The following is a 126,859-nucleotide window of genomic DNA, read 5'->3' as shown; positions in this document are numbered from 1 at the left end:
GCTGCTGAAGAAGACGCTGCTCCAGAGGGCAGGGGAGGACATGTCCCTCCTCGGAGCCTCTTCCTCCGCGCCGAGAGATGAGGAGCGCTTGGCCGGCGATATGGCCGCGCTGGCCGACGGCGTGTTGCAGGCGGTGCGTGCCGATTGGTTGCAGCGGATTCCGGTGGAGGAAGCGGCTTCTTTCTTCGGAGGGACCAGCCGCCAGTCACGCGGGGTTGAGGGCGGTCTTACGTCGGACCATGTGATGCTGAGAGCCGTCGGTCTGGTTGTTCTGAAGTCGATGGTTGTTCAAATCCAGCCTGCAGACCGGAAAGGTAACGAGATGTGAATGAATGAATGAATGAATTGACATTTTATTTACGTGTCATGTCCGACAACCCATCCCTTACGGGGATTATAAGACACCAAAAACAATATTTTGAATATAACATTCACTTCCCAAGGTTTGTAAGCTACACCCTGTGCACACCATCAGAGGCCAAAGTAAATACATCACATATATGTTCTTTTCGTACGTTTATCCCAAGCTTTCTCTAAATATTCTGCAAGTGCAAATACCCTGTGCTCCAGTATGTTCAAAATTCAGCTGCCAGGGTTCTAACCCGCACCAAACCCTGGCAGCACATCACCCCCATCCTCATCCAGCTCCACTGGCTCCCCATAAAATCCCGCATCACCTACAAAACCCTCCTGCTCACCTACAAATCCCTTCACGCCCTGGCACCTCAGTACCTCACTGACCTCCTCCACCCCTCCACTCAGTCACGGTCCCTGCGATCCACGGACACTGGTCAGCTCTCCATCCCCCGAACCAGACTACGGACGTTCGGGGACAGAGCTTTCAGTGTGGCAGCTCCCACCCTCTGGAACTCCCTCCCCGCAGAACTCTGCACCACCCCAACTCTGGACTCATTTAAAAAACTGCTCAAAACCCACCTCTTCAACCTGGCCTTCAACCCCTAACTTTCTCACTTTATATGTATATGTTGTGTCTGTCCACTATGTTTGTTAATTTGTTATCTCCCCCCCCCCCCCTTATGTAAAGCGACCTTGGGTCCTCTGAAAGGCGCTATATAAAACGAAGTATTATTATTATTATTATCAAAAATCCATTTGAGTCCGTCTGCATCACTCAACCACATTAACTCAAGGTTTTTACACCTGTCAAATAACCTTTGACGCAACTCATAATATAATGGACAATAAAACATCAAATGAAACTCATTCTCAATATCAATATTACAGTAAATGTGTTTTTCTTCCCCCCACCCCCGCTGTGGTGGTCAGTGGATCCCAGGGTTCAGTAACCACTTTCACTATCGAATAGATTGTATGATCCTGAGAAACCCAGAAACTGTTGAGTATGTAACTACTGATAGAGTAGACAAAAATACCACCAGCCAAAATGAATCAGCATTTACTGTTGGTTGGCGGTAAGTTACCGCATCGCTTAGAGCCAATTGCTGATTTTGTGGTGTAAAAATTGCAACGGCATTCATTGATATTTTATGTGTTACACAATTTGCACAGCAGGTGGCGACCTTTCCTTACTTAAAATGCAGTAGGCTGTTTCTCGGCTTCTCTTGTGGTGGCAGGCTGGGTGGGAGAGGTGTACAACACTAAGTGCTGTTTATATCTTATTGTGCCAGTTTGTGGGGTCTCTCTGATATTGTGGTGGACTGTCACAGATACTTATATATTTATTATTATATATATTATGTTATTATTGTATATTATATATATTATTGATTCATTCTATTCTATTGTGCTTCTATTTTAATTTAGTTTATATTCCATTTTATTTTATTCTACTTTTTATTCTATTCTATCGTAATTGTCTGTCCGTTAATGTCGCACCAAACAACCAAATCCAATTCCTTGTGTGTGTTTAAACTAGGGATGCACCGATCCGACTTTTTCAGTCCCGATACTGATACCTGGCTTTGGGTATCGGATCGGTACTCTGTATCGGAAAATACCATTATCTGATTTTTTTTTTTTTATCTAACCCTAACTAACTTACTGTCATGCACTTGTCCTAATATACTAACCTACAGTACACTGTAGCACTCAACACTTTGATGAACATTGTTACTCAGCTGATAGAGTTGTGCCCTTCCTGCTGTCTTGTTGTACAAAACTTGTAAGTCGCTTTGGATAAAAGAGTCAGCTAAATGTAGATACCCATTGTTCAATTAATAAACTGTATGCCTCACTGTGTGGAAGAGACTGGGATCATTCTTTTGTGCAAAGCAACATCAGGCTTGACTTAAAACATTACTTTCCTAACAAATTAACACATAGATATAAATGTACTGAATTGTTATTTCTTATTTTATTTCTTATTATATAAAATTATTAAAACAAAAATCCCAATTAAAAAAAAAAAAAAAAAATGTACCGATACCCGATCCAGCTATTTTTGTGATATCGGGCCGATATCCGATATCAATATCGGATCGGTACATCCCTATTTTAAACTACTTCGCAATGAAGACCTTTCTGATTCTGATTCTGATTCTGATACACATTAAGATACTGAGCGTTAGGGGCGGCTAAGTGGCGCAGTGGGCAAGGCGCTCGCCACTAATGCAGGAGATGCTGGGTTCGAGCCCAGCTCTCGGCATTGCTACCAGCTTGGCTGGTCGTTCATACTAACGCAATTGGCAGTATTGGGGGGTGGGAAGCCGGTGGGTGGGGATCGGACGTTGTGGACAGCGACTCCTACAGGTCGGTTGGTGCGCCTGCGCAGCAGAATCAGGAAGCGACGGGGGTGGCGTGCCCTCCCACGCAGACCCTCGCCTCTGAGAGATTGCGCTGTGCAGGTGAAAAGATGCGACGTCTGCTTCCTCGAGTACCGGAGGGGACACGTGATGCAAGGCTTCATCCACATTGCAGCTGGCTTGTGGGAGGCATGGCCTAACAGCGTTCGAGACAGGGGGGGTAGAATTGGACAATACGAAATTGGGATGGGAGAAGAATTTAAAATGGGAGAAAAAGTAGATAAAAAAATATATATATATATACTGAGCGTTGTCTGCAAACAGAGTGTATGTCGTCTGTATGGCATGTTGATTTGTGTCTGCAAACAGAGTGTATGTCGTCTGTATGGCATGTTGATTTGTGTCTGCAAACAGAGTGTATGTCGTCTGTATGGCATGTTGATTTGTGTCTGCAAACAGAGTGTATGTCGTCTGTATGGCATGTTGATTTGTGTCTGCAAACAGAGTGTATGTCATCTGCATCATAGATATATATAAAGACTAGATGACTCACCCACGCTGCTGGCCAACGGAGACTGACGTTGCCACATGGCGGCCATCCTGCTACAGGGTAGCACCCCCACTCATAACATGAATGTCTATAGTGCGTGTACTATTGAAATAACCATAGCTTGCAACATTTTCAACCGTTTGGTTTCGTCAGCGATGTAGTTATCATACTGCATACTTATAACGGACTTTCATATGAAAATAATTTTTTTTAATAAAAGTTCTTCCAAGCAAGAATCATAGCCACGTTAATAACGTTTGTAAATCCGTCAAGATTTCAGCGAGTTGGAGCGGGTAGGTGGTGCAGTGGGCAAGGCGCTCACCACCAATGCAGGAGACGCTGGGTTCGAGTCCAGCTCTCCGCATTGCTATCAGCTTGGCTGGTCGTTCATACTAATACAATTGGCAGTATTAGGGGGTGGGAAGCTGATGGGTGGGGATCGGACGATGTGGACAGCGACTCCTACAGGTCGGTTGGTGCGCCTGCGCAGCAGAATCAGGAAGCGACGGGGGCGGCGTGCCCTCCAAACGCAGACCCCCGACGCTGAGCGATCACGCTGTGCAGGTGAAAAGATGCGACTGCTGCTTCCTCGAGTACCGGAGGGGACACGTGATGTAAGGCTTCGTCCACATTACAGCCGGCTTGTGGGAGGCATGGCCTAACAGCGTTCGAGACAGGGGGGGTAGAATTGGACGATACGAAATTGGGATGGGAGAAAAATAGAAAATTGGAGAAAAAAGTAGATAAAAAAAAAAAAAATCAGCGAGTTAATTAAGAGTATTTTTGTTTGTGCAGATCACTCACCTTAAAGCAGTAGTTAACTGTAGCAAGATGGCCGCCAGTGAACTACGCGGGAGACTCCGCTTTGCGTCATCTAGTCTTTATATATGGTCTGTAGGGCATGTTGATTTGTGTCTGCAAACAGACCCAGAGTGGGGTCATAAAGCTGATCTGGGATCTGGTCTCCTTCAGGCGTTGACGTGCCGGGGTACCTGCAGGCCCTGCTGCTCTTCCTGGCCCAGCGGGGGGTCACGTTGGGGTCGCGGGGGGTCACGCTGGAGGAACACCCCTGCTCCTGGCTCACTCTTCTGTTTGGGGATCAAGACGATGACGTGATGGAAGCGGCCCGGGCTTTACTGTGTCTGCACCAACATCACAGGTACAGGGTCTGTCTGTCTGTCTGTCTGTCTGTCTGTCTGTTTGTCTGTCTGTCTGTCTGTCTGTCTCTCTGTCTCTCTGTCTCTCTGTCTGTCTGTCTGCACCAACATCACAGGTACAGGCTCTACTCTGTCTGTCTGTCTGTCTGTCTGTCTGTCTGTCTGTCTGTCTGTCTGTCTGTCTGTCTGTCTGTCTGTCTGTCTGTCTGTCTGTCTGTCTGTCTGTCTGTCTGTCTCTCTGTCTGTCTGTCTGTCTGTCTCTGTCTCTGTCTGTCTGTCTGCAGCAGCTCCTCATCCACCTTGTGAGGATTTAAATCAATATGGAATTCACATTGTGGTCCAGAGAGGCAAGGATTATGAATTATCGATAATAGTCTTATTTTTTTTAATATTATTTGTTTATTACATTTTCAGCACAACCAACATTCACAGATGAGATGCACTTGAAAGTTATCCAATAGGGACACAGAACGGAATGCCAAGGACGACAAAATGTCAAAACAAAATGACAAGCAGACAAACATTTTCCAAATAAAAATAGAAATAAGGAAATTAATCAAATAAAATAAAAAGTTAATACAGTGATTCATAGGTCAACCAACTCCGGTTTAGGATGTCGTGCTCATACCGAGCCTCTTGCATTGGCAGGTGCATCAAGGGAGAACGTTTAAAGGGGAGGAAGAAGTGAAGAATGTACCACAAATATATCGCTGCTGGCGGGAGAAAACCTCTTAACTCGAGTCTACACAATGGGAAAGCATTAAACCAATCATCTGTCTAAACCTCGTAACTCTATTCGCCCTCAAATCTGTGTTTGTTTTTTTCATCTGCTGAAAAGTTGGGCCAGCAGCGATATGTGGGTAAATATCAGTCTGGGACTATGGACAGCTGCATCCTCTCAACGTAGGAAAAGAAGGGAGTCCACATAGATTGGTAATAAAGATTAATATCAGAAATTTAAAGGAGACAGTTCTATAAGTTCAGTACTATCGTTTATTACAACATGGATCCATAAAGTTAATAAACATACAAATAGTTATTATTGCGGTATAAAGTGAGCTCAAGAGGAAGGGTGTGTTAGGAGTGCAGAAAGGTAGAGAGATTGAGAAGTGCATTTCTCCTCTCCTTATATCGTTACAAGACAAAGAGAGAGTCCGTTTTCAGTTTAGTAGTCAGAAACATTCCTGGGCCTACCACCCTTGACCAGTTCCCAATGATGTGCTGGTGCATACATAGCTCATGGGTCAATGACTTTAATTATGCTAGGGAGGGGGGATCTCCTATGCAGGCAGAATCAGGCCTAATGCCCTTTTAAGGTAATGCCTGTACTGGGAACTACACCCCTACTGGGAACCCAATGTAAGGAATTTGGCCACAGGATGTACGAGATCCACTTCCTAACGCACCTTTTTCAATTAGGCTTGCAAAATCGTTAGGTTTGAGTTTGTTGCGCCTGTCCCCTGCAGCACCTCCTCTGGCCAGGAGGCCGCCTGCTCCTCCGGCTCCAACCCTCACTGCCACTTCCTCTACCTCCTGCGGAGCCTCTCCTTCGACAGCAGCCTCCTCCTCGACTTCCTCATCTCCACGGAAACCTGCTTCCTGGAATACTTCGTCCGCTACCTGAAGCACCTGCGGCGCGACTGGGGGGGCTTCTGCGCCGCGTGCCGGAGAGCGGAGGAGCCGGAGGCGCCACGGCCTGCCGCACGGAGACGTGAGGTTCAACTGAGGTGAGGCTGATGATACAGGTCAAGTGCGGTTTAGTGTGTGTGTGTGCGTGTACGTCTGTGTGTGTGCGTCTGTGGGAGAGAGCGAGAGAGCGAGTATACGGCTGAGGGCGTACTGTTTGTGTCTTTTACATTTTCATCATTGTACAGTATGTATTATTTCTTCTCTTTTCCACTACTTATGTTCCCTATATACAGCAATCTTCCCTACAGTTGACCTTTTCCCACTACTTATGTTCCTCCTTATATACAGCAATGTTCCATACAGTTGATCTTTCCAGGGAAAATCAAAATGTCAGAAAATCCAAAATGGCGGATTTCGTAGGTCCTCCTATGTTGTCATGCACTGCAGGCACCGTTCCTTGTGTTCCTAGTATTATGACACTGCTTGACTCATCCTTTTTTCTGTTCCTAGTATTATGACACTGCTTGACTCCTCCTTTTTTCTGTTCCTAGTATTATGACACTGTTTGACTCCTCCTTTTTTCTGTTCCTAGTATTATGACACTGTTTGACTCCTCCTTTTTTCTGTTCCTAGTATTATGACACTGCTTGACCCCTCCTTTCTCTTTTCCTAGGGGTATGCCAGGCACCAGCCAGGCCTCAAGCACCAGCCAGGCCTCAAGCACCAGCCAGGCCTCAGGCACCAGCCAGGCCTCAGGCACCAGCCAGGCTTCAGGCACCAGCCAGGCCTCAGGCACCAGCCAGGCCTCAGGCACCAGCCAGGCCTCAGGCACCAGCCAGGCTTCAGGCACCAGCCAGGCCTCAAGCACCAGCCAGGCCTCAGGCACCAGCCAGGCCTCAGGCACCAGCCAGGCCTCAGGCACCTGCCAGGCCTTAGGGCTCCTCCGCCTGGTGGACTACGGCAGCTCCGATGACTCTAATCCAGAAGACATGGATGTCTCAGATGGTCCTCAGGATGTCTCAGATGGTCCTCAGGATGTTTCAGATGGTCCTCAGGACACAGACGGGTCCAGTAAATCTGAGGAGACTGGATTGTGTGACTTGGTGCAGACTCCTGGCTTGATACAGGGGTCAGGTAACCAGTCAGCTTCCACACTCCACCAATCACCATCTCCAGTACATCAATCACCATCTCCAGTACATCAACCACCATCTCCAGTACATCAATCACCATCTCCAGTACATCAACCACCATCTCCAGTACATCAATCACCATCTCCAGTACATCAATCACCATCTCCAGTACATCAATCACCATCTCCAGTACATCAATCACCATCTCCAGTACATCAATCACCATCTCCAGTACATCAATCACCATCTCCAGTACATCAATCACCACCTCCAGTACATGCACAGACAGAACGCAGGTTGTCTCCCTCGACGCCGTGGACAGGACCCGTACCCGACCATGGAACAAGTGGGCGTGTGTCGTGTCCACAAATTATCAGTGGACAGCCACCGTGTCCCCGAGACACCAGCGCACGGGTGTCTCGGCGACGAGTGACCCGGTCGGGAGCAACGCGTCTTCCCGGAGGGGACATGTCCGTCCGAGTGGCCTCCTGCCTGTCGGAGCTCAGAGGAGTCATAGCGAGGCTGCAGGGGAAGAAGCTCTTCCCTTACAACGCCACCTCCCTGCTGAAGCTGCTGGCGCAGGCTGAGGACTGCTGGCAGAGCCCAGGTCTGTTCAAATAGAATAAACAGTGACTTAAGTATTAATTCAGGAGTTTTGTCCATTTTGTTCAGAATTTCGAATGATCTCGTTTGTGTCGGTTTGGTTTATGTTTTAGAATGTTTAAAGGCCCAACCCGTAATCCAAACACCAACGAATGGGTAACCTTAACGATCAATCAAAGAGCATCATTCTCTAGTTGATTGAGCTTTTGATACACAGACTAACGTCAAGTTACCTATTGTGTTTACATAGACATATATATATATATATATATATACATATATAGAATATTCAGGATATTCTAATATTCCCTTTCAGATTTTACATCATATTAAAGATCCAATCAAATCAAATGTATTTGTAAAGCCCGCAATCACAAGGTAATGTCCCCATGGGCTGGACAAGTCTTCTTTAAACAAGTCAAGAAGAAACATCACAATAAATCAAGAACAAAATCCACCATAAAATCCAAATGTGCAATAGGAAAAAACTTCAAAGCACCACAGGCAATGTGGAGGAGAGAAACCTTAGAAGGACCGTTCAAGGGGGATCCCCCAACTTGGATGTCGGTGATAGTAGTGTTGCTATGGGATGATCGATGGGTGGAGAATAAAACAGGCGAATAGTTGGTATATATGTACATACGTGTAATAAAACACATGCAATAGCAACTGGGGAACATTTTGAAAGATTGAAATAGAATAGAGCTAAGAACAACAACAACAACAACAACAACAACAACAACAACAACAACAACAACAACAACAAAAGAAAAAGCATAGGGAAACAAGCGCTAGTATGAAAATAAGATAAAGGCTAAATGTCAAGCTTGGAGCTCAAAATATCAGTCATATTCCATTTAGATGAATGTATGCCTGTATGTATTCCGCTTGGATCCTTTTGAAGTATGGGGGCGATGTAGAGAAGATCGAACCACCTTGGCCATCACCACGAGACAATCAGTGCTCCAAACATAGCCCAACCACCAAAGATAAGAAATAAGAAGGGAGACATGTTTTCATTCTCTAGTTGATTGACAGCTGTTGAAACAAGGATGAACGCTATACAAGTACAGCAAATATGAGTTTCTAATTGCATTCGCTGTACTTTGTAGAGCAGTGGTTCTCAAACTGTGGTACGCATACCACTGGTGGTACTTGGTGGTACTTGGTGGTACTGCTGGTGGTACTTGAAAAAAAAGAATATATATATATTATATATATTCAAATTTTTTATTTTTCAGGCCACTGAACTTAGAAGCAGGCCAGGCCAGTGTTTCTAGTTGCGGCGGCGCGATAGTTAGATAACCTAAGTGGGGAACAACCAGGAGATCACGGTGACGGAGAGTAATGCTAAGTCTAAAGTTTAAACAGTCATACATCTTTTATTCAACTTCAGCCCTGATCATAACCATTTTTATTTTTCGATTTTTTTGTAATGTCAGATAAAAAATGAAATACTCCCAATTTTCTGAAAAGAGTTGTTGTTAAATCTGACATTAAAAAAGCTAAAAATCCATCAAAATCTGTGTTGTTGCTAATAATTGACACATGCCTAGCCTGTAATAATCCCCCCCAGAAGAATTTACTTTGCATTTGATATATTGAAAATATTTTACTTTTTGTGTGTTTTTTTAACAATAATTTGTGATGCCATCACACAAACTGGCATTTAAAGGGTTACAATTCGAAAATGTATTGAATATGTGTTTTCTTTTTCTTTATTTTTTTTACAATAATTTGTGATACCCATCACAAACACTGGCATTTAAAGGGTAAAATAAAAAAAAATCCTGCACCAGAATGCAGGAAATTAAGTATTTGTAACTAAATCATTCCTGGTGGGGGACCCTCACTTAGAAAGCCTGCTTATGTGAGTTGTCATGGACATGTTGAAGTGTGTGTGTGTGTGAGAATTTCTTTTATTTATTTTTTAAATCATTCTGAATAACAGTGAATTCCCCGACCCCCCTCCTTGCCCTGATAATTGTGAGCTGGTGCAGTCACATTATCAGAATAAATGTTGTGGGCAAACACTCATTACTGACCCACTTCCATCACCACCATGGTGCTCGGATATACAGCCCTCGGAGCCGTCCTATCTCCCCGCTGTTACGCGTTTTATGCAAGCTGAGGTAGAGACTGTATTACGCACGCTCCCCAATAACAGTGCATCTGGAGTGGATGGTGTCTCATATGAACAGCTCAGAGCTACGCAGCCCGACATTTTAACATCCATATTTAACATCTGCTTGGTGAACAGGAGTGTCCCTGATTCATGGAAGGGCGCTCTCATCTATAGGATCCCCAAAAAAGGCAATATCCCTGACGATCCGTCAACCTGGAGAGACATTTCCCTTTTACCCAACATCTATAAAGTGTTCATGAAATGCGTTCTTGCCCGAATCCTCCCGTGGCTTGTGGATGAAAACATATTATCTCCCAAGCAAAAGGCCTACATCAATCGGCAAGGCATGAATGAACATGTGTTTTGTCTCAAAACGGGTATCGACGACTTTAAGCACGGATCTAGTGAATAATACTTTGCTGTTTTTCCGGACTTCCGTGATGCGTTTGGAACTTTAGCACACAATGTTATGATTACAGCTCTTGAGGAAATACATCTGCCCCAGGTTTATATTGACATTGTCAAAAACGTGTATTGTGGTTCCTTTATACAGGTTATCTGTGGTAAACAGCTCACAGACCCCATCCCTCTCCAAGTTGGTGTTAAGACTGGTTGTCCGTGGAGCGCTGTTAATTTTGTTATAGCAATAAACCAGTGGTTGAAGTGGCTCTGTATGTGTGCCCCCACTAATGTAATTTCCCCTAACCCCGCACAGGGGTATGCAGACGATGTACAGGTTGCCTCATATCATGCGGCTGAAATAAACACCATGCTCTCCAGAACCGACTCCTTTTTGGAGTGGTCTGGATTAGAGGTTAAGGATTCAAAATGTGCAGTGTTTTATGAAAGGGGGAAACCGTTGGTATCACTCAAACACAGACACAATACCTGCATTCACAATTGGCAATAAACCCATTACAGTCTATTCACGTCATCAGACATACACATACCTGGGTCACAAGTTTAATGTGGCAGGTGAGTGGAAAGAACAGGTAGATGAAATCATCTCTGAATACACCAGCAGACTTGATTTAATGCATGCATCACCACTTCCACTCATCATGAAACTTGAGGCAATCAGAGTAATGGCATTGGCCAAAGTACAACATCTGTTCTCCAATGTACATATTCCACGAAAATCACTACATGATTTGACAGATAAAACCCTACACCTAGTGAGACAATGGACTGGCCTCAACACACACACACAACACGCAACATTATATTTCAAAGTAAACGTGAGGGTGGTCTGGGTGCTCCCAATTTTGAATGGGCATATATTGCTACACGGCTCTCCCATCTGGGGCTGGGCGATATAACGATAACGATAAATATCGCGATATATTTTAATAATCGATATCGGGGAAAAAGAATGTCGAAAAATATCGATATTTTTTCTTTTTTGACCTGCAACAGGGCAGTTTTAAAACCAGAGACAGTGGACATACTTGTCTTTCTTGCCTGCAACTTAAAGTAATGGCTTTGCTTGTCCAAATGACAATACTGACCAAATTGAGATTTCTTTTTCTCTTGTCCATTTATTTTGTTTGCTTTCTAATTTAAAATACAGTTTGAAACCGTCTGTACACAGTAGGATATGTGTGCTAGCAGAGCTAGACTCCAGTCACGAGTCACGGTGCACATGTGCAGTGGTTTGTCCACCAAAAAAGCGCCAAAAGATAGAAAAGAAACTAGCAGAGCCAGAACTGTTCAACTCCCCTGGAGCCACAGCCAGCAGAGAAGCCGGTTTACTTTCGCTTTTAAACCAGCTGCAGCCTGAGAACTGGTGAGGGGATGTAACACTCAAGATGGCGGCAACGACAAAGAATTGCTGCAAAATAAACATACATCTGTTGTTAAAAAAATATATATATATTATTATTTTTTATTTTTTTTAACATAACAATTTCGATAATTATCTATATCGAATGATATGATAACATTATCATATCGTTATCGCGATATGATTTTTTGCCATATCGCCCAGCCCTGACGACCAGTATGTGAGAACACTCGCTCGTTCTTCTCTTTTCTTGGACCTAAAAAGACGTAAGGTCCCCCTGGCGTATGGTTCGGACCCTAACTTCCTAGGCTTCAAGAGAAAGCCGAATGGAAAGCTGGACAGTCGCTCTCCTGGCTTCGGTGTGTGGTCAGACTGGCCGGACCTTAATGACATGTGTTGCTGGGCTGATGTTACCCTGGAGTGGGTGGGGTCTAACTCTGAGGCAGTGGCTGTCCCAGAGAATATTATATCTGACCCCAGTATCTCAGTCAGAGCATCTATGTCTGTGTGTGGAATGGATCACCAACTTCCACTGACTAATGCCCGAGGTCGCCTCCTGTGGGCACACCAACAAAGACAGCGGGAACAATGGACTGAGTTGAGACTGCAGGGGAAGACTGCGTGTCTCCCTGCTGCGGACCATTCTGTCTCTCACTCTGTGTTCAAAAATGTTCCCATAGATGAGTGCATTGTTATCTTTACTCTGAAAGCGAGATTACAGGTCTTACCATCTAAACTGAATCTGTCCATCTGGTTTCCAGGCAGTCATGCTCCTCACTGTATTCACCATGGCAATGACCAAATAGCTGAAACCATGTCCCACATCTTAAATGGTTGCCATGTATACAGGGGCCTCTACATAAGTAGTAGGGGTGTAACGGTACACAAAAACCACGGTACGATACGTACCTCGGTTTTGAAGTCACGGTTCCGTACGGTTTTTGGTACATTGGGGGAAAGTTTGGCTTTCCATGTTCCACTCAGGGGTGATGTAGTGTGTGCAGTAACTAATTGTACTTGTAGGGCTGTCAACGAATATTCTATATTGAAATGAATAATCGACTTGTAAAAAGATTAAAAAATATTAATAATTATATTAGATTGTGAAAAAAACAGCCCCCGGTGGCGGTGGGCGGTCGTTAGTGGTTAACATACCGCTGTATTCGTTCGGTACACTACACAGCCGTTCGGTACGGTACACACTGAAACTTGTTCGGTTCGGTACGGATACGTGTACCTTTACACCCCTAATAAGTAGGCATGACAGAATAGTAGATTTGATAGCGAAATACATCTCTTCTATTTTTAGGTCCTCCATCACGCTGTAAGCATTCTACTGTGAAGCCAAGCATGTTCAACCTGTGCAATGATGAGTCTGTGTTCTCTAATATCACAGCTAACACCCCTGATGTCTTTGTTGTAAATGAACACCTTAGGGAGGTGTCCATTATTGAGGTTGGCTGTACTTTTGACTACAGCTTAGAAGAAGCCTTTCTAACCAAAATGCTGAAATACCAACAGCTACAGCAGACCATCTCACAGCTAGGCTACAGATGTAAACTCCTAGTTTTTATCTTTGGCAGCCTAGGGCATGTGCACAAGTTGGTTGTGAGGGGCCTACAAATAGCCGGTCTCCCCAAAAGGTGTATGTGTGTGTGAGAATGAAGGACAATTGCTTGCTGTACTGAACAGAGAGAGAGAGAGAGAATTAAGTACATTTGCTCAAATACAGTTGTTCTTAATTTTCTCACTTGCTATGTGAGAATGTTAGTTATTATGTTCTCAATGCCCCTTGCATTGTATGAGTTGTGTGGAAGAGTTTGCTAGTTCTAGTTCTAGTGCTACCCCTTTGTACATTGTGGCTGTGTCTGACAAAAGTTAACAATAAATAATGGTATTAGGAATACATTTGCCTCCTGCGTGAACTGTGCATAGCTGAATAGACTATATTCTAACATCGGTCATATGGTGGTACTTGGAGAGCCAGCTACGTTCTCAGGTGGTACTTGGTGTAAAAAGTTTGAGAACCACTGTTGTAGAGGGTTTGTTTAAGTTTATAATGTTTGTAAACACGGGTAAAATAGAAATCTATATTTCGATTCACAACGGTTCCAAATAGCGTGTTCTCTGTCTACAGAAGAATGTATGTGATACACTTCACATAGGGTCAGAAAATCACAGAGTGGGCCTTTAAAAACATCACATCCAGTTTACAATATCCCAGATGAGGTGTCATTCTGATACTGTACTGATAGCGATTGGGATACTGAGGCAGGTATATACTTCATATTATTTACGGTTTCTTTTTTTGTTTAGTTTTTTGCATTCCATCTGTCCATCCATGTGCATTTATAGAACAGCTTTTATCTAATTTTCTTTTTACAATTTGTTCCTTACATTTTACCCATTCACTCACGCATTCACACACCGACGGCAGAGGTAACCATGCAAGGTGCCAACCTGCTCATCGGGAGCAGTTAGGGGTTAAGTGTCTTGCTCAAGGACACTTCGACACGCTGCCCGGGAGGAGCGGAAATCAAAACGGGAACCTCCGGATTACCAGACGACTGCTCTAAATGGTAAATGGTGCATTTATTTAGAAACCTTTATCCAAAGCGCTTTAGAATTTGTTCCTCCCATTTCACCCATTCACTCACACATTCACACACACAGACGGCGGAGGCAACCATGCAAGATGCCAACCTGCTCATCTTGCTCAAGGACACTTCAACACACTGCCCAGGAGGAGCGGGAATCGAACCGGGAATCTCCAGTTTACCAAAACGACTGCCCTACCTCCCAAGCCACTGTCGCCCCAGGGATATGTGTGTTTGGAATATGAGAGTTTATCCCGATTAAAAACCTTGACTTAGGACATAAGCTCTTATCTGGAATCCTCTGTTCATGTGTAAATACACTTAAGTACTTCTCGCTTGTCCTACTGGGCGACTCAGCCAGGTTAATCATTGCTTATGAGAGTACGATGACAGGCTGCTATCCATCTGCTTTGCATTCGTCCCTAGACGTTCCTCATCGAGCCGCGACGGACTGTTAGCATATCTTACCTGTAGGTAAACCCGCTTGTCCTGAAAGTTGCCTATCTTAGGCAAACACACACTGGTGTTGACAACCGATAAGGCATTTGACACCACCACGTCAAACACTGGCCATCTCACGGCAGCCTGGATTGCCATCCAGCTCTCGCTGGGTCGACCACTGCAGAGGATATATTATTGGCGTATGTAAATATACTTGGCAGATAAATACTTGACAGTTTCCTTTCCTTTGCACCTCCAATTCACCTAGTATTCACCTTCAATTAACCTAGTATTCACCTCCAATTAACCTATTCACCTTCAATTCACCTAGTATTCACCTCAAATTCACCGTCAAATCATCTAGTATTCACCTCCAATTCACCTAGTATTCACATTCAATTCACCTAGTATTCACATTCAATTCACCTAGTATTCACCTCCAATTCACCTAGTATTCACCTCCAATTCACCTAGTATTCACCTCCAATTCACCTAGTATTCACCTCCAATTCACCTAGTATTCACCTTCAATTCCCTGTCTCACCCTCTACCTATCCTCACCTCCCTGTCTCTCCCTCTACCTATCCTCACCTCCCTGTCTCACCCTCTACCTATCCTCACCTCCCTGTCTCACCCTCTACCTATCCTCACCTCCCTGTCTCACCCTCTACCTATCCTCACCTCCCTGTCTCACCCTCTACCTATCCTCACCTCCCTGTCTCACCCTCTACCTATCCTCACCTCCCTGTCTCACCCTTTACCTATCCTCACCTCCCTGTCTCTCCCTCTAGCTATCCCCCCACCACCTCCTCTCCTCTAATTACCTCCTCCAGATACCAGTTCACGGAGGGCTGTGGGCGGGAGAGAGTCTCCTCTTTCTGGGCTTTATCAGGAACACAATGCAAACAAGGTGAGAGAGAGGGAGGGAGAGAGGGAGAGAGAGAGAGATTTCAGCTAAATGACTAAATGTAAACAGGAGGAGAGAGAGTGTGTACACTGTACAGATAGATGGAGAAAATGATTGCAGAGAGGGAGTGTGTGTGAATAGAGAGAAAAGTATGCGTGTGAGGCCTTGTTTTTCTACCATTGTGGGGACAAAATGTTCAAAGTCCTCACAAGTGATGAAAATAAGTTGTCATTTTGGGGACATTGGCCTGTCCCCACGATGTAAAGGAGCTATTTTAGGCTAGGTTAAGGTTAGGGTTAGGTTAATTTAAGGTTAGTGTAAGCCATGGGTTAGGGAATTAATGTAAGTCTATGGAACGTCCCCACAATGCATCAAAACACGGCTGTGTGTGTGTGTCTGTGTGAGAGAGAGTCCTGGCAATCCGCTAGCCTCTGTTCCTTCTACCTGGAGGGTAGAAAGAAAAACATCCAGCCAATTGTGGCTGAGTTGGGTGTGACTAAAGAATGTCAAACAAAGAGACAGAGAGAGGGAGAGAGAGAGACAGACAGACAGAGAGAGAGAGAGCTTAGCTGGCAACCTGCTGAGTAGAGGAATAGAGGATTCTGTCATGCCTTCTATTTTCCCACAGTGATCACTAGAACAACGGTGACCCTGGTTTGGATACAAACAGGACCAAACAGCCCTCACCTGGTCTGTTGAAAGGTATGTGTGTTTACCTAATGACCTTGAAACTTTGGTTTGGTAAATCTACCCCCTAATACTTTTTCCAGGTAGGATTCAGGAATTTTTTATTCTTTATTCTTTTTTTATTTTCTTCGCTCTGTGTACAATGAATGGAATGGAAGAATCTGACTTGGTGAAAAGTGCAGACGCGTCAAAAAGTGACCTAGTTACATATTTTAACTGGCACACTGCCGTACAGGACCTCACACACAAGCAGTGAAGCGGATCGAGTCATTAAAACAGATCCTGAAATAATACATTCATAAACACAAGCTATAGGTTGTTCTCCAGACGGGTGTACAGTAGGCACAGTAAGTGCTCAAGGACACCTGTGCTGGGAGACCTCCAGTGAGTGAGGCACGCTGTCAGCCAGGTGTGGGTTCTGTTAGCTTTAGTCTTTCACGGCTGAGTTGAGATGAATAAAGCCTCCGTTCTGAGTGGGGTTAACGTAATGATTCTCCCAATATCCATGTTGTCTGCTCTCATGTAAAAACCTGTCATCTTTGGTTTTAGTAAGACGGTTATTTCTGTTGTAATTTATTACGTTTCAAGCATTTCCCGCGTCATTAGACAGTACACACTGTGTGTGTGGAGTGAGTCTAGGCTGTCGACTGACTCCTTTATACATCCTGGTAAACATGAGCTATCTACTGTACGTACGTTTGTTTGAAAGGGGAGTGGGCGGTTCAGAGACAGAGTAGTGGAAACACGAGAACGTTCGGGTGGGATTTGATCCCACGCTAGCAGCAGGAGAGAACATGTGGTTTTACAGGACTGGTTTGGTTGAGGGTGGAAGACAGACTGGCTTGTAGCATCATCCTCTTTGGTAGAAATGTCTGTACCGTGAGAGTGCCCATATGTTTATATACACGGATGATACATACTAAAGATAAACATGTTTATAATACCAGACATGCAGGTATGGAAAGATGCAAGCTTCCACTACCCCAAAACGAATTCATTAAAGAAAACTGTAATGTATAGAGCTATGTCAAACTGGAACAAACTGCCATTACATCGAACACATATTACCAGTAAGACGAGTTTAAAAAAATAAAATTGAGAACAGTGATTTTACAGAAATAAATCATTTTATCATATACCTTTTTTCTTTTCTTTTTTATCCAAATGAGGGCATTTGTGTGGTGGTAGGGGGAGAGTTGGGACCTCTGTCACCTCTCCACTTCTGTGGAGCTTCATTCATGTACAGACAAATCTTTACTGTCATTATTATTTGTTTTTGGTGTTGTTGCTTGTACAATGTGCATGGAAGTATTGTTTTATTCTGATTGTACAATGATTTTATGTTTGAATGTGTTATGTTGTTTTGAGAGCACCCCAGGAAGAGTAGTTGTGGCTGAGGTAACCACTAATGGGGATCCTAAATAAACTAAACTAAAAAAAAAACAGGAAAGGAGGCTTAACCGCCGTATACCATTCTCTGGGCACATTATCTCCACAGATGAGATTGATCATTATCTTTTCATCCCCTTAAACTTGTTTTAAGGAAGTGTTAAGTTAATGGCTGGTGGAAGAGTTAGACAGGCTCTTGTTAGGTGTGGGCTGTATATAGGCTTCGTCTTTCACGGCTGATCTGGGAGGAATACAAGCTCTATTCTTGGAGCAGCTCCACGTTCCTATCTGATCTTCATGTCGAGATGTTTTCTGCTGTTGGACAAATAAAGGGTCAACTTTTCAGGGTTTCATGGTCCTTATAGTATCATAAAACGATCATAAAACGTACCACAACATAGAGAATCTTGTAAACGCTCAGTTCAAGCTACAACAGGAAAATCAACAAACGGGTTTCTGTCCAACAGCAGTGATATCTTGGTACACACACCGTCTACCTTGTTGACCATAACTACTCAACGAAGTGTGAAATTAAAGGGGGGGATATCCAAGGTGTCTGTTCTACACCCCCTGACTAATCTTTTCATCAGCAAGTCGTGGTTCCTGGTGGACTGGAAAATTCAGATGCCACCATCAGCTGCTGATTGATTGAAAACTTTAATTAACAGATTGCAGAATGGGTACAGTACAGTACAACTCAATACACACAATTGTTAAGGGGATGCAGACCAGAGAAAGACTTTCGTCTTGTTTACATCAGGGTCTCCCATTTTCAATTCATAATGACATTTATGACATACACGACATACAGGTATTCAGATATAAAAATCTAATCTAATCATCTAATCTAATCTAATCATGACATTTATGACATACAGATATACAGTACTGTTACATTTGTGACATACAAGATATGCAAATATACAGTACTGTAAAAGGTGAAAGGTGTAATTACCTTAGTGACTGAGATTAAAGCTATTTAAATCTCCCTCCACAGAGCTATGAGCCCATATAGACTCCAGTGATGGAGTTTATCAACCAGCTTTCATTCCCTAGATCTTTAATCTCCCCTTTGATGTGCTTTTGTTTGTAAACCCTGAGATCATGGAAAACAGTTATCTTATAACAGGCTTATAACACGTCATATCTCCAATGCATAATGAATGATTAATTATGAATATCCTGTTGGAATATTTTATAGATGTGTATTTATTTATTGTTTGATGATGATGATGATGATGATTATGATGATGATGGGTGGTGAAAAAGGGTGTTTCAAGATGCAAGAGCCAGATCTCTGAAAAAAGATGTATATTCTTGTAATTCTTGATGTTTTGAGTAATTGTCATATCATGGAAGTCTAGCAGCCAGACCAGCTGATGATCTCTCTTTATGAGTGACAGTTGAGAAGTTACTAAATTAAAAAAATTTCGAGTTAAGTGGTTCGTTGTTCCTCTCTATACTGATCCGAGGAGAGTCTTATCTGCTTATCTATTGAGCTTTTTAATTTAATTAAATTTCCTTCACCTCAAAGATACTATTAACATGATAACATGAGTTATTGATTTCTCGAACACAAGTTATTTTCTCGTAGGCCTAGATGAGAGGTTAGAAATACAGGTGCATCTGCGACGCCAGAATCTACCGATGAGCCTTCTTGTCAAACCCTGCCCTCTTTTCTTGATCCTCCAATCACAACTTCTTTGAGATAGGTCAATAACACACGCTCCAGACTGCCTGCCCATGCCCTTTACATCTAAACGAGGTCCCTGGGTTTCTACTGTACATAAGACCTCATAACACATAACACCCTAGCATATTGCATCAGGGACCCATTGCTTTATTTTTGCATTGTATAAGTCATGGGTTCATGTCACTGACACACCTGACAAAGACCAAGTGAGATTGAAACATTGTGTCTTTGCTCTATTCAGATAATAATAATAATAATAATAATAATAATAATAATAATAATAATAATAATAATAATAATAATAATAATAATAATAATAATAATAATAATAATAATAATAATAATAATAATAATAATAATAAACTTTATTTGTATAGCACCTTTCATACAGAAACTGCAGCTCAAAATGCTTCACAACAGAAAAAGACATCCCAACAGGCCACCTTGTTTATGGTTTGATTCAGTTTTAAATAGACAATAATAAAAAGAGTAAGATAGAATAGACCAAGTAAGGGCGGCTGATTGGCGCAGTGGGCAAGGCGCTCGCCACTAACGCAGGAGACGCGGGGTTCGAGCCCAGCTCTCGGCGTTGCTACCGGCTGGCCGGTCGTTCATACTAACACAATTGGCAAGTGTTAGAGGGTGGGAAAGCCGGTGGGTGGGGATTGGACGTTGTGGACAGCGACTCCTACAGGTCGGTTTGGTGGCGGCGGAAACAGGAAGTAGCGGGGGCAGCGTGAGCCTCCCACGCGTTACTCCTCGCCACTGAGAGTTCGAGCTGCTGCGGTGAAAAGATGCGACAGGCTGCCTCCTCGTGTACCGGAGGCGGAGGGGACACGTGATGCAAGGCTTCTGTCCTCACTACAACCGACCAGTGGGAGGCATAGTCTAGCAACGTTCAAGACAGGGGAGGGAAGAATTGGATAATACGAAATTGGGATGGGAGAAAAATTGAAAATTGGGAGAAAAAGTGAAAAAAAAAAAAAAAAATACCAAGTAAAATAGTGCACATAAAGTGCAGACATATAAAATCACAGTTTTTACAGTGCAATAAAATAGTTCTGGATTATTGTTCAACAGTTTAACGTCGTCTTTACCTTCTCTGTTTGGTATCCACAGTTTAAAACCTGACAGTCTTCCCTCCTGTTTGATACCCACTTTGACCCCTTTATGTCAAGTTGATCCTGGTTCTGTGCCAGTATTTCATCAAGTTTCTACACAAGACTTCATATCACTATAGTTTATCACAGTTACTGTATGTCACACCCTGTGTATTGGTGAATGATATGAGCTATTGACTGAAGAGGCACATGATTATAGCAGGCTGCACAATAATCTTCCGTCCTTTAACGATGAGATTAGTCACGTACACAGAAATATCAACATAGTACAAATATTTCTAATATTTGACAAGAGTTGATAAGATGATATGAATACGCTTGTTCTAGGTTGACCTGTGCTCAGAGTGAAGGTATGTACTGTACATCTGAGACAATGGAAGGAGGGGGGGACACACAGGAGCTGCAGACAAACTGTATGGTGGTTTAGAATAGTAACATTGTGATGACAAATGCCTTGCTGTATTAAAGGCCCAATCAGTGGTCCAAATAATAATAGACTTAATTTCTACAGCACCTTGGAGTAGTCTCAGTGGCATTTGAAGCTGTTGTTAAAAGGGTGTACCATAAACTCTCCATGGAAGGGCTAAATAAAAGTCAATAGAGATTGATTGATTGATTGATTGATTGATTGAACATTTTATTAACAGATTGCAGAATGGGTACAATACAGTACGGCTCAATACACACAATTGTTAAGGGGATGCAGACCAGAGAAAGACTTTCGTCTTGTTTACATCAGGGTTTTGATTGATTGATTGAAAACTTTATTAACAAATTGCAGAATGGGTACAATACAGTACAGCTCAATACACACAATTGTTAAGGGGATGCAGACCAGAGTAAGACTTTTGTCTTGTTTACATCAGGGTCCCCCATTTTCAATTCATCTTAACATATATGATATACATGATATACAGATAGACAGTACTGCTACATCTAGACATTTATGACATACCAGATTTACAAATACAATACTGTTTGTGATACACAAAGAGTCTAAAAAAGAGAGTATATACATTTGACGAAGAAACTGTACATTGGAGGAGGTTGGGTAGGGGGGTTAGGTTGGCTAGATGGGGTGGGGGGGGGGAACTACATTGGAGGTGGTTGGGTTGGGTGGGGGGGGGGGGGGTTGGGTAGGCGGGTGGGGGTGGTAACTGTACATTGGAGGGGGTTGGGTTAGGACATTTACTGTACATTGGAGGGGGTTGGGTTAGGACATTTACAGGGGCCAGTTTAGAATTGCAGTCTCCCGTAGGTGCTCTTTGAGAGTGGTTTTGAAAGTGGGTAGTAGTGATTCACATTCCTTTACAGCTGTGGGTAGGGCGTTCCACATTGATGTGGCATAATTGCGAAACGTGTTTAGTCCCTTGTTTGAGCCGAATCTGGGTTTAACATGATTTGTGGAGCTCCCTCTGGTGTTGTGGTTGTGGTATTCACTGACCTTTGGGAAGTATTTTGACATGTACATGTACACTGTACTGATGTGGTCTCTCCTCTTGGTTCTAGTGAATAGCCTAGCTGCAGAGTAGCTAACACTGGACTGATGTGGTCTCTCCTCTTGGTTCTAGTGAATAGCCTAGCTGCAGAGTAGCTAACACTGGACTGATGTGGTCTCTCCTCTTAGTTCTAGTTAATAGCCTAGCTGCAGAGTAGCTACATGTAACACTGGACTGATGTGGTCTCTCCTCTTAGTTCTAGTTAATAGCCTAGCTGCAGAGTAGCTAACACTGGACTGATGTGGTCTCTCCTCTTAGTTCTAATTAATAGCCTAGCTGCAGAGTAGCTAACACTGGACTGATGTGGTCTCTGCTCTTAGTTCTAGTTAATAGCCTAGCTGCAGAGTAGCTAACACTGGACTGATGTGGTCTCTCCTCTTAGTTCTAGTTAATAGCCTAGCTGCAGAGTAGCTAACACTGGACTGATGTGGTCTCTCCTCTTAGTTCTAGTTAATAGCCTAGCTGCAGAGTAGCTAACACTGGACTGATGTGGTCTCTCCTCTTAGTTCTAGTTAATGCGGCACGGTGGTGTAGTGGTTAACACTGTCGCCTCACAGCAAGAAGGTCCAGGGTTCGATTCCCGCTTGGGGACCAGGTTTCCATGATGCCAGGTACCCAGGTGGGGTATCTCCCAGGCCTTTCTGTGTGGAGTTTGCATGTTCTCCCCGTGCTCGCAAGGGTTTCCCCCCCGATAAGATAAACCCAATGGAAAAACATGCACAACAACAGATCGCTAACGCTGTGGTGTCCTTGACGAAGACGGACAGGAGCACTTGGATTGGTCCCCTGGCGCAGCTCACGTTGACGCCTGTCTGCTCCCGGCTGCCCTTGGGGGGGAAGGACGACGGGATGGGTTAATCGCAGAGACTAATCGCATCGGCGATCCTACAGAGACAATGCATGCGTGTGTGTTCCGGTGTGTGTGTGTGTGTTGAGGATAATCGCATGCCAATTAAAGACCTCTGAGCAGGTCCTGCATTATGCATTATAATAGCCTAAGTTAGCATAAGTTTCCCCATATTATTCAGCAGCATTTCTCTTTTTGTTGACTGGTAGGATTTCAGTTCATGAATAATTTCTCATCCATTTATTTATTGCTAAAAGACAGGCGGTATCATCTGGTTCAGCAGAGATGTACAGTTGCGTGTCATCCATGTAGTTATGGAAACATACATTGTGTTTTCTAATGATGTCCCCAAGTGGCAGCATGTATAGTGATAATGATAGTGGACCGAGGCAGCTCCCTTGTGGAACTCTAAAGTAGGTGTCATGTTTCTCAGACAAATGATCTCCAAACCTGACGTAATACTTTCTCCCTTTGATGTATGTGACCGGGCCCAGCGGTAAGAGACTCGTGTCTGGAAGTCAGATCGCGAGAAGATTTTCACATGATCACAGTTTGAATGTTTAAGAACATATTTACTGTAACAGCTAACGGTTATAGTATCTCTAAATAGTCAATACTTTTGTTTAAAAAAAGGCAGTTTTTGACACCTAGTACCTGACTGCCAAGGCATTAGAAATGCAGCCTAACTTTAGATTGGATTTTCTCTGTTTTTCTCTACTATGAAACTTGAGAATTAACTAGATTAAAATAAGCATATCTTCTTCAAATATTTTCACATTTCAATGTATGACACATCATTTGAAAGCATACATTCTGTACTTTCAGGATCTGTAAAAATCTGAAAATGAGGACTTAGGGAGACTTGTGCCACAAACTGCTGGGCTTGGTCATAGTATGTTCTGAACCAGTTAACTCATTGGGCGCCATTGACGAGAAAAGTTGAGTTAACTCGCCATCGCTTGAGCGCCAATCACAAGAAAAGTCGGTTTTTAATCGTTATTTATTTTATTCGCTATTGCCATTCATAATTCATCGGGGCAGGCTGTGCATACTGTTCTGAATGTGTCTGAGCTGGCAGACGGTCAATACCGCCCTCTAACACCTTCGGCCGCTATTGCACTCCATTTGAAACAATGTAGTTTGTTTTCTGGGCCGAGCTGAGCCGTGCGGGCGGGGTTTAAATACTCCGGCAGAACGAGCATTTACAACAATGCATCAGTAGAGTCAGAGGCAGCAGCAGAGTTGAACCCAACCAGGGTGTATTTATTGTAGAAACAGCAGGAAACAACAAAGGTGACAGCCATGCAGACAACACGTGTAGAGGCTAAGACTCTATGGAGCATGTTGGGAAACATAGAACTAAATAACTAGGAACTAGAGAACTAGAGCACTATAGGAACTAGATAACTAGCGAACTAGGAACTAGAGAGAGGGAACTAAGGCTACGTTTAGACAGAGAGAGTCTGAACAGAAACCACAAAAGTCGTCTTACGGTCTCACTTTTAATTTTGCGTTTAGACTAGCGTTTTGGGATGGAATTCTCCGTGCAGACGAGGCTGTAACAACTCCAGACGACTGAGCCCCGCTGTCACACGATTGGCGCATATGTCACATGACGTGCTGTGAAGACCCGCCCTACTCTGCCTCTGATTCCATGCCTCTGATTTTTTTTTCCCCCCTATTGTTAGGTTTTAGTGAGTTTTTCCTTACCTTCGCGTGGGGTATGTCTGGGAGTGCTTGCATTCTTTCATTTATTTGCATCCATCTAAAAATGTTTGCACCTTATGGTGTTCTTGTTCTGTTCTTGACTTATTGTTATGTTTTCTTCTTGACTTGTTTAAAGAAGATCTGTACGGCCCATGGGGACATTAACGTGTGTTGTTGGGCCCTATAAATAAATTTGATTTGATTTGATTTGATTTGATTTGATTCGCAGACTGTGGGTGGGGAATGTGATTGGACCAAAGCAGAGTCACTCACAGACAGTGGGTCCAGTCACGCCGCGGGACAGATTCTTGTGTATTTAAAAGTACTGCCAATGTAGCCTTCAGGTGATCGCCATGGATAGAACAGACATGCTTTGTTTACGCTTCTAGGCTACTGGCGCATGCCTGTGATGTAAGCAGTACGCGCGACCAGAGCCGTGACAACCCTTTCGTCATCGTTTTAATGCGGTTTGACAGTTTAGATGATAGCGCAAAGGTTTATCGTTTCTAGGAATTCCACCCTGGAAGGTAGTCTCACTTTTTTGCGGTTTCACCCCGTAAAAACGCAGTTTCCGTATAAACGAAAGGCACATCCGAAAAAATATTTTTGCGGATTCACCTGCTAGCGTTTCCGTCTAAACAGGGCCTAAAATACACAGAGCCAAATGATGACAAGAGAAACACCTGGGTGGATTACACACAAGAGAAGAAACACCTGGGTAGATTAAACGCAACCCTGCACTCTGACCTCTCTGATGAAATGCATATTTGTGTGGGTGGGACTGTGTGTGTGTGTGTATATAACTAGGAGGGAAAAAAGTTCAACTGCACACTGACAATAAAAGTAATGACGTCAATCTTCTTGCAGTCCTTTTACTGCCGTGTTCACGGACTGTGTTCAGAAGGGTCTTTGAATGTGTGGGAGATTGAACCACGTAGCGGAACACAATCGCATTCTTTCCAAAATGAGCTCTCCACCATTTGAAATGATTTACCACCCACTCTGATCAATAAAACCTATTATCGGATGTTTTAGAATGTATTAAGAAGACCTTTGCTTCCAAAATAGTAGAATGTAATCAATCAGCTGTATTGTTATGAACATCAGAGAGTAATTGTTTTGTTTCTTCCAAGTTTGGATACACTGTAACTGTTTCGAATTGAGTTCCTCGGTTGCACAACTCTAAGCCTGCATCACATCAGGTTCATCTGTTGATTTGGATCTACGTGGGAGAGGGAGGGGGCAGGGGGCGGAGTCAGAGGGCAGGGGGTGGGGCCAGATGGCAGGGGGTGGAGCCAGAAGCCATGAGTCAGCTCTGTGCCCATATACATACTGTTGACTGTTCCAGAACCACTACCTCCGAGAGAATTATATACACACACACACACACACACACACACACACACACACACACACACACACACACACACACACACACACACACACACACACACACACACACACACACACAGAGAGATAGGCAGATAACTATAAAGCCTCCACATCGACACACACACACATACACATACATATACACACACATACATTAACACATGCACACACGCACACACACACACACACACACACACATACATTAACACATGCACACACACACAACAAAGATAGGCAGATAAAGCCTCTACATCGCCACAGACACTCACGTACACACACACGCATGCACACACACACACACACACGCTCGCAATGCCGACCACATGCTTTGTAAGTCCGCAGATCACTAACACAGCAGCCTTTTTAGCAGTTTTCTTAGCTGTTTGTAGTGAGATGTGTTGCTAGACTACCACCCAGCCTGTCATTGTCTGACAGTAATGGTTTTGCTTTTAGTGTGTGTGTGTGTGTGTGTGTGTGTGTGTGTGTGTGTGTGTGTGTGTGTGTGTGTGTGTGTGTGTGTGTGTGTGTGTGTGTGTGTGTGTGTGTGTGTGAGCGTGCATGTGTGTCTGTTTGAGTGTGGGCGGTCCCACTAGGTGTGTTAGGGATCTTGAATAAGAGGGAGAGACCATTGTGTCAATATTTGGTTTGGAAACAATGAGGTTGATGTGCTGGTAGCTGGAGAGGCTCTGGCTGTGGGCTGCGCACCTGTGCTCCATTTACATTCAGTCATTTAGCCGACGCTTTTATCATCAGGAAGGGCACAACTCTATCAGCTGAGCAACAATGTTCATCAAAGTGTTGAGTGCTACAGTGTAGGTTAGTATATTATTAGGACATGTGCATGACAGTATGGTTAGTTAGGGTTAGTGTTTTTTTTTATGTATTTCTTTATTTCAGATATTACCGTATTATGCTAGAGTAGCGAGCAGGGACGTGCACAGGACTTTAGAGGGGCAGGTGCTCAAAGGCTGAAAAGGGCCCTATACCTGTGTGTGTTATAACCGAGCGCGCTCGATTTTATTAATTTTTTATATGCTTTTTGGGGGGTTTTGGTGATCAAATATTGAATATTGAACTATAATAATCAGTGCAGGAGCTCACTTATCCTTGAAAGACACTTTTATCACTGACCTAAAAGGCCCATACATCTCCATAAATGTTCAGGGGGGATGGAATAAGTGCTTATACCCTACAGACCCCAAGAAGTGCTGTATATTCTGTATTGTTTAATATAAATGCATTTTTTTTATTCCAATCCCGATTTGTATTTGAGATTCCCAAATCCCATCGGACTTGACTTCTTTGTGTCCCTCAGTGAGTGTAATACCAGCATTCAACTGTATGGGCCACAGCGGTTTCTATCATCATCATCATCACCACCCACGCTATGCATAAAATATATAGGTCCGCGGAGAGGCACGCTGAGTCGCTGAGGAGGCCGTGCAAACTGCAATGGAATATGGGGCATCTCTCTCTCTTTACCTAATATTTTTATTCTATCCTGACATTTTTCAGTTGGAAGGGCAGTCTATATGCGCAACGGGAAAAAAAATATATATATATATATTTTTTTTTATGGCACTTTTTTTTATGAGGCTCAAAAGGGCAAGTGCTCAAGCACCCCTTGGGCTCTATGTGTGCACGTGCCTGGTACCGAGAGCCGTGTGACTGTTGCACCAACTCACCCCCATGCCGTTGAACAGGACAAACACAGATGTTTTGGGACGGTCGTAGGGGCAGGTATTTTAAGATGTAATCTTAAAACGTACCTGGTTAAAATTGTAACGTCATTAGTTGGTACAAAAAAATTATAATATATAAATAAAAAAGTATCATCAACCAACAAACCACTAGTCATGGGAATATCTCGACATTTTGAAATGTAGTTCGCTATTTTTAGATGCAAAGCACCTCATAAACTGGCAATGTCACTCACTCACTCACTCACTCACTCACTCACTCACTCACTCACTCACTCACTCACTCACTCACTCACTCACTCACTCACTTACTCACTCACTCACTCACGGTTAGCTACTCTTCCCCTAGTGGCAGCTCATAGACATGCTACTTTGTGTACTTTGTCTTACAGTATATAATACGTTATTAAACTCCAACCCACACATCAAGAAAGGCTGTTTGACGACATTATAGAGTCTATCTTTAAGCTTTTAGGGTCACTGCTTTAAGGTGTAAGAACCGCACGGTAGCCTGACAGGTGTGTAAGGAATGTTACGTCTGCGTCACGGCTACCAGGGTCCGTGGCACACGTTCCGTTAAAAAGAAACAAACTGAAGATTGTGGTTCCTTCCCACCAGGTTAAGAAAGCGAGCTCTGTGGTGGAAGCGGACCTGGACAGTCTGGAGGTGGTGGCAGAGGGGAGGGCGAGGAGGAAGCTGTACGCTATCCTTGAGAACCCCTGTGGACATCCCCTCCATGAATTAGATTAGATTAGATTAGATTGTACTTTATTGTCATTATATTTGCATACAATGCCGAGCATGTTTAGCCACAGACTTATCCTCCCCCGACATACCACAAAGCGCTTCGGGCAGTCCTTTGTGCCGGTTGCAATCAGGCTCCACAACCAGGCAGGGCCAGGACGGGCTGACTGGAGGATCTGATTTGTGGACTGTAATAACAACCTGAATAGACTCTTTTTAAAAAAAAAATCACCACTTTTTAGGGGTCCTACTACTCGCCACAAAGTACCCCAAAATACCCCAAAGTACCCCAAAGTATACCCCAAAATACCCCAAAGTACCCCCAAAGTAGTTCTACTTTAGCTATTTTTAAAGCCCTACTCCTTATGTCCATCTTTGTTTTTCACACGTATTAATTAATAATTGTATGTATTGTTTTAATTGTTATGGCTGTTGATGCTGTGATGGACACCTGAATCTCCCCTCTGGGGTTTAAATAAAGGTTTTCAATCAATCAATCAAACTGTAACCAACGCGTGTTCTCGTGGAAAGTTACTGGGGTTGACTCGTGATATAAGATGAGATACGATAAAATGATCCTTTATGAATCCCCTTGGGGAAATTCGGGTGTCAAAGCAGCATGGGGGGGGGGGGGGGGGGGGGTACAGAGCTTCACATTCCTATACAGTCCAGTATCTACTATAGATACAATATGAAATATAAATACAAATACAATATAATATTAAAAAGTCCAAATACAAGATAGTCCAGTGATATGAGTCTCTAGTTCTCAAGTCCCCAGTTCTGACAGTGATAGTTCTGGCAGCAGAGCCGGCCGGCCCAGGTGGTTTGTGGTGTGTCGGGGGGGATGAGTCTTTGGCTGAACGTGCTCATCAATGGAACGTATTGATGGGACCTGAACCTTTTGTTTTGTTGACAGCTTCCTCGTCACAGAAGGGATGCCACAGGGATCAGATAGAAGGAAGTAACTTCTCACCTGTCAGTCAGAGATCGGTAGTCGGAGTCACCTGTTCAGTGGAGCTGCGTTGCTAGGCAACGGCTTGGGCCCAAGATTCTTCCCTGCCAGCTGTTGACGTTAGCAAACATTTCAACAGGAGATAAACCTGGTTTAGAATGCTGTGTTGTCAAGTTTGAAATGGTCTGTAAGAACCAATATCTACATTTAGGTTTTAGCATAGGAATTACACAGAATTTCATCACAAATGACACAGAATACTGCCTCACATCTGATTAAGGGGTAGTCGGGCTTCCTGGAGTGCCTCTTTACCTCTCATTTGAAGGAGATTGCCTTCAGTATAGAATATACACAAAGTAGGCGGCTGGGTGGCGCAGTGGGCAAGGCGCTCGCCACCAACGCAGGAGATACTGGTATCGAGCCCAGCTCTCTGCGTTGCTTCCGGCTTGGCCGGACGTCTTACTAACACAATTGGCAGTGTTAGAGGGTGGGAAAGCCGGTGGGTGGGTCCTGGTCGTTGTAAACAGCGACTCCTACAGTTCGGTCGGGGCGCCTGCTCAGCGAGGAAAGGATCTAAGGGGGGTAGTGTGATCCTTCCACACGTTACACCCTCTCAGTGAGAGTCCGCGCTGCCAGGTGAAAAGAAGCGGTTGATTGGCTACACATGTGTCGGAGGAAGCATGTGATAGCCTCCACTCTCCCAGACCGACCGTAGGGGGTAGGTGCGCAGCGACCAGGAAGGGGATTGGGAATTGGCATAACGACTAACATTGGGATGGGAGAAAAACGGAGGAAAAAGGAGGGGGGAAAAGATTTAAAAAATAATAATAATAAAAATAATAAAAAAATATACACAAAGTGTTGCATCTGCTACCATGAGTTGTGTGTACAGTAGATGGGAAGTTAAGAGCATAAAAGCATGAATGTGGATTTGTAATAAATCCACAGGTTCTGCATAAGCATATAAGATAGGCCTCAATAAAGGCTACAGGTTAATAAAATATATCAAGGCCTATCACCTTAGGGGGTGACAGTGGCTCCATAGATAGAGCAGTGTGGTGGTGAAAGGGTTAACCTTCTGTAGTGTGGTTGTGAAAGGGGTAACCCTTTGTCGTGTGGCAGTGAAATGGTTAACCTTCTGTATTGTCGCAGTGAACGGGTTAACCTTTTGGTAGTGAAAGGGTTAATATATGTTTACACAAATGTGTCTCCACTACTAAGTAATGATTATATATGTGAGGCAACGTGCTGGAATAAGGTTTTACATAATAACTAAATTCACACACTTCAATCATCACCTTCGCTTTGAATTGTGGTGCATATCAATGTGAGATATAATCGCATACATTCTTGAAGGGGTTTGTTGATGGAAAACCTGCTTTTTGGAACTCAAACAGAATACAAGTGTATTTCACTCCAGTATTAACATTATCACGATAAACAAACCTTTTATAGCCAAATATATAACAGACGTACCCGACGTCGGGTATTAGTCAAGATCTCAAAGAGTGGTGGTGGTGGTGATACCATTTTGTTTATGCTTGGGTTACAGATTTGTAAATAACAACATACATTTTGGACCCGCCAACTAAATTCATTAATCACCCTTTTTTAGGGGTAAAAATCAATACTTTTATTACACACCTTTCTGTAAGCTCTGTAGTCAAGTCAAGAGTTTTATTTGTCACGGCATACAAGTATACAATGAAATGCGGGTGGTCTTGCCCGCAACGATGTGCAATACAGTAGTACAACATATAATAGAATCCAATAAAACAACATTGTGCAATAAACAGGTAACATAGTGGGGCATCTCGGTATTTGTACATAAGTTATTTACAGAGCATGGAGGACATGCTAGGTACTTTGGTAGTGCAATACACTGTTACTGTTGCTATACTATTTTTAAAGTGACCTTTCCTTTGTGGCCATAAGTGTGGGCGTGTGCAGCATGAGTATGTGCTTGCTCATGTTAAAGTGGCTGCTAGTGTGCGAGTGTGTACAGCGTGCGTGTCGTGTGTGTGCTCATGTGTGCTTGTGTGTGGAGAGTTCAGTGTTCTGTGGCACTCAGTGTTCAGTGTTCAAGGCTTTGATGGCCTGGGGGAAGAAGCTGAGCCGAAGCCTCTCTGTCCTAGTAGCTGGGGTTCGCAGGGGTCTGCCTGACCTCAGCAGCTGGAGCAGGCTGTTGTTGGGGTGGTGAGGGTCTTTCATTATTCTGCAGGCTCTGGATTTGCACCTCTTGTTGTATAGAACCTGCAGGGGAGGTAGTGCAATACCCGTGGTACGCTCGGCTGAGCGCACCACTCTCTGTAGGGTCTTCTTGTCCTGTGCCGTGCTGTTTCCATACCAGGCAGTGATGTTTCCAGTCAAGATGCTCTCTACAGCTCCGGAGTAGAAGGACTGGAGTATCTTCCCAGATACTCTGAACTTCCTTAACTGTCTCAGGTGGTAGAGGCGCTGCTTCGCCTTTTTGTGTGTTGACCATGTCAGATCCTCTGAGATGTGGACCCCCAGGTACTTAAAGCTGCTCACTCTGTCCACGGTAGCCCCGTTTATCCTCAGTGGTGTGTGTGTCTCCTGCTGTCCTCTCCTATAATCCACGATCAGCTCCTTGGTTTTACCAATGTAGATGTAATATTATAATTTTTTTATGATTACTCTACATACAATTTGTATCTATAGCACCTTGGACAGATGGGGTGGCATTCCCGTCGCCGTGCATGGCTGTTTGTGTTTTCCTTCGGTCATGACGTGCTTTATCAGGGGGGGGGGGGGGGGTGTCTTGGATGGGGATGTGGTTCAGGTTCAGATTCAGATTCCTTTAATAAGCCATATGTGTAACCACATTGGTAATTGTTTCAGCGTTACAGAGTATGCATTTTTCCATACATTTTCTTTTCACATAGGGATTGACACATGGTAGGGATTGATGTGTGGGGTGTTTGGGGGACTGGCTGTTCTGGGGGGGGTTCACATGCCTTCGAGCAACATTGTACTTATTGTACTTATTCTAGGCCTATTCTTATGTCTGCACATTTACATTGCCCTACTTTTATTCTCATGTCTGCACTTTATGCATTGTTTTTTATTCTGTCAATTGTGTGCTGATGTTATGCCTGTGTTCATGTATACAAATTGCTGTGTGAAAAGTGCTATATAGATAGTTATTAATATTTATTATTTTTATATTGTAAAAATGTATGCATTGAAATGTTTGTATTGAATGTTGTTATGAATTGAAAAAGGGGCGACCCTGATGTAAACAAGACGAAAGTCTTTCTCTGGTCTGCATCCCCTTAACAATTGTGTGTATTGAGCTGTACTGTACTGTACCCATTCTGCAATCTGTTAATAAAATGTTCAATCAATCAGACATTGAAAATGAGGGTGACCTCAATTGTCTTTTCGAGAATAAATAAAGGTTTGAATGAATGAATTAACTTTTAAGATCAGCATTTATCTCTACCTTTCCATTGTGTTTCTTCCTGTCCCTCGCTGCTCCAGTGTGGTCAGGATGATTGACACGCTGTATGAGTGGTTCTGGTGGGACCGCATCTGGCTGCCGAAGAGCCTGACGTGGACGGACCTGGAGGACCGAGACGAGCGCGTCTACGCCAAGGCCTCGCACCTGTACGTCACCGCGCCCTACGCTGTGGCCTTCCTGTGCATCAGATACCTGTTCGAAAGGTGAGCTAGTCAAGTCAAGTCAAGAGTTTTATTTGTCACGGCATAACAAGTATACAATGAAATGCGGGTGGTCTTGCCCGCAACGATGTGCAATACAGTAGTACAACATATAATAGAATCCAATAGACAACATTGTGCAATAAACAGGTAACATAGTGGGACATCACGGTATTTGTACATAGTTATTTACAGAGCATGAAGGACATGCTAGGTCCCTAGGTAGTGCAATACACTGTTACTATACTATTTTTAAAGTGACCTTTCTTTGTGTCCATAAGTGTGGGCGTGTGCAGCATGAGTGAGTGCTTTCTCATGTTAAAGTGGCTGCTAGTGTGCGAGTGTGCACAGCGTGTGTGTCGTGTGTGTGCTAATGTGTGCTTGTGTGTGTAGGGTTCAGTGTTCTGTGACCCTCAGTGTTCATTGTTCAAGGCTCTGATGGCCTGGGGGAAGAAGCTGAGCCGAAGCCTCTCTGTCCTAGTAGCTGGTGTTCGCAGGCGTCTGCCTGACCTCAGCAGCTGGAACAGGCTGTTATTGGGGTGGTGAGGGTCTTTCATTATTCTGCAGGTTCTGGATTTGCACCTCTTGTTGTATAGAACCTGCAGGGGTGGTAGTGCAATACCCGTGGTACGCTCGGCAGGACTGGAGTATCTTCCCCGATACTCTGAACTTCCTTAACTGTCTCAGGTGGTAGAGGCGCTGCTTCGCCTTTTTTACAACTGTGTCTATGTGTGTTGACCATGTCAGATCCTCTGAGATGTGGACCCCCAGGTACTTAAAGCTGCTCACCCTGTCCACGGTGGCCCCGTTTATCCTCAGTGGTGTGTGTGTCTCCTGCTGTCCTCTCCTATAATCCACGATCAGCTCCTTGGTTTTACCAATGTTCAGGAGCAGGCTGTTGTCCTGGCACCAGCGTTCCAGTACCTCAACCTCCTCCCGGTAGGCCTTACAAGATACTTTAATGCCACACAACGATGGTTGGTGGTAATTGATTTCGGTACAGATGTTGAGCACTGGTTATAACAAACATGAAACAGACATCAAACATCAAAAACGTCAAAACATATATACATAAATACATATAGGACAGTCACGGTAACAGTGTCGGTCGGTGACAGATGCTTGCCTGTTTGTGCAAAGGGGGGCGGGCCAGGGTGTTCAGTGTTCGGACTGCTGTGGGGAAAAAACTGTTTGTGAAACGTGTGTGTCTGGTTAGGGTGGACCTGTAGCGACCTGAGGGCATGTGCTGGAATAAGTGGTGTGCTGGGTGAGAGGGGTCGTTGACTATTTTAACAGAGCGGGTGACTGTGCGTGAGGTGTAGATGGAGTCCAGAGAGGGGAGGGGACAGCCAATTATTTTGGAGGCTGTCTTGATGATGCGTTGGAGTTTGTGTTTAGTGTGTTTGTCCGTGGAACCGTACCAGACTGTGATGGATGAGGTGAGGATACTTTGAATTATGGCAGTGTAAAATTGGACCAGCAGGTGTTGTTGGACTCTGTACTTCCTCAGTTGTCTGAGGAAGTACAGGCGCTGCTGGGCCTTTTTGATGATGGCAGTGGTGTTAATGTCCCATTTGAGTTTGTTGCTGATGTGGGTGCCGAGGAACTTGAATGAATCAGTTAGGGTTATGGGTTATGGGCACCGTGTCGTCTGCGAACTTCACTATGGAGTTGGAGCTGAACTTGGCCACACAGTCGTGTGTGTATAGTGAGTACAGCAGGGGGCTCAGAACACAGCCCTGGGGGGACCCGATGCTCAGGGTGATGGTGTTGGAGGTCTGACCCCCCACCCTGACCGCCTGGGGTCTTTCACTCAGAAAGTCCAGTACCCAGGCGATCAGAGCGGAGCTCAGACCCAGCTCGATCAGCTTGTCCACCAGTCTGGTGGGGACTATGGTGTTGAACGCTGAGCTGTAGTCGATGAACAACAGTCTCACATAGCCCCCCTTCTGACGGTCCAGGTGAGAGAGGGTGCTGTGCAGTACTTGGGAGACCGCATCGTCAGTGGACCTGTTTGGCCTGTATGCAAATTGCATAGGGTCCATATCGCTGGGGAGGGAGGCACAAATGTGATCCTTGACCAGCCTCTCGAAACATTTCATGGCCACAGAGGTGAGTGCCACCGGTCTGTAGTCATTGAGACCTGCTGGGGAGGGTTTCTTTGGTACCGGGATAATGGTAGACATCTTGAAGCAGGCAGGGACCACTGACTCCTTCAGGGATCGATTAAATATGGTGGTGAACACAGGGGCTAGCTGGTTAGCACAGGACTTGAGTATGCGTCCTGTTATTCCATCTGGGCCAGCCGCCTTCCTGGTGTTCACCTGCATAAATGCTCTTCTCACACTGTGTACCGTCAATGAGAGAGCGTCCCCGCCCCCCCGCGGATGCCCCCCCCCCTCCACAACAGCCGGCGCACCAGTGACGTCACTAGCCGTTGAGCTAGCAGTGCCACTGTTTGCACCAAACCGCGCGTAGAAGGTGTTGAGCTGGTCCGCGAGGGAGGCGTCGTCGCTCCCCATTGACCCTTTCACTACCACACTACAGAAGGTTAACCCTTTCACTACCACACACTACAGACTGTTAACCGTCTGTAGTGTGGCAGTGAAAGGGTTAACCTTATGCAGTGTGGTAGTGAAAGGTTAACCGTCTGTAGGGTGGTAGTGAAATGGTTAACCGTCTGTAGTGTGGTAGTGAAATGGTTAACCTTCTGTAGTGTGATAGTGAAAGGTTAACCGTCTGTAGTGTGGTAGTGAAAGGGTTAACCTTCTGTAGTGTGGTAGTGAAAGGGTTAACCCTTTGTCATGCGGCAGTGAAAGGGTTAACCTTCTGTATTGTCGCAGTGAAAGGGTTAACAATTCTTTTCACATTTGCATATTATAAGTCCAAGGGGTTTAGAATCGATTGGGTTAGAGATTCAATGTCTTTAGTAGAAGTTAAATGTTTTAAAATTTGCAGTGCACATTCATGGCCCTAGAAAATTAACCTTATTGATTTTGGTGACCTTTCCTCTCGTGCCACCGCCGGTCCAGACGTTACATTCTTTGATTGTGACAATAACTCCAAGAGCTTTCATTACATATCCTTTCAAATGTGTGGTGCACATATATGACTCCTAGAGAATGAACCCTATTGATCTTGGTGACCCTGTGACCTTACCTCTAGTGCAGGGGTGGCCAACCAGTGGCTCTTTGCCCGTCAATGTGTGGCTCTTCCATCCATAAAAAAAGAAATTATAATTGTATTTTATTTATTTATTTTTTGTACATCACTCATTCCATAAGGACATAGAATAAACATTTACAGCTTTTTTTTTTTAAATGGCCCATTTGCATGTTCTTGGTATCTGAATCTAGGGACATCTATGGATCTCAGGGAATGTATTCCCAGTGTCAGAAATAGTATGTCTGTTACTAGGCTTGAGTAAATTGTAATTAACCAAAGGAGAATATCAATTATATAAAAAAAAATAAAAAATTATCTTTGACTGTGAATAACACCATGCTAAAATTTACCAGACCTGAAAAATCTAAGCAAATGAATAAAGGGAAGATGATTAAACAGAAGGTTTTGTAGATACAGTACTGAATTCTGCCATCTTTTTTATAATGTAAATTTCTCCACCATTTTTCATCATATTGCAACACCGTTTTTTGCTAGATATTCACAGAAAGGTAGAGAAACTAACTGCGTTCTGTTTTATGGCAATAACGTTCAGGTTTGTGGGAGATAATCCCAAAAAATAAGAGAAATAAAAAAGTTAATCCAGAAATCAGATGATTGACTGGGCTGGCGTGAGCTGGGTAGGGTAGTTTTTCGATATTCTAAAGCCCTGAGTCTTTTCCTTCAAAAGACTACTTTTGGCTGCTCCACTTCCTCCTGTCAATATTCGCCGGTTTCCGACTCAATGCCCTGAGATTTCTATAATCTTATATTTCACTAATAACAGTTAAAATCATTGGTAAACAAACGTAATGCTGAAAATATACACTTTTACCTATATCTCGGTTAACCCTGTGAGGCCCAAATTAAAAAGACATTAGCAACTTCAGAGGCCAGAGGATGGGACATATAAACACATTTACTATCAAATAGCATTGTGAGGCTGAACAACAGGACCAATTGACTATACATGTGCTTAACATTTTTTAAATAAACATTTACAGATTTTTTTTTTAATGGCTAAAAGTGATTTTGTAATTTTGCAACCGTGGGTCTCACAGGGCACTTTTAACCCTGTGAGGCCCAAATAAAAAAGACATTAGCAACTTCAGAGGCCAGAGGGTGAGACCTATAAACACATGAAGGGTGCTGTGACTGAAAAAAAGGTTGAGAAACGCTGGTATATGGTGTGGCTCTTTGTGGTACCACAGTCATTTTTGTGGCTCTTAATCTCTGACTGGTTGGCCACCCCTGCTCTAGTGCCACCTTCAGGCCAAACTACAACATTTTCCGAATGAGTGTTTCTCTATTGAGTTACAGTAGCAGAAGAGTTACGGTAGCAGAAGAGTTACAGTAGCAGAAGAGTTACAGTAGCAGTAGTGCCACCTGCGTGTGTCTGTGTGGGAACAAAACTAGACATGTAAGGTCTGTGTGAGTACTGTGAGATTTGAGTACTGTGTTTAGCGGGTATTGGGGTGGAGAATTTTCTTTGGGACTTTGTTGTTGTGGGTGGGGGTAATGTAACGACCCTGGGATTGAGGTGGTTGGTCAGCCAAGCTATCACTCTGCGCTCTACCAACCTGGGGCTGGAAGGTCTCACGCAAGCCCGGGGTTGGTAGAGGGTGAGGGGGCAAGGGCTGAGGGTATAAGAGGGTGGTACACCTGAGAGTATGCTCTCTTTGGGTATGGGAATGCAAGCAGAGATGATGCACCAAGTCTTTGTACCTGAGAGACCCATACCTGAGACGTTGAATAAAGAGATAAGTGAGAAACAACAACCGAGTTGGTGAGTCGTTAATAACGAGATCTAACAGCTTTCATCCAAATCTTTTAAAATTTGTGGTGCACATTCACGATCCCAAGGGCACCTTGCATGGATCTCGCCATTAGTGTGTGAATGGGTGAATGTGAGGAACAAAATTGTAAAGCGATTTGGATAAAAGCGCTAAATAAATGCACCATTTACCATTCACCATTTAGTTAACATGCATATTTGGCGCTCGCCATCAACGCTGGAGACGCTGGGTTCGAATCCAGCTCTCTGCGTTACTATCAGCTTGGCTGGTCATTCACACTAACACAATTGGCAGTGTTAGGGGTGGGAAAGCTGATGGGTGGGTCCTGGGCGTTGTGGACAGCGACCCCTACAGTTTGGTCGGGGCGCCTGCACACCGAGGGTAGGATCTGGAGGGAGGTAGTGTGACCTTCCACACGCTACACTCTCCCGGTGAGAATCTGTGCTGCCAGGCTGGCTGCCGGCTGGCTGCACATGCGTCGGAGGAAAACATGTGACAGTCTCCGGCCTCCCGGACCAACAGTAGGGGGGAGTGCGCAACAACCAGGAAGGGGGTTGGGAATTGGCATAACGACTAACAGTGGGATGGGAGAAAAATCGGAAAAAGGAGGGGGGGGGGAAAATTAAAAAAAAATAAAAAAAACATGCATATTTGATACCAATGTAAACTTTAGAATCTCTGCATTTACAATCCTGTGCTATAGATGTGAGAAAATCATGACTATGATAATCACATCATTAACTTGACACGACATGCAACAGGGTTCGAAACCTGCAATGAGTCTCCTGGTCATTTTAGTTTTCATTTTTGAGGACTGCATACTTTTTTGGAAAACCAAAACAACATACTTTATATTTATAGCACATGCATGAGCCTGGTCTCTTTTGAAAGACGACATTCTGAAGTTTCTAATTCCAGAAGAGAAATTCACTTTTAGTGCTAACGTAATATAGTTACATAGGTCTGAACTTGCGTTGTAGAAAAACTTGTTACTCAAGTTTTTCTGTAGTAGTTAGTAGTCCAGAGGTAGTATTTCCCCAGAATGTGGTATGGCTTACAAATCCATACGGACCCATAGCCTGAAGCCTTATGTAGTACATGTCCAAATTTCATAAAGATCCATTCAGAAATGAATGATTAGGAGTGATTTTGGCAAACTGTGTACAAAAGAAAAACTCAAGTTTTCTCATAGACTTCAATTCATTCAGCTGTTTTTATCTTCCTGTTTTCGCTCGTTAGTTTTTTTTAGTTTTTTAGATTCATACATCCCTACGTGGGGTATCATTGGAAAGCCACACTCATTGGCCACAACCCTCCACAATAATTTTCGAGATCGCATCTAGATTGACGGAACTACTGCGCCAAGAGTCGGGAGTGGTATTTTGCGCAATACCGTGTACTTTGCACAAGCCTCAAATACCGGCATGTAACTCGAGAACCGCTGAACGGATTTTGTCGGATTTTGTCGCTATCGACAGGCAACAAATAAGCCTTCAATTCGATATATATATATTATATTACAACATATGCACAACCGAGCCACTAGGGGTCGCCAAAGTGCCGGTGGACAAATCGTCCTAAAAACGTCCCATATGCAGGACGGCGCATTCTAAGAGGTTTTAACATAATGTGTGTTTAGGCTTATCAATTGTAAACATGAATCAGTATTTGCTATTAATGTTTATTACTTTATAATCCCTCCCTAGGTTTATAGCCACACCACTAGCGGCCTCTGCTGGTATTGAAGAGAAGGTGCATCTGAGGGCAGCGGACAACCCCATCCTGGAGCTGTTTTACCTCTCTGTCTGTAGGAACCCCGGACAGGTAAAAAATCCTATGTCTCAAACTACTAGTTCCTGAGCTACCTCAAACCTTGCACTTCCTGTCCTAGACTGCATCCTATCTACCTCAAACCCTGCACTTCCTGTCCTAGACTGCATCCTATCTACCTCAAACCCTGCACTTCCTGTCCTAGACTGCATCCTATCTACCTCAAACCCTGCACTTCCTGTCCTAGACTGCATCCTACAGTATATACCTCTAACCCCGGACCTACTGTCCTAGACTGCGTCCTATCTATCAATCAATCAATCAATCAGATTTATGTATATAGCACATTTCACATGACGCGTGTCGGAGGGTAGGTACACATAGATACATAATGTCAAGAATCACACTCCGTTTTATGGGAGGGCACACAGGCAAACACATAGGAAAACAGGGCATGAGTCAGTGAATGGGAAAGGCTAGTAGGTAGAAGTGGGTTTTAAGCCTCGATTTGAAGGCATCTATCGAGGGGGCGAGATAGCCAGATAGCCAGCGTTGACGCTGCCATTGTGGTTCTGGGTGATTTCAACAGCGCGCGTCTTAAAAAGGTGTTGCCGAATTTCTATCAGCATGTGACCTGTTCCACCAGAGGCGAGAACATATTAGACCATGTATACTCGCAATTTAAGAATGGGTATAAGTCACAGGCTCTTAGTCCATTCGGTAAGTCCGATCACGCCGCCATATTCCTTTTGCCAAAGTATAAACAAAGTCTCAAGCGAACGCCGGTGGTCTCGCGAGAGGTTAAGCGTTGGGCCGTGACGTCAGAGGAGTCACTCCAAGCTGCACTTGAATGCACAGACTGGAGTGTATTCCGTGATAACACAGCCAATATTAACGAATACACTGAAACGGTGCTTGACTATGTCTGTACTCTGGTAGAAGAAACAATCCCCTCCACCACAATTAAAATCTACCCAAATCAAAAGCCCTGGGTAGACAAATCCGTCCGTGAGGCTCTGAAAGTGCGCACATCAGCATACAATACCGGGCTGGAGACAGGCAACATGGAAGAACACAAGATGGCAAGATACAATGTCAGGAGAGCAGTAATAGAGGCAAAACGGCGTTACAGGGATAAAGTTGAACTTCAGTTTGAACAGGCTGACTCTAGAGGCATGTGGCAGGGCCTCAGAACAATGACAGATTACAAAGGCACCTCCCTCAAACTGAACAGTGACATCTCCTTAGCAAATGATCTCAATTCCTTCTATGCGAGGTTTGAGGCTGTGAATAAAAACACCAGCCTACAAACCACGGCAATGGGGGGGGGGGGGTCTGCTGATGGAGACTCAGTGTTCAGGGTAACAGAGCATGAGGTGAGACGGATCTTTAAAAAAGTGAATATCAGGAAGGCAGCAGGACCGGACGGCATCCCCGGCCGCGTCCTAAAAGTCTGTGCCGACCAACTGGCCCCGGTATTCACTGACATCTTCAACCTGTCCTTGGAACAGGCTGTCATCCCCACCTGTCTGAAGAAGTCCACCATCATCCCTGTACCCAAAAAATCTACGCCCGCTTGCCTCAACGACTACCGCTCTGTAGCCCTCACCTCCATAGCCATGAAGTGCTTTGAGAAGCTAGTGAAGGGCTACATCTGTTCCTCCCTCCCCATCAACCTGGACCCTCTGCAATTTGCATATCGCCCCAACAGGTCCACGGAGGACGCCATAGCCCATGTGCTGCACACAGCAGCATCACACCTGGACAAGAGGCAGGGGAACTATGTGAGAATGCTGTTCATCGACTACAGCTCAGCATTCAATACCATAGTCCCCTCCAAACTCATAGCCAAGCTCAGGGACCTGGGCTTGAACTATGACCTCTGCCAGTGGGTCTTGGACTTCCTGACGGGCAGACCCCAGGTGGTAAGAGCAGGCAACTGCACCTCCTCATCCATCACGCTCAACATAGGGGCCCCCCAGGGCTGTGTTCTGAGCCCCCTCCTCTACTCCCTGTACACACATGACTGCGTAGCACAGCGGAACAACAACACCATCATCAAATTTGCTGATGACACAGTAGTGGTGGGCCTGATCTCTGCCAACGACGAAAGGGCCTACCTGGAAGAGGTAGAGAACCTGTCACAGTGGTGTCAGGAGAACTGCCTCTCCCTGAACGTCAGCAAAACAAAAGAGATGATTGTGGACTTCAGGAGGTCGGGGGTCAAGGACTACAGCCCCCTCAGCATCGACGGGGCACCGGTTGAGAGAGTGAACAGTTTCAAGTACCTCGGAGCCCACATATCCGAGGATTTGACATGGACCACACACATTGACAGTGTTGTGAAGAAGGCACCTCAGGCGTCTAAGGAAGTTCCAAGTCAGTCAGAAGATCCTTAGGAACTTCTACTCATGCACAATAGAGAGCATCCTGACTGGCAACATCACCTCCTGGTTTGGGAATAGCACTGCACAAGACCGTAGCAGACTACAAAGAGTGACACGTTCAGCCGAACGCACAATTGGAGGGGGGCTTCCCACCCTCCAGAACATTTACAACAAGCGGTGCAAGGGGAAGGCTAAGAGAATTATTAAGGACTCGAGCCACCCGAACAACTGCCTCTTTGAACTGCTGCGGTCAGGCAAGCGATACCGGAGTCTTAAGGCGAGCACAGAAAGACTCAGAAGAAGCTTCTATCCCCAGGCCATCAGGCTGCTAAACGAACAATAAACACTATGCAACAACCATCAAATGCACACAGCACACACACCCACACGCACACACTCACTTAAACAAACAACACACTGCAGCACCCACTCTCCACACTTTAGATCACACAAACACACTTTATATTTATTGATAAAGGATTTGCACTACAACTCGTACACCTACTGTAAATTGTACCTAAATTGCACCTCATCCTATTTCTGCCTTGCACTATATAGTATTGTATATTAGTACACTACACAGTATTGTATATTATATGGTAACTCAGTTACGCCTATTCTGCATCGAACATTGTACATATGTCTATACTGAACACTGTGACCTCATTTTTTTTTTTACTTCTAATTTACATGCTATACTATGTTATTTTATTTCATACTTATCTTGTCTTGCACAGTCTCTGGAGCGTAACAGTAAGAAGCATTTTGTATAAAAGTATTCTGTACTTCTGTATGACAACTATTAAAGAAACTTGAAACTTGAAACTTGAGCCTAATGGAGGTGGGGATGCTGTTCCACAGTTCAGGGGCTGCGATAGCAAAAGCACGGCCCCCCCTGAGCTTGAGGTTAGACCTCCGGACTGTCAGGAGCCTCTGATCGGCTGACCTGAGGGACCTGGTGTTGGAATAGGGGGATAGGAGGTCTGAGATGTAGGAGGGGTGGTGACCATTAAGGGCTTTAAAAACAAATAGGAGAACCTTAAAATCTATCCTGTAGCGTACTGGGAGCCAATGAAGGGAGGCAAGGACAGGGGTGATGTGGTCTCTCTTGCGGGTTCCGGTCAACAGTCTGGCAGCAGCTACAGCTACATGTCTAGGACAGCTGTTGTCCTAGACATCTACCCTGCTACTTGATATCCCAGAACGATAATGATTGATTGCGCCACAGTGGATCTTCTGTGTGACTGTGATAACTCAAATAGCTTTAATCTGAATATTTTCAAGTTTGCTGTGAACATTCATGCCCAGTAGAGGAAGAAGCCATGACCCGTCCTCTAGCGCCACCATCAGGTCAAACCTTCAATTGTCAATTGAGTGAATCTCCTGGCTCATTAGTCATACAGTCATGAGAAGGATATCCAGAGATTCAGCTCCTTGTGGACGAAAGCATTGCCATAAGGAGGACCAACATGTAAACCATATTCGATTTTCCACCATTTGTAATTTATTGAAAAGCACCGCCCCCCCAATAGCATGTTCATTCTCGCCAAACTTGTTTTGTGGGATCTGGGTACCAACCAATTATCAATTCCAACAAGGAATTCTAAATTGGCAGCTTGTATTCTTTCAAAACATGCCCATACGTACTCAGCTTCCTGTGTATTCTGAAGCTAAACACTAGCACAACCGACAAGGGGTCAAATGACCCCTAGGCATTTTCAATAAATGTATCCTCGTCACTCGGTCGAGCTCCAGCTCTGTCACTCAATGACTTTTCCTAAAAGTGCCCGTTTTATCTGGCACGGTTTCTGAAATTTCAAAATGACTTCAGGAAAATGTAATTAGAACGTTATTCCACATTATGGGCCGTTGGAACAGACGAAAGTCACAGCACTTTGCGAGCGTCTAGCGCAGGGCTGGCCAACCCGTGGCTCACGAGCCGCATGTGGCTCTTTGCCCGTCAATGTGTGGGGCTCTTCCATCAAAAAAAGAAAAGAAAAAAAGAATTATAATATTTAAAAAAAAAATATTAAAAAAAAAAATATTTATGTCACTCAAACCTACATTTCATTGTGGTAAACCTCATATTTTTATATTCAGAGGTAATTATATAGTTTACACCATTTATTTTTCTCACTGTCGGGTCATCTGACCCGTTCCTGGCGGGAATTAGTGGCATTTTCTCCATGGCTGTGCTAGTGTAAAGGTGTCAAGTTCTATTATTGGACCATGGTAGGTGTGATTCACACCTCGTTAACAGCACTGCCAGGTTAATCCTGCATGAGTACTGCAGGAGTAGAGGTGTGATTTCTAAGAGCTGGATCTGTATTAGTGATATCTCACATGCCACTCAAATTTCAGGGAAGTTCAGAGAAGCTCTCCCTCTCCAGGGGAAGAATGTGAAAGAGGCAGACAAGTTCTGTACAAATAGCAATCTGTATAGTCAAGAGGAGTTTTTTGAGTGGGATCTTTAAACACAATCTTGTTATAACTAAGAGATTTGCACAAAAAAAATTGCTTTCATGCATAGATCACTAGATTTATCAATTTGTAGTTTCATGTTATAGCATCGTAGGTTCGCAGGATAGTTGCGTCACACAGGGGCAGGGGTGTAAAAAGTACCCAGAAATGATACTTAAGTGAAAGAGTATCTGGCTAAAACACACTTGAGTAAAAGTCTAAAAGTGTCTACTTTTAAATGTACTTAAGTACTAAAAAGTTAAAGTTAAAAAAAAAAATTCTGACTGTCTATTCTTCTGATAGCAGGGCCCCGTTCCCCGTACCTGGATAACTGAGTTAGCCGGATAACTTTCTGTGAAGTCTGACTTAAGCCGGACTTTCCGGTTCCCCGAATCTGGATTGTCCAAATCACCATGACAACAGATCCAAAAGTTTGAGCCTGGTCGAAAGCAGGGTTTAAGTTCAAGTTAGCCGGATGAACCATCGCCACGCCCCCGCAAAGAAGTGACAGCGCGTTTCCTGAAATTATTCCCACAGTCTAGGATCGGCATTATACCATTCTGAATTACGTTTTTGTGCTCCATTCTTCCAGAGGGGTCTTTTGAAATGTAAAATAGACCCAAAATGCTGATACTAAATTCACTTTGTCCTAAATAATGCACGTTATATACCGTGGCGCTCGCTCGGTGCAACAACAACAAAATAAAGAATATTCTAAACACGGGTCTCTCGTTCATTAATGTATAAACAATGAATTTATCCCATCTGGCACAGTGGTGCAGCGGTAGTGCTCAATCCTGGCAACCCGGCGACCGGTGTTCGAAACCCCGTGTTTCCAATATAATTTTTTGGAATATAATATTAATGATTATACGCAAAGGTAGCCTAGTTTTAAGTTAAAATATTATAAATCTACATGCATTGAGGATGTCATTCTTTATATAGCCCTCAACGTGCACCAAATTGAATTATTCCTATATTGCAAAAAGAAGGAAGAGACTAGGTTTCGAACCCCGGTCGTCTGCGTGAAAGTCAAAAGAAGAACCCGTTACACCACAGTGGAGATAAGTAAAAGATCGACCATACATCAATCAATGGGCAAGAGAGCCGTATCGTTATTCTGTATAACAGTTTAACTAATTATTTTCGCTAGCAAGATCTCATTTGATTATTCAATCCAGCAGGCAAGTTTAAAGAAATATAATCTGATTGATTGAGGTAATGAGGGACTTAAAATTAGCCTATAGATAACGCATTTAACTTGTCGGCGAGGCGATTGAGCCGTACTGCAATATGTTAATAAAGTTTTAAATCAATTAATCAATCAATGCCGCTAGAGAATCAGGATCTCTGCTATCGATACGTGCTGGCTTTTCAAATGAAGCGGCCGCGCGCACTAATCCTGGGTCTCAAGTCTGGTTTGAGTTAACGAGACTGAATCCACCTTCGAGGAACAGGAAAATCCCGGCTTCAATCATCTCGTTAACTGAATCTGGATAATGGGACTCTCGATCGACTTAGTTGAACCAGGTACGGGGAACAGGGCCCAGGTGTTTAATCAAAGATCCCCGCTTTCTAGTCTTGCGCAAGGACCAATCAGCATGGGCGGGTTAATTTTCCATTGATGGGGATTTGATTGGCTGTTTTTAAAGTGCAGCCGCAGGATTAATAACGTTAACGTTAGTTCGGCCAGAGAAACAAATATACTAATTAAAATGGTTGGAACTGCGAGATTTGTACTTTGTAGGTCTGCATTTTAAATGTAAGGAGTAAAACGTTTTTTCTCTCTGAAATGTAATTGAGTAAAAGTACAAGTATACAAACCTAATAATGCTTGAGTAAAGTACAAATCCCCCAAAACAGTACTTAAGTATTGTAACAAAGTACAATTACTCAAGTACTTTACACCCCTGCTGACTGAAGCGTGGTTTGGTTGTGTGGTAACTAACTCGCCCGCGCTGGGGGTATGTACAGTAGTATGAGGAACAGCATGGAGATTGTGCTGAGTGAGGAACTCTACCAGTCAACAACATCGTTGTTGTCACAAAAAAACTTGATTTAATTTGTAACGTCACACTGTAGTGATGAACTGAAGTTGTTTGTCATGTTTTATGGTATTTTTGTATATTGTGTTGCTTTTATCTGAACTCCTGATTTAGGAGGCCGTGACAGGTTTCCCCATCTGGTTTAGCCTGAACTGAACTGAGCTGAACTGAACCGAACTGAACTGAATCCAATGCTCTGCACATGTTAGTTTTAGGTTGAAAGCCTCAGATTTTCCAATTTTGGTGATTTAATTTTGTTCTTGTTTTTTTGGTATTGAGAGAGAAGAGAGTGTTATACTGTACATTTGTTTCCCCCCTGCCAGTCTGGGGAATTGAACCAGCGACCTTCCGGTCACAAGACCGCTTCTCTAACATTTAGGCCACCGCTGTCCATTTAATTTACATTTATATTTAGTCAATTAGCTGAACGCTTTTATCCAAAGCGACTTACAAGTTCTGTATAGCAAGTCAGCAGGAATGGTACTGGCAGCTAAGGGTAAGTAAGATTGTTCATCAAACAGTGTCAAACTTGATTTGCTACAGTCTTGAGTGCATAGTAGACATATTAGCATAGTAAGTAGTAATATAGGCAAGGTAGATTACTTAGTAGCAAAGTGCATACCAGTAAAAGAAAGTTAGTCGTTTTTTATATATTGATTGAAGAATTGTGTTTTTAGTCAACGGCAGAAAATCGGGTGGGTTTCAGCTGTCCTAACTGTTGTGGGAAGTTTGTTCCACCATTTTGGAGCGAGGACCAAGAATAGCCTGCTTCTCTTTGATGACCCCCCAGGAGCTCGGATAGGAGTGGGTCTGAGGCGGCCAGGAGATGCAGAGCGTAGGGGTCTTGAGGGTGTGTAGTTAGAGACCATTGACCGGAGAGGTACGAAGGAGCCGTTCCCCTCGCTGCGTGGTATGCCAGGTGAAAGACCTTGAAGTAGATTTGTGCAGCAATGGGAAGCCAGTGCAGCTTTCTAAGAAGTGGGGTGACGTGGGCTGACTTTGGTAGATTGGCGATCAGACGGGCCGCTGTGTTCTGTATGAGTTGAAGTGGCTTGGTGGCGGTAGCTCAGGAATAATCTGCAGGTTCTGGTCGTTAAGGCGATGTGAGCAGAGAAGGAACCACACCTGGGTTCTTCACGGTCAGGGACAGAGCCACGGCTACATTCTCCACTGGGATCGAAAGGTCGGTCAGCGGGGAAGATTCAACCGGCAGGTGAAGTATCTCCGTGTTGCTCAGGTTCAGTTTGAGGTGATTGGTCGTCATCCAGGTGGAAAATGTCGGACAGGCAGGAGAGACTTGGGTCTCTGAGGGAGGAAACGAGAGGAAGAGTTGAGTGTCATCGGTATAGCAGTGATATGAGAAGGCATGAGACGTGATAATGTTACCCAGAGATTTGGTGTAGAGAGAGAAGGGGAGGGGTCCAAGGACCGAGCCCTGGGGGACACCTGTCTGTAGGGGGCGGGGAGGTGACTTCATGATACTTGGTAGAAGCGCAAAGTCTACAATTCCCATTTCTGTGAGGGATCTGATGGTTGACTGTGAATAGAATAGAATAGAATACTTTTATTATCCAGAGGGAAATTTTACACTACAAATTGCTCACATTAAACATTTAGACAGAACAAGTCACGAATAAAGGCTGTGTCGAAGGCTACCAGCAGGTCCAGGATAATCAGGACAGAGGAGAGGCCTTTTGAAGAGCAATGTGACCGCAATGAGCGCCGTCTCTGTGGAGTGACCAGTTCAGTTCAGTTCAGTTCAGAGTTTTTATTTGCCACATGGAATAATACAATCATAGTTTCTTCATTAAAAAATCATAAATAGCCATTCCATGGACAAAAGGAGCAGGAAGAAGAATAAATCTTATTTTTTTATTTTTTATTATTGGTCTTTTTCCCTCTCCATTTTCCTCCGATTTTCTCCCATCCCAATGTTAGTCGTATGCCAATTCCCAGTCCCTTCCTGGTCGCTGCGCTTTACCCCCCACAGTCAGATCATTTGGGAGAGTGGAGGCTACCACGTGCTTCCTCCGACACACGTCCAGCCAATCACCGCTTCTTTTCACCTGGCAGCGCGGATTCTCATTGAGAGGGCGTAGCGTGTGGGAGGACCACACTATCCCCCTCACGTCCAATCCGCGCTTAGCAGGCGCCCCGACCGAACTGTAGGAGTCGCTGTTTACAACGACCCGGACCCACCCCGCCAGCTTCTCCCACCTTCTGATACAGCCAATTGTATCAGTGCAGACGGCCAGCCAAGCTGGTGACAACCCCGGAGCTGTGAGCTGGATTCGAACAGGCGAACCAAGCTCACAGCTCCGGGGCTGGTGACGAACGCAATCTCCGCTCGACCACCTAACCACCCCGAAGAATAAATCTTATAATTACCTGCCCCTTATTCCTAAACTAACATGTAGTTTCTTAATGGTCGGCGTATAACCTTATTTACACAAATAATCATTTATACCATTATAAAAGAAACACAATCCACAGTTAAACAAGAAAATTTTAAATAATAATAATAATGATAAAGAATAAAAAAGAAAAGAAAGAGAAGAGAAAAAAAAATATCTCACTATTCAGATCACATTTTGATTTTCATACTGACTAAATTTTTTATTTTTTTGTCTGTCTGTCTGTCTGTCTGTCTGTCTGTCTGTCTGTCTGTCTGTCTGTCTGTCTGTCTGTCTGTCTGTCTGTCTGTCTGTCTGTGTGTCTGTGTGTCTGTCTGTCTGTCTGTCTCCCTCCCTCCCTCCCTCCCTCCCTCCCTCCCTCCCTCCCTCCCTCCCTCCCTCCCTCCCTCCCTCCCTCCCTCCCTCCCTCCCTCCCTCCCTCCCTCCCTCCCTCCCTCCCTCCCTCCCTCCCTCCAGGCAGACGTAACCGGACTGTGTAAGAAGAGCAGTCTGACGGTACGGCAGGTGGAGAGATGGTTCAGGAGACGACGGAACCAGGACCGACCCGGAGTCCTGAAGAAGTTCACAGAGGCCTGGTGACGACCGCTTTAAACAACCTATGGCCTTTAGTCGTACAGCTGTTTTGTATAGTTACATCTCAGCAGACTTCACAGGCTCATTTACAATGGATCTGTTGACCTTAAAGGAACACGCCAACATTTTGGGAAGCGGACAGTGCGGTTAGCCTAGGCATTGTCCAACTAACACCTCTCCCGAATGCTAACCGGCACTGTCCGCTTCCATTCATTGTGCTAAGCTAGGCTAACGTGCAGCCAGATAGCTTTCTACTGAACGCACAGAAAGGAAACTGGTATCTATCTTCTTGTCTCTCTCTGGAGAAGACTTTAAGCTAATTTCCCAAAATGTTGGCGTGTTCCTTTAACCCTCAGATGCAGAAGATAAAGAACAAACCCACAGAAAATGTATTTTAAAATAAGTTAATGCGGGTGGCTAGGTGGTGTAGTGGGCAAGGCGCTCGCCACCAACGCTGGAGACGCTGGGTTCGAGCCCAGCTCTCAGCGTTGCTACCAGCTTGGCTGGTCGCTCATACTAACACAATTGGCAGTGTTAGGGGTGGGAAAGCTGGTGGGTGGGTCCTTGGCGTTGTGGACAGAAAAAACTCCTACAGTTCGGTCGGGGCGCCTGCACAGCGAGGGTAGGATCTGGAGGGAGGTAGTGTGACCTTCCACACGTTACACTCTCCCGGTGAGAATCTGCGATGCCAGGCTGGCTGCCGGCTGGCTGCACATGTGTCGGAGGATAGCATGTGGTCTCCGGCCTCCCGGACCAACAGTAGGGGGGGGTGCGCAACGACCAGGAAGGGGGTTGGGAATTGGCATAACGACTAACAGTGGGATGGGAGAAAAATCGGAAAAAAGGAGGGGGGGAAAAGATAAATAAAAAAAAAAAATTAAAAATAAGTTAATGCTGTGGTGACGTAGAAATGGTGGAGTATGGGGCGCCCGAGTGGCGCACCACGTTACTGCGCTGCAGACCTACACGGTCGACCCGGGTTCGTCTCTCAATCCCGGACGGATTTGCCGCATGTCCTCCCCCCATATCTTCTCCCGTTCCCCTGCTCTCTGTCGGTCATGTCTGACCAGAATAAAGCTGTAAAAATGCTAAGGTAAATCTAAAAAGAAAAAAAGAAACGGTGGAGTATTTCGAGGAAACAGGTTAGCCACTGAAATTAAATCAATTGGTAAATTGGTAAATACAGTGCTTTTATCCGAAGCGCTTTACCGATTTGTTCCTCACATTTTTACCCATTCACTCACACATTCACACACCGACGGCGGAGGCGACCATGCAAGGTCTCTGCTCATCGGGAGCAGTTAGGGTCTTTCTCGAGGACACTTCGACACGCTGCCCGGGAAGAGCAGGAATCGAAACGGGAACCTCCGGATTACCGGCGCTGCTCTACCTCCCGTGCCACCGTCGCCCCCAATTTACATGTGTTATAAGTGTTACATATTCAGTTCAAACGTTGTCTAATCATTACATTACCTCAGGGTAACCCCTAGTTTCTCCTGTGTGTCATACAGTTGGAGGTTTGTCTTCTACCTGTTGGCCTTCCTCGGAGGAGTACTCGCTCTTTACGACGTGAGTACGTCGACGTTGTTTTCTGCAAAAACCCAGTTCACTGCATCCCACATAACAGGAGAGTGTGTCTATAGCACCTTTTGAGAGAGAGAGAGAGAGAGAGAGAGAGAGAGAGAGAGAGAGAGAGAGAGAGAGAGAGAGAGAGAGAGAGAGAGAGAGAGAACAAACCTGCACGCTCCTCTCTGCTCATAGCATCTGTTTATCTGGCTCTTCATCGGGGCCCCCGTTCCTCATACGCCGTCCCGGATAAACATGACGTCTGCCGGTATCGGATGATCTCGCTAATTTGCATCTGACAAACTTCGTTCCACGGACGCAGATGCAGGGCTGATTAGACAAGCGTGGATTCAGTCGTCCAGGACAACTACACTGTAAAAAAAGAAAACTGTAACAAAAACGGCAAATGTCTGGCAGCAACGGTTGCCAAATACTTACTGTCAAATTACAGTAAAATCAAAATACATTTACAGATTACAACCTTTATCTAATGGTTAATATTTTTTATAAAAGGTAATTGACTGTCTTTTTTTATGGCATTTACACTTAAAGTAGATAAACAAAAGTAATCTGTAAAATAATACAGTGAATTTCCTGTGAAAAAGAAAACGTTTTTACAGTGTACGCTCTTCCCCGTCTTTTGCAGGCAGACATTTGCAGATAATCTAAATGCATAATGAAATTGTATCCCAACGTAGACTAAATGCACCTCTTCTGTAGCATGATATTGAAGTGCAGATCTTTAGGGGTTCCTTATGTTCTTTATGGCAGGTTAATCGTTGCTCCGAGTTCACAAATGTAGGCTTACTGTACAAGATACAACAAGATACAAGATTCCTTTATTGCCACACAACCAGGTTGGTGGTGTTTGTGATCGGTACTGAGAGTGTATTGAGCTCTACAGTACATACAACTGGAACATACATACATTTATATTTTTCTGGTGCGGGAGGTGAAGATGGAGTCCAGGGAGGCATATGGATCCAATATGTTCCCTTATTAAATAATGCCTTCACGGAGGCGACCATGCAAGGTGCCGACCTGCTCATCGGGAGCAGTTAGGGGTTAAGAGTCTTGCTCAAGGACACTTCGACACGCTGCCCGGGAGGAGCAGGAATCGAACCGGGAACCTCTGGATTACCAGACGACTGCTCTACCTCCCGGGCCACTGTCGCCCTCTGTACAGACCCATCTTTCGATTAAAAGAGTTGTAAGAATTAAAGAAACCATTGGCGATTCCTCAATACATGTTGCCTTCTAATTATAGCCTAATAGCGATGTGATCTATTGGCTTATAGTATATGCATGCGGCTTACGTATATGAGTTTGTGGATGGGGTAGGATCACATTAGCCGGATAATGAGCCTAAATTACATCCCAAAGTAATCTTAAAGTAGGGCCTGGATCCAGTCATGGATCAAATCGAATCCAGTGAATAAAGCTGCCTTTTTGCAGGTTTGCAACAGAAGGGGCTGTTGCCCTGGCAACAGGTTAGGCTAAAATGGAAGCTTGCTTCAAGGAATGGAAAATCAACCATATCCAGCTAACTCAGTTATCCACGTATACACGGAACGGGGCCCAGGTGATACAAATATCCACTTGGCTCAGAGCATTGTCCAGTAAACAGGTTTTTAGCCCAGAAACTACCAAGGAATGTGCATATTATCCTCTCATGATCACATACATAACATCCTTTTAGCGTTGAGAACTAAAGAATTATGTTTTGTTGTGAAGTGTAATGGAATGTTTTCCCCTCCACAGAAAGAATGGTTTTATGATACCCGTGAAGTGTGGACAGACTTTCCAAAACAGGTGTGTATTAAGAATGCTTGTACAGTATGACCGTGTGATTGTGTTTTTCGCTCATCTTGTACGTGTTTCAAACACTCCCCACTCTCACTCGCTGCAAAGACCAGCTCAGTGGGGAATCGAACTGGGAAACCTTCCGGTTACCAGGCAATTGCTCTACCTCCTCTGTCCCCTGTCATTTGAACCTTTTTATTATTTTGTACTTTTTTTTCCAGCTCGTCTCTCTTTACAGAAAAACAGCAGAACAGCTCCTTGCTCCTTCTTACTTTGAATTTCTTTACAAAGTTCAGCCCTGAATTAACTTTACAGAACAGAGCAGTGCCTTAAATAACTTTGAGTTTCTTTACAAAGTTCGTTATTCTAAATTTCTTTATAGAAAATCAGTTATGTACAAGCAGGGCTGCTCTCTTATTCCCTTTGAGTTTTTTCAAAGGGCCAGTTCTAACTGACTTCATAGAACAATTCTCTTCTTTTGAGTTTTCTGAACAGGTCAGGTTGTACATGGACAACTGAAACAGGTCATATAGTTAGGTCAAAGTGCCAATCATGACTGAAACAAGTCATATAGACTGATATACCATGTTCTGAATGAACTTTACAGAACAGAGCAGTGCCTTAAAAATACTTTGAATTTCAAAGTCCAGTCCTCCCTTACCTTATAGGACTGTTGTTTGAACTATTTTAGAGTACCCCTTAATCTACTTTGATTATCTTGACAAAGTCCAGTCCGAACTTACTTTATAGGACACTTGTACGAACCATTAGAGCTGGTCTGCCAAGCACACAGTAGTATATGAACAAAAAACAATAACTCAGGTACATTTAAAATTTGAGACAGAGTCAGAATTGACTATGACCTTGCACACGTCCACAGGAAAAACCGGAGATGACAACCAGACATTCTATTAAGCACGGCCCTCTCGTCTCCTGAAGAGATCTAGGAGGTAGAGGGCAGGAGGGGGAAGGGGTTAGTCCTCCCCTGGCAGCCGGCTTTCAACGTCCTTAAAGGAGCCAAGACAGTGAACTGTAGAAATTCAGATAGTAGTTTATTTTCCGTGGCCACAGAAAGTATCCTCAGTTTACAATCAGAGACAAGTGTAACACGAGCATCTGACCAGGAAGTGAGAAAGAGCTCTGGTCAGACTTACAATAAATACACAGTTTGACCTGACGACAAAAGATGACAAATTAATAACGGATATGACAAAAAGATTGATATGAAGACAACAAGAAAAGAACAAGATGTGATTTTCTTGGACATGTCATATCTAAGTCAAGCTGTCCTGACCCCTTAAGTTGTTTTAAGAACACCGTCAGACTGTTGCCTAGTGTCTTGTTAAACTAGTTAAAGCTTTGTACAGAGAAATGTGTATTTAGACAGAGCTATAAACATTCATAAAACATCTATAAATCATTTGCAGATCACCTGTTACAAATGTTGTAGACAGCTTTCGGATACACCCTTCTTTGTGACATCAAACAGTGACAGAATTAGGAGGACTATAGATAAATGCAATTTTATTAACATATAAAATACATGTGCATGACATATAGTGTAACATGGGGGGGCACTAGGACCCAGGAGTACCCTGGCCAGGTATTGACAGAGTATGTAGACGGAAGTCTCACGCGAGTGAGACTTGACTTCATGTGTGTTGCCATCTGTTGAATGGAAGCACGATACATTAGCAAAGCCAAGTTATTCGTGCTGCTCCACGCTTTTATTAAGGTATGAGCAGGCTAAACACCTTTTTTGTTGGTAAATCTATTCCATCATTTCCGACCTACAACTCTTGTTGTGTAGACGTACTTGATGTGGTGGGCGCTAACTTTACATTTGAAGTATGTGTTTGTTCCTAATGTGTGCTCAGTATATTGCGGTATGTGATGATGACACGACACACGAGGGTAATAATTATTTGTATTTTCAGGCTGTATTATTACCCTTGTGTGTCGTGTCATCATCACATACCGCAATATACATTATATACCTTATATACTGAGCACACATTAGGAACAAACACATTTTCAAATGTAAAGTTAGCGCCCACCACATTAAGTACGTCTACACAACAAGAGTTGTAGGTCGGAAATGATGGAACGTTACACTATATGTCATGCACATGTATTTTATATGTTAATAAAATTGCATTTATCTATAGTCCTCCTAATTCTGTCACTGTTTGATGTCGCAAAGAAGGGTGTATCCGAAAGCTGTCTACAACATTTGTAACAGGTGATGAAAAAGTAAACAAATAATTAACTATTAGACATTTGTTAATGATGAATAGGCTTCACTTCAGATTAGGGCACACAATAGCATCGGCAAATGATTTATAGATAAAAAAAAAAAAAAAAAAAAAAAAGTGTATAAGGAAGTTGCATTGTTCATTTCAATACCTGTAGTCCACACACACACATGTGCATTCAGTTAAGTTGGAATAGGACTGTAATACAAACAGTTCAGTTTGTCAGGTACATGCAACACAGATTACAGTGAGTGTTTACATCTGTCTGCTTGAGAAAATACCATGTTCTGCAATAAAAATGATTGAAGTAAGATGAACGGACTGAACTTTATTTTATTAGATAAAACATGTTGACAGTTTTACTTTGCAGTTAAATTTGATAAAAATAAAATATCGCAATATTCACGATATATCGAGTATCGCAATACTATCGTATCGCGATAGTATCGTATCACAAGGTCTCTGGCGATTCCCACCCCTAACAAATACCTTATAAAGGTCTTATAACTGAGTGTTATTATAAAGTGTTACCCACGCATCAAATGTAACAGCCTCTCCCTTGTATAAAACGAACACATGCAACAAAACTAAACAGCCTCCCGCTCTTGGCTCGACAATACATTCATGATCACATTTTAACGTTCAGATTTACAGCCTCTCTGGTCCATAAACCCACTGATAATTCTAAACTCAGGTCCAAATCAAACAGTCCTCAGGTCCTTATTTAGAAACGGCTGTGCTTGTTGTTTTTTACGAGAGGGGGAATATGTGTCTGAGTCAGATGCCCGTGGTCTCTGCTGTGTTCCTGAAACATCCGTCAAAAGAGTTGCGATGACGTCACTCACACAGGCAACTCTGATTCTTGGCAGGGGTGTAAAGTACTTGAGTAATTGTACTTTGTTACAATACTTAAGTACTGTTTTTGGGGATTTGTACTTTACTCAAGTATTATTAGGTTTGTATACTTGTAATTTTACTCAATTACATTTCTGAGGAAAAAAACATACCTTTTACTCCTTACATTTAAAATGCAGACCTACAACGTACAAAGTACAAATCTCGCAGGTCCAACTATTTTAATTAGTATATACGTTTTTCTGGCCGAACTAACGTTAACGTTATTAATCCTGTGGCCGCACTTTATTTAAAAACAGCCAATCAAATCCCCATCAATGGAAAATGAACCCGCCCATACCCATGCTGATTGGTCCTTGTGCAAGACTAGAAGGCAGGGATCTTTGATTAAACACCTGCTATCAGAAGAATAGACAGTCAGAAAAAAAGTTTTTACTTTTACTTTTTAGTACTTAAGTACATTTAAAAGTAGAAACTTTTTTACTTTTACTCAAGTGTGTTTTTAGCCAGATACTCTGACTTTTACTTGAGTAAGATTTTGAGACGGTACCCATACTTTCATTTATGGGTACTTTTTACACCCCTGGCCTATATTACGTTCTGTTATATTACCGCCGTGAAGCAAATGCCCTCGCATCTCCAAAACGTATCTGGAAATTGGAGAAGAACTCTTATGTTCCAACGGGCAACAGTGTATTTTCTTTTACGACACAACAGGTTTTGAATGTGTTTCTTAATGTCCTGGGGTCATAAAAGACCATATGTGGGCTTGAGACCCACACACATCTTGAGTTTAATGCTCTGTTGGACAGAGGAAAATGACAACTTATATCAAACAATATTTTTTTTTATTATTGCTCTACTCAAGTCAAGTGTTCCTTTATTAAACCCTTTGGGGAAATTCAGCAATGTTCGGCTGAAAATCAAATATTGCTCAACCTTGCTTTTGAGAAAACTGCCTTCAAAGTTACACAAAAGAATACACTGTGTAACATAAATAGATAAAAACAACAAGTGTAAACAATATCTTATATTCTTAAAGGTCCCATGCATTATAAATGGCCTTTTCCAGTGTTTAGCATTGTATCCTAGCAATTGGGGATTATATCAATGTGGTCTGTGTCGTTAATTATCATATTGACTCATCAGTATAGTCTCGAGTTCATGAGATCTTCCCTCACTCAACTAAGCTGTTCTGATTTGACGGTATTGCTGACGTGAATAAGGTACTGATTTGCAGTAACGCCCCCTCTATGGTTGTAGCGCATAGTGTAACAGGTTTTGACAGAGGCAGAGAACGAGCGAGCGAGAGAGAGGGAGAGAGAGAGAGGGACCGGCGGGACCGTGAAGAAGTGTGTGTAAATGTGTGTGCGCCATCTCTCTCCCTCGTCGGAGCATTTACACACAAACTTGACTGCGTGTGTGTCGGGGACGCATCTCTCCTCTCTCTCTCCCTCGTCGGAGCATTTACACACAAACTTGACTGCGTGTGTGTCGGGGACGCATCTCTCCTCTCTCTCTCCCTCGTCGGAGCATTTACACACAAACTTGACTGCGTGTGTGTCGGGGACGCATCTCTCCTCTGTCTCTCTCTCTCTCTCTCTCTTGCTCATTCTCTCTCTCGCTCTCTCTCGTATGTATCACGCTGTGTGGGTGACTGTCACTGAAAGCGCTTATGGGCGGAGCCCATCCAATAACAGGCTGAAATCCTGAGGCTGAAAAATTATGCTTTTGAGTACTTCATTAGAAATATAAAACAATGAATTAAAAAAAAATAAAAAACGTACAGATGTCTTCCATAGACTCATAGGAATTGTGTAAAGTTGCCCAAATAGTGTAAGGAATAGCAATGCATGTCCTATCTTGTAATATACATTTGTTGTGGTCTTATTTACCTATTCTATTTCTGTTTTTGATTGATTGAATTTGATTGATTGAAATTTTTATTAACAGATTGCAGAATGAGTACAGCTCAATACAATTGTTAAGGGGATGCAGACCAGAGAAAGACTTTCATCTTGTTTACATCAGGGTCCCCCATTTTCAATTCATCATAACAACATAGCAAACTGTCCTACTCATTGCTATGTTTTGCTATCAATAATGATGCAATTTCCCCTCCTGGATAACAAAGTTATCTTATCTTATCCTATCGTATCTTATGTAAATAGAATACAGCCACTGTAGTCAGTCACATACACACTTTGACTTCAACTAGGAACATTTAAAAACAATTAAAGGTCCCATGTCTTATAAATCGCCTTTTCCAGTGTTTAGCATTGTTTTCTAGCAATGTGGGGTTGTATCAATGGGGTTTTGCTGACGTGAATAAGGCACTGATCTGCATATCTCAGCCCCTGGTTGTAGTCACCGCCCACAATCAAAAATTCGCTCAACAACAGAGCGAGTGGAAATACTGACACTTCCTCAAACGGGTTGTCGTGAGAATATTTGAATCACCCAATGTTCCGCTCTGTCTGTGCACTGAGCGACTGCCATCTAGTGTGGACAAGTAACCATCTGCATTTGACAGGTGTAAGAGTGAGACAGGTGTAAGAGTGAGACAGGTTTAAGAGTGTCCTTGTAAGATCCATTTCTTCTGTAAACTGAGCCTCAGCAACGCTCTGAGCAGCTCAAAGTGAGCAGAACTGAGCAACCCGTTAAGCGCGTTTTCCGCTCTCAGCAAAGCTGAGCCACTCAGTTACTTAACACATTGGGCGCCAGAGGTCGCTGTGGGCGTATGGCCGTGTGTGCCAGCGCTGTAATGAACAGGGGTACATGCCGGTGTTTGCAGTGCTAAAACTATATTAAATATTATAGCTATGGATCTAATAATATAGTCGATTGTCATTGAGTTTCTGCCGGTCAACATGCAAAAAACAGATACTTCTTTCATCAATACATTCCCGTTTTATACCGTGGTGAATATGAGTATAGTTTTAGATAGGGATGCACGATAATTATCGGGCCGATAATTATCGGGCCGATATGAGCAATTATGACGTCATCCCGATAAACTCGATAACGTTATTGATAGCTCCGATAACATATAATACATTTTTTGGTTAAAAGAAATCCGGTGTGGGTGGATTTGGATGAAGGGCGCTTGTTTTTTATTATAGCCTCCTCCCGTTTTGCCAGTACTGTGGTAAAACTGATAGCGTGTGGTTTAGGAACAGGGAGTTTTTCACAAATCCAGCGCTCCCTTTCTTGGCTGTGACGTAGTCACGTTACATTCGGAGACAGACAGTCGATCTGCCAATTATGTCCCACGGCTTGCACCCACCTCTTCTTCTTACCACCAATCAGAAGCTCTCGTTAGTTTATTTACCTCCGGATTGTCAGCCATTACTCTACTCGGAGCTAACGTTATCTCCCCGCCAGCCACATTGACAAGTACCAGCGCTTATACATTACTGGCAAATGTCTTGTTGCACTTGTGGCAACGAGCGTTGTCAGCATCGACTTTAGTAAAATAGACCCAGACTTTTGAACATTTTGTTCTGTCCGCCATTATGAGAGCAGAGCTGTCTGTACTCGGTGTGTGTGTGTGTGAGTGAGTGTGTGTGTGTGTGTGGGAGGGGAAGAGAGGAGAGAGCAGGCAGCCCGCTCCCCGCGCAGGCAGAGAGACACAGAGGCAGGAGAGATATAGACAACGGCCAACAAGATTAGTTTGCGACGTTTAAATTCCTCAAAAAAAAACTCCATAATTTCTCGAGTACCGATAGCAGTACCGATGACGTCGGAGCTTATAAATACTAAAAAAAAAAAAAAAAATTTGATAAAAAAATATATATATATATATATATATATATTATATATATATATACAGTTAAAAAAATATTATAATACAATAAATATCGGTTATCGGTATCGGTATCGGCTTGAGGAGCATAAAGTTATCGGTATCGGTGTCAGAAAATCAATATCGTGAATCCCTAGTTTTAGAGTAATTCTGTGTAATCCCAGGAAACGCTGCTAAACAGCGTTTTATTGCATTTCACTAGGAAGCATGTCATTCCTCGCTTGGATCGACAATCAATCTGAAATCAACGCTAGATTATAGGTATTATGTTTCATCATGCATGCATGAAAGGGTGGAGGGGGGTTTATGCTTCGATCGTCACCAACGGCATAATAATAAAGTCATGCTCGGATCAACGCAAGATTGATAACATATAGCACTTACCTTGACTAGGATGTACTGCAAAAAGAAGATCTCGATCGTGTTGCCAAGATAATCCACGAAAATACATGAATCCACGGTGCTTGATTTTCCCCAATCCATGTGTTATGAACGGTGCTACTGCCCGACTAGCAAAACCCGGACTGGATTTGTTAGATCAACTTACAGGCTGAGCCAGAGAGAATTCAAGTATGTGCAATAGTGGCCGCAAGGCGTATTGGACGCTTGCGATCTCAGACCCATTCAGGAGAGCCTGCACAGGCTGCCCGATGAATTATCAATGGAAATACTAATAGCGAATATAAGAAATAACGATCCAGAAACGGGTTAATCAGTGATTGGCACTCAACGGTCGGGCGCCAGAAACGTGTTTATCCGTGAACAGCACTGAAAGTGTTAACGCACACAATAGCTTCAGCATGGGCGCACTGGAACATAATAATAATAATTAATAATAATAATTCATTACATTTATATAGCGCTTTTCTAGACATTCAAAGCGCTCCCCACAATGTAGGGTGGAAATGGCCTCCTTCACCACCACTGGTAGCACCCAACCTTGGGCTACGCAGGCTCAATGGCTGCTATACACTGGCACCAGGCACACTACACAATGGCTGAACGGCTCAGGAGACAGGGATTGATATCAGCCAATTAAGGGGAAGGGATGATTAGGTGATGTCAGATACCTGATTGGGAATTTGATCAGGAACTCCTTACGATAGGTGTCCTGGGTTCTTTAACGACTGAATTCAGTCAGGACCTCGGTTTGGCGTCTCACCCGAAGGACGGCACTCGCAGCTGTACGGTGTCCCTATCACCGTAACAGGGGCATTGTTACTGACTAGTCCAGAGGACAGAGTGCCCCCTGCTGGACAACAACACCACTTTCCGACAACGGCCTTGACCGGGGCTTGAACCAGTGATCTTCCGATCATGAGTCCGGAGCTCTACTCATGTAGCCACGCTGCCGGACATCTGTGCAAATTCCCACAAACGGTTGAATGGGTGTTAGGCTACATTCCACTCCACTTTGAAGTAAATCCTTAAACCCATGACTAACTGAATACAACATGTGTAATCTGTTAATCACAATGAGCTATTTAAGCTTCACACTTGTGGTTATTGAACTCATGTGTGGACCAGTATTAGTTGATGCTCATCAGTGCGCACAGCAAGCATCATGGACACGGATTTAATTGTAGTTGTTTAACTTAACTGGGATAACAAAAGAGTGCGAAATAACTAGACCAGGAAACATGAGGACAGTGACAGAATGCTAAACACGAGTTTAACTAAAAGAGAGCAGGAAATATGAGGACAGTGACAGAATGCTAAAGAGGAGTTTAACTAAAAGAGAGCAGGAAATATGAGGACAGTGACAGAATGATAAAGAGGAGTTTAACTAAAAGAGAGCATGAAATATGAGGACAGTGACAGAATGCTAAATAGGATTTTAACTAAAAGAGAGCAGAAGAACCATATAAGTCTGTTGTAAGTTTTCAGAGGAACAATGTTTTCAAACTTTATTATCTAAAGATGGTAAGTTAAGAGTGTTGTGTTCATTCATAGTTAAAGACAATTGAGTACTTTTTTGTAATATAATAATAATAATAATAATAATAATAATAATAATAATAATAATAATAATAATAATAATAATAATAATAATAATAATAATAATAATAATAATAATAATAATAATAATAATAATAATAATAATAATAATAATAATAATAATAATAATAATAATAATAATAATAATAATAATAATAATAATAATAATAATAATAATAATAATAATAATAATAATAATAATAATAATAATAATAATAATAATAATAATAATAATAATAATAATAATAATAATAATAATAATAATAACAATAATAATAATAATAATACATAATTGACTAATACATTACATGTATACAGTATAGCGCTTTTATGGTGACAGTTAAAGACAGTCAATGTTGAGTACTTTATTATCTAAAGCTGGTAAGTTAAGAGTGTTGTGTTCATTCATAGATAAAGACAGTAGAGGTTGAGTAGTTTATTATCTAAAGATGGCACGCTAGAGTGTTGTGTTCATTCATAGATAAAGACAGTAGAGGTTGAGTAGTTTATTATCTAAATATGGTAAATTAGTGTTGTGTTCATTCATTCATTCACTCATAGTTAAAGACAGTAGAGGTTGAGTACTTTATTATCTAAAGATGGTAAGTTGGTGTTGTGTTCATTCATAATTAGACAGTAGAGGTTGAGTACTTTATTATCTAAAGATGGTAAGTTCGAGTGTTGTGTTCATTCTTAGTTAAAGACAGTCAATGTTGAGTACTTTACTATCTAAAGATGGTAAGTTAGAGTGTTGTGTTAAAGACAGTAGAGGTTGAGTACTTTATTATCTAAATATGGTAAGTTAAGAGTGTTGTGTTCATTCATAGTTAAATCCAGTATGTCCAGAACTCAGCTGCCAGGGTTCTCACTCACACCAAGCCCTGGCAGCACATCACCCCCACCCTCATCCATCTCCACTGGCTTCCAGTCAGGTTCCGCATCACCTTCAAACTCCTGCTCCTCACCTACAAATCCCTCCATGCCCTTGCCCCCCGGTACCTGTCTGATCTCCTCCACCAGTACACTCCATCCCGGAACCTACGATCCTCTGATCTAGGTCTCCTCTCCATCCCTCGCACCAGGTTACAGACTTTTGGGGACAGAGCCTTCAGCGTGGCGTCCCCTGCCCTCTGGAACTCTCTCCCCCCTGAAATCCGCAACGCCCCAACCCTGGACACCTTCAAATCCGCTCTAAAAACACACCTCTTCACCAAGGCTTTCCCCATCAGTTAGTTTTAGATTAAATTAGGTCCATTATCCCCTACTTTCCCTCATCCCCTCTCCCCCCCCCCTATTTTCCTTGCCCTATTTTTTGACCTGATTGTAAAGCGACCTTGGGTCTATGAAAGGCGCTATATAAATTTGATCTATTATTATTATTATTAGTAGAGGTTGAGTACTTTATTATCTAAATATGGTAGTAATAATAATTATAATAATAATAATAATAATAATAATAATATAATAATAATAATAATAATAATAATAATAATAATAATAATAATAATAATAATAATAATAATAATAATAATAATAATAATAATAATAATAATAATAATAATAATAATAATAATAATAATACATAATTTAATAATACATTCAATTTATATTGCACTTTCACGGTGCTCAAAGATGCATTACAGTGTAAACAACAAAAAAAACGAAAACACACATTTACATTTAGTCATTTAGCTGAACGCTTTTATCCAAAGCGACTTACAAGTTCTGTACGACAAGTCAGCAGGAAGGGTACAACTCTTACAGCTGAGTAACAATGTTCATCGAACAGTGCTGAAACTTGGGTGCTGCAGTGTTGAGTGCATAGTAGTAAAGACATATTAGTATAGTAGTAAGAGTACATGATAGTATAAGACAGTAAGAAGGTTAGTTAAAAAAAAATGTATTCTTCATTTCAGATATTGATTGAAGAAGTGTGTTTTTAGTTGACGTGGACAATTGGTCGTGTTTCGGCTATCGTAACTGGTGGACATTTCGTTTCACCATTGTGGAGCGAGGACCGAGAATAGGCGGCTTCTCTTTGATGACACATATATACTGTATACTATATATATATATCACATTCACACTCCCAAGTCATTTAGATTGATTTCACAACTGCAAGTACATGGGCTGTCCAAAAGATTTCAAAGCAGACTTATATGGTTCTTCAGTGCAAGGGTTCAATTAAAGGGCCGTTTCAGCCATTTTTAAGCTGATTTTATTTCTAATAATCACATACTGTTTTGATTGATTGATTGAAAAGTTTATTAACAGATTGCAGAATGGGTACAGTACAGTACAGCTCAATACATACAATTGTTAAGAGGATGCAGACCTGAGAAAGGGGGACACACACTGTACATTGGAATACTGACATACATTTGACATAGAAACTGTACATTGGAGGAGGTTGGGTAGGTGGGGTGGGGTTGGGTGGGGCTGTACATTGGAATACTGACAAAGCCATGCTTGGTCTTTATTGTGCAACTGGGTTAGGACATTTGTAGGGGCCAGTTTTGAATTGCAGTCTCCCGTAGATGTTCTTTGAGAGTGTTTTTGAAGGTGGGTAGTGATTTACATTCCTTTACAGCTGTGGGTAGGGCGTTCCACATTGTTGTGGCATAATTGCGAAACGTGTTTAGTCCCTTGTTTGAGCCGAATCTGGGTTTTACATGATTTGTGGAGCTCCCTCTGGTGTTGTGATCGTGGTATTCACTGACCTTTGGGAAGTATTTTGACATGTACATGGGTACCTTGGTCGTGTAGTGTATCTTGTAGACCAGGCCCATTGCAAGTTGCTGTACTCTGTCGTCTACTCTAAGCCATCCTAGGTTGGCAAAGTGTGCAGGGGTGAGGTGGGTTCTAGGAGTCAGGTCAAGCAGTAGTCTGACTAGTTTGTTTTGAGATGTTTGTAATTTGGTTTTTAGTGCCTTTGAGGTGCTTTGGTACCATGAGGTGCAAGCATAGTCGTTGTACCCTTGAATGAGTGCTCCTGCCAGAGTCTTCAGGGTATTCTTGTTTACCAGGGAGGAGATCCGGTACAAGAATCGAGTTCGTTGATTGACTTTTTTTATTACATTGGATGCCATTTTGTCACAGGAAAGATTAGCCTCTAGGATGGAACCCAGGTAGGTAATTTCATCTTTCCTTGTGACAATATTGTCACCCACTGTAACTGAGAAGCCGTCTGTTTTGCTGAGTTTGTTATTTGAACCGAAGAGAATGGACTCTGTTTTGCTCCTGTAAGCTGATTTAAGCCATTTTTAAGCTAGTTTTATTTCTAATAATCACATATCCTCCCCGCAGTTTTTTTCCATATTATCACAGTCTGAATGTTTAAGAACATATTTACTGTAACAGCTAACAGTTATAATATCTCTAAATAGTAAAAACATTTGTTTAGAAAAGGCAGTTTGTGACACCTAGTACCTGACTGCAAGGTGTTAAAAAATGCAGCCAAACTTTAGATTTAGGATTTTCTCAGTTTTTCTCTGCTCTGAGACTTGAGGTTTAACTAGATTCAAATAAGCACATCTTCTTCAAATATTCAAACTCCTAGGCTCGCTCACATATTAAAAAATATGTTCGAGCAGGCGGCTGAGTGGCGCAGTGGGCAATGCGCTCGCCACTAACGCAGGAGATTCTGGTATCGAGTCCAGCTCTCGGCGTTGCTACCGACTTGGCCGGCCGTCATACTAACACAATTGGCAGTGTTAGAGGGTGGGAAAGCCGGTGGGTGGGGATTGGACGTTGTGGACAGCGACTCCTACAGGTCGGTTGGGTGACGCCGGTACGGCGGAAACAGGAAGTATCGGGGGCAGCGCGAGCCTCCCACGCGTTACTCCTCGCCACAGAGTTCGAGCTGCTGCGGTGAAAAGATGCGACAGGCTGCCTCCTCGTGTACCGGAGGGGACACGTGATGCAAGGCTTATATCCTCACTACAGCCGACCAGTGGGAGGCATAGTCTAGCAACGTTCAAGACAGGGGAGGGGAGAATTGGAAATACGAAATTGGGATGGGAAAAAAGTAGAAAATAAGGAGAAAAAGTGGATAAAAACTAAATATATATATGTTGGAGCCAGCAGGACAAACTGCTCCCAAGTCTCCTCTGGTTTTAAATTTTTTATAAAAAAGATTTTTTTTTTATTTGGACGATTGTAACAATGCATGTCAAGGGTAAAACACAATAAAGTCAGAGACTTGTTTCCATTGTGGTCCTTGGTCTCGAGGCACAAACATGACACACAGTATCACAAAGAACAGACATAGGTACAACAACGTGGAAATCATCTTAGGAACTAAACAATTTGCATAAATAAATAAAATAAATATAGCTACCCGATATAAAATACAATAGCTATACTGTAACATTTTCTAAACGCCAGATGGTAAATGGCTGCATTTATATAGCAGCTTTTATCCAAAGCGCTTTACAATTTGTTCCTCACATTTTACCCACTCACTCACACATTCACACACTGACGGCGGAGGCGACCATTTTTATTTTATTTATCCTTTATTTATCCAGGAATGTCCCATTGAGATACAAGATCTCTTCTTCCAGGGAGTCCTGACCAACACGGCACACAACACGTTTCAACATAAAACGGGGCATTAAACAAAAAACATATCATTCAAATATAAATACAGAAGGTAATTTGTGCAGTGGCAAGGAGCATAATCACATCAACAATAGCATCAGGTAAAACAGTTACATGTTTCGTGAAGGGCTAATCATGCGAGGTGCCAACCTGCTCATCAGGAGCACCTAGGGGTTAAGTGTCTTGCTCAAGGACACTTCGACACGCTGCCCAGGAGGAGCGGGAATCAAAACCGGGAACCTCTGGATTACCAGACGACTGCTTTACCTCCCACTCACTGTCGCCCCCCATGTTGTTTACCTTTTTCTTAAAATGATAGCGACTGCTGATGCTCTTAAAGGTGAAGGGAAGTCTGTTCCAGTTCAAAGCTCCACTGGTTGAGCTGGACAGTGAGGGAGACTGATGGGTCTAAGGAGACTGATGGGTCTAAGGAGACTGATAGGTCTAAGGAGACTGATGGGTCTAAGGAGACTGATGGGTCTAAGGAGACTGATAGGTCTAAGGAGACTGATAGGTCTAAGGAGACTGATGGGTCTAAGGAGACTGATGGGTCTAAGGAGACTGATGGGTCTAAGGAGACTGATAGGGCTAAGGCAGGGGTCTCAAACTCAATTTACCTGGGGGCCGCTGGAGGTAGAGTCTGGGTGAGGCTGGGCCGCATCAAATATTCCACACAAAAAGGGTTTCAAGTATTTTTATTTATTTTTATGGAAATGTATGGTTGAAACATGCAAACGTTCAAACGCACACACACTAATAAGCATTGGAGGCTTTTAACCAGGGCCGGACTGGGGAAATCATTCAGGCCAGGAAATATAGTGCGAAATATAGCCCCAGTCAGGCCACTTTTTAAGCGGGGGGTTACAAAGACTTAATTTCCTGCATTCTGGTGCAGGGATTGTTTTATTTGTACCCTTTAAATACCAGTGTTTGTGATGACATGACTAAAAAAGAATTAAAAAATTGGGAAATATTTTATTTTTAATTTTTTTTGGAAATCATCTGGGGGGCCGCAAAATATCATCCAGCAGGCCGCAATTGGCCCGTGGGCCGCGAGTTTGAGACCCCTGGTCTAAGGAGTGTTGAAACACTGGGTGTGCGCAGAACATCCTCGGCGCTGAAGTTATTATATGTTTCTATAAATAAGCAGACATGCGTGTGCTTCCAGAGGTGGAGTGACGGTACGTCATATTGTGAGAGAGACCAGGCTAGTTCATAATTACATAACTGCCCCCTGGCTCCTATCTGTTGGATCGCAATCCATGGAGATCATAACTCCTTTTGTCTGAAATATGTTAAACCGAATGAATGAAAATAACACATTTTGATAGGTGTAGCTTATATTACCCCATGTGGATAACATCAAGTGTGTTGGACACGGAAATAATTTCCATTCATTCATATTTTGGACGACCCACAGTATGATATAATTATCATATAATGATACTATGGGCGTGCAGGTGGCGCCGATTATAATATAATTATCCTATAATGATGCTATGGGCTACAGGTGGCCCAGATCATTACTGCTGGATCTCCACAGTTTGTCCTTGGTTGAAGTTTGTATGAAGGAGCTACAATGTGGACTTTCCTCAGCTATTACTAAATTGTCAATATTGTCAATACTGTAATAAATAATAAATTGCCAATACTGCACCTTGACGCACACTGTCAATATCCTGCACCTTGACGCACACTGTCAATACTGCACCTTGACGCACACTGTTAATACTGCACCTTGACGCACATTGTTAATACTGCACCTTGACGCACACTGTCAATACTGCACCTTGACGCACACTGTCAATACTGCACCTTGACGCACACTGTCAATACTGCACCTTGACGCACACTGTTAACACTGCACCTTGACGCACACTGTCAATACTGCACCTTGACGCACACTGTTAATACTGCACCTTGACGCACACTGTCAATACTGCACCTTGACGCACACTGTCAATACTGCACCTTGACGCACACTGTCAATACTGCACCTTGACGCACATTGTCAATACTGCACCTTGACGCACACTGTCAATACTGCACCTTGACGCACACTGTCAATACTGCACCTTGACGCACACTGTTAATATGCTGCACCTTGACGCACACTGTTAATATGCTGCACCTTGACGCACACTGTTAATACTGCACCTTGACGCACACTGTCAATACTGCACCTTGACGCACACTGTCAATACTGCACCTTGACGCACACTGTTAATACTGCACCTTGACGCACACTGTCAATACTGCACCTTGACGCACACTGTTAATACTGCACCTTGACGCACACTGTCAACACTGCACCTTGACGCACACTGTTAATACGCTGTAAGGATGCCTTCTAGCCACCACCCTCCTGTCTCTGTAACATCATACCACTGCCCTAGCGTCTCAATAGTGTCAGCATGGACCATACTGTAAATGGTAAATGTATATCTCTCTTTTATCCAAAGCACTTTACATTTACATTTTTGTTCCTCACATTTGGCCATACAAGGTGCCAGCCTGCAATTACCGGTAGGTGTCTTGCTCAAGGACACTTCGACACACAGCCCGGGGAGGAGCGGGAATCGAACCGGGAACCTTTCCGATCACCAGACGACCACTCTACCTCCTGAGCCACTGCCACTGTACATATTCCATACATAGTCAAGCATATGCGCTTGCGGCAAAACTCACGGAAATCCGCCCCTATATGGTTTTCACCCAGCAGCAGCGATACCACAAAACAACCATATGTTTTTAGGGGCTTGGGGCTGAACTGAGATATGCTGGTACGTGAAGCCAGCCACACAGTGCAGAGAGAGCTGGGGCTGAACTGAGATATGCTGGTACGTGTGAAGCCAGCCACACAGTGCAGAGAGAGATGGGGCTGAACTGAGATGGGGCTGAACTGAGATATGCTGGTACGTGAAGCCAGCCACACAGTGCAGAGAGAGCTGGGGCTGAACTGAGATGGGGCTGAACTGAGATATGCTGGTACGTGAAGCCAGCCACACGGTGCAGAGAGAGCTGGGGCTGAACTGAGATGGGCTGGTACGTGAAGCCAGCCACACGGTGCAGAGAGAGATGGGGCTGAACTGAGATGGACTGGTACGTGAAGCCAGCCACACGGTGCAGAGAGAGATGGGGCTGAACTGAGATATGCTGGTACGTGAAGCCAGCCACACGGTGCAGAGAGAGATGGGGCTGAACTGAGATGGGCTGGTACGTGAAGCCAGCCACACAGTGCAGAGAGAGATGGGGCTGAACTGAGATATGCTGGTACGTGAAGCCAGCCACACAGTGCAGAGAGAGCTGGGGCTGAACTGAGATGGGCTGGTACGTGAAGCCAGCCACACAGTGCAGAGAGAGCTGGGGCTGAACTGAGATATGCTGGTACGTGAAGCCAGCCACACAGTGCAGAGAGAGATGGGGCTGAACTAAGATATGCTGGTACGTGAAGCCAGCCACACAGTGCAGAGAGAGCTGGGGCTGAACTGAGATATGCTGGTACGTGAAGCCAGCCACACAGTGCAGAGAGAGCTGGGGCTGAACTGAGATATGCTGGTACGTGAAGCCAGCCACACGGTGCAGAGAGAGCTGGGGCTGAACTGAGATATGCTGGTGGTACGTGAAGCCAGCCACACAGTGCAGAGAGAGATGGGGCTGAACTGAGATATGCTGGTACGTGAAGCCAGCCACACGGTGCAGAGAGAGATGGGGCTGAACTGAGATATGCTTGTGGTACGTGAAGCCAGCCACACAGTGCAGAGAGAGCTGGGGCTGAACTGAGATATGCTGGTACGTGAAGCCAGCCACACAGTGCAGAGAGAGAGCTGGGTGGAGTTTCTTCCTTCAGGCCAGAAGACAAAGAGACACGGTCTGCCGAGACGTGGTTTTGTTTACTGTCCTCTTTGCAGGGCTGAGATTCACTGTTGCTTCATGTTACACCTCATCCCTCTCTCTCTCTCTCTCTCCTCTCTCTCTCTCTCTCCTCTCTCTCTCTCTCTCTCTCTCTCTTTCTCTCTTTCTCTCTCTTTTTTTCTGTCTGTCTCTTACTTCCTGAATCTCACCCTGTCTCCTGTTTTTTATTAAAACAAATTATTTAGCATTCTCATAATGACCATAATGATTAATGATCTCTCTCCCTCTCCCCCCTCTCTCTCCCCCCCCTCTCTCTCCCTCCCTCTCGTCTCCCCCCCCCCCCCCCCCCCCCCCCTCTCTCTCTCTCTCTCTCTCTCTCTCTCTCTCTCTCTCTCTCTCTCTCTCTCTCTCTCTCTCTCTCTCTCTCTCTCTCTCTCTCCTCTCTCCAGTCCATGCTGGGTTCCCAGTACTGGTACTATATTTTGGAGATGGGTTTCTACGGATCTCTACTCTTCAGCGTTACGTTTGATGTGAAGAGGAAGGTAGGTGTCAGGTGTCCGAGTCCCTCTGCTCTCCCGCTTCTCAATCTCTTCCTGTTTCACTTCATTACACCTCTGACACCGTGTCGTACCCTGGAATGGAAAGGGGTGCAAACTAAAAAATAAATAAAGTCTGAATTTCAATATTCAAAATTCATCAGAATAAAAAATAACTAAATGGGTAAAAGTAATTTGACTACCAAACTACCAGTCAAATGTAAAAGATGATTGACAGGTGACCTGAAAACATCACCGGTTTGTGTCCCTCTTTCATGCTTTTGGAAAAATGTGGCAGCAGTGCAAGTCAATAATAATAATAATAATAATAATAATAATAATAATAATAATAATAATAATAATAATAATAATAATAATAATAATAATAATAATAATAATAATAATAATAATAATAATAATAATAAACTTTATTTATAGCACCATTCAATACAGATTGAAGCTCAAAGTGCTTTACACAAAAAACTAAACACAAGGATACAAATTTAAGAAAATTATTATAAACACTCGTAAAATGAGGATGGAAATGATAAGACATTAAAATGATAAAAAGGGTAATAAAACAATTAGATAAGATAGTAAAAATAGCAGAATAAGACGAAAAGTAAGACAATAACACAAGACAATAAGAAATTACAAATAAAATAATAGAGACTGAAAGACTGAAAAAGGAAATAGTTAAAATAATAAAATAGCTAATTTAGACAGCAAACAATGAGAACAAATTAACACTTTCTCTGCCAAGGACGCCTAAACTCGTCATTCCCCGCCATGCTAATTCTGCCAATGACGCCGTAACACGTCATTGAGATCAATATTTCAAAAATCTGTGATCGCAATCATATTTATCCCCCGGAGACTTGAGATCTACTGTTGATCCCCTCTCAACTCTCCAACGGTTCAAGAGCGCCATCTGGTGGCCGATCGGCGGATCGCCCAAACCGGAAACCGGAAACGGAAGCTGGTGCTCATTCCAATTCGGTCCGATCACTCGCTAATAGTCCCGGGACTCGAGCTAGACACAATGAATAGCAATCCGTTACCAATAACTCGATAAACAACATGATTTGGACATATATACTATTATACAACCTGGAGATGGATCGCATATTTCAACATCCCATAATAGGAATATTTTTGCTCCGCGCTCATCGCCCAACGCTACGAGGAAGCTACGGTGAGTTTCAGCGTTTCTTTTTAACGTGTTCGATACAAACTGCTCTAATGATCATATCACCCACACTAGATTAATCATCTAACGTTGGCCACGGAATTATAAACGACCCCCCCCCCCCCCCCATCCGGTCAACATCAGATGATAAGTAGTAACTTCTAGAAGCACGTCCATTTGAAATGTTTTATCTCGCGCCGATCGCTATCAAACTGTATACAATCATCAATATAATGCATTTAGGGCTATAAATCACGTTCTGCAGAAAGCTGCAGAAAACGATAAAAACATACTTATACTTTAGACCGTATTTTAGTATGAATATGTGAATGAAAAAGTATAACGTTGCTACACCCTGAACAATAGATACTTGATCTTGAATGGGCCATAGTAATGTCAATTTAGCAATACAATTTAAAAAGTTATAGCCCTGCAAAGAAGGGGAACTTCTCCATAGACAAATAGAGCTGGCAGAGGATGGTATAATGATGTACATAAGCCTGGCGAAGAAAGTGTTAAATAACAGTAAAATATAACATACGTTTTTTTTTTTTTTAATAATGATAAATGATCATAGAAATAAAGAAAAATAAGACAATATAATAATAGTAATAATTAATTTAGTTTTGAGCTGTAAAAAAGTGCCAAACGAGTCTGCTGGGTTCCAGAGTTTTGGGGCGTAGTAGCTGAAAGCGCACTCATCGCTTTTTTTTTGTTTTATTTATAATGGGTACATTAAGGAGGGCGGCTGTGGTCGATCTAAGGGCTCCAGTTGGCACATAAAATGACAAGAAGTCAGTCAATAAGTGGTGTTACAAAGCACAGCCCAACGCCTAATGATTGTTTCCTGGTAAAACCCATAATAGCAAATACAACACACAATGAACTTGTTAATTGTAAGCATTTTGATGTGGTAATAATATGTAAATGTTAGCATTAATAACTATTCTGCATCAGTGACTAAAACCTTTGTAATATAGAAAACTCGGGTAAACCTCAAGACAGACATGCCTACTAGTGAAACCTCTGCATTTAAGCTGCCAAACTAAACCTTCTACTCCATTGTCTCCCACTATGTGCAATAAAGAAAGTACTGTAGCCCCCATTATAATCCATATTAATTGTACCCTTCAAATTTAAATCTTTAATGGGCAAATGTACCTTTTTATGGTCTGCAGCAATTTTATGGAACAGACTACCTGAACGTATAAAGCTACTTGCTTCCAGGTCTACCTTCAAGACCTCCTTAACAAAATGGTTCTTAGCCACTTAACTGTCACCGTGACGGAGCCGTCCCGTTTTGCACTCGCGGCACTTTGGCCTCGTTTTTAAGGCAATCCAATGATTTTATGCCAATGAACCAATACATTGCTTGAAAGCTAAGATTGTCACTGTTTGATTGATACCTTACTCAAGGTATTATGTGCTCACAATCGAACGGGAATAAGAAAAAACAACCAACGAGCGACATTCATGAAAAGTCACTATTCCGGTTTTGCGTTCCGGTAATCGGTGCAAATTACGTCTGACTCGTGAAAATTATTGGCCACTTTGTAGCCAATGAAATTCTGCAAATGGGGATATATGACTCGAATTCCTGTTTCTTTCTGTCCCCTGTATTGGTTTTAAGTATTGGAACCCCTGTAGGGTCATTGGGTCTCATTCCCGAATATTTTCCAAAGAGTTCTCTTGGAAGACTTATCTTGGAACCGACTGAGACAGAATCTACGACAAGTTCATTGTGAGTCCCCAACGCGTGGGGAAGATGTCTTAAGTGGCTCAAACGATCTGAGCTGAGATGCCGCGATGAGGAATTTCACCAGTCTGAAACGTGGACGCGCGTCCCTGTCCGAAGCTCCTTATAATGCAGCCAATAGGGCAGTGTGCAGATGAAATCGCAAAAAGTCAATAGTTAGACACACCTGTCCAGCTCATTAGAATGCAACTGACGATGCAGCCGTGTGAAAATGGTGGCCGATATGCAGAAGCGCTTTGCGAGTTTGCGACCCATCAAAATGAGATTAGATTAATGTATTGTCATCATATAGTACAGCTCATGGTACACCTGCCGCAGCGCGCACGCGCGCGCAGTACTGTATAGCCTACACACGTAATGAATGAACGCAGTATAGGCTTATATTATTCCAATGACTTGTTTCATTAGGAGAGCAGGAAAGACACTGCGCTGCCCGCCCCGTAGACCGTATAGTACAGTCCACCATGCAGTCCGCTCATGGTACGCCCGACTCTGGCGGCCTTAATATGTGTACAGTACTGGGGCGGCTACGTGGCGTAGTGGGCAAGGCGCTCGCCACAAAATCTGGAGACGCTGGGCTCGCCTGTTCGAGCCCAGCGCTCCACATTTGCTTTCAGTTTAGCTGGTCGTCCACAGTAATACACATTGGCCGTATTACGGGGAGGGAAACTGAAGGGTGGGGATCGGGCGTTGTGGACAGCGACTCCTACAGGTCGGTTGGTGCGCCTGCGCAGTAGAATCAGGAAGTGTCGGGGGCAGCGTGAGCCTCCCACGCGTTACTCCTCGCCACTGAGAGATCGAGCTGCGCAGGTGAAAAGATGCGACTGCTGTTACCTCAAGTACCGGAGGGGACTTGTGCTATGTATGACTTAGTCCACATTGCAGCCGGCTTGTGGGAGGCAAGAAACAGCGTTCGTGACAGGGGAGGGTTGAATCGGATGATACGAAATTGGGATGGGAGAAAATATAGAAAAGTGGGAGAAAAAGTGGATCAAAAAAAAATATGTGTACAGTACTGTACTTACTGTACGTAGGGCAGAGCATATACTGTATATATAGTATCTACTAAATCCTAATGAAACAAGTAACTAGAATAATATAAGCCTATACTGTTCATTCATTAAGGTGCTCCCATAGTCGAGCGGACTGTACACGGACTGGACTCTGCGGAGGTCCACTGGACTCTTTGAGCTTTCATAGTCCAGCGGATCTCCGCGGACCAATTTCCTACATGTCTCGCGCCAGTTTACACCAGTTTACACCTCGCGCCAGTTTGTGTGACACCAAGTGGGCGCCGCGGACGCCCGCGTGTCAGAAAATAGGAGCTTCGCACTTGGACTCTGCTTTGGGTCTGCTTTGAGTACCCTTTGGGTCAGCTTTGAGCCCGCGGGAGTCTTCTCCGTGTACGGTCCGCTCGACTATGGGAAGGGCTTTAGACACGTAGGCCATACTGGCGCACACAAGACTTATGGAATATTAATGCAGTCTATTTCCACACGATTAGCTTTAGTTCTTATTTATTTATTTATTTATCCACTGTCATTTGCAGTGTTGGTGTAGTAGTAGGCTACATAGTGTATTTCAATATCTGTTTTATTGATTAATGATACATTTGAAGGAATGCAAGTTATAGCTATATCAAACAAATGTCTGTCCCATTGTACCAATCATGTTGGCTATAACCTGCATTCTTTCAAATGTATAATTAATCAATAAAACAGATATGTAACAAATAAGAAATACAAATTCCACAGAAGGCATTAAATAATTATTATTTTCAATAATTTCACAATAATTGCATAATTGTGTTTGAATATCTGAGTAATTAAAGTAATTATACATTTGTCCAAAATAGCTGGTTCAGATATGGTTAATCCAGCTGCCCTGTGATCAGATGAATCCATATAATTTATTTTTCCGACATCCGCATAATTTCCTGGTCGTTGCGCACTCTACCCCCTACTGTCGGTCCGGGAGGGCGGAGACTATCACATGCTTCCTCCGACACATGTGTACCCAGCCCACCGCTTCTTTTCACCTGGCAGCGCGGACTCTCACTGGGAGAGTGTAACGTGTGGAAGGTCACACTACCTCTCCCAGATCCTTCCCTTGCTGTGCAGGCGCCCCGACCGAACTGTAGGAGTCGCTGTTTACAACGAACAGGACCCACCCTCACCGGGTTTCCCACCCGCTAACACTGCCAATTGTGTTAGTATGGACGGTCGGCCAACCCGGAAGCACCACAGCTGGATTCGATCCCACTGTCTCTGTGGTGGTAGACAGACGCTTAGTCCGCTGCACTACCCGGCCGCACCGTCATATTTATTTTAATTATGATTAAGTAATTAATTCCAAGGAGGCCTGTATAGGGTTGACATGAAGGAATCACTATGATTCCTTTCAAATAAAGCCATTAAGAACATGGAGAACACAGTCTGTCAAGTTAACAAAATGTTCAATCAGTCAATCAATCATAAGTGTGATCCTCAGCACTCTTAAATTCTGCTCTCAGCCACGGCCAAATCCGATCCCAGGAAAATTTGGGGAATCTCGCTACTAGCCCTAATATGTCTTAAATTGGCAGACATTTGCCTGAGAGCAAATTTTTTGTCGTAAATCCGTTCAGGAATGAGACCCCTTGTTATTTGGTGAGGTCTCTATTGATGTGAAGTATTGTTTTTGTTTTATATATTGTATCTTGTTTTATGATTGTTTTATGTACATTCACTTCACTTCAGAAGGACCACAATGGAAACAAGCTCTAGGGCTTTATTGTGTTTTTATCCTTTTGATCAATATTCTTTGTATTGTATTGCACAATTCTTGTTTTATTGCTTCAATAAAGACATCAATCAATCAATCAAGTCAACATCAGATTCCCTGAGTCTGACAGCCGATATTTCTGTCAAATTGGCACTTTGAATGTGCCCCCCCCCCTTCCAATACCATGGTGCAACGTGGTGTTTACACAGTGACATAAAAGTGAAAAATGGAACGCACTAGATAGAATGACATCCATTGTCTGTGTAGTCACATTAAGTAGTTGAGTGTTAAGCCTGGTCACGATGAATGGCTTCCAGTTGAGGACGTTTAATGTAAATTAAATATATTTTAGTAATTTCTCTTCTTGTTCCTAAATAACAACCTTCTTCTTTTCACAATAATGTGAGAGTGAGAGCGAGTGTCACACTGTACACTGTAAAAATAAAAGAAGACAGTAAAAAAAAACTGTAAATGTCTGGCAGCAACCAAATACTTACTGTCAAATTAAAGTCAAATCAAATACATTTACAGATTACAACCTTTATTTAATGGTTAATATTTTGATAAAAGGTCATTTACTGTATTTTTATGGCATTTACACTTAAAGTAGGAAAAACTAAAGTAATCTGTAAAATAATACAGTGAATTTCCTGTGAATTTTTTTTTTACAGTGTAGTTCAGGAGCAAAACCTTTCACACAGGTGCACTTTATTGGGTCTCTGTTTTTGTTTGTTAGCATAACCCCTGTGGCATTACGTTGTTCCTCCGCTGATTTCCCACGGCTGACCCTTGCATGTATAATTATATCCGCCCAGGATCCTCCCTCGTTGGACTTGGCATGTGTGAGAAGCTTGTTAACCCCGGGGTTAAGTGTTGAGCGAACCCTGGGGTTAACTGTAGAGTGAACCCGGGGTTAATGGGACAATTAACCCTCGGATAACTCAGAAATGTAGTGTGAAAATAGCCAATTATGTGTCACGTTAGGGAGACAACCCCATCATTTAAGCGTGTCGTTTTAGAGCGTATTGCTTGCTTACAGTGTCACAAGGAGCCAAGACGTTGTTGTCTCCCTCCTCAGGACTTTAAGGAACAGATCGTCCACCACCTGGCCACTCTGACCCTGCTCTCCTTCTCCTGGTGTGTCAACTACATCCGAATAGGAACCCTGGTCATGCTGGTCCACGACACGTCCGATGTCTTACTGGAGGTCAGACCGGAGTCTTTCTTTGTTGTTGTTGTTGTTGTTGTTGTTGTTGTTGTTGTTGTTGTTGTTGTTGTTGTTGTTGTTGTTGTTGTTGTTGTTGTTTGTTTGTTTGTACCTTTATTCAAATGGAAACCTGTTGTGGAGGATGGGGATAGTATATATATAAAAAAAGAAAAGGCAAGACAGATAAAATCAGGAGACAATATGGCAGACGGAGTCGATATGAAGCAGGCCGGCAGGCATCGATGGATCCAGCTCCTGTTCCGTTGAACGTAAAGTACTTGAGTAATTGTACTTTGTTACAATACTTAAGTACTGTTTTTGGGGATTTGTACTTTACTCAAGTATTATTAGGTTTGTATACTTGTACTTTTACTCAATTACATTTCAGAGGGGGAAAAAACTGGTTTTGACTCCTTACATTTAAAATGCAGACCTACAAAGTACAAATCTTGCAGGTCCAACCATTTGAATTAGTATATTTGTTCCTCTGGCCGAACTAACGTTAACGCTATTAATCCTGCGGCCGCACTTTATTTAAAAACAGCCAATCAAATCCCCATCAATGGGAAATGAACCCGCCCATACCCATGCTGATTGGTCCTTGTGCAAGACTAGAAAGTGGGGATCTTTGATTAAACACCTGCTATCAGAAGAATAGACAGTCAGAAAAAAAGTTTTAATAGTAGAAACTTTTTAAACTTTTACTCAAGTGTGTTTTTAGCCAGATACTCTGACTTTTACTTGAGTACGATTTTGAGACGGTACCCATACTTTCACTTAAGTATAATTTCTGGGTACTTCTTACACCCCTGTGTATATGGATCTCAGCGTCATGTCTGCTTTTTGAGGTCATATTTTAGTGTGCAGGTACTTACAGTTGCTTCTTCTAGACGCAGTATCCAGTCTCCAGTGTTAGAGCGAAGCAAAGTTGGGCTGCAAATAAGTGAGGGGTTGTGTATCCTGCTTATTTCACAACTACCCACCGAAGACATTCATCATTTGACACTCAATAGTCATCGTCATGGTTTTATTACAAAGCTCGTGAAAATAGTCCAACAGAACTCAAACTGTTGCCATACCGACGTAAATAAATGCAGGTCCGTTATCATCACAGCAGTCATTATTCACAAGTAACAGACCACAGAATGCGTTAGTTTGACAAAAATCGGAATGGAGTATTAGATGACTCAGAGATTCAGTGTAATAGCAGACAAATAACAGGAACCAGCACGATGCGACATCCCTGTGGAACCTTTCCAGTTCAGAATAAATACCCCGAAGCTCGACGCAGGTTGTTCTGGGGGTCGGGGGGGTTTTGAACGTGGTACTATAGAGGTGGTGGAAAATAGCCGAAGCTGAACAACTTACTCAGTCAGAAGAGACCTGGTTAATACGGTTTATTAACTCAAAGTATCGATACAGAAATAGTCAGAGTTGGCTGGATGACTCTCGACGAGGTGACTAGCTGGGACACCCGGAGTGAGAGAACCCCCACTGAATGAGGAACATCTTCATACCTACAAAACTGAGAGGGGTGGGGGCCATAGGTATAAGGGTGTCATGACATTTTGGGGGAAGCTGGGGGAGGGTTTGTTGGGGTTAAGAATGAGGGATGAGGGTAGGAAGGGAAGATGGGTGAGGGAGATCAAAGAGAGGTGGCTGAAGGGAGTTTTATCTCCCACAGTACTGTGTATGTAACTGTTGTGACATCGTCACCTTAAACTTCGATGCCCCGAGGGAGTTTCGAACCCGGGTCTCCCACGCCGCGGGCAACAGCACAGACCGCTATACCAAGAGGTGAACTCACTGCTTTGTAACGTGTCTATGTGTCTTTTGAGGGTGAGAGTGAGTTTAACCCAGAGCACCGCTACTCGCCCCAGTCACTTCACAACATCTGAAGTCCTTCATGACTGCGCTTCGTGGTACCATCCGTTACATATATATATATACAGTATATATTAGTCTGATTACGAGGGGGCGGCTGGGTGGCGCAGCGGAGATTGCGCTCGTCACCAATGCAAGAGACTCCGGTCTCGAATCCGGGTGTCAGCATTGCCTCCGGCTTGGGCCGGCCGTCATACTGGCTCAATTGGCAGAGTCAGCGGGTGGAAGTCAATGGGTGCTAATCTGGACGTTGTGGACAGCGACTCCTACAGGTCGGTTGGGGGACGCCTACACAGCAGAGACAGGAAGTGGCGGGGGTAGTGTGAGCCTCCCATGCATTACACCTCGTCAATGAGAGTCCGCGCTGGCAGGTGAAAAGATGCGACAGGCTGCCTCCTCGTGTACCGGAGGGGACACGTGATGCAAGGCTTCTATCCTCCCTACAACCGACCTGTGGGGGGCATATGCGAGCAACGTTCAAGACAGGGGAGGGGAGAATTGGAAACACGAAATTGGGATGGGAGAAAAATAGAAAATAAGGAGAAAAAAGTTTTTTTTAAAAGTTAGTCTGATTACCTCCGTCAGACCTTATGTTGTGACACAGAGGGTAACTACAGTGTCTTGCTTCCTCCGTGTTCCAGTCTGCCAAGCTGTTTAACTACGCCAAGTGGGAGAAGACGTGCAACACTCTGTTTGTTGTGTTCGCCGCTGTGTTCATGGTCACGCGCCTCATCATCTTCCCATTCTGGTAAGCCACGCAATTTGATGTGTGTGCGCCTTTTTTCCCCCATATATATATATTTTCCATATCATCACAGTTTGAATGTTTAAGAACATATTTACTGTAACAGCTAACAGTTATAGTATCTCTAAATAGTTTCTAAACTTGTGTTTAAAAAGGCAGTTTGTGACACCTAGGATTTTCTCTTCTTTTTCTCTGCTCTGAGACTTGAGGTTTAACTAGATTCAAATAATAATATCTTTTTCAAATATTTTTCAGATTTCAATGTATGACTCATCATTTGAAAGCTTTTATTCTGTACTTGTCATCATCTGTAACAATCAGAAAAATGACCAAGGGAGACTTGTGCCACGAACTAGTGGGGACTCTATTTCCCCTTGAGGAATGAAGGTGTTTGCACTCTTCCTTACAGTAAACGTACAATGTAAAAAAACACACACTTTTAACAGCTGTTGTCACAGGAATGTCCCCACTTCAATACAAGGTCACCTTTCAAACAAGGTTGTGAACTAATTGGTAAAACAATCAGAAATGTACCTTTTTATGTCATCAATGACTCTGATTAACTCTATAGAAACCAACAAAGACAATACATTTAGAAGTTTCAGACATATTCTCAAATTTTCTCATATTCTCTAATAATTGTTATTGCTAATCATCAGTTGCCCACTAGCATCTATTGACCTATCTCAAACCCCACCCTCTTTTCCGAGGGAAGCAATAGTTGGAGGATAAAAAAAACATAGATTAATTGTACCATCCTTGTTGGGGGGATCTCTCCTTGAAAAGAGTTTCCCCCCCCGTTATCCTCATTGAGGGTTCAGGTCAAGAGCCATCATAATGAGGTCCTGTGAAACCCACTGGGAAATGTGATGTAACTGTGACAAACATGTTTAACTCATCTCGATCTTACTGTGTTCCAGGCTGATCCACTGTACCTGGGTCTATCCCGTCGAGGTCTACCCCGCCTTCTTTGGCTACTACTTCTTCAACGTCATGCTGGTGGTTCTCCTCTTCCTGCACATATTCTGGGCCTACCTGATCCTCTGCATGGTCAGGAAGTTCCTGTTTGGCACCGTAAGTCTGTGTGGCGCACTGGTGTGATCAGTGTTATTGTCGTGCTATTTTTGTAAGAGGGGGAGAGCACCTACTGTCTGACTATGACCACAGAGTGTAGACGGAGCCTACATTTGGTTTATCAACTACACCCATGGTAAAGGAACACGGCAACATTTTGGGAAATTAGCTTATCGTTTTCTCCAGAGGGAGACAAGAAGATAGATACCAGTTTCCTCTCTGTGCGTTCAGTAGAAAGCGATCTGGCTGCATGTTAGCCTAGCTTAGCGCAATGAATGGAAGCGGACAGTGACGGTTAGCCTTTGGGAAAGGTGTTGATTGATTGATTGAAAGTTTTGGGGGGGGGGGGGGCTGTACATTGGAGGGGGTTGAGTTTGGACATTTACAGGGGCCAGTTTCGAATTGCAGTCTCCCGTAGGTGCTCTTTGAGAGTGGTTTTGAATGTGGGTAGTGATTCACATTCCTTTACAGCTGTGGGTAGGGCGTTCCACATTGATGTGGCATAATTGCGAAACGTGTTTAGTCCCTTGTTTGAGCCGAATCTGGGTTTAACATGATTTGTGGAGCTCCCTCTGGTGTTGTAGTCGTGGTATTCACTGACCTTTGGGAAGTATTTTGACATGTACATGGGTACCTTAGTGGTGTAGTGTATCTTGTAGACCAGGCCCATTGCAAGTTGCTGTACTCTGTCGTCTACTCTAAAACATCCTAGGTAGTCAAAGTGGGCAGGGGTGAGGTGGGTTCTAGTAGTAAGGTCAAGCAGTAGTCTGACCAGTTTGTTTTGTGATGTTTGTAATTTTGTTTTTTAGCGCCTTTGAGGTGCTTTGATACCATTGTTAGTTGGACAATGTCTAGGCTAACCGGCACTGTCCGCTTCTGTAAACACTGGGCTAAACCAACAGGCAGTAAACACTGGGCTAAACCAGCAGGCAGTAAACACTGGGCTAAACCAGCAGGCAGTAAACACTGGGCTAAACCAGCAGGCAGTAAACACTGGGCTAAACCAGGGGTGGGAAGTAACTGGTACATTACGTCAGTGGAAAGTAACTGGTACTTGAAGTCAGTGGAAATTAACTATAGTAGGTGCATGAAGTCAAGCACCGTTTTAGGTTTACAGCAGTAATGGAAGTATTTCCATTTTTGGAGTTGATACTTTTACTAATTTCAAAGTAATTGTCACATTCTGCTTTAGCTGCACCTTTTTTCGACCACGGCATAATAATAATCAATATTTTAGTTTGCAAGAATTAAACACAGGCAGAACGCATGTGGGGTATGAGTCCCGGTTGTTGCAACAGCGACTCCTACTGGTCAGTAGGGGTGCCTGTTCAGCAGGGAGGAGATCTGGGAGGAGATAGCGTGAACCTCTGTGCACGTTACGTTCTCCCAGTGAAACTCCTCGCTGTCAGGTGAAAAGAAGCAGCTGGCGACTCTACATTGTATCAGAGGAGGCGTGTGTTAGTCTCCACCCTCCCCAGACGACCAGGTAGCGTCTATGTTAAATACAACGCAGTTCGGTTTCCGGGTTCCTCTGATTGGCCACGACGCCCACGTGACCCCGCGCTAGCACGGCCCCTTATCCTCTGTGTGTTGCAGCGCGCGGCAGAGCAGCAGAGGTCCCTGTGTGTTCTCGCTTCCTCAATTTATACGCATGGAAGTATTGACTACGCCGTAACGAATCATTAAAAAAATATACCGTTAACTGGAATATGTTGTTTCTTTACACATATTTTGGATTATGTAATTGGTTTGTCATGAATTTATAATATTGTATTTTATAATATTGTCACGCATCACGCGCAATGGCACTCTTGTCATGACAAACCAATTACACAATCCAACATATGTGTAAAGAAACAACATATTCCAGTTAACGGTATATTTTTTTAATGATTCGTTACGGCGTAGTCAATACTTCCATGCGTATAAATTGAGGAAGCGAGAACACACAGGGACCTCTGCCGCGCTGCAACACACAGGCGAGCTTGGCACGGCGTAGCAGCAGGCGTGGATAAAGGGGCGTGCTAGCGCGGGGTCACGTGGGCGTCGTGGCCAATCAGAGGAACCCGGAAACCGAACTGCGTTGTATTTGGCATAGACGCGACCAGGTAGGCACAACGACTTCGTTTTACTCCACTACATGTATCTGAACCCTGCAGTTACTAGTTACTTTAAAGAGGGAAAAAAAAGGTTTTGCATACAGAACATGTGATCGGCTGGTGTAAAGGATTTGGGTAGTTCTTCCAGCCCCTGATCTGAACTCACTGGAGACACCTGACATGGTCTGTGGCTCAGATCAGAGACACAAGCTCTGCTGGACCGATGCCAGTGCGTTTGAGGGGTCAGCAGATCCTGGTGTTCGTTCGCTGCTGATGACTTTCACGAGTTTGTGTTATCCCCCAAAAAAAAAGAAGGGAAAAACTTTTACTTATCCAAGGAAGAGTTATAGAGTTACAGATGAAAGAGCGGCTGGGTGGCGCAGCGGACATTGCGCTCGTCACCAACGCATGAGACACCGGTATCGAATCCGGCTGTCGGCGTTGCCTCCGGCTTGGGCCGGCCGTCATACTGACTCAATTGGCAGAGTTAGCGGGTGGGAAGTCGATGTGTGGTAATCTGGACGTTATAAACAGCGACTCCTACAGGTCGGTTGGGGGGGGGGCGCCTGCACAGCAGAGACAGGAAAATGGCGGGGGCAGTGTGAGCCTCCTACACGTTACTCCTCGCCAAAATGAGAGTCCGCGCTGGCAGGTGAAAAGATGCGACTGGCTGCCTCCACATGTATCGGAGGAGACATGCGATGGGCTTCTATCCTCCCTACGACCGGCCAGTGGGGGGCACATGCGAGCAACGATCAAGACAGGGGAGGGGAGAATGGGCACGGCTAAATTGGGATGGGAGAAAAATAGAAAAAAATAGGAGAAAAAGTGGATCAAAAGAAAAAAATAGTTACAGATGAAACAAGAATCATTCATATAATGGTCCGTCTGTCTGTCTATTTTAGTGGAAAATAATAAGAATCTATGGGCCTGATGCTGTTGGTCTGAGAACATGGCTGTCCAAGGTTCTGTTGTGTGTCAAGACTATCTATCGGTCTGTCTGTCTGAGACTTTTGATTCACCTCCTTCTAGCTTAATGAGGCGTGCATGTTATATTAACATGGGTGGACTCTCATTGGCTGCAGAACGTTCTATTCTGGCAGTATATAAGGCAGACGGCAGAGTTTCTGACAGTTAGTTGTCGTATTGTTGTGTAAGGGTTACTCAGGCTCCCTGCATGGACGGGTACAGTCTACCACTCTGAGCCTGAGCCAGAGAGGCCTGCTCGCCAGTGGCGTCGTTAGCCCTGGGCTTCCGGGGCTTTAGCCCCGGATGTTTTTCTCCTAGCCCCGGACATAAAAAAATTAAAAATTAAAAAATTGTTTAAATTTTTTTTTTTTTTATGTCAGCATCCCCATTGTCTGTGCTGAATGTTTGTTAGTGTTTGGTATTTTTTGTTGGTTTTTAGTACTTTTAATCCATTTTTAGTAAGTAGTTTTCATTTGATCCTATCATTCTTTCATTCACCGATTTGTGGACTTGAAGATGTGCACTTTAACACAGCAGCACCTGGAGCCATCCATACCCATGTCCAGTGTCCACTGACAAAGACATGCTCATGATACTGTGATAAACTATAATAAGCTTTAATCGAACCCTGGTTCATTTCCTCGGATAGTCCGGTTTGTTTGGGGTGGTGTGAAAGCTCATTCACGCTTGCAAGTGAACCCTGCTACGGTTCATTTGAGATGTGAATGCAAAGCGGAGCAAAGGCAGGAAAAGACCCAAAAATCAATTTTTTTTTTATGAAACATAATTATAATGAAACACACAATCGTTTTTTTTCGATTGCTTAACACTTTGGTTGCCTTGGGTTAAATTAATGATATACCATAGATTGCCAGCGCTATTTGTCTATGGAGAAAGTCCCCTTCTTTGCAGGGCTATAACTTTTTAAATTCTATTGCTACATTGCCATTATTAGGGCCCATTCAAAGTCCTATATGTATTGTTCATTGTGTAGCAACGTTAAACTTTTTCATTCACATATTCATAGTAAAGTATGGTCTAATGTATAAGTATGTTTTCATCTCTTTCTGCAACTTTCTCCAGAACGTGATATATAGCCCCAAATGCATTATATTGATGATGAAATACAGTTTGATGGCAATCAGCGCGATATAAAAAATTCCAACTAGACGTACTTCTAGAAGTTACTACACGTCATCTGATGTTGACCGGATGGGCTAGGGGGCGTTTATAATTCCGTGGGCAGCGTTATACCAATCATCTAATGTGGGTCAAATGTTGATAAAAGCAGTTAGTATCGAAGATGGTAACGTTACACGCTGAAACTCACCCCAGTCTCCGCGCGCCGTTGGGCGATCATCGTCGAGTAGAAATTTTATCATTATGGGATATATTATTACCCGGTCCATCTCCAGCTTGTATAATGGTATATACGTCCAAATCATGTTGTTTATCGAGTTATTGGCAATCGATCGCTATGTAGAGTGACGAGCTAGAGTGCCGGAACCTATACCGAGTGGCCGGAAGCAATAGGGCCGACCAGCAAAACCTCTACTGCGCTTCCTGTTAAGCGGTTGCGCCGATCGGCCACCAGATGGCGCTCCTGAACCGCCAGAGAGCTCAGTGGGTCCTGCTGGTGGATATCAGGCCAGCGGAGGGGGAATATGAATCCGATTCCAGATTTTTGAAATATTGATATAAGGATGCTGTACAGCGTCCCCCGGCAACTTTAGCATGGCCAGCAATGACGCTGTAAAGCGTTTTTAGGCAGTCAAAGTGTTAAGCATGATTTTGAAAACGGGGCCCGGTGTTTCAAAACACACAATTAGCACAACCACACAATTATCAGAACACCTCAGATCCTTTGCTAAATTAAACACTTGTCAAAACCATACACTCATTTATAAAAACTACATTTTGTTACCATATGAAACACACGTTTCATATGACTCAATTCTGTTTGAACCAGTTACACACACTGCTGTGCTTAACCTAAAACACATTTAGCAATTCTACTTCTCAGTGATTAGAGTACTGTAAGTGAAGTACGCAGAGAATGTGCAAATATACAATAAATTCACCAAACACTACACAAGACCAATTCTGTAGAGTAGACTGATGAAAATATAATTTATTTATCTACATATACCCAAATCAATGATGCAGACTGCTAAAAGAAACATTTTCTCTCCATATACCCAAATCAATGATGCAGACTGATGAAAATATAAATGTTCTCTCCATATAACCAAATCAGTCAACATTTCAACATGGAGAATCACAACAAAACATGTCCCAGTTTTCATGCTACTATGTGCACTGTAAGCTCAGCAAATATCAGACAAACATAAAATACTGTATCCAGTACAGGTTAAAATTACAGTAAAACAAAAACAATTTTGAAAAAATGTAAATAGAGTACAGAAAATACTAGACATTATCTCTTTGCCTATGGATCTGGCAAGATAATTTTTTGTTGTGATTCTCCATGTTGACATGTTGACTGATTTGGGAAAATGGGAGAAAATTTATATTTTCATCAGTCTGCATCATTGGTTGTCTTGTGTAGTGTTTGGTGAATGTATTGTATATTTTCACGTTCTCTGTGTACAGTACTTCACTCTCTTTCCATTTTGGTTGAAGACAGGTGAACTCACCTGCTGCATTTTTATAGTGCTTAAACCTGATTGGTGTATCTACAATTAAGCAATGGTGTGTTTGTGCATCTGATGGCTGTGTTTAACCAATTGGCTCATATGTGTGGTAATTTGACATTCTGTGTCTAATGTAATGGAAGTGTGTTTAGTGTTTTGCAAATCACTGTGTGTATTGTTTTGCAAAAAGTGTGAGGCTGACATTGTGCTTATAGGGGTGCAAATCTGGGCCTACGTTTTGCTCCTTGAGTGTAAAGTTTTGATAATTGTGTAATACTTTTGATTTGAGTGTTTATGCAATTGAAGAAAACTGTAAAGACTAGAGATGAACTGTTTATTTCTTTTGTACATAGGCTGTGCATAATGTTTGTTTGTTTGTTTATTTGCTTATGTGTATGATTCTTAACTGTTTTTATTTTGTTATTGGTGTATATGTGTGTATGTATGTACAGTATATGTATATATATTATATTAGCGAGTGAGTGAGTGAGTGAGTGAGTGAGTGAGTGAGTGAGTGAGTGAGTGAGTGAGTGAGTGAGTGAGTGAGTTATTTGCACCTCGCTGCCAGTAGCAGCACCTCTTAAAGACCCCGGTGTGTTTGTCTACTCTGTCACTGAGGCCGGGGCTGCCTCTACTATACCTGAGCTGCGTAACTGCACCCGCAAGCTTTCCCAACTACGCTGGCCGGAGTCACGGATCATGAATAACATCATTAATGTAAAGTCCACACTCCGCTAGCCTCCCGCTGCATTTAGATCTTTCGGTTTCTTTTATTTCAGCAGCGAGGCCACATTGCGAGCGGCGACTGCTCCTCATTAGACCGGTCACGTTACCCGATACTGAAACCGCTCTACTGCTATGGAAACCTTGGAGAGTGCAAATATTTTACGTTGTTAAAATAGACTCCAGTCTCTCTTTCTCCAGAAAGAAACTGTTCCTACTTCCATTACTTCATAGTGTAAAGACCCCGCCGATTGGCCCCGATTCCACTCCTCGAATTAATCTGCGATAATCAGTCATCTTGGAGCGGATGGAAATCCGGAGGAAAGCGAGGGACATTAGTAGCTCCATTACACGCGGTCACTTTGCATCACTGAGGCTTTGGTGAAACAACGCCAGTGAATGATATATAACTAGCGCCAGCCAGTTCCCATGCCCTCAGCACTGTGCTCTAATCTCTTGGCCAAACACTAACGCATTGCTCACCTTCTCAGTTCTTTCTTTCCTGCATTTGCATTTTGAGACATTTAACAGACGCTCTCATCCAGAGTGACTTAACGATACGTAGTAGAACGAGTATTTGTGCAATCGCAGTAAGAAAAGCAATGAAAGCAACAGCCGAAAACACACACACGCCTGTAATATCCATGTTTGATAAACATAGCAAGAACATAGCCCCTTTCGTGACCGTGATGCACGCCAACAAGGTTTGGCCGAGTGAATCCACAGTCCCTTGCTCCCCCATAGGAAACCACCCTATTTTAACTCTGAAGAACTGGTCCGACGCGAAATGTTCGTTATACCAAGTCAAGTCAAGAGTTTTATTTGTCACGGCATACAGGGCATACAGTGGTCACGAAAGGGGCTAGCAAGAACACTGAACACTGATCTCTCCACAGTGTCCACACACATGAACACACACACACACACACACACACACACACACACACACACACACACACACACACACACACACACACACACACACACACACACACACACACACACACACACACACACACACACACACAAACACACTACAGGTCAGTTTAAACACAAAAGAAAAGGTCACTTTAAAAAACACAACTGTATGTTTTTGTATAGTATAGTTAGTATAGTTATATATAGTATAACTGTATATTGTATAGTATATTGTCTAGTAGTGTTGTATACAGGACTCATTACCTTTCATTCGTAAGCTTAGCATTGTATTGTACTTTATCTTAGTATTTTTATCATGTCTATTTTATTATCTATTCTATTTTATTCTATTATTATTAGTATTGTTTGCACAATCAAGGCGGGCATGGCCACCTTCATTTCACTACATGTCTTGTGTATGTATGTGACGAATAAATCTCTTGAATCTTGAATCTCTTGAAGAAAGAGTACCTTTAACGACCATATAGTTGTATCCATCTGTACGCAGGGAGCACATGTTCCTATCATGGCTGCTTGGAACAGCTCCCTCTACCCACTCAAAAACCCACGGCTCGGCCAGAACAGCCGCCAGACACAATTACAGCACCGCGCACGCATGCAGACAACAGCTCGTTGCTATGGGGACCTAATTATTTCGGAGTTACTGCTGAGAATCATATTTGAGAAGAGGGGGGAACAATGTGTTCACGAACGGTCTGATTTGGTACAGAGGTGAACTTTTATTTTTACCACAGGCTTCGAATGCCCAGTGGTGGTGGTGTGATTGACAGCGTCTCGAAGTCGCCGGTCGTTTGTTTGTTTGTCGTCGTTCTCTCTCTCTCTCTCTCTCTCTCTCTCTCTCTCTCTCTCTCTCTCTCTCTCTCTCTCTCTCTCTCTCTCTCTCTCTCTCTCTCTCTCTCTCTCTCTCTCTCTCTCTCTCTCTTTCTCTCCCCCCTTCTTCTCGTATCCCTCCCTTCTCCTCTTCCTCTCTACCATCCTGTCAGTGCTAATGAATGTCATTGGCCTCTTGTCAGTGGCTTTAAGTAACTTTACTTAAAGGGGAACTATTTTACTATTTCTTTCACTATTTGGGCACTTTTACACAATTCCTGTGAGTCTATGGAACACCTCTGTAATATATATATATTTTTTATTCATTGTTTTGTATTTCTAATCAAGTCCTCAAAAACAGCATTTTTCTACCTCAAGATTTCGAGCTGTTTTGAGCCTGGGCTGCAGGTGCCACCTAAACCACTGCGGAGCGTCGTCGTCTTTCTCAACATTAACATGCAGCAGTGACTATATGACATCACATATAGGCACATTTTCAAACGACTCAGTTCAGTGAGGGTGAATATTGTGAGAGGAGAATTGGAAGAATGCGCCAATATGAGAATTTTGAGACATAGATCATATTAATATAAGTTCACATAGCTAGGAAACAATGCTAAACACTCAAAAAGGCCATTTATAAGATAGTTCCCCTTTAAGTAAAAGTAGAAATACTTGGATAAATGAGTACTCTGGTAAAAGTAAAAGTCCTCCATTCAAATTCTACTTAAGTAAATGTAGAGAAGTATTTGTTATCGCATTTACTTAAGTATCTAAAGTAAAAGTATGCATTCTACATAATGTTTGTGTATTCTAGTGCTTGGGAGCATTCAACCCTTGATCCATTGACCTCCAAAAGTGGTATATCTATGTTAAAGTGGTATACCGTCCAGTTCTGCTGCTCTGATTACGTCCTCTTGAAGTTGACAAGCTTCAAATGTGAAAGTATATAATCTTCCTAAAATGTTGCCATGTTTTCTATGCAAAATCCTTTTCTTCAAAGTAACTAGTAACTGATGGGTTCAGATAAATGTAGTGGAGTAAAAAAGTACAATATTCCCCTTGAAATGTAGTGGAGTAAAAGTATAAAGTTCCCTAAAATGAACATACTCACATAAAGTACAAGTCGCTTGAAATTGTACTTAAGTACAGTACTTGAGTAGAAATACTTAGTTACTTTCTACCACTGCTGGGGACTGTAGGGGGCCACAGTGGCTGCCTGGCTATATCTCAGGGCATCGGGCAGGTTTTCATTGAGATCTATGTTTGCATCAAATAAACACTGCACCTTATATGGAGATTCACAGAACTTTAACTACAGTATGATCTATTGTTGCTGCACAATATTTAGCTATGATCTATTGTTTCTGTGCTGTATTTACAATAGAACTGGCGGGAAGTTCTTTTTAAGAGCTTGTTTGGTATTGTATTGTTTGTTATTGAGTGGTTTGTTTTAAAAAAATGGATGTGACTGCCAGTTAGAGCCCCCCCACCCACCCTAGTGAGCTCATCTCCCTGCTAGAACCTCTGAGAATATACAGAATCAGTCTTTATCAAACTCTCTGCCCTAAACCATCGGTCCAAATGTACCCTTTTTAGGTAGATATTTATAGGGAGGTGTAGTGGTTATACGTCATTGTTGTTTCCGGCCGGTCCACCTCGCTTGAAATCGCAATGTATTTCCAATGGACACATTTCTAAATCGTCTCGTTTAAAACAAATTAAGCATGAACATTGGCATGGTGTACCTATCTGTGTGTATTCATCCACAATCTATAGCTCAACATGAAACAATTCGCAATTAATCGTAAAATAATTACGTATCATTTTATTTCAACCAAAACAATAATGTTAGTGATAGAAGGGAACTCATTTTGTGCAAGAATGGAAAGCTTGCCAATGTTCATGAGGCAGAATTATTACAATAGCCGATAATACATTTTCCCAATGATAAATCCCTATACGGGTGGACCGTGTGAGAAACTAAAGTGACGTCAGACTACACCTCCCTATAGGGTATTTCTGCTTTGAGTGACGCGTGCACCTCGGACGTTGTGATTCCATGTCTTGTGTGTGTGTGTGTGGGGGGGGAACCGCCAGGCTGTCCAAATGTACACGTGATGGCGAACGCTCCTTGCTTTCATGACAAACGAGTACGATACAACTGCAAGAAGCCAAATGGAGACGTCTTTAGCCTTTACCCGATGCCCTTTAACCCTTTCACAACCACACCACAGAAGGTTAACCCTTTCGCTACCACACTACAGACTGTTAACCTGCCTACGTCAGAAAACACGTGGTCCTTGACGTGTGATTGTGAGAAAAACACTGAAAATCTAAAATATGTTTCTGACTGATTTTAGGTGTCAGTTCCGGTGCGCCCCATTGGGGAGCAGCAGCTCATTTGCATTAAAAGCTACAGATGCAGAAACAGAACAGGACTGAAACAGAGGCTGATAGAGAACAGGACTGAAACAGAGGAGTATAGAGGCTGATAGAGAACAGGACTGAAACAGAGAGGTATAGAGGCTGATAGAGAACAGGACTGAAACAGAGAGGTATAGAGGCTGATAGAGAACAGGACTGAAACAGAGAGGTATAGAGGCTGATAGAGAACAGGACTGAAACAGAGAGGTATAGAGGCTGATAGAGAACAGGACTGAAACAGAGAGGTATAGAGGCTGATAGAGAACAGGACTGAAACAGAAAGGTATAGAGGCTGATAGAGAACAGGACTGAAACAGAGAGGTATAGAGGCTGATAGAGAACAGGACTGAAACAGAGAGGTATAGAGGCTGATAGAGAACAGGACTGAAACAGAGAGGTATAGAGGCTGATAGAGAACAGGACTGAAACAGAGAGGTATAGAGGCTGATAGAGAACAGGACTGAAACAGAGGAGTATAGAGGCTGATAGAGAACAGGACTGAAACAGAGAGGTATAGAGGCTGATAGAGAACAGGACTGAAACAGAGAGGTATAGAGGCTGATAGAGAACAGGACTGAAACAGAGGAGTATAGAGGCTGATAGAGAACAGGACTGAAACAGAGGTATAGAGGCTGATAGAGAACAGGACTGAAACAGAGGAGTATAGAGGCTGATAGAGAACAGGACTGAAACAGAGGTATAGAGGCTGATAGAGAACAGGACTGAAACAGAGAGGTATAGAGGCTGATAGAGAACAGGACTGAAACAGAGAGGTATAGAGGCTGATAGAGAACAGGACTGAAACAGAGAGGTATAGAGGCTGATAGAGAACAGGACTGAAACAGAGAGGTATAGAGGCTGATAGAGAACAGGAGTGAAACAGAGAGGTATAGAGGCTGATAGAGAACAGGACTGAAACAGAGAGGTATAGAGGCTGATAGAGAACAGGACTGAAACAGAGAGGTATAGAGGCTGATAGAGAACAGGACTGAAACAGAGGTATAGAGGCTGATAGAGAACAGGACTGAAACAGAGAGGTATAGAGGCTGATAGAGAACAGGACTGAAACAGAGAGGTATAGAGGCTGATAGAGAACAGGACTGAAACAGAGAGGTATAGAGGCTGATAGAGAACAGGACTGAAACAGAGGAGTATAGAGGCTGATACAGAACAGGACTGAAACAGAGAGGTATAGAGGCTGATAGAGAACAGGACTGAAACAGAGGTATAGAGGCTGATAGAGAACAGGACTGAAACAGAGAGGTATAGAGGCTGATAGAGAACAGGACTGAAACAGAGGAGTATAGAGGCTGATAGAGAACAGGACTGAAACAGAGAGGTATAGAGGCAGATAGAGAACAGGACTGAAACAGAGGTATAGAGGCTGATAGAGAACAGGACTGAAACAGAGGAGTATAGAGGGTGATAGAGAACAGGACTGAAACAGAGGTATAGAGGCAGATACAATGCATAATCTGAGTGGTATCTTCAGCATATACTTTTGTGGATCCCAGCGATATGAACTTGTTGAAAAGGAGTTTAATATGTGACCTGAAATGGAAATTGAACCCTCTCGTCTCCTTTTACAGATGACCAGAGACGAGAGGAGCGACAATGAAGAAGAGGAGGAAGAAGAGGAGGAAGAGAATGATGAGAGCAGCCACACAGAGGAGGAAGACCCACGACGGCAGCGCAAACTGGCCAATGGATCAGGAGTCAGTGAGAAGGAGGGTCAGAACGGCTGCTCCGGACGGTTATCACTCTCAGAGACAATCTGTCAATCAAAGACCGTCTACTGACCGACTCTCATTTTTATTGAAATCTTTTTTAATTACATTTCCTTTTTTCCTTTCTTACATTTTTTGTATGTTTTTTTATTTTATTTTTTTATCTATAGTGGAGAGTGACACGACAGACGGGAGAGATGAAGGGATGTGACGTGCGACAAAGGTCAAAGGCCAAACCCACGTTTCCCGTAGCAGACGAGAGAACCTGTCCAGAGCGTCTCGCCATTGCGTCTCCTGTCCCGATAACGCACGAGACAAAAAGGGAGGAGCTTAAAAACCGTCCTCGTCGGCGGACACACAGGCGTCTGCTCCCCGGGATGTCAAATGGAGAAAATCGCACTCCACTCTATGAGGGCCACAGAGCGTAGTTTTGTGCTCGACTTAATGCCAGATCCTCACAGGCGGCCACTCACTCACACATTCACACGCCGACGGCAGAGGCAACAATGCAAGGTGCCAACCTGCCCATCGGGGGAGCAGTTTAGGGGTCAAGTGTCTTGCTCGAGGACACTTTGACACATTGCGGGAAGGAGGAGAGGGAATCGAACCGGGAACCTCCGGATTTCCAGACGACTGCTCTACCTCCTGAGCCATGCCGAATGCTGTGATGCCGAAGCAGACGAAACCTTTTCCCCCCACAAGTTTCCCCTCTTCTCCTCCCTCTCTCCTCTCCTTCCCTCCCTTCCTAGGAAACGAGGGGGTAGTGAAGGAGGGAAGGAAAGGAGTAACGGGGGACACAGCCGTGATATCTGCCTTCCATCATCGCTACCCTCGACCTTTGTCTCGTCGTCCTGACGGTTGGACCGGCTCCTACGCCAGAAGCACACAGAGGCGCCGAAAGAGCAGAACAAACACTAAACACATTTCATCCGTCAGAGCGGGAGAACAAAAACCACAACATTTAATTTATCACCGCTGAACTTGGCAATTTGTCCCACTCCACAAAAACTGCTGCGCTCACCAGGGTGTCAGAGAGAGAGAGAGAGAGAGAGAGAGAGAGAGAGAGAGAGAGAGAGAGAGAGAGAGAGAGAGAGAGAGAGAGGGACACAGTGGATGTTCTTGTCCCCGTTTTGTTCCACATCCAAGCTCCCCTCAGTCTTGTCAACGGCACAGATTTACTTAAAGGCCGTGCAGACAGAAGAGAACCAAAACGACCAAACAAGAGTTTGTTTGTTCATCGCCGAATCTAATTTGTTCCTTAAGAACAGACGGAGTGGAGCGCGTGCGCTGCAAGAAATGGAGAGCGTGGACACGTGTGTTTTCCGTGCTTCTATTTAGATGAATCGAGTTCAATTCAAGATAAGTACAATTGAATTCTCTCGATATATCCTGGGAGGCCATTATGCCGGCTTCAGAAGATTGAATTAGTTTCGTGGTAATATAACATATTATTTGACCAAAACGAATGACTTGAAAGAAATGAAATCAAACGAGTCATTAACCCTTTCACTGCCACACTACAGAGGGTTAACCCTTTACTATCACACTACGTGTGAGGGTTAACCTTCTGTAGTGCTGCAGTGAAAGGGTTAACCTTCTGTCTATTGTCGCAGTGAAAGGGCTAACCATTTGGTAGTGCGGCAGTGAAAGGGTTAAACAAGTAATTTAACCATAAACACATCTTATGACAAGTTAAAGGGATTTTCTTTTTTACATAAAGTGGTATGAAATACTTACCAGTAGAGTAAACTATGCATTAGCCATTAGCGGACTTACCAAGTGCTATAGAGTGGCAGCTTGAGAGAGACAGCATGAGAGAGAGACAGCATGAGAGAGAGACAGCATGAGAGAGAGACAGCATGAGAGAGAGACAGCATGATAGAGAGAGACAGCATGAGAGAGAGAGACAGCATGAGAGAGACAGCATGAGAGAGAGAGACAGCATGAGAGAGACAGCATGAGAGAGACAGCATGAGAGAGACAGCATGAGAGAGACAGCATGAGAGAGACAGCATGAGAGAGAGAGACAGCATGAGAGAGAGAGACAGCATGAGAGAGACAGCATGAGAGAGACAGAATGAGAGAGAGACAGCATGAGAGAGAGAGACAGCATGAGAGAGACAGCATGAGAGAGACAGCATGAGAGAGAGAGCATGAGAGAGACAGCATGAGAGAGACAGCATGAGAGAGAGAGACAGCATGAGAGAGACACCATGAGAGAGACAGCATGAGAGAGACAGCATGAGAGAGACAGCATGAGAGAGAGACAGCATGAGAGAGACAGCATGAGAGAGACAGCATGAGAGAGACAGCATGAGAGAGACAGCATGAGAGAGACAGCATGAGAGAGAGAGAGCATGAGAGAGACAGCATGAGAGAGACAGCATGAGAGAGAGAGACAGCATGAGAGAGACAGCATGAGAGAGAGACAGCATGAGAGAGACAGCATGAGAGAGAGACAGCATGAGAGAGACAGCATGAGAGAGAGACAGCATGAGAGAGAGAGACAGCATGAGAGAGACAGCATGAGAGAGAGAGACAGCATGAGAGAGACAGCATGAGAGAATTGAATTGAATTGACAGCATGAGAGAGACAGCATGAGAGAGAGCATGAGAGAGAGAGACAGCATGAGAGAGACAGCATGAGAGAGAGACAGCATGAGAGAGAGAGACAGCAAGACAGAGACCGCATGAGAGAGACAGCATGAGAGAGACCGCATGAGAGAGAGACCGCATGAGAGAGAGACAGCATGAGAGAGACAGCATGAGAGAGAGACAGCATGAGAGAGACGGCACACAGGGACTGTTGAAAACACATATTTGAAGCCACGCCACAACAGGCAAACAAAGGGTTTAACCCTCCACAACAGAATACAACGACGTCCATCTATTTCCGAAGCCCGATTCTTCCCTCAGACTGCAGCTATATCCTGGAACTATTTAGTTTCTTGAAGAACGCCAGTGTATTACTACTACACACTGGCCCGGCGTTCACGTATATCACGCCGCCAATCGATGCATATCGTGAAGTAAGCTTGATATGCACATCCGAATATACAGGAGAAAATTACTTGATTAGTGGGCTACAGTACAGTATGTAATTTTTTGCAGAGCGAGAATGTTGCTACAGCTGCAAGACCCCAGTGCTTCATCCATCAAAGCCTGCTGGCTGCTGTCAGCCTTCTGCTGAGTTACAAGAGTTATTGTACGGTCAGGGTTGGAGAGCAGCCGAGTACATGGACCCGGATTACAAGGAATCGAATTACAACAATTGGTCACGCTGCAAAAACAATGTAATCGAAAATAGCTGATTAGTTACTTATTGGATTACAAAAATAATGAGATTGCAATTACAAGAAACTTGTATCGACGGTAATCATATTGGATACTTTTGCTCAGAGCAATTAAGATGCTTGTGTGGATTACATGAAATGAGATTATAGTAATCTGAGGATAAGATATTGCTGTTAAAAACATGAATTACAGTCATTTGATTAGAACTAGGGCTGTCAATTGATAAATAGTTGAATGTGTTAATTGTACGATAGGCTTGCATGTGTGCATGCAATGTGTATCATGCCATTATCATCGGTATGGGGCTGTGGTCATAAAGAGATGCATGAACAATTGTTAGTTATGCTCTCTGTTATGCCCACAGCTTTTATTAGTTAGTTAACTTTATACTGGATACCCACATCTTTGGTTAGTTAGTTAACTTCATACTGGATACCCACAGCTTTGGTTAGTTAGTTAACTTCATACTGGATACCCACAGCTTTGGTTAGTTAGTTAACTTCATACTGGATACCCACAGCTTTGGTTAGTTAGTTCACTACACTGGGTGCCCACAGCTTTGGTTAGTTAGTTCACTACACTGGGTGCCCACAGCTTTGGTTAGTTAGTTCACTACACTGTGGTGCAGATTGCAGTACAGACTGAAGCATTGGTTTTGTGGCTCACAATGTCGGCTCTCAGTCCTTGCCCCACAATGGTGGAACGAACTTCCTTCCCACCACAGTTAGGATAGCCGAAACCAGACCAGTCTTTTGCCGTCGACTAAAGACACACTTCTTCAATCAATATCTGAAATGAAGAGGAAAAAAGACTAAGAAAAGAAAACACACTAACATAAACATTTAGGTAAAATAATCACAAATAAGAATAAGAATACAGTCAGGGATATACATTCTAAAATATGTATATACATTCTAAAATATACAGCCAAAATATGCAGTAATATACAGTAAAATGTACAGTAATAAATGTAAAAAAAAGTGTAAAGTGTCGATGTAAAAGTAAAAGGTCACAAGTCAAAAAGTTGAAGATTTACCAGAGTTGGTACCGTCACTCTGTGCTCAGTGAGGCAGTGACTAGGGGGTAGAAAATTCTGAATTTACCCTTTAAAAAAACAGGGCAATCGGAATACAGATGCTGTAGTTTTGGGGTGGAAAAAAGGATTGCTCGTTGGATTACCGAGAGATATGTTTGAGGGGAAATAACCCATGGCATTTAGATTGTGATATTCATCCATCGAGGCCTGCTGGCTTTGATATCAGCCTCTGTTGGCTTACAGGGGGTTATTTATGGGCAGCGGGAGCCCAACGAGATGTAATATGACCACGGACCAAACGACTGGGGAAATGGTGGGCTAGAAATACACTGCAAGAAGAAAGGGAGAAAGATAATTTTTTTAACCATTCATGGGATTACAATTTTGAGGATTGAACCTTTTAATAATAATGTCAATAATGTCAAATGGTGGCTAATGGTGAGTGAGAGAGGCGTTAGAAGGTGTGAGATTCTACAAAAAAAATGCACAGGTATTTTAATTTTATATGTCGCTAAAATCTTATTTTCAGAAAGACAAAGTGTCTCTTCCTGCCTAAACAATCGATTTCCCATATATGGTCACGGGGAGAACAATAAGATAAGATGATCCTTTATTTTTATTTTATTTTATTTATTTTATTTTATTCTTTTTCCTCCGTTTTTCTCCCATCCCAATGTTAGTCGTTATGCCAATTCCCAATCCCCTTCCTGGTCGCTGCGCACCTACCCTCTACGGTCGGTCTGGGAGAGTGGAGGCTATCACATGCTTCCTCCGACACATGTGTAGCCAATCAACCGCTTCTTTTCACCTGGCAGCGCGGAATCTCACTGAGAGGGTGTAATGTGTGGAAGGATCACACTACCCCCCTTAGATCCTTTCCTCGCTGAGCAGGCTCCCCGACCGAACTGTAGGAGTCGCTGTTTACAACGACCAGGACCCACCCACCGGCTTTCCCACCCTCTAACACTGCCAATTGTGTTAGTACGACGGCCGGCCAAGCCAGAAGCAACGCCGAGAGCTGGGCTCGATACCGGTATCTCCTGCGTTGGTGGCGAGCGCCTTGCCCACTGCGCCACCCGGCCGCCCAAGATGATCCTTTATTAATCCCCTTGGGGAAATTCGGGTGTCAAAGCAGCATGGGGGGGGGGTACAGAGCTTCACATTCCTATACAGTCCAGTATCTATATACACTATAGATACAATATAAAATATAAATACAAATACAATACAATATAATATAAAAAAGTACAAATACAAGATAGTAGTCCAGTGATATGAGTCTCAAGTTCTCAAGTCCCCGGTTCTGACAGTGATAGTTCTGGCAGCAGAGCCGGCCGTCCGAGCCCTTTGTTGTAGAGCCTGATGGCTGCCGGTATAAAGGAACATCCCAGGCGGTTTGTGGTGTGTCGGGGGAGACAGGAGAGAGTCTACTGTTCTGTACCACATACTCCGGCCCATCCAGAATCACATTATACTGCGTTTCTGTCATCTACACTGTACCCCCACGCTGGCAGTACTGTGCGGTATGTATTCACAATGTGCTTCGCTGTGAAGGTGCCCCGTCTGTGTCAGAAGACGTTGGTTTTCAAACAGCGATAGCTCTCCTGTTTGTGTTGGAGAGGAAGGTAACGACAGCCTCGCTGCCAGGACCTGCTGAAAGTGGGCCAGCACTGAATAACACCCCACGAGCAGGTTTCTACCGCTACATACCGAGCTGAACCATGCACACACAAAAAAAAACTTTCAAAAGAAGCAGTGGAAAGAATATATAAATGATTTACATTTAGTCATTTTTTTAGCTGACACTTTTATCCAAAAATGACTTACAAGTTCTGTAGGACAAGTCGGCAGGAAAAGTGCAACTCTTACAGCTGAGTAACAATGTTCATCAAACAGTGCTGAAACGTGGGCGCTGCAGTGTTGAGTGCATAGTAGTAGAGACATATTAGTATAGTAGGTAGTAATATAGACAAGGAAGATGAATTAGTGGACGAGTACATGATAGTAGAAGACTGTAAGAAGGTTAGTGTTTTTTTTTTTTTAGTTCTGATATTGATTAAAGTGTGTTTTTAGTCCACGGCAATAGACTGGTCGGGTTTCGACTGTCCTAACTGTGGTGAGAAGTTTGTTCCACCATTGTGGAGCGAGGACCGAGAATATATCGTAGGCCTACCCTACCATAGTCCACCGCGACCTGCCCTACCATAGTCCACCGTGACCTGCCCTACCATAGTCCACCATGGCCTAGCCTACCATAGTCCACCGTGGCCTAGCCTACCCTACCTCCACCGTGACCTGCCCTACCATAGTCCACCGTGGCCTGCCCTACCATAGTCCACCGTGACCTAGCCTACCATAGTCCACCGTGACCTAGCCTACCATAGTCCACCGTGGCCTAGCCTACCATAGTCCACCGTGGCCTAGCCTACCATAGTCCACCGTGACCTAGCCTACCATAGTCCACCGTGACCTAGCCTACCATAGTCCACCGTGACCTAGCCTACCATAGTCCACCGTGACCTGCCCTACCATAGTCCACCGTGGCCTACCGTGCCATATGGCAGTAAACCACAGCGTACGGTTCACTGTGAGTGACGGACATAGAGATTCTCAAACTTTTTAGATTGTGACCAGGGCTTGACATTAACTTTTTGGCTCCCCAGCCACTGTGGCTAGTGGTTTTCCAATGTCACTAGTAGCCACTCAGCATTTTCACCAGTCTAAAATCACACGCACACACACATACTCTATCCAAATATCCAGTTTGTTTTTATAGTGTAAAGTTTGGCTATTTAAGAGAGAGAGAGAGAGAGAGAGAGAGAGAGAGAGAGAGAGAGAGAGAGAGAGAGAGAGAGAGAGAGAGAGAGAGAGAGAGAGAGAGGGAGAGGGAGAGGGAGAGAGAGAGAGACTGGTAAGAGTGACAGAGTTACACGCCACTGCCAAATTCTACCCGCATTTGGCGGGTGTTAATGTCAAGCCATGATTGTGACCCATGAAAACAACATGGTCATCGTATAGACGTACAGGCATAGAAATACTGGTTGACCCCAGAGAGGTGTTATCATTTAAAATATATATATATCTGACTACTTCACCTGGACTACACTTCAAATATTCATTGTTTCACCAGAAAAGAAAAAGCACATCAATTGTCCATAACGAAGATTTTAAATATGATCATGTATTTTAGTGCCCCCCCCCCTCCCCCCCCTGACCACCTAGGTGGATAACCACTGCCACACAGACCACACAGACCACACAGCTCCATAAACACTTCAGTAATAAATCATTGGACAGTTGCTGGTTTTAGAGTCAAAGTAAGCGTAAGCGTTCACTTCTGTTTCCCAGAGAGCCGCTGTGCCGCGGACACAGATTTGCTCAAATCAAAACAAGCACGGCTGCTGTTTCTAACACTCCATGACGTGAGTCTAATCTTTTCCAAGCATGTCTCTTGGTGACACCTGCAGTGCATTGTGAAGCTTGTTCACCTTGTCAGCGTACACACACTATTATTTCATTATAATCACGTAAAGAAAATTATATACAACAGAATATAAGTTATAATAACTGAAATTATGCCTTATCCCTTTCAACCTACCAAAGGGTTAACCCTTTCACTGCGACAATACAGAAGGTTAACCCTTTCACTGTCACACGACAAAGGGTTAACCCTTTCACAACCACACTACATACAGAAGGTTAACCTTTCACTACCACACTACAGACTGTTAACCGGGTTATAATATGACTACAGGCCGCTTACGAGCAAGGAAACGTAGCAAAGTAACCCTGCCTGGAGCACTAGTGAGCCCAATACCTCCCTTGGCCATGGGAGATTCCCTTTTGGCTGACCGACGCGCTCGGTTTACCGTGCGGGTGACCTGGGTTCGAGTCCCAGGACGGGTTTCTCTTTCAAATGGGGCGTTGAGTGTAACAGAGTAGCTCTGTCTGAGGATTGGTAACCTCGTATCTCCACGGCCCGGAGGGGAGATGTTTGATTTCCTCAGCGAGGGACCCATGTTCCTATCCAGGTGGTTTACAGGAACGTCGTTCATTACTCACTTGTGGCTTGTAATCAGGGGTGTAAAAAGTACCCAGAAATTATACTTGTATAATAACACATACTAGTGAAAGTATGGGTACCGTCTCAAAATCGTACTCAAGTAAAAGAGTATCTGGCTAAAAACACACTTGAGTAAAAGTTAAAAAGTTTCTACTTTTAAATGTACTTAAGTACTAAAAAGTTAAAGTAAAAACTTTTTTTCTGACTGTCTATTCTTCTGATAGCAGGTGTTTAATCAAAGATCGCCGCTTTCTAGTCCAATGACAAGGCACAAGGACCAATCAAAATGGGTATGGGTGGGTTAATTTTCCATTGATGGGGATTGATTGGCTGTTTTTTAATAAAGTGTGGCAGCAGGATTAATAACGTTAACGTTAGTTCGGCCAGAGAAACAAATATACGAATTGAAATGGTTGGACCTGCGAGATTTGTACTTTGTACTTTGTAGGTCTGCATTTTAAATGTAAGGAGTAAAAAGTATGTTTTTTTTCCCCTGAAATGTAATTGAGTAAAGGTACAAGTATACAAACCTAATAATACTCGAGTAAAGTACAAATCCCCCAAAACAGTACTTAAGTATTGTAACGAAGTACAATTACTCAAGTACTTTACACCCCTGCTTGTTATCCACATTGTTCATAATGTTGTCCACGTATTGGTATCATCGTACGCCGATGAGCTCAGCTTGGAATTATGAAGTGTTTTACAAGGCATGACGAGCATGCATGGATTGAAAGGGTCTCGTACAAAGTGCCATGCCTGTGAGCCACCACTAGCGGGGGCAGATTGGCTAACCGTGAGTTAATGTGTGATGAGCAGTGTTGTATAGTCAAGTCACTAAATCTCGAGTTCCGAGTCGATTCTCGAGTCCCCAGTGTTCGAGTCCAAGTCCGAGTCACCAAAGAAGAGCCAGAGTCGAGTCCCCATTACCCTAGTCTGAGTCATTGAGGTTGAGTCCACTTCACAGATGTCTGTTGATGTTCGAGGCTGTCCCGGTGTCCCGGTCTTCTTTTCAATAGTTTGTTTACATATGGAACATCTAGCGGTGCTCTTGCTGGAATTTGATGTAAAATCCGTGTAAGCAAAGAGAACGATTCAGGGGGCGTCTCTTTAGGCATCTTTCAAGTACTGAACATGAGGGTATCGATGTGAATCCGCATGTAGGTGGAACACACGTGTCTAGTGTCTGTCTACCGTTGCACGGAATTAGATAATGTTACGGTATTAATATAGCCATCTTATGCCAAATGATTAGGGCATATTACAAAAAAATAAAACTGTATTTATCAATTTCACAAGTCAGAGTCCGAGGGCGGGATCCACAAAGAATGGATTGCACGTTGCTAATTGCACCCTTACTTACAATTCATTATGAATTGAAAATGGGGGACCCTGACGTAAACAAGACGAAGGTCTTTCTCTGGTCTGCATCCCCTTAACAATTGTGTGTATTGAGCCGTACTGTATTGTGCCCATTCTGCAATCTGTTAATAACATTTTCAATCAATCAATCACCGTAAGTAAGGGTGCAATTAGCACCGTGCAATCCATTCTTTCTGGATCCCGCCCTCGGACTCTGACTTGTGAAATTGATAAATACAGTAAAGAAAATTTGTAATATGCCCTAATACCCGCCCCGAGTCTGCATCTTCTGAGTCCGATCGCAGTCAATGCTCAAGTCCAAGTCCAAGTCCGAGTCATCAGTGCTCAAGTCCAGGTCGAGTCACGAGTCCTGAAAATCACTTGAGCCCTACAGCACTGGTGATGAGTGGCTGGGTTTGTGTCATTGCCAGTCTGTGAGGCGCTTTGTATCAAAGAAAGCGTTATAACAGTAGTATTGTTATAAAACAGTACATGTTTCTGTACAATCACCATTGTAACTGCATTAACATTGCGTTAGAATGTATTGTGATTTCTGACATGAAGAACTTTTCTTTTTTTTCCTGTACGTAAGAGAATGTTAAGGATGTTGGTTGGAGTGTTTAGTGGTGAGAGCCGTGCTACCAAACCCCCACCAGAACCAGAAACACAAGCAGACATTTCAGCAGCACACAAGTCAATGTTTCTGAACTGAACTGTTGTACTTTGTCTATGAAGTCGCCGCCCAGGACACAGAGGAACACAACATTTCCCCTCTCTATGTTGTTCCCACATTTCTCCTTCGTCCATGACCCTGTCTAAATGTTATTATGACCCACTTTTAGGGTCACAGACCGCTAGTTGAGAAACACTGATTGAGTCGTTGACTACGTTTGGAATGATTGGGTTGTGTCAAATAATGTTGATTTGTGTATTATTTCGTTTTACTCTACAGTAGCTATGGTCCACCGAGGCAGTGGGTAGACCTTTTGTTGGTGCAGAGGACCACATTTGTCAAAAGAATAAACTATTATAAATAATAAACTGTTGTCTGAGCAGTAATTTCACGAAGCTTTCACGGGTCGGAGAACAAACTGTGATGAATTGCGATGCAGCCGGGCGCTCGAGACCCACAACACCAAGGCTTTCTCCCGGCCAGCATGACTGGAACTAATGGTAAACTAGGTAAGCACTGCAGTGGTGATGAGTAGGTAAAACACTAGTGGTGATGAGTAGGTAAAACACTAGTGGTGATGAGTATGTAAAACACTGTAGTGGTGCTGAGTATGTAAAACACTAGTGGTGATGAGTAGGTAAACACTGTAGTGGTGATGAGTAGGTAAACACTGTAGTGGTGATGAGTAGGTAAAACACTAGTGGTGATGAGTAGGTAAAACACTAGTGGTGATGAGTAGGTAAATCACTGTAGTGGTGATGAGTATGTAAAACACTAGTGGTGATGAGTAGGTAAAACACTAGTGGTGATGAGTAGGTAAATCACTGTAGTGTTGTGGAAATAGTTTGTAATTAGTTTCACCCAGCTGACAGAAACTGGAGGTGTGGCCTTTTGCTGCAGGTGTCACTCATCAGTAATTAATGATAGTGATTTAAGGACTTGCTGGCCTAGCGTCAGCGAAGCGTCGAGAAACAAAGAGGGACAAAGAGGAGTTTTCCTGGAGTTCTCAGCAGAGGGATCCACCGATCCACCCAGTGCTAAGCACACCATAATCCTATATTTCCCTCCCACTCTGCTATTCCCCTACTATCTCGCTTCCTCCCTACAACCTTCTCCCTGCCACTCTTGACACCACAATGTGCCTCATACCTATATCCACAATCTGCTCCTCCAGAACTGACTCTACCCATCCACGCCAGTTTGCTAGCAACCCGGCAAATCTCTCCTACCCTCCTACAGCCACTAATACACCTGTCACAGTACGGGGAGGCTTATGGAATTGTCAATCAGCAATCAAGAAAGCTGACTTCATTACTGCCTACGCCCATAGTCTAAATCTGCAGCTCCTGGCTCTAACTGAGACCTGGATAACTCCCAATAACTCATCAACACCTGCAGCATTATCTACAAACTATAACTTCACTCACACACCTCGACCCTCCAGACGGGGTGGAGGCACTGGCCTCATGACATCTCCTTCATGGGCTTCAAACCTAACACAACTCCCAGAACTGTCACTCTCCTCCCTCGAATATCATGCAATATCTGTCTCTAATCCTTTCAATCTCACCATTGTTACACTCTATCGCCCTCCAGGTCCCCTCGATCACTTCATAGATGAGCTGGACATGCTTCTAAGCTCCTTACCGGAAGATGGTACCCCGCTCCTTCTATTGGGCGACTTCAACCTGCCTGACTCATCTCAGTCGGTCCCAGTGGTCTCCCTCCTACAACAATTTGACCTGACTCCCACTGCCATGCCTCCCACCCACAAAGCAGGCAACTCCTTGGATCTCATATTTTCCCGTAACTCCAGCATCATTAACACCACGGTAACTCCCCTACATGTATCTGACCATTCCTTCATATCCTTCTCACTAACTCTCATGCTTAACCGAAAGGTCTTCACCCCAACTCAAACCGTCTCACTCAGACGTAACCTGGCCTCCCTATCCCCCTCCACCCTCTCCTCTGACATAATATCCGCTCTACCTTTGAGTGACACCTTCTCTGCTCTCCCCACAGAGATGGCAACCTCCACCCTCCTCTCAGCCCTTGCAACCTCCTTTGACAAGCTCTGTCCCCTCGTTGAGAAACCTGCCCGCCGTTCCCCACCCAGTCCATGGCTGACGGATGCAGTGAGAGAACAAAGACAGGTCCTGAGAGCGGCTGAGAGGAAGTATAGAAAATCACGCCTCACTGCTGACATCGACACATATCACAACCTCTTGTTAACATTCTCCAAAACCATTACTAATGCCAAAGCTTCTTTCTTTCACCATAGGATCGAGGCCTCTGCCAAGAATCTTCGCAAACTGCATGCTACCATGTCCTCCCTCCTCACTCCCCCCCCCACCCCCTCCTCCCTCATCTTTTTCTGCCGAAGACTTTGCGATCTTCTTTGAGGAAAAAGTGGAGAACATCCGCAGCTCCTTCTCCCAACCCCCACCCATTCCAAACGCTGAATCGAGAACCTCATCCTTCACTCTGTCATCTTTCTCTCCCATTACAGAAGCCGAGACCCTGACACTGGTAACGTCGAACCGTCCGACTACATGCCAGCTGGACCGGCTACCCTCCCCACTCCTCCAGACCATAGCACCGGACATCCTCCCATTCCTAACTGCAACCATCAACTCCTCACTCAACTCGGGGGTGGTCCCCACCTCCCTAAAACAAGCCAGAGTCACGCCCCTCATAAAAAAACCAACCCTGAACCCCACCGTCATAGCCAACTATCGTCCTGTCTCTCTTCTCTCCTTTCTTTCTAAAACACTTGAACGTGCTGTATCCAACCAACTTACTGCTTATCTCTTACAGAATGACCTCCTAGACCCCAATCAGTCTGGCTTCCGGACTGGCCACTCCACAGAAACGGCCCTCATTGCGGTCACAGAGGCACTTCACTTAGCAAAAGCGAAAGGCCTCTCCTCTGTCCTGATTCTCCTAGATCTATCTGCAGCCTTCGACACAGTCAACCATCAGATCCTCCTCGCGGCCCTCGCAGGAATGGGAGTGGCTGGATCTGCGCTGACATGGCTGACATCATACCTCAACGACCGCTCCTACCAAGTGTCATGGAGAGGGACTCTGTCGGCCACCCGCCCCCTCCGGACGGGTGTCCCCCAGGGCTCGGTCCTAGGACCCCTTCTCTTCTCCCTCTACACTAAATCACTGGGTAACATTATCACGTCTCATGGCTTCTCATATCATTGTTATGCCGATGATACTCAACTCTTCCTCTCCTTCCCTCCCTCAGATATCCACGTCTCTGAGCGGATCTCGGCCTGTCTGTCCGACATCTCCGCCTGGATGACGACCAACCACCTCAAACTGAACCTAAGCAAAACAGAATTGCTCCACCTGCCGGCCAAATCCTCCCCCCTGACCGACCTCTCCATCACAGTCGAGAATGCAGATGTGACCGCGTCCCCGACCGCCAAGAACCTTGGTGTTGTCCTCGACGACCAGTTGAACTTCTCTGCTCACATCGCAGCGACAACCAGAACCTGCAGATTCCTCCTGAGCAACGTCAGAAGGATACGCCCCTTCCTGACAAAAGAAGCCACCCAACTCCTCATCCAATCAACAGTCATCTCCCGCCTCGACTACTGCAACGCACTGCTAGCTGGCCTCCCGGCCACTGCCACCAAGCCTCTTCAACTCATTCAAAACGCAGCGGCCCGCCTGATATCAAACCTACCGAAGTCGGCCCATGTCACCCCACTTCTTAGGGACCTGCACTGGCTCCCCATTGCTGCACGTATCCGCTTCAAGGCCCTCGACCTAGCATACCGTGCAGCAAAGGGAACCGCTCCCGCCTACCTCCGGTCAATGGTCTCTAACTACACACCCTCAAGACCCCTACGCTCTGCATCTTCTGGCCGCCTCAGACCTACTCCTATCCAAGCTCCCGGAGGGTCATCAAAGAGAAGCCGCCTATTCTCAGTCCTTGCCCCACAATGGTGGAATGAACTACCCATCCCAGTTAGGACAGCCGAATCCCGTCCAATCTTTCGCCGTCGACTAAAGACTCACTTCTTCAACCATTATCTGAAATGATTAAAAAAAATAAAAATAAAAATCTAACCCTGACTAACCTTACTGTCATGCACTTGTCCTAATAAACTAACCTACACTGTAACACGCAACACTTGATGAACATTGTTACTCAGCTGATAGAGTTGTACCCTTCTTGCTGTCTTGTCGTACAGAACTTGTAAGTCGCTTTGGATAAAAGCGTCAGCTAAATGACTAAATGTAAATGTAAATGTAAATGTAGTGGTGATGAGTAGGTAAATCACTGTAGTGGTGATGAGTAGGTAAATCACTGTAGTGGTGATGAGTAGGTAAATCACTGTAGTGGTGATGAGTAGGTAAAACACTGTAGTGGTGATGAGTAGGTAAAACACTGTAGTGGTGATGAGTAGGTAAAACACTAGTGGTGATGAGTAGGTAAAACACTAGTGGTGATGAGTAGGTAAAACACTAGTGGTGATGAGTAGGTAAAACACTAGTGGTGATGAGTAGGTAAAACACTAGAGGTGATGAGTAGGTAAAACACTGTAGTGGTGATGAGTAGGTAAAACACTAGAGGTGATGAGTAGGTAAAACACTAGAGGTGATGAGTAGGTAAAACACTGTAGTGGTGATGAGTAGGTAAAACACTAGAGGTGATGAGTAGGTAAAACACTGTAGTGGTGATGAGTAGGTAAAACACTGTAGTGGTGATGAGTAGGTAAAACACTAGTGGTGATGAGTAGGTAAAACACTAGTGGTGATGAGTAGGTAAAACACTAGTGGTGATGAGTAGGTAAAACACTAGTGGTGATGAGTAGGTAAAACACTAGTGGTGATGAGTAGGTAAAACACTAGAGGTGATGAGTATGTAAAACACTAGAGGTGATGAGTAGGTAAAACACTAGTGGTGATGAGTAGGTAAAACACTAGAGGTGATGAGTAGGTAAAACACTGTAGTGGTGATGAGTAGGTAAAACACTGTAGTGGTGATGAGTAGGTAAATCACTGTAGTGGTGATGAGTATGTAAAACACTAGTGGTGATGAGTAGGTAAAACACTAGTGGTGATGAGTAGGTAAATCACTGTAGTGGTGATGAGTAGGTAAAACACTGTAGTGGTGATGAGTAGGTAAAACACTGTAGTGGTGATGAGTAGGTAAAACACTAGTGGTGATGAGTAGGTAAAACACTAGTGGTGATGAGTAGGTAAAACACTGTAGTGGTGATGAGTAGGTAAAACACTAGAGGTGATGAGTAGGTAAAACACTAGTGGTGATGAGTAGGTAAAACACTGTAGTGGTGATGAGTAGGTAAAACACTGTAGTGGTGATGAGTAGGTAAAACACTAGTGGTGATGAGTAGGTAAAACACTAGTGGTGATGAGTAGGTAAAACACTAGTGGTGATGAGTAGGTAAAACACTAGTGGTGATGAGTAGGTAAAACACTGTAGTGGTGATGAGTAGGTAAAACACTGTAGTGGTGATGAGTAGGTAAAACACTAGTGGTGATGAGTATGTAAAACACTAGTGGTGATGAGTAGGTAAAACACTAGTGGTGATGAGTAGGTAAAACACTAGTGGTGATGAGTATGTAAAACACTAGTGGTGATGAGTAGGTAAAACACTGTAGTGGTGATGAGTAGGTAAAACGCTGTCGTGGTGATGAGTATGTAAAACACTAGTGGTGATGAGTAGGTAAAACACTGTAGTGGTGATGAGTAGGTAAAACACTAGAGGTGATGAGTAGGTAAAACACTAGTGGTGATGAGTAGGTAAAACACTGTAGTGGTGATGAGTAGGTAAAACACTGTAGTAGTGATGAGTAGGTAAAACACTGTAGTGGTGATGAGTATGTAAAACACTAGTGGTGATGAGTAGGTAAAACACTAGAGGTGATGAGTAGGTAAAACACTAGTGGTGATGAGTAGGTAAAACACTAGAGGTGATGAGTAGGTAAAACACTGTAGTGGTGATGAGTAGGTAAAACACTAGTGGTGATGAGTAGGTAAAACACTAGAGGTGATGAGTAGGTAAAACACTGTAGTGGTGATGAGTAGGTAAAACACTGTAGTGGTGATGAGTAGGTAAAACACTGTAGTGGTGATGAGTAGGTAAAACACTAGTGGTGATGAGTAGGTAAAACACTAGAGGTGATGAGTAGGTAAAACACTAGTGGTGATGAGTAGGTAAAACACTAGTGGTGATGAGTAGGTAAAACACTAGTGGTGATGAGTAGGTAAAACACTGTAGTGGTGATGAGTAGGTAAAACACTGTAGTGGTGATGAGTAGGTAAAACACTGTAGTGGTGATGAGTAGGTAAAACACTAGTGGTGATGAGTAGGTAAAACACTGTAGTGGTGATGAGTAGGTAAAACACTGTAGTGGTGATGAGTAGGTAAAACACTAGAGGTGATGAGTATGTAAAACACTAGTGGTGATGAGTAGGTAAAACACTAGTGGTGATGAGTAGGTAAAACACTAGTGGTGATGAGTATGTAAAACACTAGTGGTGATGAGTAGGTAAAACACTAGTGGTGATGAGTAGGTAAAACACTGTAGTGGTGATGAGTAGGTAAAACACTGTAGTGGTGATGAGTAGGTAAAACACTAGAGGTGATGAGTAGGTAAAACACTAGTGGTGATGAGTAGGTAAAACACTGTAGTGGTGATGAGTAGGTAAAACACTGTAGTGGTGATGAGTAGGTAAAACACTAGAGGTGATGAGTAGGTAAAACACTAGTGGTGATGAGTAGGTAAAACACTAGTGGTGATGAGTAGGTAAAACACTAGTGGTGATGAGTATGTAAAACACTAGTGGTGATGAGTAGGTAAAACACTGTAGTGGTGATGAGTAGGTAAAACACTAGAGGTGATGAGTAGGTAAAACACTAGTGGTGATGAGTAGGTAAAACACTAGTGGTGATGAGTAGGTAAACACTGTAGTAGTGATGAGTAGGTAAAACACTGTAGTGGTGATGAGTAGGTAAAACACTAGTGGTGATGAGTAGGTAAAACACTAGTGGTGATGAGTAGGTACAACACTAGAGGTGATGAGTAGGTAAAACACTGTAGTGGTGATGAGTAGGTAAAACACTAGTGGTGATGAGTAGGTAAAACACTAGAGGTGATGAGTAGGTAAAACACTGTAGTGGTGATGAGTAGGTAAAACACTGTAGTGGTGATGAGTAGGTAAAACACTGTAGTGGTGATGAGTAGGTAAAACACTAGTGGTGATGAGTAGGTAAAACACTAGAGGTGATGAGTAGGTAAAACACTAGTGGTGATGAGTAGGTAAAACACTAGTGGTGATGAGTAGGTAAAACACTGTAGTGGTGATGAGTAGGTAAAACACTGTAGTGGTGATGAGTAGGTAAACACTGTAGTGGTGATGAGTAGGTAAAACACTGTAGTGGTGATGAGTAGGTAAAACACTAGTGGTGATGAGTAGGTAAAACACTGGTGGTGATGAGTAGGTAAAACACTAGTGGTGATGAGTAGGTAAAACACTGTAGTGGTGATGAGTAGGTAAAACACTGTCGTGGTGATGAGTATGTAAAACACTAGTGGTGATGAGTAGGTAAAACACTGTAGTGGTGATGAGTAGGTAAAACACTAGAGGTGATGAGTAGGTAAAACACTAGTGGTGATGAGTAGGTAAAACACTGTAGTGGTGATGAGTAGGTAAAACACTGTAGTAGTGATGAGTAGGTAAAACACTGTAGTGGTGATGAGTAGGTAAAACACTAGTGGTGATGAGTAGGTAAAACACTAGAGGTGATGAGTAGGTAAAACACTAGTGGTGATGAGTAGGTAAAACACTAGAGGTGATGAGTAGGTAAAACACTGTAGTGGTGATGAGTAGGTAAAACACTAGTGGTGATGAGTAGGTAAAACACTAGAGGTGATGAGTAGGTAAAACACTGTAGTGGTGATGAGTAGGTAAAACACTGTAGTGGTGATGAGTAGGTAAAACACTGTAGTGGTGATGAGTAGGTAAAACACTAGTGGTGATGAGTAGGTAAAACACTAGAGGTGATGAGTAGGTAAAACACTAGTGGTGATGAGTAGGTAAAACACTAGTGGTGATGAGTAGGTAAAACACTAGTGGTGATGAGTAGGTAAAACACTGTAGTGGTGATGAGTAGGTAAAACACTGTAGTGGTGATGAGTAGGTAAAACACTGTAGTGGTGATGAGTAGGTAAAACACTAGTGGTGATGAGTAGGTAAAACACTGTAGTGGTGATGAGTAGGTAAAACACTGTAGTGGTGATGAGTAGGTAAAACACTAGAGGTGATGAGTATGTAAAACACTAGTGGTGATGAGTAGGTAAAACACTAGTGGTGATGAGTAGGTAAAACACTAGTGGTGATGAGTATGTAAAACACTAGTGGTGATGAGTAGGTAAAACACTAGTGGTGATGAGTAGGTAAAACACTGTAGTGGTGATGAGTAGGTAAAACACTGTAGTGGTGATGAGTAGGTAAAACACTAGAGGTGATGAGTAGGTAAAACACTAGTGGTGATGAGTAGGTAAAACACTGTAGTGGTGATGAGTAGGTAAAACACTGTAGTGGTGATGAGTAGGTAAAACACTAGAGGTGATGAGTAGGTAAAACACTAGTGGTGATGAGTAGGTAAAACACTAGTGGTGATGAGTAGGTAAAACACTAGTGGTGATGAGTATGTAAAACACTAGTGGTGATGAGTAGGTAAAACACTGTAGTGGTGATGAGTAGGTAAAACACTAGAGGTGATGAGTAGGTAAAACACTAGTGGTGATGAGTAGGTAAAACACTAGTGGTGATGAGTAGGTAAACACTGTAGTAGTGATGAGTAGGTAAAACACTGTAGTGGTGATGAGTAGGTAAAACACTAGTGGTGATGAGTAGGTAAAACACTAGTGGTGATGAGTAGGTACAACACTAGAGGTGATGAGTAGGTAAAACACTGTAGTGGTGATGAGTAGGTAAAACACTAGTGGTGATGAGTAGGTAAAACACTAGAGGTGATGAGTAGGTAAAACACTGTAGTGGTGATGAGTAGGTAAAACACTGTAGTGGTGATGAGTAGGTAAAACACTGTAGTGGTGATGAGTAGGTAAAACACTAGTGGTGATGAGTAGGTAAAACACTAGAGGTGATGAGTAGGTAAAACACTAGTGGTGATGAGTAGGTAAAACACTAGTGGTGATGAGTAGGTAAAACACTAGTGGTGATGAGTAGGTAAAACACTGTAGTGGTGATGAGTAGGTAAAACACTAGAGGTGATGAGTAGGTAAAACACTAGTGGTGATGAGTAGGTAAAACACTGTAGTGGTGATGAGTAGGTAAAACACTGTAGTGGTGATGAGTAGGTAAAACACTGTAGTGGTGATGAGTAGGTAAAACACTGTAGTGGTGATGAGTAGGTAAAACACTAGTGGTGATGAGTAGGTAAAACACTGGTGGTGATGAGTAGGTAAAACACTAGTGGTGATGAGTAGGTAAAACACTGTAGTGGTGATGAGTAGGTAAAACACTGTAGTGGTGATGAGTAGGTAAAACACTAGTGGTGATGAGTAGGTAAAACACTGTAGTGGTGATGAGTAGGTAAAACACTGTAGTGGTGATGAGTAGGTAAAACACTAGTGGTGATGAGTAGGTAAAACACTGTAGTGGTGATGAGTAGGTAAAACACTAGTGGTGATGAGTAGGTAAAACACTGTAGTGGTGATGAGTAGGTAAAACACTAGAGGTGATGAGTAGGTAAAACACTAGTGGTGATGATTAGGTAAAACACTGTAGTGGTGATGAGTAGGTAAAACACTAGTGGTGATGAGTAGGTAAAACACTAGTGGTGATGAGTAGGTAAAACACTAGTGGTGATGAGTAGGTAAAACACTAGTGGTGATGAGTAGGTAAAACACTAGAGGTGATGAGTAGGTAAAACACTGTAGTGGTGATGAGTAGGTAAAACACTGTAGTGGTGATGAGTAGGTAAAACACTGTAGTGGTGATGAGTAGGTAAAACACTAGAGGTGACGAGTAGGTAAAACACTAGTGGTGATGAGTAGGTAAAACACTAGAGGTGATGAGTAGGTAAAACACTAGTGGTGATGAGTAGGTAAAACACTAGTGGTGATGAGTAGGTAAAACACTAGAGGTGATGAGTAGGTAAAACACTAGAGGTGATGAGTAGGTAAAACACTAGTGGTGATGAGTAGGTAAAACACTAGAGGTGATGAGTAGGTAAAACACTAGAGGTGATGAGTAGGTAAAACACTGTAGTGGTGATGAGTAGGTAAAACACTGTAGTGGTGATGAGTAGGTAAAACACTGTAGTGGTGATGAGTAGGTAAAACACTGTAGTGGTGATGAGTAGGTAAAACACTAGTGGTGACGAGTAGGTAAAACACTAGAGGTGATGAGTAGGTAAAACACTAGTGGTGATGAGTAGGTAAAACACTAGAGGTGATGAGTAGGTAAAACACTAGTGGTGATGAGTAGGTAAAACACTAGAGGTGATGAGTAGGTAAAACACTAGTGGTGATGAGTAGGTAAAACACTAGTGGTGATGAGTAGGTAAAACACTAGTGGTGATGAGTAGGTAAAACACTAGTGGTGATGAGTAGGTAAAACACTAGAGGTGATGAGTAGGTAAAACACTAGTGGTGATGAGTAGGTAAAACACTAGAGGTGATGAGTAGGTAAAACACTAGTGGTGATGAGTAGGTAAAACACTAGAGGTGATGAGTAGGTAAAACACTAGTGGTGATGAGTAGGTAAAACACTAGTGGTGATGAGTAGGTAAAACACTAGTGGTGATGAGTAGGTAAAACACTAGTGGTGATGAGTAGGTAAAACACTAGTGGTGATGAGTAGGTAAAACACTAGAGGTGATGAGTAGGTAAAACACTAGTGGTGATGAGTAGGTAAAACACTAGTGGTGATGAGTAGGTAAAACACTAGTGGTGATGAGTAGGTAAAACACTAGTGGTGATGAGTAGGTAAAACACTGTAGTGGTGATGAGTAGGTAAAACACTAGTGGTGATGAGTAGGTAAAACACTAGTGGTGATGAGTAGGTAAAACACTAGTGGTGATGAGTAGGTAAAACACTAGTGGTGATGAGTAGGTAAAACACTGTAGTGGGGATGAGTAGGTAAAACACTGTAGTGGTGATGAGTAGGTAAAACACTAGTGGTGATGAGTAGGTAAAACACTAGTGGTGATGAGTAGGTAAAACACTGTAGTGGTGATGAGTAAGTAAAACACTAGTGGTGATGAGTAGGTAAAACACTAGTGGTGATGAGTAGGTAAAACACTGTAGTGGTGATGAGTAGGTAAAACACTGTAGTGGTGATGAGTAGGTAAAACACTAGAGGTGATGAGTAGGTAAAACACTAGAGGTGATGAGTAGGTAAAACACTGTAGTGGTGATGAGTAGGTAAAACACTGTAGTGGTGATGAGTAGGTAAACACTGTAGTGGTGATGAGTAGGTAAAACACTAGTGGTGATGAGTAGGTAAAACACTGTAGTGGTGATGAGTAGGTAAAACACTGTAGTGGTGATGAGTAGGTAAAACACTAGTGGTGATGAGTAGGTAAAACACTGTAGTGGTGATGAGTAGGTAAAACACTGTAGTGGTGATGAGTAGGTAAAACACTGTAGTGGTGATGAGTAGGTAAAACTCTGTAGTGGTGATGAGTAGGTAAAACACTGTAGTGGTGATGAGTAGGTAAAACACTGTAGTGGTGATGAGTAGGTAAAACACTAGTGGTGATGAGTAGGTAAAACACTGACCTGTGTACAAGATCAAGTAATATAACACGTCAAATTAATAAATGTTTGTCGATATATTTCTCACATATATCAACAAACACACAGCAACCATCGTCTCTGGAGGACCGTGTTCTAAACATTCCGTGCAGGTCTCTATTAACACATGTCCGCCTCACAACAGAACAGTTGGATTCAGGTTCAAATCGGTGGAATGTCCCTTTGAATTTCCCGATGGTGTGTGAACGCCACCCAGTTTCTTTCTTTTATTTATTTATTTGACCCATATCTCACCGTTATTATTCAAGTAAATGATTTGTGTACTTGTTTGATCTCATCCTATTACTGTTGTTCCGCTGTTGGCCTGTAGATGGCGATCATCACCACATTCTTCTCCTTGTAATCACATCAGGCAGGAGGATACTGCTGACTATGACAGCTTCTAAACAACTATATGGCATTTACAATAGCCTACATACCTGTATGGCATTTGGTATAATGTATCCAAAGAAAATAATGTTTGTTTAATTTCTGGACCATAATCCTCCTACATCAGTCCACCAGATCCTTCCTGGTCTTCCACCATACAGAGTAAGGACTGTTGTGGCTCCTTGCTTAACATGGCTGGTGTTTTCATATTTAGTTAATGATAAGAGCATATTTTATATTTCAAACGCACCCATGCTGAAAGACACACACAGACACACACACACAAACCACTAACATGTGGTAAGGCTGTCTGATCATCCAATTGAAGATCTAGACATTCCTTTCAAGTACTTGTATTTGATTTTACTTTGTGTGTTACATATGCACACATACACACATGCACACACACACACACGCACACACACACACAACACACACACACCACACACAAACACATCCACTCCAGACTAAACCAGGGTTGTTCTCGCCAAAGTGAGAAGGAATGAAAATAACAAATGTGGACTGTCTGTCTGCCATTAACTCTCTCTCTCTATCTATCTCTCTTTCTCTCTCTCTCTCTCTCTCTCTCTCTCTCTCTCTCTCTCTCTCTCTCTCTCTCTCTCTCTCTCTCTCTCTCTCTCTCTTCCTCTCTCTCTCCCTCCCCCCTCCCTCTCTCTCCCTCTCTCTTCCTCTATCTCTCTCTCCCCCTCTCTCTCTCATCAGCTATCAGTCTGCTATCATCTGTCTCCCTCTATATTGTCTATCAGACATCAATCAACTGTCTGTCTGACATCAACTGTCTGTCTGACACCAACTGTCTGTCTGACATCAACTGTGTGACACCAACTGTCTGTCTGACATCAACTGTGTGACACCAACTGTCTGTCTGACATCAACGATCTGTCTGTCATCACCTGTCTGTCTTCCACCAACTGACTCTCTGCTACCAACAGATTCTCTGCCAATTGTGTGGCATCATACACCAACTGACTGACTGACTGACTGACTGACTGACTGACTGACTGACTGACTGACTGACTGACTGACTGACTGACTGACTGACTGACTGACTGACTGACTGACTGACTGACTGACTGACTGACTGACTGACTTTTTAAGGGGACATGGTAATTTTGGTGTAATGTAAGTTTCATGACCGTAGGACCTCGGAGTCAGAGAACGAGGTCCCTCTTCTTACTTCATGAAAACAGACCTTTTGAAGACACAAGCGTGGGTGGAAAGTAACTACTTTTAAATGTTTCAAGTACCTTGAGTAATCTGATTTAAGAGTAATCTGATTTAAGAGTCTGCATTGTACACAGAGCCCGCTAACATGAAAAGGAATCCACCAGGAACACCTGCAGCTTCTTAGCCTTTCGGGGTTACAAACTGTGTCTGTGTCCACGCATGAATTTCAGGACATGATGTTGAGGAACTACTAACACTGTTGCTATTTGAGGACAAAGGTCTGACTGCCTGAATGAAAAGTAAAACCCACACTATAACAAACATCAAGTGACCTATTGTAACACTTTCACGGCGGTAGAACAGTGTGATACTTGTCACACCGCTGGATACGAGGTATCCGTGGGAATACAGCTTTGCACCAGGTGACACATGTCTGCTTTCCACATTGAAAGAAAAGTAAGGAAGGAAATCGACTTTTCAGACAGAAACACAGAGGACGGGGCGCTCAAGTAGCACACCACGTACTGCGCTGTGTCGCAACATGGCTGTCCCGGGTTCGACTCCCGGACCCGGCGACCATTGCCGAATGTCTTCCCCCCGTCTATCTCCCACTCGTCCTCTCTCTCTGTCTACCGGACTGCCCTGTAGTAAAAAAAAACAATAAAAATCGACCAAAAACATAATAATAATAATAATAAAAAAAAAAGAAACACAGAGGACTTGCCACGAATGCCACGGCTTCAAGGTGAGCTGGACAGACTGTGTGGTGATTAGGGGTTGCGGGGCGGATCACACGGCCATGCTCGAGCAGGTTGGAAAATCACTTCCTTCTCTCTTTATGAAAAAGGCTTTCTATATTTCTATATTACCTTTAAAGACGAATATAGGGAGGGACAGTGCCAACCTACGCCCCTAGTGGCTGTTTTCTGCATCCATTTCTCCACTGACAAACGAAACGAATGACAAATGACTGAGAAATTACAAATCAATAACATTACAGTTATTAAGTGGTATTTCTTTGTTAAAATAAGTGTAGCTCTAAATTCCAACAGCCATCACTGATATAGAGTGTCTGGTCAGTAACATGGGTCTCCCAATCCCTCTGCTCTGCAGTAAACAGAAAAATAAACGTCCTGGTATCCCTTCACACTTTATCCAATCAGGAGAGAGAACCCTCGTTGTCAGACCATTTTTGCAGTGTGGAGTTCTCTCTCCTGATTTGATGAAGTGGGAATGGATACCAGGAAATTTATTTTCTGTTTATTGCAGAGCAGGGGGTGGGGGGACCCATGCTACTGACCAAACACTCTATATCAGTGATGGCTGTCGAAGTGTAGAGTTATTATTTTAACATGTAGACCACAGCTGGCCCCGGTATTTACATCCATATTTAATATATCCCTGGCTGAGTCCGTGGTCCCTGCCTGCTTCAAAATGTCAATGAAGTATCTCTATCTTCATTTATACCTATATCTAAGTTCTGTGATCGTATAGTCTTTTACCCTTCTCCTCTGCATTGTTTGGTATTTCAGATGTTCGGTTCAATTAAGGAAAGAAGCTGACGAGGTGGTCCAATCAAACAAACTGCAGTGTTTATTTCTATTTCTTAATAAACCACAGCTTATGAATCAAAACAAGTACTAGCTCTTTACTTCAATCTAATCGTCTCTTTGGTGTGGCAGTTCTGTCCATGATCTGATCAGCTAGGGCCGATCAAAGCCTTCTTCTCAGGTGGTGTTCTCTGTCTCAGGTTGTCCATGGCAAACACGAGTCCTCTCTTAGTGGTGGTCGCCAAGGCAACCTTGCTTTCGGATCTTCAGCGGTTTGGGAGCGCTTGGTTTCGTCTACCCTCGGTGGCAGGCTCTCCTGCTGCGAGGCGATCGTCTATCATCATCTGGGTCCATAGCTCTGTGAGTGTCCGGCTCGGCTCTCGAGGTCTCCAGGGTGGTGAGTCTCTCTCCGTCGGTGGAGGTTCAGCGCTCCAGTCTCCAGGTCCCTTCTGTGTCTCAGTCTCTCTCCAGGATCCTTCTCTCCCCTGTGTGTGTCTCGCTCTCCTCAGGCTCCGTTTTTTTCATCCATCTCCATCAGCCCTGCTTATAGGGAAGAAGAAGGAACTCCCCCAAGACGTGTGTCTCAGGGGTCGGGCTTCTCCATTGGCCAAAAGGATCTCCTCGCTCGATGACACGTCATGACACGTCAGCCTGGTATGCTGACACACCATTTTCACAATAGAATCTGCCGGGCTGTTTTAGCAGTTAGTCATTACCTTATTAGGGGATCCGTTCAATGAGTGACACATCCTCATGTTCTTGTGACACAATGTTTACACAGTCTAAATTGGGAAGACAGACTGGCTCTCGATTCACAGATAATAGCATATACGTCTTTCAACAGAAAATAGAATATTTGGTCTCTGAATAACCAATAAAGAGTCCTATGCCATGGTTCTTTTATCCTTTATTATTCTAGAGTTTATTCTTTATTGTAACTACCGTTTTCCTCATAGTTTTAAGAGTTATGTCCATGTTACTAATGAAATCGAACTTTATTTGATTGTTTCATCCTATGGGGGGTATTTTCCTATTCTAAAGTAATCTGTAATCTAGGTTGTAGCTCTATTTTGATCACTTAAGTATTTTGTTCAGTATTAACATTAATTAACAAACGATGTCTTTGTATTCGGTTCACTTATTGTCAACTTTTCTGGCTTGCTAAACCTATTATCAAAGGTAATTTGGTATGACAGCTCCCTGTTAGTACATTATTGATTGCACTGTTTTAACTGGTGGCATTTCTACTTGGATGTGAAATGGGAGATTCTCAAATAGTCTGTGTCACCTTTCTGACCTCTGTACCTTACTCAGCAGCTGCCGTCGTAACCTGAAATTGCTTTAGCTTAGTGTCAATATGACCTTTGATCTCAACTGTTATTTTCAGTTGGTTTCTTGTTTCTAAGATAATTAGTTTCCCCTTTTATCTCTTACCAAATATGTTCGCCCGGTGGGGGAAATGAGTCATTTCCATGTAAGCTTTTATTCCTCTTTAGCTAAAGTCCATATCCCTCCTTCCTGCCCATTTCAATATAGCCTGGAGGGGTCCGTTTATGACCTTAATGACCTTTGCCACCTGGTCGGGGGAGTCACTGTCTCAACCTCTTACAACCAACATGGTGTTTCCTGCTCCTTCTTGCAAATCAGCATTTTGTCTTATCATTTTGTAAATTTTTTGTTGTTTTATTTAGATAAATTCACGACAATCCACCCTTAGTGGGTTTCATAACCCACTATATAGCACCAATGTTCTAAATTAAACATGTTAAAACCATAATTTCCATTTTTGCTAATATTTTCAAAGATTTCAAAAAAATCCAAAATTTACACAAATCGAACTACCAACCCTAGTTACAAAAGTCATCATTTCACCTACCTTTTCTTCTTGCACAGTTATACACAGTATCAGTTATTAATACGCCATCCAGTCTAGGTCCGTTTCTTTATACAAAAAGAACATCGTACCATTCTCAGCTTATTTCAATTATGACTATACATTATCCGTGTAATTAACCAAATATGTCTATTTTGTGTAATTGACTGCAAGAAAAGATTAATACATCATACCAATAAAAGATTAACACTCTAAACATCGAGGGAGATTCAAACAAGCAAACAAAAATCATCTCTTCTCCTTGAAAAGACCACTGAGGCCTCAATTATTCTTCACTTTCCTCCCTGTCATTTATCCCTATTCCAACCTCCTGAGGTCTTTACTGCTAACTCGTTTTGACCGTTTTTCTTCTTGTTTTATTTTGTGCTAACCACAGCCTCTTCTTTGTTGTATGCAGTTTTTGGTACTGCTCCGATTTTCCACAGAAGGAAACGATTTTCCCTCTGTCCTTTTTGCATTTTGGATTGTTATTTACAAACACACAATGGATTGGAAGGTCTCATTTTTCTCACAGATACATCGTTACTGTTCTGCATTTTGACAATACATCTTTCTCCAAATGAATTATCTATATTTTTCACGGCTTCTTAAGTTAGCATTCAATCAAATCACCTTTGTCTCATTTGTTTTTGTGCTGTACTATTTTACTAGATCAAATATCTCAAGTTCAACACAATACTACCTCCACCCTTGAAAGTGGAATAACCATTATTTCACTATCAATACCTCGTTTCCAGACAGCCTCCTCGGTCCGGACAGTCAGCTCTAGACGAGGCCAATCACCAACAGAACCTATGTGCATGGCAACAAACCACAGTCCCTTCAAACACACATCCCACATACTCCGCCAGCCTTCAACAAGCCGGTGCAGAGTCTCCCATAAGTCAATCATCAAATTCACATGTCTGCACCCTACATGAACACTATTTGGCCAATGGCGACCAAAAACCTACAGAGCTTACCTATAGACAGAGAAACACGTTTCCCCAACACTTACCATATCCCAAAACGTGACACAACCCCCCAGATTCTACATCTGGACTCTTAATGAGCGGAAAACAAACCATGAACCAGCTCCCGTCCATTCTCAGTTTCCAGCCCATTATATCAGACTTCCTACCAGTCTCGCTGTGTCACCACCACCTGCTATCCCTGACCGGCGAGAGATCCCTCCCAGCCAGCCAGTTCCTAAAAAAAAATAGAGTGTCAAACAAAAACAAAGAAAATTGCAAATAAACAAAAATCGTGAGTGCCCTCATGCTACACACCCATCCAACAGAATCAAACTATCATCTAGAGGCATAAATACCCCCGCAAAAACTAAGACAGCAAAATTAAAAATCCAAAAAGAAATAAAATAAGTAATGAAATAATTTTTTTTTTTTTTTTTTTTTTAAGTCTCCTTGACCACCCTTGGATCAAGTATGTAATCACTACTATAAATAGTCCTTTGTTCTTAACTCTGTCTAATATTAAATACCTAATATTAACTGTTTAATCTAGACCCAAGTCCACATGACCACAAAAGGCATTGAGGTGACCATTTTTCTCTCTCTCTCCAATCTGTGCAGCCGGGCCAGGCTGCACAGGTGGGAGATACCAAAAATCGTCCACCATCCCATTCTCCCTCACGTTTTCCTCACTGCCACAGCAAGAGTTGATCAGACACACTGTAGCAACAAGGAAAACCCATGATTGGTCTATTAATTAACTGTTAGTACGATTGGCTCATGCATCTGTCAGTCATTTCATCTCTCCCTGTTAGTTGCACATCCATTTTAGTCGCTTCCACTCATAACCTAATGTACCAACGCTTCTATATATTTTTTATTCTATTTTTATTCCAATCAGTCCTTTTTCCCATTTTAACTTATTAATAACTCTATTTTCCCGAGCACTATTAGCTTCGCTTGTGCATACCTGCTTCGTTCTTATTCAACCTATGGCCTTTGCAGACACAACCTCTTTACACCCCCTCTGAAAATGTCCCAACTTTCCACATGTCCAGCAACTCTGTTTTCTGATGGACTCTTGCTTTCTATTGGACTCTTGCTGAGCCCGCCACCCTTTGTCACATGACCGAGCGAGATGGCCGATCTCCCCACAATGCCAGCACACAGCCGACGCCGGCCATCCAGGCGGTCCCAGTTTACCACGACTCCAGCAGTCTCTCGGCTGGCATCCCACAGCTCCCGCCAGGTCCACCCCTCTCCTGTCCTCTGGTTGCATGTCCTGTTGCCTGGTGGAGAGAGGGGCATACCTGTCCTTTTCTGCTGCCGTTTCTCGGGCCTTTTCTCGTTGGGAGGGGCCTGGAAACTCACCCCTCCTGCGGTTCTGTTCACCCTGTCGCAGCTCAGTTCCCTGTCCGGGCAACGGAGCACAGGGCACTCCTTGACCACGGCGGCCTAGGTCTGATGCCCGAAGCATGACATCACGAACTGTACCACTCAACAGTACATTCTTTTCAGCCAGTTCTTGCTCCAGTCCCCGCATCTCGTGTGCGGCTTGACCAAACGCCCGCTCTGTCTTCCTCAAGTCTCGATGAACCTTTTCATGTCGTTCGAACGCTTCTACAAACGCTCTCTGTCTTTCTGGAGAGAGGCACGTCATCCTCTCCTCTTCCTCCACCCTGGCCCACGCTGGCTGGCCCCTCGTCACCGGCCCACGCCTCTCATCCCCGCTTTGGTCTCGAGGGACGACTGGACATGGGAAACGGGTGGGCTGTAGAAACTGTTCGTGTATAGTTCCATACCTGCTGTCGGTCTCAGTTCCAGCCATACGGCCAGAGTGGACTCCGTGGGACTGCTGTAACAACGCCGCTTTTCTCAGTCTCTTTCTCTGTCCCTTGGTTAAACTGCAGTCGCCTGCAATGGACACCCCAGCATGGATTGGTTCTGGTTGGAGTAATACCGTTGTCACTGGTTCTCTCTCCTGTATTGGAACCAAAGTCAACATTTCAAGTCCTTCTATCGTACTGGTCACATGAGAGAAGTCCATCCTATTCCAATCAATCAGATTATCATCACTGGAAAAGTCTATCTGGGAAATGTCTGCAGAGGCTCTCGGCTTTCTCCCACCAACGGCATAACTACCGTGGGCCATTTCTATATTGTTTTTTTTTTTCTTTTCTTTTTTTAATACTACGGGTTATTGAAACAGACTGATTGTTTACTCTCGTTTTTGTTATTCTATTGTTATTGCATCTAACGCTTCAGTTTCTTATCAATGTTCCACTAAGGTGAACTTCCTGTGTAACCGTCATTCACTCCACTTTCAAACACTCCTGCAATCACCGTTTGAAAAAACAAGTTTCTCCGTCTCTAAAACTATTTCTACTTACTTGAGTTAACACACTCACACTGTCAAATTTTCACTGTGCAGACAAGGATTGATAACTGGCTTATCATTCATACTTATACCCAAGGCTTATATAGCCGTTTCCCCAGTTGGCTATCGAAATCGTCAGAGCTCCAACTGTTCGGCCGAGCACCTGCGCAGAAAGAAAGCAAAAACATCCAACTTAACATCAGTGGCATTTCCCTGTTATTTCCACTATTCGTTATGCATTGGAAATGTCGGGCAACACTATACTAATTTTTTTAGAGAGATTTGGTGTGATCTGCTCGAATATAATGATACAGCTTATCTTGTCTTTTTCCGTTCCTCCAACAGGAAAAACTGGAGGTTTCCAATCCTCTGTGTGTTCCTTTCACCTGATTCTCTGGGAAACATAATCATTAACCTCCTATCAATTGTCTAATAATCTTTGTAAACTTGGTCCTTCATCCGTTCCAATTTCATTTTGCTTTGATGAATCCGTTCATTCTGATCTTATTTCATACTTTAAATGCGCTTAGCGTATTGACTAAATGTAATATTAACTTTCGCTTCCCACCTTTCATACAACATCAATTTCATTTCTCTTCACACACACACTTCCATTCTTACACACAACCACTTCCCCCTCACAATACTAAAAAAATACCTTAGTGTTGTCACTGCTTCCTACTACCAATCAGGGAAAACAATACATTTTCAGCAACTTAGATCACTAAAACCCTGACCGTCATATAGCTCAGTTGTTCAAGTCATTAAACTCATGGACACCCGCACTATACCACTGCAATATCCTCCCAGTCCCTTGAATACACAAAGAACCGTCAACTCACAGCCCAAAGCGTTTTCCCTTCAGTTTCGAACCTGAACGGAAACACCCCAAGCCCCTTTTCTCAAAGAATATCACAACTCATCCTACCATCACCTGCACCTAAACAGGCCAGCGCCCATCCGGTACCTACTCCACATACACAATAACAACGCAGCTCAAATAAACATCCACACCAATAACACACAACATGCCGCAAAGCTAAACCTGCTTCCAAGGACCCCAACACGGGTCCAACACTCAACCCAGCAATGGCCTGCAGCATACCCCACAATCCATTCTCAGGCAAGCCATTGAGGGGGGGCACACGTGGAGAAAGGAAGGGATGGAGAATCACAGGGAGAAATACAAGGAGAGACAGAGGGGGGGCGGAGGGAAGAGAAAAGGGAGGGAGGGATACAGGGACGGAGGAAGGGGGGGGAGGGGCTCTCAATTCAACATTAACTATAACAAAACCTGTCTATACCTAATTAGCAGACTCTACCGTATTGCCCGGTCCAGCCAACCCACAGGGCTCTAAACACTATCTTCCTCACCTGCTGCCAACTTCAACTTAAATTAAACCCTACTTCAACCAGACTAACAGAGCCTGCATGGAGCTTCTAATATCTACCCTTATGTAATCCTAATTTAGAAAGTAAACACTACATTAATATAACCAATACTCCAAGCCTCACCATAAAGGCAATCTATCTCGAACAAAACCTCCTTTGCGAACCAGTCACTTCAACAAAGTCAAACTGGGAGAGAGGGATGGAGAGGAGAGGGCGACAGGGAAGGAGGGAGGGAGACAGGGAGACAGGGGAGAGTGAGGGGAGAGTGAGAGAGGCAGGGAAGGAGGCAGGGAGGGAGAGAGGGATGAAGGGAGGCAGGGAAGGAGGGAGGGAGGGAGGGAGGGAGGGAGGGAGGCAGGGAGGGAGGGAGGGAGGGAGGGAGAGAGGGAGGAAGAGACACGGAGGAGAAGGGGGGGGGGGGTCCACGCAAGACCCATCACACAACGCCGCTGCCTTCACTTCAACTATTCCTGACCAACATCGCCCCCTACAGCCCTCCAATGTCCACTGCCTTAACATAAGCTCATAGTCCATCCCCCTAGCGCCGACAGACCGTGGCGCACATGCACCGACTGACACATAACGTCCACATGTCCCAACCACCAGACACCAGACACTCATCAGCCACCTAACATTGGAACAATATCTAGAAAAGCCACAAAACAAACCCACACATCTAACACATTTCTATCCCACTAGTGCCATTATACCGGGCCCACAACAAATATAGATCGATAACCAAACAAGTATATACATTCGTCATCAACAACTGGAAAAACCGATAAAAAGAATTACAAATTCCCAAAGACGGTCGCTACTTAAAAACCAACACCCATAATAACCACAAAATGACCGCTACTGCTCCCCATTTACATGTGAAGGAGAGGTGTAACAATCAAAGAGGCAACGCCGCCCCCCGCTGGTACGTTCGTTCATCACCTCCATTGCACAGTTGCAC

The 126,859-nt window shown here is 43.5% G+C and overlaps 1 protein-coding gene across 1 annotated transcript; it reads left to right on the top strand.

The window, feature by feature from the left end:
- Positions 1–16,212: 16,212 nt before the first annotated feature.
- cers3a (ceramide synthase 3a) lies at positions 16,213–104,694 on the top strand. Its single transcript, XM_084338248.1, has 11 exons — positions 16,213–16,350; positions 32,887–33,069; positions 39,731–39,848; positions 49,557–49,675; positions 51,185–51,242; positions 53,001–53,051; positions 70,862–70,954; positions 77,735–77,863; positions 80,389–80,495; positions 81,413–81,566; positions 93,777–104,694. Exons 2-11 carry the CDS (start codon positions 32,897–32,899, stop codon positions 93,984–93,986), a joined length of 1,212 nt encoding a protein of 403 aa, XP_084194374.1. The 5' UTR covers positions 16,213–16,350; positions 32,887–32,896; the 3' UTR covers positions 93,987–104,694.
- Positions 104,695–126,859: the final 22,165 nt, after the last annotated feature.

This window comes from Notolepis coatsorum (genome assembly GCF_963971535.1).
Source record: "Notolepis coatsorum genome assembly, chromosome: 2".
Lineage (NCBI taxonomy): Eukaryota > Metazoa > Chordata > Actinopteri > Aulopiformes > Paralepididae > Notolepis > Notolepis coatsorum.
This window is presented reverse-complemented; position numbering and strand designations above follow the sequence as displayed.

Coding starts and splice junctions, on each gene's coding strand:
- cers3a (XM_084338248.1), top strand. CDS start 32,897: ATGATTGACACGCTGTATGAGTGGTTCTGGTGGGACCGCATCTGGCTG. Junction 70,955..77,734: donor CGTTTGATGTGAAGAGGAAG/GTAGGTGTCAGG, acceptor CTCCCTCCTCAG/GACTTTAAGGAACAGATCGT. Junction 80,496..81,412: donor CTCATCATCTTCCCATTCTG/GTAAGCCACGCA, acceptor ACTGTGTTCCAG/GCTGATCCACTGTACCTGGG.